The sequence below is a fragment of the Phaethon aethereus genome, assembly GCF_964289735.1.
Source record: "Phaethon aethereus genome assembly, chromosome: W".
NCBI classification, from domain to species: Eukaryota; Metazoa; Chordata; class Aves; order Phaethontiformes; family Phaethontidae; genus Phaethon; species Phaethon aethereus.
The window spans coordinates 20,262,567-20,406,745 of NC_138581.1; the positions used below are offsets into that span (position 1 = coordinate 20,262,567).

The 144,179-nt window shown below is 45.1% G+C and overlaps 1 protein-coding gene across 1 annotated transcript; it reads left to right on the plus strand.

Moving 5' to 3' along the window:
* Nucleotides 1-8,934: 8,934 nt before the first annotated feature.
* Nucleotides 8,935-106,915, plus strand: LOC309415182 (E3 ubiquitin-protein ligase RNF38-like; the record flags this gene model as incomplete). The annotated part of the gene is made up of 10 exons (XM_082012623.1): nucleotides 8,935-9,041; nucleotides 19,498-19,711; nucleotides 31,417-31,584; nucleotides 76,410-76,580; nucleotides 80,408-80,569; nucleotides 82,290-82,396; nucleotides 87,563-87,647; nucleotides 93,491-93,612; nucleotides 94,733-94,832; nucleotides 106,675-106,915. The coding sequence occupies 10 exons, from the start codon at nucleotides 8,935-8,937 to the stop codon at nucleotides 106,735-106,737; spliced, it is 1,299 nt and encodes a 432-aa protein (XP_081868749.1). The 3' UTR covers nucleotides 106,738-106,915.
* Nucleotides 106,916-144,179: the final 37,264 nt, after the last annotated feature.

The window sequence follows — 144,179 nt, forward strand, 5'->3', positions numbered from 1 at the left end:
TAAACAGCTGTCTACCTTACCCGGTCTCTTGGAGGACCCTTCTTTTATGGTGTTGCTGAGGATCGCAGAAGCTGATGAAGTACAAGGTGAATTGAGTCAGACTGTAGAGGTGAAAGCCATCCAGCTGGCTTTAGATATTGCTGAATGAGAAAAATGGCCAGTACTTTATCTCTGTACTGATTCATGGATGGCAGCAAATGCTCTATGGGAGTGGCTACAGCAGTGGAAGCAGACCGACTGGCAGCGCAGGGGTAAACCCATCTGTGCTGCTGAATTATGGCAAGTTATTGTTGCCTGGGTGGAGAACCTTGTTGTAAAAGTATATCACATAGATGCTCACATACCCAAGAGTTGTGACACTGAAGAACAGCGAAACAATGAGCAGGTGGACCAGGCTGCTGGAATTGAAATGGCTCATGTGGACCTGGACTGGGAACATAAGGATGAACTATTTATAGCTCAGTGGGCCCATGACACATCAGGACATCTAGGAAGGGATGCAGCATACAAATGGGCTCGTGATCGAGGGCTGGACTTGACTATTGATGCCATTGCACAGGTTATCCATGAATGTAAAATGTGCACCATAATCAAAGAAGCCAAGCAGCTAAAGCCTTTTTGCTATAAAGGATGATGGCTGAAATACCAATATGGGGAAGCCTGGCAGACTGATTATATCACACCACCACGAACTCGCCATGCAAGCACCATATGCTTACAATGGTGGAAGTGACTACTGGGTGATTGGAAACATACCTTGTGACCCATGCCACTGCCCAGAATAGGATCTTGGGCCCTGAAAAGAAAGATTTACAGTGACACAGCACCCCTGAAAGAATTGAATCAGAGAATGGGACTCATTTCTAAAACAACCTCATGAACACCTGGGCTAAGGAGCATGGCATTGACTGGGTGTATCACATCCCCTATCATGCACTAGCCTCCAGAAAAACTAAACAATACGATGGAGTGTTAAAATCTACACTGAGACCAATGGGCGCTGGGACATTCAAACATTGGGATAAACATTTAGCAAAAGCCACCTGGTTAGTCAACACTAGGGGATCTGCCAGTCGACCTGGCCCCACCCAATCAAAACCCCTACGTACTGTGGAAGGAGATAAATTCCCCGTAGTACACATAAGGAACTTCTTGGGAAAACAGTCTGGGTTATTCCTTCTTCAGGAAAGGGCAAACCTATTCATGGGGTTGCTTTTACTCAAGGAGCTAGGTGTACTTAGTGGGTAATGCAGAAGGATGGGGGTGTCCAATGTGTAACTCAAGGACATCTAATCCTGGGTGAAAATAACCCATGATTTGAGTTGTATGGTGCCGTTTCTGTATAATGCCAATGTTATATGATGCTGTATGTTGCCACTGCTGTGTCTGCCTGTGGTGGGTTGACCCTGGCTGGACACCAAGTGCCCATCAAAGCCACTTTATCACTCCCCTCCTCAACTGGACAGGGGAGAGAAAATATAACGAAAGGCTTGTGGGTTGAGATAAGGACAGGGATCATTCATCATTCAGCAATTACTGTCATGGGCAAAACAGACTCAACTTGGGGAAATTAGTTTAATTTATTAAGAAACAAATCAGAGTAGGATTTGATGAGAACTAAATTTTATTTATTTGATGAGAATTAGTTTTTGATGAAAACTAAAACCAAATCTTAAAAACACCTTCACCCCACCCCTCCCTTCTTCCCGGGCTCAATTGCACTCCTGATTTCTTTACCTCTTCCCCCTGAGCAGTGTCACAGGGGGATGGGGAATGGGGGTTGTGGTCAGCTCATCACACGTTGTTCTCCTTCCTCCTCGGGGGAAGGACTCCTCACACTTTGCCCCTGCTCCAGCGTGGGGTCCCTCCCATGGGAGACAGTCCTCCATGAACTTCTCCAAGGTGAGTCCTTCCCACAGGCTGCAGTTCTTAACGTTCTCCAGTGTGGGTCCTTTCCACAGGGTGCAGTCCTTCAGGAATGGACTGCTCAAACATGGGTCCCCCACGGGGTCACAAGTCCTGCCAGCAAACCTGCTCCAGCATGGGCTCCTCTCTCCACAGGTCCACAGGTCCTGCCAGGAGCCTGCTCCAGCACGGGCCTCCATGGGGTCACAGCCTCCTTCGGGCATCCACCTGCTCCAGCGTGGGGTCCTCCACGGGCTGCAGGTGGATACCTGCTCCACCATGGAGCTCCATGGGCTTCAGGGGGACAGCCTGCCTCACCATGGTCTTCACCAGGGACTGCAGGGGAATCTCTGCTCTGGCACCCGGAGCACCTCCTCCCCCTCCTTCTTCACTGACCTTGGTGTCTGCAGAGTTGTTTCGCATATTCTCACTCCTCTCTCCAGCTGCAATTGCTGTTGCTGTTTTTTTCCCCCCTTCTTAAATATGTTATCACACAGGCGCAGCCACCGTTGCTGATTGGCTTGGCCTTGGCCAGTGGCAGGTCCATCTTGGAGCCAGCTGGCATTGGCTCTATCAGATGTAGGGGAAGCTTCTAGCAGCTTCTCACAAAAGCCACCCCTACAACCCCCCCTGCTACCAAAACCTTGCCACACAAACCCAATACACTGCCATATGTCAAAGGTATTATAACAGGAAACCCTTGCTGCTAGCCAGACTATGGGCAAGGGGAGGAGTCCATTGCAATGTTCGCCAAAGGGACCAGGGGTAAGATTGTAATGGAAATACCTTTAAATTGTTGTAATGGATTATTTGAGTTGCACGATATAGGAAATACTACAGCAGAAACCATCTGAACCAATGAAGGGCAAGCCTCACAAGAAGCAGTGCAAGTGCAGCAGTGATCTGACTTGAGCTGGTTTTGGTGCCCAGTAACTCCACGCAACACACCACCTCTCCTGTCCTGAGTGACCACCATAAGAGATGGAGCACAAAGTCATGGACTAAATGAACTCAGTGGACATTTCATGGACATTTGTGGACATTTTACAAACATTTTAGGGGGGAAGGGATGGTTAATGAGGATGTATTACGATAGTGTGAGGGCCTGAACATGACGTAAATGGTATGGAACAAGAGGTGGAGAATGTACTGCTTTTGGCTGGGATAGAGTTAATTTTCTTCATAGTAGCTTGTATGGGGCTATGCTTTGGATTTGTGCTGAAAATAGTATTGATAATACACTGATGTTTTAGTTATTGCTGAACAGTGCTTGCTTCTGCTCCTCAGACTGCTCCACCAGTGAGTAGGTTAGAGGTGCACAAAAAGTTGGGAGGGGACACAGTTGGGACAGCTGACTCCAACTGACCAAAGGGTTATTTCATACCATATGACGTCATGCTCAGCAACAAAACTGTGGGGGAGGTTGGTGGTTGGCAATTGTTTTCTTTTGCATCACTTGTCTTTCTTGGCTTTTATTTTCCTCTCTGTTATTTTCTTTCTCTTTTCCTTACAAATTTATTTTTAATTATTATTTCTTTTTAATTATTAAGCTGTCTTTATCTCAACCCATGAGTTTCTTTCTCACTTTTACCCTTCCGATTCCCCCCCCCATCTTACCAGGGATAGGAGTGAGTGAGCGGCTGTGTGGTGCTTAGTTGCTGGCTGGGGTTTAACCATGACAAAGATATAGGTGGAGTGGTGTATTTTTTATCCCTTTGCTTTATTTTGCTAGTCTTCCAACTTCAGTGAACCATCTGTCTCCTTCCTACATTCAGTTCTTCCTTTTTGCATTCCAGAACCCACAGTGTGCCATATTTTCATGCCTTATCTACCTTTCTTGCATATATTTTTGTCTTGTCTCCAGTCTACTTGGTTTAAAAAATTAATTTTCCCTAGCCTGAGTTTTCTGAGACAGACCACAAGTCTTTTTGGTCCTACATTCATTCTGTTGCAACAATAAGATAAATTTAAATAAACAACTCTAAGTGGCGGAGGTAATGAAGTCTAGTTTCCTAGTGATTTGTCTTTGGCAAGATTCTCTAGCACATAACAAGACGCATATTCTGATTTAAGCTTTTTTCATGGCTGGGATGCTTCTCCAGGTGAGGTTTACTCCTGTTTAAGGAGGCTGATCTTATTGAAGTGGGAGCCCTTCTTGGAGAATTGCCCATTACCTGGGCATGTGGTTTCATGAAACTCTAAGAGACCTGTCTCTGACTTCTCCTTTGTTCTTTCATGTTGAATTACAGTTTATGAAGGAATTTAAAAGTGATTGGAGGATGAGCAAATACATGCATCATAGTTTCATAGGATAATCCAGATTGGAAGGGATCTGGGGAGTTCTCTAGTCCAACCTCTTGCTCAAAGCAGGTTCAGCTATGAGATCAGACTGGATAATTGCATTCACACCAGCTTCATTTTAGGGAAACAATGCTAAAACAGGGATCAGTACTAGGTCCAGTCCTGTTCAACATCTTAATTAATGGTCTGGATGCTGGGGCAGAGTGTACCCGCAGCAAGTTTGCTGATGGCACAAAACTGTGAGGAGTAGCTGATATGCCAGAGTGTCATGCTGCCATCCAGAGGGACCTTGACAGGCTGGAGAAATGGGCTGACAGGAACCTCATGCAGTTCAACAAGGGGAAGTGCAAAGTCCTGCACCTGGGGAGGAACAACCCCATGCACCAGTACATGCTGGGGGCCACTCAGCTGGAAAGCAGCTTTGCAGAAAAGGACCTGGGGGTCCTGGTGGATGCCAAGTTGAACATGAGCCAGCAGTGCACCCTTGCTGCAAAGGTGGCCAATACTAACCTGGGCTACATGAGGAGGAATTTTGCCAGCAGGTTGAGGAAGGTGATCCTTTTCCTCTCCTCAGCACTGGTGAGGCCACACGTGGAGTCCTGTGTCCAGTTCTGGGCTCCTCAGTACAAGAGAGAAATGGACATACTGGAGAGAGTCCAGCGAAGGGCAATTAAAATGATTGTGGGACTGAAGCATCTCTCCTATGAAGAAGGGCTGAGAGAGCTAGGACTGTTCAGCCTAGAGAAGACAAGGCTCAGGGCGAATCTCATTATTAATACATATAAATATCTGAAGGGAGGCTGCAAAGAAGATGGAGACAGGCTCTCTTCAGTGTTGACCAGTGAAAGGACCAGAGGCAATGAATGAAACACAGGAGGTTCCGTCTGAACATTAGGAAACACTTTTTTACTGTGAGGGTGACTGAGCACTGGAACAGGTTGCCCAGAGAGACTGTGGATTCTCCCTCCTTGGAGATATTAAAAAACTGTCTGGACATGGTTCTAGGCAACTGGTTCTAGGTGGCCCTGCTTGAGCAGGGGGGTTGGACTAGATGACCTCCAGAGATCCCTTCTAACCTCAACCATTCTGTGAAAACCAAACAAGATATTAAAATTTGACATTCACCCAGGTATTGCATGGTTCTTTTCTTTTGAAATTTCACCTTTTTCTCCTGCCTAATCATTAGTAGGGTTAGTAATGGTAACTGCTTTAGTAAGGGTTTAGTAGGGGAAAAAACTCCAGCTTGTGGCATGTAACTTTAAAATACGGGTCTGAAAAGAGGTGAAATTTAGTCAGAAAGACTGTAAAGTGTCATGGTTTAGCCCCAGCCGGCAACTAAGCACCACGCAGCCGCTCGCTCACTCCCCCCTCCCCCAGTGGGATGGGGGAGAGAATTGGGAAAAAACTTGTGGGTTGAGATAAAAACAGTTTAATAGGACAGCAAGAGAGAAGGAAACAACAATGATAACAACAATAATAATACTGACAAAGGAATGTACAAGAACAAGTGATGCCCAATACAGCAATTGCTCACCACCCGGTGATCAATAGCCCGTCCCTGAGCAGCAACTCCCACCCCCCAGCTAACTCCAGTTTATGTACTGGGCATGATGTTGTATGGTAGGGAATATCTCTTTGGCCAGCCTGGGTCAGCTGTCCTGGCTGTGTCCCCTCCCAGCTTCCTGTGCACCCCCAGCCTTCTTGCTAGCAGGCCAGCACGAGAAGCTGGACTATCCTTGACTACTTAGCAACAACTCAAAACATCAGTACCTTATCAACATTTTTCTCATCCCAAATCCAAAGCATATCCTCACGCTAGCTTCTTTGAAGAAAACCAGCTCTATCCTGGCTGAAACCAGGACAAAAGTCAAGAGGGGAAAATACTTTTTTCTTCTCATATGTTGATACAGCTTAAGGATTAGAAAAAGAGTGTGCTTATATAGGTGTGAGCTGAAAAGAGAGCAAGAAAACAAGTTACCTGTCAAGCAGCAAGAGAAATAGGGCTTCTGTCTATAATCACTGAAAAGTCCCTGATGACTGGAAGAGGGCAAATGTCACACCATCTACAAGAATGGCCCAAAAGAGGACCTAGGAAACTACAGGCCCATTAGTCTTACTTCATTCCCTGGGAAAGTAATAGAATGAGTCCTCCTATAAACTATTACAATCCAAATGAAGCAGGTGATTGGGAAAAGCCAGCATGGATTTACCAAAGGCAAATCGTGCCAGACTGACCTCATCACTTTCTACAACGAAATAACTTATTCTGTCAACATGAGGGGAGCAGAGCAGTGGATGTAGTTTACCTGGACTTCAGCAAAGCGTTTGACACTTTCCCACAGCCTACTCCTGGACAAACTGGCAAGATACAGACTGGATGGGTAGTCTGCGAGATGGGTAGGAAATTGGATAACAGGCTGCGCTCAGGGGGTGGTTATCAATGTTTTTTACTCAGGCTGGCAGCCTGTCACAAGTGAGGTCCCCCAGGGATCAATACTGGGCCCCACACTGTTCAACATCTTCATAAATGATCTGGATGATGGGATTGAAAGCACCCTCACCAAGTTTGCTGATGACACCAAACTGGGTGGTGAGGTGGACACGTCAGAAGGGAGAGACATCTTACAGAGAGACCTGGACAAGCTGGAAGAGTGGGCTAGCAAGAACATTATGAAGTTTAGCAAAGACAAGTGCAAAGTCCTGCACTGTGGACAACATTACCAAAGAGCCCAGTACAGGCTAGGATCTGTGTGGCTGGAGAGCAGCCTTGCTGAAAGGGACCTGGTGGACAACAAGCTGAACGTGAGTCAGCAGTGTGCTGCTGCAGCAACAAAGGAAAATCGGATCCTGGGCTGCATCCCCAAGGGCATTACTAGCAGAGATAGAGATGGGATCATCCCACTCTACTCAGCGCTCGTCAGGCCACACCTGGAGTACTGTGTCCAGTTCTGGTCCCCACAATTCAAGAAAGACATGGAGAGACTGGAGTAGGTCCAAAGGAGGGCCACAAAGATGATCAAAGGGCCTGAGAACCTGCCCTATGAGGAGAGACTGAAGGAGTTGGGTCTTTTCTCCCTGGAGAAGAGAAGGCTCAGGGGGGACCTCATCACAGTATTCTAGTACTTAAAGGGCGACTACAAAGAGGACAGAGGCTCTCTCTTCACAAGGAGCCACATGGAAAAGACAAGGGGCAACAGGTTCAAGTTGTACCGGGAGAGGTTTCATCTCGATTTAGGAAAGAAATTTTTTACAGTGAGAACAATCATTATGCTTCTATGATTCTATGATTCACTGGAACAACCTCCCCAGGGACGTGGTGGAATCCCCCATCACTGGAGGTTTTCAAGATGTGATTGGACAGGGTGCTAGATAGTCTCATCTAGGCTCCCTTTCCCACGAAAGGTTGGACCAGATGATCTTTCGAGGTCCCTTCCAACCTTGGCTATTCTACGATTCTATGAAATATTCTACTCAACCGATAACGTTCAGAAAGTGGAAATCAAGCTCCTTTAAAGCAAAAAAACAGAAGAGGGTCAATAAAATAGGAAGAAAAAGAATATTTGGTAGACTGAGGAAAATTGTGAGGAATGCATAAGTGTAGAGAGGCTTTAAAACATGAGAGTCTTTAAATGTATGTGAAGCAAAAGGCTTATAACAGGGTTAGAGGGGGCAGTTCAGGAAGACAGTTATTGTAGAGAAGCTCAGTTTTCTCTGTATTGGTCATCTGCAAATGACTGCAAATATTTGGTTTGTTGAACTCATCACATCGTATCTCAACTGAAATTATGATGAAGGAGAGAGCTCTAGCTAATCATTTTAAGTGGGGAAAAGCAGTGAAAAGGAGAGGTAACTATTTCTGTTCAGGACTGAATGTAAACTTGGAGATAAATGGTTTTCATATCACTAACACTGACAACTCTAGGAGCTACCTAGTCCCAGTAGAACTTCAGTAAAATACACAAATTTAAATCAAGTTTTTCATTGTGATTGTTTCTGATCACACTATCTTTACCTGTTAATTAGTATTACTGCACTAACAACTTAAAAGATGAGGCACCTCTGTGCTGGGATAGCAGTGCTGATTTGTACTCCAGAAATTTTAAAATGTTTTTTTTCAGCTATGTAAGCATGCACCTGGTAGGAATGGAGTGCATATGCTGAACTAGAGCTCTATATGGCATCTATTTACTGGCAAATATGGATCCCATTGGTGTGAAATCTATGCTTATCTTTTACAAAAAGGTCTTTGGATCCCTCATTTATGTGTTTATATCCTAAATCTGTATTGGGGGGGGGGGGTGCCTGTGTTGATTATAACAAAATAGGACCTACCTCTTTCTCCTGAAGTAAACATTTACTCCTGTTTCTGATATAACTTCTGTGGTTGCCTTAAGCATTATTATTTAAAATATCTTAATGTTGCTAAAATATGCTTTAGTAAAAGTGCTCAGGTGGGCAATTAAGTGTTTGCATTATGAAGGCAGTAGGTTCTTCAATTAATTATAGTTGTTTAACTTTATGGTGTTTTGATCTAGTCTGTTAAGTCTCCCTCTCTAATGCTAGCTTAAGTAAATAATATTGGAGTTTCAATATGGGAAACAAATCACTCGGCTGAGGGGTTTTTTGTTTACATTGGCACAGAGTGAAGATTGTTCAAGTCCCAAGAGACAACGCCTTTCTCATTCAGTCTTTGACTATACGGCGGCATCACCAACTGCATCACCACCAATGCAACCATGGGAGATGGCATCAAATAGACAGTCTCCTTTGGTTAGGTCTAACCAACATAACTTCCCTGAGGAACGCTGCAGTACACCTGCACGAAGTAGGAGGAGGTAAGTAAGTTATTTAGGTTAGGGACCAGTTTCTCATTCTCTCTATTGTCAATTCAGGGGAAGCCTATTTCAGGCAACACTGAACAGAATCACAGAATCATTAAGGTTGGAAAGGACCTTCAAGATCATCAAGTCCAACCGTTAACCCAACACCACCATGCCCCCTAAACCATGTCTCGAAGTGCCACATCCACACGTTTTTTGAACACTTCCAGTCATGGTTACTCCACCACCTCCCTGGGCAGCCTGTTCCAATGTTTGACCACCCTCTCGGTGAAGAAATTTTTCCTAATATCCAGTCTAAACCTCCCCTGGCGCAACTTGAGGCCATTTCCTCTCGTCCTATCGCTAGTTACTTGGGAGAAGAGACCAACACCCACCTCGCCACAACCTCCTTTCAGGTAGTTGTAGGGAGCGATAAGATCTCCCCTCAGCCTCCTCTACTCCAGACTGAACAACCCCAGTTCCCTCAGCCACTCCTCATAAGATATGTGCTCCAGCCCCCTCACCAGCTTCGTTGCCCTTCTCTGGACACGCTCCAGCACCTCAGCATCCTTCTTGTAGTGAGGGGCCCAAACCGGAACACAGTATTCAAGCTGCGGCCTCACCAGTGCCGAGTACAGGGGCACAATCACTTCCCTACTCCTGCTGGCCACACTATTTCTGATACAGGCCAGGACTCTGTTGGCCTTCTTGGCCATGTGGGCACACTGCTGGCTCATATTCAGCCGGCTGTCAACCAGCACCCCCAGGTCCCTTTCCGCCAGGCAGCTCTCCAGCCACTCCTCCCCAAGCCTGTAGCATTGCACGGGGTTGTTGTAACTGAACTGCAGGATCTGGCACTTGGCCTTATTAAACCTCATACAGTTGACCTCAGCCCATCAATCCAGCCTGTCCAGATCCCTCTGCAGAGCCATCCTACCCTATTTATATGATAAATACTATTATTTATATATCCTATTTATATGACAAATACTCTAATGCTTCTTTTGACTTTTTTTGGAATAAATTATAAGTGCAACAGAAAACTCTGTAATTTAAGTTATTGCATCTTCCAATAATTTGTAAGAGTAGAGAGAAATTGGAGAAGCGCATGCTTATTAGCATTTTTTTGTTATGATCTAGCTTCCTTCTCTCATTCTGTACTGGAGAAATAAGCGCTTAAAAAACAGGAAGGGGGGAATTGTGGTGAGTTGACTGTGGCTAGATGCCAGGTGCCCACCAAGCTGCTCTGTCACTCCACCTCCTCAATAGGACAGGGGGAGAAAAATATGACTAAAAGTTCATGGGTCAAGATGAGGACAAGGAGATCACTCAGCAATTACAGTCACAGGCAAAACAAACTCAACTTGCAGAAATTAATTTAATTTGTTGCCAATTAAAGAGAGTAGGATAATAAGAAATAAGAACAAATCTGAAAATACCCTCCCCCCACTCCTCCCTTCTTCCCAGGCTCAACTTCCCTCCCAACTCTTCTACCTCCTCCCCCTGAGCGGCACAGGGGTATGGGGAATGGGGGTTGCGGTCAGTTCATAACGCTTCATGTCTGCTACTCCTTCCTCCTCATGCTCTTCCCTTGCTCCAGCAATGGGGCCCCTCCTATGGGAAACAGTCCTTCATGAACTTCTCCAATGTGGGTCCTTCCCACGGGCTTCAGTTCTTCAGGAACTGCTCCAGCATGGGTCCTCTCCACAGGGTCACAGGTCCTGCCAGGAGCCTGCTCCTGTGTGGGCTCTCTATGGGCTGCAATTTCCTTCAGGGCAAATCCACCTGCTCCGTTGTGGGGTCCTCCACTGGCTGCAGGGTGGATATCTGCTCCACTGTGGACCTCCATGGGCTGCAGGGGGACAACCTGCATCACCATGGTCTTCACCACGGGCTGCAGGGGAATCTTTGCTCTGGTGCCTGGAGCACTTCCTCCCCCTCCTTCTTTACCGACCTTGGTGTCTGCATAGTTGTTTCTCCTACATTTTCTCACTCCTCTCTCTCCTGGCTGTTGCTGCGCAGGGTTTTTTACCCTTTCTTAAATATGTTATCACAGAGGCGCTACCAACATTGCTGATTGATTGGCAATTGATGTCTGCTTCCATCTGACTCACTTTAACTCAGCTGGACACATCACCTTTATTAGACTGCAAATGATTTTGGGTGCCAGGGACTGTGGCTTACTGGTTTTGTACAACATCTAGGACAGTGTTTGGAAGAAAAAATCATAGAATCATGCAATACCAGGTTGGAAGGGACCTCAAGGACCATCTGGTCCAAACTTTCTTGGCAAAAGCATGGTCTAGACAAGATGGCCCAGCACCCTATCCAGCCAAATGGTAAAAGTGTCCAATGTTGGGGAATCCACCGCTTCCCTGGGGAGATTATTCCAATGGCTGATTGTTCTCATTGTGAAAATTTTCCTCTTGTGTCCAGCTGGAATGTGTCCAGCTGGAATGTCCCCAGGAGTAACTTGCACCCATTACTCCTCATCTTTTCCATGTGACTCCTGGTAAAAAGGGAGTCTCCATCTCCTTTGTAGCCACCCTTTAAATACTGGAACATGGTGATAAAGTCTTCCCTAAGCCTTCTTTTCTCAAGGCTGAACAAACCCAGTTCTCTCAGCCTTTCCTCATATGGCAGGCTTCCCACACCTTTGATCATCTTTGTGGCCCTTCTCTGGATGCTCTTCAGCCCATCCACATCTTTTTTGCATAGCGGGGACCAAAACTGAACACAGTATTCCAGGTATGGACTAACAAGCTCTGAGTAGAGTGGGATAATGACTTCTTTATCTCTGCTGGTGATGCCCTTGTTGATGCAACCCAGCATCCTGTTGGCTTTCTTTGTCGCAGCAGCACACTGCTCACTCATATTAAGCTTGTTGTCCACCAGGATCCCCAGGTCCCTTTCCACAGAGCTGCTCTCCAGCTGGGTAGATCCCAGCCTGTGCTGCACTCCTGAATTATGTTTTCCCAGGTGCAAGACCTTACACTTATCTTTGTTGAACTTCATAAGGTTCTTGTTAGCGCACTCTTCCAGCCAGTTTTCCTGCAGAGTGGCTCTCCCTTCCGAAGTGTCCGCTTCCCCACCTAGTTTGGCATCATCAGCAAACTTCATCAGGGTACACTTGATCCCATCATCCAGATCACTTATGGAGATATTAAACAGCATTGGGCCCAATATCGATCCCTGGGGGACCCCACTTGTGACAGGTTGCCAGTTTGAAAAGGAGCTATTTACCACCACCTGCTGGGTGTGGCCTGTCAGTCAGTTCCCCACTCACTGCACAGACCACTTGTCTAGACCGTAACGCATCAGTTTCTCTAGGAGGAGGCTGTGGGAAACCATATTGAAAGTCTTGGAGGAATCCAGGTAAACAATGTCCACTGCTCACCCCACATCAACTGAGCAGGTTACTTGATTATAGAAGGCAATCAGGTTTGTCAAGCACAATTTTCCCTTGGTGAATCCATGCTGGCTTTTCTCAGTCACATGCTTCATTTGACTTGTGATAGCCCCCAGGAGGATTTGTTCCCTAACTTTCCCAGGGACTGAAGTAAAATTGATGGGCTTATAATTTTCTGGATCCTCCCTTAAGCCCTTCTTGTAGCTGGTGGTGACGTAAGCCTTCTTCCAGTCTTCTGGGACATTCCTCAATCTCCATGACTTCTCAAAGATTATGGAGAGTGGCCTCACAACGTCATCCAGCTCTCTTAACGCCCTTGGGTGGATATTGTCAGGGCCCATCGATTTGTAGGGGTCAAGCTCCTTTAACCGTTCACATGCTAACTCTTCCTTCACTGACGGTGGGTCTATGTTTGCATCAACCTGGATTTTTGTTCCCAAGGCCTGGGAACAAAGTTGAAGTGCAACTTCAGTATAGATATTTAATAATGTAGATGCAGTTCTGACTACTCTTCCTGAGTCGTTCACAATAAATTAGAAATTTAGAAAGCTTTTAGAACTGTGTATCTGGATACTCTGAGTTTTGCTAAATTATTTTTTTTAATAGTTCTACATAGTAAAAGAATTTTTTGCTTCCAGTTTTGCTGCTTTCAGAGAATTTTGTTCTGCCCAACTGCAGGAAAAAACCCACCCCAGAAGCAATGCCAAAACCCCAATCCTACACCCTTCTACTTCTCCCTCTCCTGTTCTAGAAGTAGTCTTAAAAGAAGCTACTCTGTCTGAGTGATGATCATAATTAGGGGATTTGCTTAATTGTTCTTCCAAGCAATTAGGACTTTCATTGGTAACTCTCCTCCCCTCCTACAATTTTTGTAAACATAAGTCCTTGCATATATGTTTTATATTAAAAGCATGCGTCAGAAGCCTTTTTTTTTAGTAGGAAATAGCAGCTTTAAAGCTATGGTTAGAATATTCCAAGGAAAAAAGAATGTCTACTGCCTTAAGTACTATCTTCTCTAAGATTAGAACCACACAGAGGAAAGAAAATTGTCCTAATCCAAAACACTGAACAGGTAGATCATACTAATAATGCAGAGAGGGACAATGATACAACCTATGACTATGAGTAATCTAAGACAGACTATGATACAATCACAATAGCATCTGAACAACTGTGGTAGTATCCTTCTCCTTCTCCACCCCCTCGCCTTCAGTAGTGAAACTGGGTGCAGCTTGAGAAATGTCAGGGTTATGTAGTAAGTTGCCAGCAGGTTTCAAGGTTGTTTGATGACAGCAAAAGGAATGATGAAAGCTGAGAATCTTGTATTTTGTTCCAGGCTGTGTTGGAAAGGATGTGCTCTAGTGTTTGCAGACCCCTTCTGTTTCTTTCCTGCAGTTTGGCTCATTGAGTCTGTACCCACGGTAGCACTAAATCCCATATAACTTGAACGGTTCTACATGCAATGGATCAGGCATGTTGTGGAATCAAGCGGGGCACTGTGGGATGGTCTTTCACTTAGTTTTTTCTATTGCAAAAATGCCATGAAAGTAACTTAGTCCAAACTTTTTTTTACGGACAAGTTATTAATAGTGTGCCTCATGAGTATATTGTCAAATCCCAAATCTCTAAACTGCTTACTCAAAATAAGCATATGTGCTAGCTTCAGTTGGTTTAAATGTCAGCTACCCATTATAAAATAGCAGTATTACCACAGCTGCAACTCATTAGGAGCCTCTAAGGATAATTTTTGTGAAGCGCACAAGTAATGTAAATATGTGGAAGCCTACTGAAATTTTCATTCTTGTTTTTAGGGTTCCGAACCCTAAAACAAGGGGTTTTAGGGTTACTGAACCTTTAGTTCAACAAGTGGAAGTGCAAAGTCCTGCACCTGGGGAGCAATAACCCCATACACCAGTACATGCTGGGGGATGAATGGCTGGAAAGCAGCTCAACAGAAAAGAATCCGGGGGTCTTGGTGAACACCAAGTTGAACATGAGCCAGCAATGCACCCTTGTGGTAAAGACGACCACTAATAACTTGGGATGCATTAGGAGGAGTGTTGCCAGCAGGTTCTGGTCTGAACAGTAATGGAGTCTGACAACACGTTATAAAACAAAGTTTTATCGAGGCAGTAGGAAAGATAAGCAACAACTGCGGTGAGTTAACCTTGACTGGCCGCCAGGTGCCCACCAAGCTGCTCTATCACTCACCTCCTCAGCAGGACAGGGACAGGAGAAAATCAGATTAAAAACTCATGAGTCAAGATGAAGGCAGTTTATTAAAGAAATGCAAAGGCCATGCGCGGAAGCAAAGGAAACAAACAAGCAAATTATTCTCTATTACTGTCGTGGTTTAACCCCAGCCAGCAACCAAGCACCACACAGCCACTCACTCCCCCACGGTGGCACAGAGGAGAGAATCGGAAGAGTAAAAGTGAGAAAACTTATGGGTTGTGATAAAGACAGTTTCACAGGTAAAGCAAAAGCCGCGCACGCAGGCAAAGCAAACCAAGGAATTCATTCACTACTCCCCATCGGCAGGCAGGTGTTCAGCCATCTCCAGGGAAGCAGGTCTCCATCACACATGATGGTTACTTGGGAAGACAGACGCCATAACTCCGAACATCCCCCCCACCCCTTCCTTCTTCTTCGACCCAGCTTTATATACTGAGCATGATGTCATATGGTATGGAATATCTCTCTGGCCAACTTGGGTAAGCTGTCCTGGCTGTCCCCCCTGCCAGCTTCCTGTGCACCCCCTGCCTTCTTGCCGGCAGGCCAGCACGAAAAGCCGGAGAGTCTTTGATGGCTTAGCAACGACCCAAAACACCAGTAAGTTATCAACAGTTTTTCATTCCAAATCCAAAACATAGCCTCATACTAGCTTCTATGAAGAAAATTAACTCTATCCCAGCTGAAATGAGGACAACAACATCAGCACATGCTGTCCAGCCACTTCCTGGAAAATAGGGCTTCAGTATGAATAGCAGTTGCTTTGGAAGGGCATTGGGGTTGAAGACACAGCCTTGGTGCTCTATGAGTACTGCTCATCAGTAGCCAAAAGACTGGTGTGTTATCAATGCCTTTCTAGCTACAAATGAGGTCTGCTATGGGTAAAATGAACTCCATCCCAGCCAGACCCAATACAATGACGTGCCCATATGGTGACTCACCGTAAAACTGACAGCAAACAAAATCACAGAATCATTAAGGTTGGAAAAGACCTTTAAGATCATCAAGTCCAACCATCAGCCCAACACCACCATGCCCACTAAACCATGTCCCAAAGTGCCATGTCCACACGTTTTTTGAACACTTCCAGAGATGGTGACTCCACCACCTCCCTGGGCAGTCTGTTCCAATGTTTGACCACTCTCTCAGTTGTCAGAAATTTTTCCTAATATCTAGTCTAAACATCCCCTGGCGCAATTTGAGGCCATTTCCTCTCATTCTGTCGCTAGTTACTTGGGAGAAGAGACCAACACTCACCTCGCCACAATAGCATTTCAGGTACTTGTAGAGAGCGATGAGGACTCCCCTCAGCCTCCTCTTCTCCAGACTAAACAACCCCAGTTCCCTCAGCCGCTCCCCATAAGACTTGTTCTCCAGACCCCTCACCAGCTTCGTTGCCCTTCTCTGGACATGGTCTAGCAACTCAATGTCCCTCCTGTAGTGAGGGGCCCAAAACGGAACACAGTATTCGAGGTGCAGCCTCACCAGTGCCGAGCACAGGGGCACAATCACTTCCCTACTGTTGCTGGCCACACTGTTTCTGATACAGGCCAGGATGCTGTTGGCCTTCTTGGCCATGTGGGCACACTGCTGGCTCCTATTCAGCTGGTTGTCAACCAGCACCCCCAGGTCCTTTTCCGCCGGGCAGCTTTCCAGCCACGCTTCCCCAAGTCTGTAGCATTGCATGGGGTTGTTGTGACCGAAGCGCAGGACCCTGCACTTGGCCTTATTAAACCTCATACAGTTGACCTCTGCCCATCGATCCAGCCTGTCCAGATCCCTCTGCAGAGCCCTCCTACCCTCCAGCAGATCAACACTCCCACCCAACTTGGTGTCATCTGCAAAATTACTGAGGGAGCACTCAATCCCCTCATCTAGATCATCAATAAAAATATTAAACAAGACCATCCCCAGTACTGAGCCCTGGGGAACACCACATGTGAACTGCTGCCAACTGGATTTAACTCCATTCACCACAGCTCTCTGGGATCAGCCATCCAGCCAGTTTTTTACCCAGCGAAGACAGAACCTGTCTAAGCCATGAGCCACCAATTTCTCCAAGAGAATGCTGTGGGAGACGGTGTCAAAGGCTTTACTCAAGTCCAGGTGGACAACATCCACAGCCTTTCCCTCATCCACTAAGCAGGTCACCTGGTCATAGAAGGAGATCAGGTTGGTCAAGCAGGACCTGCCTTTCAGGAACCCATGCTGGCTGCGCCTGATCACGTGGTTGCCCTGTTCATGCTGCATGATTGTGCTCGAGATGATCTGCTCCATACTCTTCCCTGGCACCAAGGTCAGGCTGACAGGCCTGTAGTTCCCAGGATCCTCCTCCTGGCCCTTCCTGTAGATGGGTGTCACATTGGCAAGCCTCCAGTCGTCTGGGACCTCCCCTGTTAACCAGGACTGCTGATAAATGATGGAGAGTGGCTTGGCAAGCTCCTCCGCCAGCTCCCTCAGCACTTTTGGCTGGATCCCATCCAACCCCATAGACTTGTGAGTGCCCAGGTGTCATAGCATGTCATTAGCTGCTTTCTCCTGAATTATGGGGAGTTTATTCTGCTCTCCATCCCTCTCTTCCAGCTCAGGGGGCTGAATACTCTGAGGATTACTGGTCTGACTATTAAAGACTGAGGCAAAGGCGGTATTAAGTACCTCAGCCTTTTCCTCATCCTTGGAGACAATGACCCTCCCTGCATCCAGTAAAGGATGGAGATTCTCCTTGGCTCTCTTTTTGTTGTTAATACATTTGTCAAAACATTTTTTGTTGTCCCTTATGGCAGTGGCTAGATTGAGTTCTAGCTGGGCTTTTGCCTTTCTAATTTTCTCTTTGCATGACCTAACGAGGTCCCTGTACTCTTCTTGAGTGCCTTCCCCTTCTTCCAGAGTTGGTAAACTCTCCTCTTTTCCCTGAGTCCCAGCAAAATCTACCTGTTCAGTCAGGCCGGTCGCCTTCCCCACTAGCTCGTCTTACGGCACATGGGGACTCCCTGCCCCTGCGCCTTTAAGTCTTGCTTCTTGAAGAATGTCCAGCCTTCCTGGACGCCTTTGCCCTTCAGGACTGTCTCCCAAGGGACTCTCTCAACCGTTGTCCTGAACAGGCCCAAGTCTGCTCTCCGGAAGTCCATGGCAGTGGTTTTGCTGACCCTCCTCCTTACTTCACCAAGAATTGAGAATTCTATCATGTCATGGTCACTAAGCCCAAGATGGCCTCCGACCACCACATCTCCCACCAGTCCTTCTCTGTCTGTAAACAGCAGGTCAAGCAAGGCACCTCCCCTGGTAGGCTCACTTACCAGCTGTATCAGGAATTTATCTTCCACACACCTCCTAGACTCTTTTCTCTCTGCTGTGTTGTATTTCCAGCAGATGTCCGGTAAGTTGAAGTTCCCCCACAAGAACAAGGGTAGCGATTGTGTGACTTCTGCCAGTCGCTTGTAGAATGCTTCGTCTGCCTCTTTGTCCTGGCTGGGTGGTCTATAACAGACACCCAGCAGGATAACTGCTTTGTTGGCCTTTCCCCTCATCCTTACCCATAAGCACTCGACCTTGTCATCTCAATCGTTGCGCTCTATACACTCAAAGCACTCCCTAACATACAGAGCCACCTCACTGCCTCTCCTTCCTTGCCTATCCCTTCTGACACAGGAAGGGATGATTCATGAAATCATGATGAAATTATGAAAACAAATTATTATAAGTGATACCATGGCTCTGGTGGACTGCTAGGAATATTTGGTGTCCGGGTAATTTGGGAGAAACAGCCAATCGTGCAAATGCCTTCTGAAGTGGTGTGAGATCATGCCATCTCTTGGCTCCACCAATGGTAGTTTTATTTGAGAGATTCAAACTTTGCATGGACTGTGGGCACAACCCTGCCTACGCTTCCAAGGTCAAGGCTAAGGTATCAGGGGACAGGATGTTGGCTGTCTGTCTGGGCCTACAATAATGGTCAAGTGGCCAGGTGTCACAGGTTGACAGAGGTATCCTTCCCCTCTACTTAGCACTGGGGAGGCCACATCTGGAGTACCATGTCCAGTTCTGAGCTCCACAGTACAAGAGAGAAATGGACATACTGGAAAGAGTTCAAAGAAGGGCCACAGGGATAGTTTTAAGGGATTGAAGCATCTCTCCTATGAGGAAAAGCTGAGAGAGCTGGAACTGTTTAGCCTGGAGAAGAGAAGGCTCAGGGGGCATCTCATCAATGTATAGAAATATCTGAAGGGAGGCTGCAAAGAGGACGGAGACAGGCTCTTTGCAGTGGTGCCCAGTGACAGGACAAGAGCCAATGAGCACAAAGTGAAACACAGGAGGTTCCATCTGAATGTCAGGAAACACTCTTTTACTGTGAGGGTGAGTGAGCACTGGAACAGGTTGCCTAGAGAGATTGTGGAGTCTCCCTCCTCGGAGATATTAAAAAGCTATCTGGACATGGTCCTGGGCACCCTGCTCTAGGTGTCCCTGCTTGAGCAGGGGGGGTTGACTAGATGACCTCCAGAGGATCCTTTCAACCTCAACCATTCTGTGATTCTGTGAATCAAGTGCTCAAATGTCTTTTTAACAAGTTTTGTGAAAGTAATATTTCTATAAAAATGCTGCTTCTAGTTTCCTCTCTTGTATTAAGCTATGTTCAAACACTCATGCTGAAATAAGTGTCTATGCCAGGGCTTTCAGAAAGTTTCTCAGTGAGAGATTGTATGACAAGCTAATGTACCTGGCCTAGCAAAATTTTCCAGTGTACAAATATCCTTCTTACTGAGTTCTTTCTGCTTCTAAGTGCCACAAACCTTTCTTAATGTGATCTTTCATCTGTTTCTTTATGTGTTTTAGTCCTCCTGTTTGCTGTCAGAGAGCAAGAAGGGATCGCCTGTCTCGACACAATTCTGTTAGCCAAGATGAAAACTATCACCATCTCTCCTATGGACAGCAGCAAGCAATAGAAGAGCCCCAAGCCTTTAACCCTCCAAACATATCCCATCGTATGTTGCACCCAGCTGCTCACCTGCCACAGCAGAACTCAGTGATGGTTGACATTCATGATCAAGTAAGAGTGTGTTGAGGACATGGATGCAAATGTCTTAAACTCTGTGCATTCCTCTCCGAAGAGAGCAAATGAGTGAACTCTCCTTGACAAATTAGTTGGCAATGGAGGTCACATAACATTAACTCCTATTAGTCCTCTTGTAGAGCGTTTTTTTTCTTTTTTTCTTCTGACTAGTATCAGTATACAGAGAGCTGCAGCATTCAGTGAAAACATTGATACATGTGTTACTTAAGAAAAAAATAAAAATCTAGACTCTAATAGAGAAGAGTGAAAGTCAACACTCTGACAGTGCGTGTTGGCACAGTTCTGAAGATCTCTGCATGCTACCTTTGAAATGTGACTTTTCTGCTTCTGAAGTTAATTTAGTTTAAGATGTGCTATGGTAATAATGCATTTTATTCACTGCATATCGAGTACCTCTCCTTAGCTTAAAGTGCTTTAGAATCAGAGAATCATAGAATCCTTGGGTTGGAAGGGACCTTTTAATTTTAATTGAGTGCAACTACCCTGCAATGAGCAGAGACATCTTCAACTAGAGCAGGTTACTCAGAGCCCTGTTGTCTTAGGGTGGTTTCGAGGATTCCCGAGAAGGGTAGATACATATACACGGACTACAAGGGGAAAAAGCAGTAAGCGTTTTATTAACTATAAACATGCGTTACACTAAGGGTATCTTGCAAAGCAATTGTCTTACCGACCCGAGGACTGTGAGGAAGATGGCCCATCTGTACATTCTTGTGTCGTCCTGCGCTGCGCTCTCAGCCCAGCAGTCGGTAGGTGCCAGCTTTACGTGGGCGTCCCCATGGAGGCAACGGTGGCCTCGCCGTACACCGGTCCTCTGCTCTTCGGGAAATCCCAGTATTTATACATTTGCAGAGAAGCGGGTTTCGACACACGTGACTAGCGAGTGCCGAAACACGCCTCTGTTGCTGACTCTCAGCATAGGGAGCCTATGGCACATGCGCCCGCTGGTCAGGCGCGCTGCACACACCATAGCCATCTCGTCTATTGGTTTGTAGGCTTTGTACACACGACATATTATCAATCACGCTTAAGCCAATAGCAAGATGTTGCAAGGATTCCTCCCTCCACATCCTCCTCTAGTATTGTTCAACTTATCTCTGTGGGAAACCATCTGGTTTCTCTCACCCAACCGGTTATCTACTTCTCACCCAGCTGCGGTTTTCTCACTGTGCTAACTGCGGTGTTCTCACAGACCGAAAGTCCATCTTTTAACCCCTCTGCTGCGGTTTTCTTGGCTATCTACTTCTTACCCAGTGTCCAACTACAGACCAAAATTCCATCTTTTAACCCCTCTGTATACACCCGTCCAACCTGACATTAAATGTTTCCAGGGATGGGGCTTCTAACACCTCTCTGGGCAACACATTCCAGTGTTTCACCACCCTCATTGTGAAAAATTCCTGCCTTAGATCAAGTCTAAATCTACCCTCTTTTAGTTTAAAACCATTACCACTTCTCCTATCGCTACAGGCCCTGCTAAAAAGTCTGTCCCCATCTTTCTTATAAGCCCCCTTTAAGTACTGGAAGGCGGGAATAAGGTCCCCCCAGAGCCTTCTCTTCTCCAGGCTGAACAACCCCAACTCTCTCAGCCTGTCCTCATAGGAGAGGTGTTCCATCCCTCTGATCATTTTTGCGGCCCTCCTCTGGACCCTCTCCAACAGGTCCAGGTCTTCCCTGTGCTGAGGGCTCCAGAGCTGGACGCAGGACTCCAGGTGGGGTCTCACCAGAGTGGAGTAGAGGGGCAGAATCACCTCCCTCGACCTGCTGGCCACGCTTCTTTGGATGCAGCCCAGGACACAGCTGGCCTTCTGGGCTGCAGAGCGCACATTGCCAGCTCATGTGCAGCTTTTCATCCACCAGTAGCCCCAAGTCCTTCTCAGCAGGGCTGCTCTCAATCCCTTCATCCCCTAGCCTGTACTGATGCTGGGGATTGCTTCAACCCACATGCAGGACCTTGCACTTGGCCTTGTTGAACCTCATGAGGTTCACACAGGCCTCTTCCTCAAGCTTGTCTACTTCCCTCTGGATGGCATCCCATCCCTCAGACGTGTCAATCGCACCACTCAGCTTGGTGTCGTCTGCAAACTTGCTGAGGGCGCACTCAATCCCACTGTATATGTCACTGATGAAGATATTAAACAGTACTGGTTGCAGTGCGGACCCCTGAGGGACACCACTCGTCTCCGAACTCCATCTGGACATTGAGCCATTGACAACTATCCTCTAGATGCAACCATCCAACCAATTCCTCATCCACCCAACAGTCCACCCATCAAATCCATATCTCTCCAATTTAGAGAGAAGGATGTTGTGGGGGACCGTGTCAAAGGCCTTACAGAAGTCCAGATAGACAACATCGGTAGCTCTTCCTCTGTCCACTGCTGTGTTCACTCCATCATAGAAGGCAGGACTTGCCCTTGGTGAAGCCATGCTGGCTGTCTCAAATCACCTCCCTGTCCTCCATGTGCCTTAGCATAGCTTCTAGGAGGATCTGTTCCATGATCTTCCCAGGCACAGGGGTGAGGCTGACAGGTCAGTTATTCCCAGGGTCCTCCTTGCTACCCTTTTTCCAAATGGGTGCAATGTTTCCCTTTTTCCAGTCTCCAGGGGCTTCACCTGACTGCCAGGACTTTTCAAATATCATGGAGAGTGGCCTGGCAACTACATCAGCCAATTCCCTCAGGGCTCTGGGATGCATCTCGTCAGGTCCCATAGACTTGTGTATGTTGTATGAACATGAGTTCCTCAGGTGATCTCGAACCTGATCTTCTCTTACAGTGGGAGGGTCTTTGCTCCTCCAGTCCCCATCTTGCAGGCCATCCCCTTGAGAGGTGTGGGAAGAGAGACTGCCAGTGAAGACTGAGGCCAAGAAGTCATTGAGTACCTCAGCCTTCTCCTCGTCCATTGTTACCAGTCTGCCAGTCTTGCTCATCAAGGGGAGTTAGCCTTCTTTGACCTTCCTTTTCTGGCTGACATACCTGTAGAATCTATTATTATTATTGTTTTCATCCCTTGCTAAGTTCAGCTCCAGCTGCACCTTGGCCTTCCTGACCCCATCCCTACACAACCAGGCAGCGTCCCTGTACTCTTCCCAGGATACCTGTCCCTGCACATCAGGGAGTGCAGGAGAGAGATAGACTACTGGAACCGCACCCTACCTTCCCTGGGACAGGCCCAACAGGCAGACAGGACACATGGTACAGAGGATTCTCTATACTCTCTCCACCTGGCTGAACTCAGTGACTTAAGGGATAGGGGGCAATGGCAACAAGTTCCTGCCCAGTGCAGCCGGTGCGTCTCCTCTGTGAATACCCCACCTTCCCAGGTACCCTGGCATAATAGGTACAAGGCTCTGCAAGTGGAACCGAACAATAACAAGGACGATGGTTCATCTAGCTTGGAGGTGTTGCTGAGGTTAACTCAGCCTATGCCCTGCATCAAAACTGCTTCCATAAAGAGAAAAAGATGAGTTATTGTCATAGGAGGCTCCCTTCTGAAGGGAACAGAAGGCCCAATATACAGACTGGACCCACTTCTTAGAGACATCTGCTGCTTCCCTGGGGCCAGGGTTAAAGATGTGAAGAGAAAGCTTCCTGCCCTGGTATGGCCCTCGGATTATTAACCATTATTTATTTTTCAAGTAGGCAGCAATGAAGTTGCAATAAGAAGTCCAAGGGCAATCAAGAGACACTTCAGGGCCTTGGGACAACTGGTTAAGGGATCAGGAGCACAAGTAGTGTTCTCCTCTATCCTTCCAGTGGCAGGGAATGATGAGGGAAGAAACAGGAAGAGCCAGCAGATCAATACCTGGCTCTGAGCCTGCTGTCATTGGCAGAGTTTTGGGTTTTTTGATCATGGGCCAGTCTATACAACACCAGGCCTGCTGGGGTACACCTGTCTCAAAGGGGGAAAAGGACCTTTGCACAAGAGTTAGCGGGGCTCATTGAACATAGATATTTGAAGGGGGAAAGGGATAAAACCAAGCTCTCGAGAGATAAGCCTGGGGGTGGCACACCAATGTTTGAGGGACAGTGTGCTAGTGAGGTGTATTGAGTCTGGCTGAGATGGAGTTAATTTTCCCTATAGCAACCCTCATACTGCTGTGCTTTTTATTGGTAGCTAGAAAGGTGTTGATAACACACCTGTGTTTTTCCTACTGATGAGCAGTGCTCGCACAGCACCAAGGCTGTCTCTCCAACATTTCCCCCCACCAGTAGTCTGGGAGTGGGCAAGATCTTGGGAGGGGACACAGCCAGGACAGCTGACCCAAACTGGCCAAAGGGATATTCCATACCATATGACGTCATCTCAGCAATAAAAGCTAAGAGAAAGGAGGAGGCAGGGGGGCATTAGTTTTTTTTACGTCTTCCAGAGCAACCACTACGCGTACTGAAGCCCTGCTTCCCAGGAAGTTTCTGAACATCACCTACTGATGGGAAGTAGAGAATAAACCTTTTGTTTTCCTTTGATGCTGCATGCGGCCTTTGCTTTTCCTTTATTAAGCTGCCTTTATCTTGACTCATGTGGGGTTTTTTTCCATCTTAATTTCTCCCACCTCCCATCATGCTGAGGAGGGGAGTGATAGCATGGCTTAGTGGCACCTGGCATCCATCCAAGGTCAACACACCACACGAGGTCCTTCAGTCTGCCATCTCAGTGGAGGTAGGGGATGGAGATCCACATGGCAGCAAAGACACAAGGTTTCTTGATGTGTTAGAAACCACGGAAGCATCTGAAAACAGTCACATAGGAATTAGGGTCTCTCCCCAAAAAAAGGTGAAAGGATCAAGAGCTCAGCTGAAGTGCATCTACACTAATACACGCAGCATGGGCAACAAACAGGAGGAGTTGGAAGCCATTTTCAGCTGGAAAACTATGACATAGCTGCAATCATGGAAACATGGTGGGATGACTCACACAACTGGAGTGCTACAATGGATGGCTATAAACTCTTTGGAAGGGATAGGCTAGGAAGAGGAGGCAGTGGGGTAGCCCTGTATGTTAGGGAGTGTTTTGACTGTCTAGAGTTTGACAATGGTGATGAAAGGGTCGAGTGTTTATGGGTAAGAATCAGGGGAAAGGCCAACAAGGCAGATATCATGGCAGGAGTCTATTATAGACCACCCAACCAGGATGAAGAGGCAGATGAAATATTCTATAAGCAGCTGGGAGAAGTCTCACAATCACTAGCCCTTGTTCTCATGGGGGAGTTCAACTTACCAGATGTCTGCTGGATATACAGTGGAGAGGAAACAGTCTAGGAGGTTCCTGGAGTGTGTGGAAAAAAACTTCCTGACACAGCTGGTGAGTGAGTCAACTAGGGAAGGTGCCCTGCTGGACCTGTTGTTTGCGAACAGAGGAGGACTTGTGGGTGATGTGATGGTTGGAGGCAGTCTTGGGCATAGCAATCATAGAGTTTTTGATTCTCAGAGAAGTAAGGGGGGGAGTTAGCAGAACTGCTACCTTGGACTTCTGGAGGGCAGACTTTGGCCTCTTTAGGGGCCTGGTTGACAGAGTCCCTTGGGAAGCAGTCCTGAAGGGCAAAGGAGTCCAGGAAGGCTAGAGGTTCTTCAAGAAGAAATCTTAGAGGTGCAAGAGCAGGTCATCCCTATATGCCGAAAGACGAGCCAGCGGGGAAGAAGACCGGCCTGGCTGAACAGAGAACTTTGTCTGGAACTCAGGAAAAAAAGAGTTTATAACCTTTGGGAGAAGGGGCAGGCGACTCAGGAGGAATACAAGGATGTCATGAGGTTATGCAGGGAGAAAATTAGAAGGGCCAAAGTCCAACTAGAACTTAATCTGGCTACTGCCATAAAAGACAAAAAAAAGTGTTTCTATAAATACATTAGCAACAAAAGGAGGGCTAAGGAGAATCTCCATCATTTATTGGATGCAGGGGGAAGCATAGCGATAAAGGCTGAGGAAAAGGCTGAGGTACTTAATGCTGCCTTTGCCTCAGTCTTTAATAGTCAGATCAGTTATCCTCAGGGTATTCAGCCCCCTGAGCTGGAAGACCAGGATGAGGAGCAGAATGAAGCCTCCAGAATACAAGGGGAAATGGTTAGTGACCTGCCACACCACTTAGACACACACAAGTCTATGGATCCACCTAAGGTTACTGAGGGGGCTGGTGGAAGTGCCCACCAAGCCACTTTTCAATATTTATCATCAGTCCTGGCTAAGTGAGGAGGTCTGAGATGACTGGAGGTTAGCAAATGTGATGCCCATCTACAGGAAGGGCTGGAAGGAGGATCCCAGGAGCTACAGGCCTGTCAGTCTGACCTCTGTACTGGGGAAGATTATGGAGCAGATCATCTTGAGCGCCATCATGCAGCATGAACAGGGCAACCACGTGATCAGGCCCAGTCAGCATGGGTTTATGAAAGGCAGGTCCTGCTTGACTAACCTGATCTCCTTCTATGACAAGGTGACCTGCTCAGTGGATGAGGGAAAGGCTGTGGATGTTGCCTACCTAAACCTTAGTAAAGCCTTTGACACTGTTTCCCACAGTATTTTCCTGGAGAAACAGTCTGCTCATGGTTTGGACAGACGTACTCTTTGCTGGGTAAAAAATTGGCTAGATGGAGGGGCCCAGAGAGTTGTGGTGAATGGAGTTAAATCCAGTTGGTAGCCAGTCACAAGTGGTGTTCCCCAGGGCTCAGTATTGGGGCCAGTTCTCTTAAATATCTTTATCACTGATCTGGACGAGGGGATTGAGTGCACCCTCGGTAAGTTTGCAGATGACACCAAGTTGGGTGGGAGTGTTGATCTGCTGGAGGGTAGGAAAGCTCTGCAGAGGGATCTAGACAGGCTGTCTCGATGGGCTGAGGTCAATTGTATGAGGTTAAACAAGGACAAGTGCCGAGTCCTCCACATGGGTCACAACAACCCCATGCAACGCTACAGGCTTGGGGAAGAGTGGCTGGAAAGGTGCCTGGCAGAAAAGGACCTAGGGGTGTTGGTCGACAATATGAGGGAGGAATATAAATACGAGCCAGCAGTGTGCCCAGGTGGCCAAGAAGGCCAACAGCATCCTGGCCTGTATCAGAAATAGTGTGGCCAGCAGGACTAGGGAAGTGATTGTCCCTTTGTACTCAGCACTGGTGAGGCTGCACCTCAAATACTGTGTTCAGTTTTGGCCCCTCACTACAAGAAAGACATTGAGGTGCTTGAGTGTGTCCAAAGAAGGGCAACAAAGCTGGTGAAGGGTCTAAAGCTTAAAGGGTCTTATGAGGAGCAGCTGAGGGAACTGGGGTTGTTCAGTCTGGAGAAGAGGAGGCTGAGGGGAGACCTTATCGCTCTCTACAAGTACCTGAAAGGGGGTTGTGGTGAGGTGGGTGCTGGTCTCTTCTCCCAAGTAACTAGTGATCGGACAAGAGGAAATGGCCTTCAAGTTGCGCCGGGGGAGGTTTAGATTGGATATTAGGAAAAATTTCTTTACTGAGAGAGTGGTCAAGCAGTGAAATAGGCTTCCCAGGGAAGTGGTTGAGTCACCATCCCTGGAGGTGTTTAAAAGATGTGTAGATGTGGCACTGAGCGATATGGTTTAGTGGTGGACTTGGTAGTGTTAGGTTGATGGTTGGACTCGATGAACTTAAGGGTCTTTTCCAACCTAAGTGATTCTACAAACTGGCAGGCTTAAAATGCAATTATTACAGCACAGCTTATACAGTCACTTGCATTCCTTACAGCAGCAGATCACTGGTGTATTTTCTGTGCAGAGCTCTGCTCAATAAGGAAGTATCTGCACCCAGAGCAGAGTGCATATGTTAAAGCGAATAGTCTTTTTGGCCATGTCACAGCCTTCACTTGCATCTGAACAACTGTATTATTAAGGTATCTAAAAATAAAAATACAATTTGTGTTTGTCCTTGGGTGCAGACTTGCAGAGTCATGTTGAGTAACAATTGTTCTATGATGCTGTCAGCACCATTCACAACCAGGCATTAGTGTTTTCAGGGTTACTATATGTCTTCCATAATGCTGCTTTGCACAGACTACTATAGAGAGGGAAACACTTTCTCTTTTTTTTTTCCGTTCCTTTCCTTTCTTTCTCATTGAGAGCAGTGGTAATATCCCAAAAGTGGGATCGTACACCCCGTGTGCAACACTCCAATATACACACAGAGTAGAGGTATTTTTTTTATAGCATATTTGCACAGATATGGGTGCTAGGTGGTATTCCACAAAGCTAGCACACCACATAGAGGAATCACCACGTATGTATCCTGTTACACGATTAGTGAAAACAATAGAGAACGTCACAAATTTACACTCATTGGCTGGTAATTACCACATTGCTTATTATTGGTTACACATATTTAAATTGTTACACATTCTCCTGGAAATTGGGGGGGGTAATTTGCCTAGTCCCTCAATTGAGTCGGTGGTCGTGATCCCCTGACACCTTTACCTTTACCCTAGTTACTGTGGATTCTGCTGACGTCATGACAGTTACATTTTTCAAGAGTAAAAGAACAGCTCAGTCTTCATGGTTTACTGCTTAAGTACAACTACTTCTTCATCTTCTTGACCACTAAATCCAGGTTCATTAATCTTTTTTAATTGTGTTTTTTCTGGCCCCCCTAGAATATTTCATTTTTCTCTGACATCAGTAACCTCTCCTGAATTGCATCTGGCGCTGCCCTCAAACATCCAACAGTTATGGCATTAAAAACTCTCTGACAGCTCACATACAAAATATTTGCATTGGTACGTGAACTGGAACTAGGTCTAAGTCACTGTTTCTGCTGAGTGGCTTTTTTCCCAAATGTTTTGAGATTTGAAGTTTCATTCAGTCATCTGTGTGGTTTTCATGGTTTGGCCTCTGCATCTCATGGCCAGTTCAATCAGTTACCTCTCTTCAATTTACTTATTCTCACCTTTGTAAAGATCTGTTCTTGGTTGTTCATTTTCCAAGGATGGATTCCATTTTAGTAGTTTGTGAAGGAAGGTTCTTCAAAATAATTGCTTTCTGTGGATCCACATTCCTTACCTATGATTCTCTGCAGTTCTTCTAGATTGTTCATATAGTGAGCAATGGCTCCTGCTGGCCACACTATTTCTGATACAGGCCAGGATGCTGTTGGCCTTCTTGGCCATGTAGGCACACTGCTGGCTCATGTTAAGCCAGCTGTCAACCAGCACCCCCAGGTCCTTTTCCATCAGGCAGCTTTCCAGACGCTCTTCCCCAAGCACATAGCATTGCATGGGGTTGTTGTGACCGAAGCGCAGGACCTGGCACTTGGCCTTATTAAATCTCATACAATTGACCTCAGCCCATCGAGACAGCCTGTCCAGATCCCTCTGCAGAGCTTTCCTACCCTCCAGCAGATCAACACTCCCACCCAACTTGGTGTCGTCTGCAAACTTACTGAGGGAGCACTCAATCCCCTCATCCAGATCACCGATAAAGATATTAAACAAGACTGGCCCCAAAACTGAGCCCTGGGGAACAGCGCTTGTGACCGGCCACCAATTGGATTTAACTCCGTTCACCATAACTCTCTGGGCTCAGCCATCCAGCCAGTTTTTTACCCAGCGAAGAGTAAACCTGTCTAAGCCACGAGCTGCCAATTTCTCCAGGAGAATGCTGTGAGAGACAGTGTCCAAGTCTTTACTAAGGTTTAGGTAGACAACATCTACAGCCTTTCCCTCATCCACTAGGTGGGTCACCTGGTCATAGAAGGAGATCAGGTTGGTCAAGCAGGACCTGCCTTTCAGGAACCCATGCTGGCTGGGCCTGATCCCTTGGTTGTCCTGCTCACGCCCTGTGAGCGCAATCAAGATGAACCTTCCCCGGTACCGAGGCCAGGCTGATAGGCCTGTAGTTCCCCAGATCCTCCTTCCGGCCCTTCTTGTAGATGGGCATCACATTGGCAAGCCTCCAGTCTTCTGGGACCTCCCCTGTTAACCAGGACTGCTGATAAATGATGGAGAGTGGCTTGGCAAGCTCCTCCGCCAGCTCCCTCAGTACTCTTGGGTGGATCCCATCAGGCCCCATAGACTTGTGGGTGTCCAGGTGGAGTAGCAGGTCCTTAACTGTTTCCTGCTGGATTATGAGGAGTTTATTGTGCTCTCCGTCCCTGTCTTCCAGCTCAGGGAGCTGAATATGCTGCGGATACCTGGTCCGGCTATTAAAGACTGAGGCAAAGAAGGCATTAAGTACCTCAGCCTTTTCCTCATACTTGGTGGCAATGTTCCCCCCCACATCCAACAAAGGATGGAGATTCTCCTTGCCTCTCTTTTTGTTGTTAATATATTCCTAAAAATATTTTTTGTTATCCCTTATGACCGTGGCCAGATTGACTTCTAGATGGGCTTTTGCCTTTCTAATTTTCTTTTTTTTTGCCTTGTCCAATTTTCTCTGTACATGACCTAATGAGAACCCTATACTCTTCTTGATTTTCCTGCCTCTTCTTCCAAAGGTGGTAAACTCTCCTTTTTTCTTTGCGTCCCAGCAAAATCTTCCTGTTCAGCCAGGCCGGTTGTCTTCCCTGCCAGCTCATCTTATGGCACATGGGGACTGCCTGCTCCTGCGCCTTTAAGTCTTCCTTCCTGAAGAATGTCCAGCCTTCCTGGACGCCTTTGCCCTTCAGGACTGTCTCCCAAGGGACTCTCTCAACCGTTGTCCTGAACAGGCCCAAGTCTGCTCTCCGGAAGTCCATGGCAGTGGTTTTGCTGACCCTCCTCCTTACTTCACCAAGAATTGAGAATTCTATCATTTCATGGTTGCTAAGCCCAAGATGGCCTCCGACCACCACATCTCCCACCAGTCCTTCTCTGTCTGTAAACAGCAGGTCAAGCAAGGCACCTCCCCTGGTAGGCTCACTTACCAGCTGTATCAGGAATTTATCTTCCACACACCTCCTAGACTCTTTTCTCTCTGCTGTGTTGTATTTCCAGCAGATGTCCGGTAAGTTGAAGTTCCCCCACAAGAACAAGGGTAGCGATTGTGTGACTTCTGCCAGTCGCTTGTAGAATGCTTCGTCTGCCTCTTTGTCCTGGCTGGGTGGTCTATAACAGACACCCAGCAGGATATCTGCCTTGTTTGCCTTCTCCCTTACCCATCCTTACCCATAAGCACTCGACCTTATCATCACATTTGTTGAGCTCTATACAATCAAAACACTCCCTAACATACAGAGCCACCCCACCACCTCTCCTTCCTTGCCTATCCCTTCAGAAGAGCTTATAGCCATCCATTGCAGCACTCCAGTCTTGTGAGTCGTCTCACCATATTTCTGTGATGGCTACTAAGTCATAGCTATCCTGCTGCACAGCGACTCTCACAATTTCCTCTCCCTTTTTCTGATTGGCTTTTACATGGGAGTTACTGCTGCCTATTTTCTCTAAGCACTAACCTTAGTGTGTAGGAGAAGCAGCTTTGCTGAATTTGAGATGCTTTTGAGTGCCTCTAATATGCCTTTGAGGACTTAACATCTTGAGAGCTCTCCTCTGGCCTTTTCCTAAAAGCACTGACTGAAGTGTGATACTCCAGTGAGAAGATTTTTTTTTTTTTTTTTAAAGTACAGGGATTACAGGTATTTGCTGCCTTTAACACCTTCAGAGTAAAAAATACTTTTTTGTTATGTTCGGTGAAAGCTTGTTTTCTATGCCATGCCATAACTGTCCAAAGCCCTTGCAACAGCTTACTTCATACGCTTGTGTTTTTGCTGCAGATCCATCAGGGTACAGTCCCTGTCTCATACACAGTGACAACGGTGGTGCCACATGGAATTCCACTTTGTACAGCCCAGTATATACCACCCTGCAGCACACAGCAGGTCCCAGGTTGTTCTGTGGTATTCAGTGCACAGCACCTTCCTATCTGTAGTGTGCCTCCTCCAGTAAGTATGGTTCTCTAGTTATATTGACTCTGGACTTAGACTTAGGACGTGGAGTGCCTGGAGTTTCAGTGCCCATACAGCTTTCCCTGATGTAAAATAAAACCTACTATTTCCTGGGGTAAATTGTAATGGTATATATAATAGTGCAAGCTTTAGACCTAGTAAACATATTGTGCTTCCCTGCTCCCTTCATAGAATTATACCATTTTCTCATGTATTTTTGACTCAAAATGGATGCTGGTTTATGATCTGGTCTCTTACCCTATCCATTAGCAGCTATTCTACATACATTCAGATGCTTACAGGAAAAGACTTTCAAATTTCATCAAGTACTATTAGGAATCTCACCTAGAGTTTTTATCTGGAAATGATCTTATAAAATGGTACAGCTACAGCTAACAGCTCTTTAGGAAAGACAGGCAAGGAAGCAGAGAGGATTGCCCCTTACATGAAGGAGTAGCTCAAACGTATAGAGCTCTTCTATGGAATGGGTGACAGGCTGAGACCTTGTGGGTCAGGAACAGAGAAGAGACTAGTAAGGAGTAATATCATGATGTGAGCTTGTTATAGACCATCTGATCAGTGTGAAGAAGGGGACAAGACCTTCTTCAAGCAACTCGGGTCACTTCCTCAGGGAAGTCTCCAGATTACAGACCCTGGTTCTTATGGGGGACTTGAAACTCCCTGACATCTGCTGGAAAGGCAACAATGGGACAGAAACAGTCCAGGAGGCTTCTGGAGGGTGTTGCAGGGGGTGAACAATGAGAAAAACTTAATACAGGTGTTGGATGGGCCAACTGGGGGGATGCACAGCTGGATCTGCTGCTCATGAACAAGGAAGAACTAACTGAGGATGTGGCAATCAGTGGCAGCCTTGACGTGAGTGGAGCTCAGGATCCTGAGGGGAGTGAGGAAGGCAAGCAGCAGAGTACAGACCTTGCATTTTAGACCACTGTGTGCGCAGTTTTTGCTTTACCTATTAAACTGTATTTATCTCAACCTATGAGTTTTCACACTTTTGCCCTTCTGATTCTCTTTCCCATACCACTGGAGGGAGGGGAGTGAGCGAGCAGCTGTTTGGTGTTTAGCTGCATACTGGGGTTAAACCACAACAGTCCTTTTTGGTGCCCAACATGGGGCTCGAAGGGTTTGATATAACGACAGATTTGACTGTAGTGTATTGGACGGAACTTAGAATTATTATATCTGTTTAACAATTGCTGGTCGTGATGTTGAATTATCGACAGATAAGTCGAGAATTCTAAGGACACTTGACATGGGTTTATCTGATCCATGCAATGCTCCCTTTTTTTGCTGTACATCAAATTTGAGACCTTGTTAAAGGCTGGTTTTGGCTTTCGCAGTTTGCTGTGCTGTGTAGCCTGTGAGAATTATGATAAAAGCACTGTCCTTGAGCCTAATCCGGTATTTGGGCCCTGCATTGATGCCTTCCCTGTACTTCAGGAACCATCACATGAAGACAATTAACAATTACACTTTTTCCCTTTTCTCCTCTGAGAGGCATTCAGTGGAGGAAACACAGAATGGCGCCTTCCCTTTCTTCTGTGGGATAGATGTTTTCTCCCTCATTACAATAACTCTTCAGTATCTTGAACATCCTTGGGCAATCAAAATACTTCTATTGGTACTTCTCAAGAATTTTTTTTTTGTTTTTTCTAAGGTTAATCAACTATTTAGGAATATCACCCAGGGATATGCCCTGAGGCAGTGTGGCTATGGGTGGCAAGGCATGTGGGGGAATATGGGCAGGTATCCAGAATGGTTGTTACCGATGGTCTGGAACTTCACTCCCGAACAAGTGCGGGATCCTGATGAAGTGATAGAATGTTTGAAAAAAAGATGCCCTGGCTATTCCAAAGAGGCACAACTTCTTGCACTGTGCTGGGGCCTGGCCTACGCCTACTGAGAACTATTCAGCACCCTCAAGAAGAGAGAGTCTCTGGATCTGAAAACATACAAACAACACTGTGGCTGAACCAGAGACCCAACCCTCAACTATATCAGTTGCTCTGGGATAGTCAAGAAGAAACAATGGAAGCGGAGGTCAACTTGTTTAGTAAGGGAGAATGAAGCTTCTCCTGAGAGGGAGCAGGAGAGAGAATCAGAAGAGGCAACCTGTTCTGAAGCAGGGCAATCACAAGAACAGAAGAAGGAAGAGACTGAAAGCATAAACAAGTCAGAAACCAACCAATCCCTGAGTGACCTGTGAGATATGTAAAAAGATTTCAGCTGTCAAGCAGGTGAGCAAATTATCAGCTGATTGCTCTGATGCTGGGATATTGAGGCCAATAGACAGGAAACAGTGGGTAAGGAAGCCCAGCAGCTGGGATCCCTTGCCAGGCATAAGGCCATGGACAAAGGAATTGGAAAAGGGGCAACAGTTCTCAGCCTCTGGAGGTGCCTCCTGTCGAGTGTGAAGGAAAGGTGTCCTTTCAAGGAAGGTCTTGTAAATTACCGAGGCAAGTGGACCACCACTGAGGGAGGTATCCAGTATGTGAAGGAATTAGCCACGGTGGAGGTGATCAACAACCTCATAGACACGTGGGCCAAGGAGCATGGCATTGACTGGTTATATCACATCCCTTCTCATGCACCAGCCTCTGGGAAAAATGAACGATACATTGGACTGTTAAAGACTACACTGAGAGCAATGGGTGCTGGAACATTCAAGCATTGGGATACACATTTAGCAGAAGCCACTTGCCTAGTTAACACAGTCGACCTGGCCCTGCCCAATCAAAACCCCTATGTACTGTGGAAGGGGATAAAGTCCCTGTAGTCCACATAAGGAATTTCTTGGGAAAGACAGTCTAGGTTATTCCTTCCTCCATAAAAGGTAAACCCGTTCGTGGGACTGGTTTTGCTCAAGGACCTGCGCCTACTTCGTGGGTAATGCAAAAGGATGGAGAAGTCCGATGTGTACCTCAAGGAGATCTAATCCTGGGTGAAAACAACCCATGATTTGAGTTGTATGGTGCCATTGCTGTATGATGCCAGTGTTATATGATGCTGTATGTTGTCACTGCTGTGGCTGCCATATGTCAAAGGTATTATAACAGGAAACCCTTGCTGCTAGCCAGACTAGGAGCAAAGGGAGGAACTCATTGCAATGTTAAACTCTATAACTTGGCCCAAAGGGACCAGGGGTGGAGATTGTAATGGAGATACCTTTAAATTGTTGTAACCCATGATTTGAGTTGCATGTTATAGGAATTACTATAGCAGGAACCACCTGAAACAATGGAGGACAAGCCTTACAAGAAGCAGTGCAAGTGCAGCAGTGACCTGACCTGAGCTGGCTTTGGTGCCCAGTAACTCCATGCAACACACCACCTCTCCTGTCCTGAGTGATCACCTTAACAGACCGAGCCCAAAGTCATGGAATAAATGAGCTGAATAGACATTTTATGGACATTTTACAAGGGTAGTCCATAGACTAAGGGAATGATATCTGTGTAAATATCAAAGGATGGGAAGGGGGGTGGCGGTTAATGAGGATGTATTGGATAGTGTGGTACCTGAGCATGATGTAAATGGTATGAAATAAAAGGGTGGAGAATGTGCTGGTTTTGGCTGGGATAGAGTTAATTTTCTTCACAGTAGCTGGTATGGGGCTATGTTTTGGATTTGTGCTGGAAACAGTGTTGGTAACACACTGATGTTTTAGCTATTGCTGAGCAGTGCTTACACAGAGTCAAGGCCTTTTCTTCTCCTCATACCACCCCACCAGTGAGTAGGCTGACTCCAACTGACCAAAGGGACATTCCATACCATATGATGTCAAGCTCAGCAATAAAAACCAGGTGGGGAGGGGGAAGTTTGCTAGGGCTGCCATTTCTCAGGGACTGGCTGGGCATCAGTTAGCTGGTGGTGAGCAGTTGTGGGTTTTTTGCACCGCTTGTTTTTCTGGGGTTTGTTTTTCTTTGTTGTTTTTTTTCTCAATAAACTGTCTTTATCTCAGCCCATGAATTTTCACACTTTTATCCTTCCTATTCTCTCCCCCATCCCACTGTGGGGGGGAGTGAGCAAATGTCTGTGTGGTGCTTAGCTGCCTACCAGGGATAAATCACAACACTCTGCATCTGTGTGCACACTCCTCTGTCTGTCTCTCTTTTCCTCTGCATCTGTGTGTGTGCGCCTCTCTCTCTGTGTCTTGCTCTGTCTCTCTGTGTGTCTGCGTATGTCTCTGTGTGCACATGGATCTCTCTCTCCTCCTCTGCCTCTGTGTGCATGAATGTCTCTGTGGCTGTATGAATGCATCTGTATTTCTCCACAACTTTGCACAGGCATGTCTCTCTATGTCTGTGTGCATGCATGTCTGAGTATCTCTCTGCATCTGTGCATGCTCGTGTCTTTCTTCCTCTGTGTCTGTGCATGTCTCTGTGTCTATCTGCATGAGCGTCTCTCAGATGCTCTTCCTCTGTGAGTGCATGCGTTTGTGTGTCTGTTTCTCTCTTCCTCTGCTTTTGTGTGTATGCAGGTCTGTCTCTGCATCTGTGCACGTGCACACACATCTGTCTCTGCTCTCTGTGTCTGTGTGCGCGTGCTTCTCTCTGCATCTGTGTGCATGTGAATCTCTGCATCTCTCTGTGTGTGCCTCACTTCCTCCTGCGTCTGTGCGCTCATGTTTCTGCCTCTCTGTGTGCATGTCTCTCCACGTGTGTGCTGTGCATCTGTCTGTCTCTCTTCCTTGGTGTCTGTGTGCACACCTCCATGTTTCTCTCTGTGCCTGGCGGTGCTCCAGTCTGTGTATGTGCATGCATGTGTCTCTGTTTCCTCCTCTGCATCTGTGTGCATGTGCCTGCCTCTGTCCCTCTGTGTCTCTTATTCTGCACACACGCGCCTCTCTCTCTCTCTTTCTGCCCATCTGTCTCTCTCTGCGTCTGTGTATGCACACAACTCTCAGTGTGTGCATGTCTGTCTTCCTCTGCACCTGTGTTCAGGAGCGTCTCTGCTTCTGTGTGTGCACGCATCTCTGCTGCTCTTCCTCTGCATCTCCCTTTGCGCATGTCCCTCTGTCTCTCCACCTGTGCATCTCTCTGAGCGCACGCATCTCTTGGTCTCTCTTCCCTGGCATCTGCATGTGCACATGTCTCTCCATGTCTGTGTGTATGTGCATCTGTCTATCTTCCTCTGCATCTGCGTACACGTGTGGGGGGTTGACATTGGCTGGCCTCCAGGTGCTCACCAAGCTACTCTCACTCCCCCCTCCTCAGCAGGACAGGGGGAGAAAATAAAATTAAAAACACATGGGTCAAGATAAAGGCAGTTGAATGAAAGAAAGCAAAGGCCATACATGGAAGCAAAGGAAAAAAAAAATTATTCTCTACTTCCCATCAGCAGGTGCTGTCCAGCCACTTCCTGGGAAGTAGGGCTTCAGTATGAAAAGCGGTTGCTTTGGAAGACTGTCGTGGTTTAACCCCAGCCAGCAACTAAGCACCACGCAGCTGCTCGCTCACTCCCCCACGGTGGGACGGGGGAGAGAATCGAAAGAGTAAAAGTGAGAAAACTCATGGTTTGAGATAAAGACAGTTTAATAAGTAAAGCAAAAGCCGCACACGCAAGCAAAGCAAAACAAGGAATTCATTCACTACTCCCCATGGGCAGGCAGGTGTTCAGCCATCCCCAGGGAAGCAGGGCTCCATTATGCGTAATGGTTTCTTGGGAAGAGAGATGCCATCACTCCAAACGTCCCCCCTCCATCCCTTCCTTCTTCTTTGTCCCAGCTTTATATACTGAGCATGATGACATATGGTATGGAATATATCTTTGGTTAGCCTGGGTCAACTGTCCCAGCTGTGTCCCCTCCCAGCTTCCCATACACCCTCAGCCTTCTTGTTAGCAGGCCAGCATGAGAAGCCGGAGAGTCCTTGACTACTTAGCAGCAACTCAAAACATCAGCATCTTATCAACATTTTCTCATCCCAAATCCAAAACCTCACACTAGCTTCTATAAAGAAAATTAACTCTATCCCAGCTGAAACCAGGTGTGGTGGGTTGACCTTGGCTGGACGCCAGGTGCCACCAAGCTGCTCTATCACTCTCCTCCTCAGCAGGACAGGGGGGAGAAATTAGGATGGAAAGAGAAGAAAAAAAAAAACACACGTGGGTCAAGATAAAGGCAGTTTAATAAGCAAAAAGCAAGGGCCGTGGGCAGAAGCAAAAGAAAACAAAAGATTTATTCTCTGCTTCCCATCAGCAGGCAATGTTCAGCCACTTCCCAGGAAGCAGGGCTTCAGTATGTGTAGTGGTTGCTCCGGAAGACAAACATTGGAAAATGAATACCCTCCACTCCTCCTCTTTCTCTTAGCTTTTATTGCAGAGATAATGTCGTATGGTATGGAATATCCCTTTGGCCAGTTTGCATTAGCTGTCCTGGCTGTGTCCCCTCCCAACATCTTGCCCACCCCCAGCCTACTGGTGGGGGGAAATGATGGAGAGACAGCCTTGATGCTGTGTGAGCACTGGCCAGCAGTAGCCAACACACTGGTGTGTTATCAACACCTTTCTAGCTACCAATACAAAGCACAACACGATGAGGGCTGCTATGGGGATAGTTAACTCCATCCCAGACAGACACGATACAATCTCCACCCCTTATTCCATCCCATTTGCGTCATGCTCATTCCACAAAATTTGAAACATTAAAATATCTTCTGATCAGCCCATTGTATCTGTTTCACATTCCTGAAACCCCCTCCTGCCAATACTTTACAACCAACATACAGATTTATACATTCTCATTAACTACTACCCTTTCTCCCTTAACAGACAGTTAGATATCATTTCCCCATTCCGTTGGCCTCCACCGTATCGCGGCCCGAAAGGAGTCGTTCAGGACGACCTCCTTCCCCGTGAGACCAACGACCAAGTTCGTGATCCCCCTGGACTGAATTAAGGTGAAACGACGCCAACCAACCAATTTAACAATTTAATGATACAAAATGCAAGGCATGAGGTTACATAAATGACTCAATGGCAACTACTCTAACTAAATAATTCAACTAAACAAACAAGTCCCCTACAGTACATCTTTTACACTTCGACAAAGAGAGGAGAGAGGAAGAGATAGAGAGAGAGAGGAGAGAGGAGAGAGAGAGAGAGAGAGAAAGACAGCAAAGAAGATATCACCACCCGTGGATCCAGCGGCGTCCCGTTGGTCCTCTTGATGCTCCTTGGTGGTGGGGGTCCCCCCTTTTTGCTTCTGATGGTGTCCTTTTTATACAGTCCGAGTCCCACAATCTCCGTCTGCATGCATATACAACAGGCTGCATGCATATGCAACAGGCTGATTCAATCAGGCAGTGGCACCTCTGCAGACCTTGGTGCCTCCTCCCGGTCATTGTGCAGGCTGATTCAATCAGGGAACGGCACCTCATCTCGGTCTTTTCTGGGGTCCACTCCGTATCGAGGCATGTTTAAGCTTTTGTACCAAAAAAAAAAGGTGTGGGTTCCTCGGAACCGTGAAATGTTTAAGACAGAAACCGCATATTGGTCCGCCACACCACCCCATGGCTTAAACATTGATCGAAAGTCTCGTCCACGGGTGTGATATGAAGTTAAGTTCAGAAGGGAGAGAAAAAGGAAATAGAAAAGGTAGAAGTGACAATGCATGCACACGGTAACTACAACTATTTTTAACTGGTTCACAACATCTCCTTATAACTTTAATATATCTAAATCTAACAGATCCTACATAACAGAAACATGTCCCATGCCGAGTTTGAGAACTTTTTATGGCTCGGGGGGATTAGAAGCAGGAGGTGATTGTCCACAATGATAATCACAAGGTAAACACACATATATCAAAAGAACAATTACAGCAATAGTTAACAAAATTAACGCCACAAAATAAAGTGTGACGATTAGGTATATTTCGGCCATTTCGTCCTCTCCTCTTGTGATTCTTCCCGTAATACAGTTCACGGATGGTGTCTTTGTCGTGACGGGAGAGTACCTTTTTTGCGTTGGTCTCGGGTTTTCAGCAATACGAAGCTGGTCGTTGTTGTCGGTTGGGATCCTCGTGGTCAGTACAGAGGCTGATGGCCATGCTACCCTGGCGCATTGGAGGTGGGGTCTGCATATGCAGCAAGAAAAACGGATTTCCACGCCTCCAGCCCAGAGCGCATGTGTAGTTTGTGTCTGGGTACTCTCGTCACGGATTTTTCCCGCCTTCCAGTTTCGTTGTTTCAATTCCAATACAAATTATCAATAATATTTGCTGTATTCACATCCCCTCACCCTGTGAATCCATCTGATCTTAAATTGCTATTTCAGAATTAGGGACATCGATTAAGTTTTCCTCAGCTTCCTGCAAGGGTGTATAATTAGTTAGCTGGACCATTCGTATGTTAACAGCTTTCATTATAGTTGATTTTTTACAAGATATTGCTACACCTATAATAATTACAATTACAATAAACATCATTGCAGATTGTATCAAACTTTGGACCCAACCAGTGACACCAAATCCAAACCAACTAAATACCTTTGAAAGCCAGCTAACACTCATTGATTCTTGGAGCTCATGGATGTCCTTCGCTACTTGTCGCATCTTCTCTAGTTGGACATTAAGATCCAGTGTAACGTTAGGGATATGAATACAACAATCAGTATCCAAAAGATTCAAATAACCACAAAGACCATTTTGATATACCAACATTAAGTCTAGTGCCATGCGGTTTTGAAGAGCCATTTTTGATGTAGCTTGCAATTGTTGATTAAGCAGCTGTACACTAGTTTCAGTAGTATTAGCTAGTTTTTCTACTTGATAAGCTAACCTACTTAACCATAATCGCGTCGGCACGGTAGCACTCCCAAATCCCCAGAATCCTTCCATTCCCCAGGCTATGCGGGCGGTGGCCCCTGGGTCTTGCCACCCCTCTACCTCTCTGTCTAGTGTCACTTTTGCCCGCTTCATGCAGGTTATCCAGTGGGGTTGAATAGGGGTTCGCTTCCACATGGGACATAATGTCGGGAGACCCAAAGTACATTAGAGTTCAGGTAGTCCCGCCCATAAAGAAGTGTACATATTACCATCGCTACAGGCCCAAATCAAACCAGCCGGAGCATCACCAGAGGCAACATGACAGTCATTGCGAGGTGCAAAATCTGCACCCGCTGATTTATATGATACACTATGATTTTGACATAAACAGCCCATTTTTAAGGTAATATAAACTGGACAATAATATTTAACCCAATCGTATTGTTTCCAGTTAGAACAATTTATTACATTTTGACAGGACCACAACGCTGACTTGTTTGATACTGAGTCAAAAGAAAATCCTGGTTTGAATGGTGTAAAACCCTGTCTGTCTGATCCAAACCAGACACAACCCTTATTGGGATTTTTCCTCTTTTTCTTGGGACAATCTTGTCCTCTATTCCATTGCATACACCACGTTGTATTTATGGGTTGATTATATTGTAGGACGTTAGTTGCTCTTCCCCAGGGTCGCAAATCAGATGTTCCCCATATGATCTGATTGCAGGTAAAAGTTACGTTCAAGCCTTTTTCATAATATGTACAGGTTGTGCTATCAATGGTAGAAAAATTAAATGGCTGATTAATTTGTACAGAAACTCGCCTTCTGTCTGGGGAATAAGGGTTCACCATTTCAATGATACCCCAGGTATTCCACAGTCGTAACAAACTTCCTGCTATGTCCGTAGGGAGAATACCCATCAGAAGGGGATCTTCTACAGATTTAGGCAAAGGTAAACAAGCAGTAATACTAGATTCATTGAGGGAGGGCACTTGCAAGCCCCTTTATCAAGTTTAAAACTAAGTTATCCTCTAAACCATGGGTGGCTTGGACTGATAAAGTTCGCTTGTTTTTACCTTGGGCATGTTCCTGATTCCGGCAATAGATTTGCCATAAGACATATAAACATATTAAACCAAGGCATATCTTTCTAACACATGTTAAAAATGTCATTTTTAGCTGTTGTGTTTTCAACAATAAAGCTAATTATGATCATAACACATAATTACAAGTACTATAAAAATAACTATCATAACTACAAAAGATAGTATCCCTTGAGGACACTCCAGCTCAACATGAGATAAATCTTCTTCCCCAGTGTTCTTCTCCTTTCTTCTCTTGATCTCAGGATTCCACCTGCAAGAGATCGGATAAAGCAACTCGGCTCGATTTCGAACCGGTTAAAAAGATGGGATGATCCATCTAGTATGGATTCGATGATCTTTCCCATAGGCATCTGTGGCTACCCATGCATACAGATTTTTTTTGAGCTTTCAGTACTAGAGGTACTTGTCCCACAGTGGGTAGATTCACTAAAACTGGTTGTCCTGGATAATACACTGAATTCCTCGGGTTCTTATTCTCCTTAGTCCCAGGTAAGAGGGATGGGGGATTAGGGTAAAAAGCTGTGAGTCTGGGGCAACCGTTTACTCCCCAGCGTCCATTGACTTTAGTTACTGCATCAGATACTCGTCGTGCCCATCCAGGGTCATGTGGTCTCAGGGTTTGTTTAAGGACAATTAGTACGTTCTACAATACCATTCGCCTGAGGGTAATATGGGGTATGAAAAATCCACTGTATCCCTTCATCTCGTGCCCACTCTTGGACCACCCCGGCAGTAAAGTGACTACCGCTGTCTGATTGGATAACTCTGGGTTTAGGAAAACAGCTAAACCATGATTTCACACTGCTCACTGTATACTCTCCTGTTGCTCGTGGGACAGCTTCAGCTTGAGTTAGTCCAGAAATTACCTCAACTCCTACCAATACGTACCTCTTTCCTTCTGAGAGACGAAAAGGACTGATGTAGTCTACTTGCCAAGTGTCCCACAGTCCCTTATTGTCCCTTAAGTGTAGGGGTTGATCCTTGAGAGGGTCAGGCTCCCCTAATCGTGTACGGCATAGGCCGCATGCTGAGGTGACAGTGTTACATAGCTCCCTGGTCACAGACCATCCCCTGCTAATTGCCTCTTTATAAAGGTCTTTACTTCCAGAATGGCCTTGTTTAACATGTAACCGTTCTAACAGATGTTCCCATTTTTCCCCTTCCGCTTCCACTGCTAATGTGGCTAAGCGGGTTAGCGAATCTACTTGATTGTTCAAAAGGTGGGAAGGGTGGTCTCCTTTTTGGTGTGCAGCTACCCATCCTACTAGAAGAGATTTCTGTTTAGCAATGCTTAGAATGTCTTCCCATTTTTCTCGCTGCCACACTGGTATCCGGTTAACTTCCCATTGGTTTTGTTCCCAAAATGGGAGCCATTCAGTACATCCCTTGAATGTGAATATGAATATGAATCGGTATAAATAAACACTGGTTCTTTGTTTTCTGCTTCTCGTTTTATCACACTCCAAACTGCTGTCAACTCTCCCACCTGAGCACTTCCCTCCCCTTCTGTCACTATCCGGTTCCCTGAATCAACGTGCAGTGCTACTGCTCGGTACTTCCATACCTTTCCCTCTCTTTTAGAGGATGCATCAGTAAACCATACATTCTTTAGCTGGGAATCAAAGGGAGGAGCAGGTTTTATAACTGAAGGAGGAGGCTCCTGATCTGGATGATCAGAAGTTGGATCCTGTATTTGAAGCATCTTAGGTAACCCTTCCTCCACCTGGTGCGTATGACAGTAGTGGTCTAACTGTGCATACCATTTCCTTACTGTTTCTCGCTGTGCAATTCCAACAGGAGGTGGGGTTCCAGCTAGTATTGCTTTCAAAACCTTAAAGGGTCCTCTTAAAATAATTGACTGTTGTCGTATGATTTTTTCAGCTTCTTGCAAGGCAAGGTTAACTACAAAAAGGCCTTTCTCCCAAGTTGAGTATCGCTTCTCTGCATCTTTAAAACTGCGTGAATAAAATCCTATGGGGCGAGTCGGACCGTCAGGTCCACGTTGCCACATATGTATGGATAATCCATGGATTGCAAAACCCCATTCGATATGGAATGGATCTGTTGGGTGTATTGGCCCTAAAGCCTGATGCACTCCAGCCTCAAAGATTAACAATTTTAAGGCTTCCTCATGAGCTGGGGTCCAGTCCCAGGCAGCTTTTTTGCGTGTTAAATCATACAAGGGACGTGCTACGATGGAAAAATCTGGAATGTGCTTTCTCCAAAATACCAGCAGACTTAGGGCATGTTGTAACTCCTTCTTGTTTTCAGGCATTTTTACTTGTTCAAGGGTAGTTAAAGTCTCTGGGGGAATACATAGTGTTCCTCCCCTCCACCAAATGCCTAAGAATTTTACTTCAGAAGAGGGAAGCTGTACCTTTTCTGTTGGGATTTGGAGTCCTAAATTTTCCAAATGATCAACTATTTCAGATTGGGTTTGTCCTACTGCAGCGGCATCAGAGCCGCCAATCAGTATATCATCAATATACTGATATACTTTAACTCCTTCTCTGGGAGTAATTTGAGTAAGTTCCTGTGCCAGCGCACAGTGAGCGATGGTCGGTGAGTGACAGTATCCCTGGGGAAGACGTGTAAAGGTGAATTGCACGCCCTCCCATGTAAAAGCAAAGCGATCTCTATCTGCTTCTTGCAGGGGAACCATAAAAAACATGTCCTTCACATCAATGGTTGCTAAAATTTGGTGAGCTTGCTCCTGTATAGTTGCAATTAGTTCAGCTATATTAGGTACAGCAGCAGTCAAGGGACATGTATTGGCATTCAGGCGCCGATAATCAATTGTCAATCGCCACTTCCCGTTTGGTTTGCGGACTGGCCACACAGGGGAGTTATAAGGTGAGTGAGTGGGGACAATTATCCCTTGCTCCCGTAATCCACCTATTACAGGGGTAATTCCCTCCCTTGCTCCTAATGGCAGGGCGTAGGGTTTGACATTGACTATCTTTGAAAAAGGGAGTGTGGGTGCTGATTGAAGCAGTCTCATTGAGGCTGTGGGGAGTCCGAACACCCACTCTTTTCCTACTGAATCTACCCAGGCGCGACCTTTAAGTAAATCGAGCCCCATAATGTTTGTTGGTAAATCTCCCAATATCTTTGTGGTCTCAACAGGAGATTCATCTCCCGGCAGCCAACATTTAACTCGAGCTGTTTGCTGTGGTTTAGAGTTGCCAAAAACATCAGTAACCCAGATCGGTTTCTTATCTGCGACTACGCCAGTGTTATCAGCGACATCTGTCCGGAGAGCTGACATTTGGGCTCCAGTGTCTACTAGGAAGGTAACTGGAGTTTTAAGGGGTCCCAAAGGGAAAGTCACCAACAAGTCTCCTTTGCTGTTTTCTGTGAGTCTCCTTAAGTGTGCCCACCGGCCGTCCTCCGGCTCACTTAAAAAGGATGGCGCGGGCAGTTTCCCGACTCCAAGGTTTTTAAATCAATCAAATCCGTCTCACGGGGTGCAGATGGGGTTACTGTTCCGGGTTCTTGGGATAAGGAAGAAGGATTTTGGGGGATTGAGGGGGATGGGATTCCCTTTATTCTGTCCCAGGTTTTCACCAAACTTTCCAGGTTGGGAGTGGGTAACCTGTCCATTACTTCTCTGGGAATTCCCTTTGAAATGCCCTCTGCCCATAATAACTGTCTTTTACTGTCTGGTACCCGTACCAATTTCTCAGAATGTAGGGGTCGTGATGGTTTAAATTTCCTCCCACTTTCTTCTACTCTCCTTATCTCTGCCTTGTGCTTTGTTTCCCCCGGCCAGTGAATCCCATGCGTCTTCCGTAATTAATTAGCTCTTGCGCCACTTCCCCCCAGGTCATTTCGGGGGAGTCTCCCCTTCGCCTCGGTCGGGGAGTTCGCAACCGGTCTTGTAGCTGAACAGCATACAGCTTTAAAGCATCGGGAAGTCCCCTGATTAGGGGATGAAACCTCTCCGGGTCTGCCACACGCTGCATGGGGGAGGGCTGTCGTGGAAGCAACAACCGGTCATGCATTAATTGGAGGCAGGCAGCTTTCTGCACGCTTTCCAAAATGTGACTTGCTGTAGGTGTTTTGATAGAAAAAGGGTCCCCTCTCTCCATTGGGTCTAATCCTCCTGCCCAATAAGCCACCCTCTGGGTCAAGGACCAGGGTTCTCGGTGATCATTAGTAGTTAAGAAAACCCCAGGTCCCCAATATCCTCTAGCCTCATCTTCGCTCAACAGAATGCGATCTCCTCCAGTAAGGGAGACTCTCCACATGTACTCGGTTTCAGTTTCTCGTGGGCCCCGAGAGTATTTTTCCTGTATTTTGGCCAAGTCCGTAGGGGAAAAGGGGATGGTACGTGTGGTATGTTGCTGGACACCCCCCTGACCAGTATCAATGATTTCAGTTTTGATCAAGGGTCTCATCACCACTTCCTCATCTCTAGGATAAAAGACATTCCTACTTTCCCCTAGTTCTTTAACTGGATATATAGCTTTCAGGTCAGATGTCGGTTTTTCTCCTAATTTCGCCAAACTCGAAAATCCCGGTTCACTCTCCAGATCTGAGCCTGTTTCTCTCCTATCGCCAAACACCTGCCCATTTTCTTGCAATTCAGTCCATAAGATTCTCTCTCGGTCTAGTGAATCTGCCAAAATTACGTGAAGCTGCTGAGTAGTGCTATGCTCAGCAGTGAGCTGGCTTTGCAAGTTTCTTATCTGTTCTTGCAAGGACTTAATTGTCTCTTTATCTGCTTGCTTTTCCTCTTGGGCAGCAATTAGTGCTGCCCCCAACACGGCACAGACTGTTGCCTTTCCTTTCCCCAGTCCCAGTTTTCGTTCCTTTGCCAAAAGAGTGATTCGATCAACCACTGCCTGCGAGTCATGCCAATTCTTTTGAGCCCAAGCCATGCCAGGAAGAGAGGGTAGGGCTTTATAGCCCTTCAGTTTCTCAAGCAGGGGATTCTCCCCCATTGTCGGATCCTCAAATCGATCCCAACAACAACTGTCACACAATGCAAAAGGAGTACTCCAAAGTATTCAGCCTACTGTGGGTTCACGTACCCAGTGTGGATCTTTACAAGAAGATCCTCTGTTCTCTCTCTCTCCTGTCAGGCACTTCCCAAGGAAGGGGCCGCGCTAAGGGCCCTGGTCCCTCCTGGTTGGTTCAGTTTCGCACGGGGATCCTGTCCGTGACACCAATTTAGATGTTGCGGCCCGAAAGGAGTCGTTCAGGACGACCTCCTTCCCCGTGAGACCAACGACCAAGTTCGTGATCCCCCTGGACTGAATTAAGGTGAAACGACGCCAACCAACCAATTTAACAATTTAATAATACAAAATGCAAGGCATGAGGTTACATAAATGACTCAATGGCAACTACTCTAACTAAATAATTCAAATAAACAAACAAGTCCCCTACAGTACATCTTTTACACTTCGACAAAGAGAGGAGAGAGAAAGAGAGAGAGAGAGAGAGGAGAGAGAGGAGAGAGAGAGAGAAAGACAGCAAAGAAGATATCACCACCCGTGGATCCAGCGGCGTCCCGTTGGTCCTCTTGATGCTCCTTGGTGGTGGGGGTCCCCCCTTTTTGCTTCTGATGGTGTCCTTTTTATACAGTCCGAGTCCCACAATCTCCGTCTGCATGCATATACAACAGGCTGCATGCATATGCAACAGGCTGGTTCAGTCAGGAAATGGCACCTCTGCAGGCCTTGGTGCCTCCTCCCGGTCATTGTGCAGGCTGATTCAATCAGGGAACGGCACCTCATCTCGGTCTTTTCTGGGGTCCACTCCGTATTGAGGCATGTTCAAGCTTTTGTACCAAAAAAAAAAGGTGTGGGTTCCTCGGAACCGTGAAATGTTTAAGACAGAAACCGCATATTGGTCTGCCACACATCGCTTGCCAAAATGTTCATAAGAACAGGTTATGACTTGGGCCCCATCTGTCAAGGTGATTGATCAGGACAGGAGAAGCAGCATGTTCAATTATCAGGCACCAACACTAGCTTGGTTTGGGTTATTGCTGCACTTGTGGGTTACTTGCAAAGTTCACTCTTCCTCAGCTCAGGTAGTTCCTGCTACGTTACTTCCTACAACATACAACTCACATCACAGATTATTTTCCCCCAAGGTTAAATCTCCTTGAGGTACATGCTGGGTCTCCCCATCCTTCCACATTACCCACCAATTGCACCCAGGTCCTTGAGCAAAGAATGGATTTTTCCCAAGAGAGAAGAACCCACACTGCCTTCCCCAGCCACTTCCCTATGTGCACTACACGGACCTTATCTCCTCCCACAGTATTTAGGGGCTTTGTTTGGGCAGGACCAAGATGGTTAGCAGATCCTCTGGTATTAACCAGACAAGTGGCTTGTGCTAAATTTATATCCTAGTGCTTCCATGCCCAACGCTCTCAGCATAGTCTTTAACAGTCCATTATATTGTCCAATCTTTCCAGAGGCTTGTGGGTGACAGGGAGTGTGATACACCCACTCAAAGTGTTTATTTGCCCAGTTTATGAGGTTATTTCAGAAATTAGTTCCATTGTCTGATACAATTCTTTCTAGGGTACCATGTCACCACAAAATTTGTCCTTCAAGGCCTAAGATGGTGTTTCGGGCAGTGGCATGATATAGAGCATATGTTTCTAGCCACGCAGTAGTTGCTTCCACCATGGTGAGTATATAGTGCTTGCCTTGGCATGTTCATGGCAGTGGTCCAATACAGTCAATTTGCCAGGCCTTACCATGTCAAAAATCCAGCCACTGCCCTCTATTCCAGGGAGACTTTACTTGTGTGGCGTGGTTGATTGCAGGACATTGTTTCACATTGGTGACTTGTGTGATGGCCTCCACGGTCAGGTCCACCCCTTGATCACGAGCCCATCTGTATGTTCCATAGAACCATAGAATCATTTAGGTTGGAAAAGACCCTTAAGTTCATCGAGTCCAATCATTAACCTAACACTGCCAAGTCCACCACTAAACCATGTCACTAAGTGCAACGTCTACATGTCTTTTAAACACCTCCAGGGATGGTGACTCAACCACTTCCCTGGGAAGCCTGATCCAATGCTTGATAAACCTTTTGGTGAAGAATTTTTTCCTGTATGTCCAATCTAAACCTCCCCTGTCGCAACTTGAAGGCTGCTTCCTCTTGTCCTATCACTTGTTACTTGGGAAAAGAGACTCACCTCGCCACAACCCCCTTTGAGGTAGTTGTAGAGAGCAATAAGGTCTCCCTTCAGCCTCCTTTTCACCAGATTAAACAATCCCAGTTCCCTCAGCTGCTCCTCAAAAGGCTTGTTCTCTAGACCCTTCACCAGCTTCGTTGCCCTTCTCTGAATACGCTCCAGCAACTCAATGTCTTTCTTGCATCTCTCCCTAGATGTCCCAATATTTTGTGGGACCACCAAGCTACAAATAACTTGCCCTTATGCTCCCAGTCCAGGTCCACCGGAGCTACTTTAATTTTGACAGTCTTCTCTACCTGTACATTTTTGCAATGCTCTTCCTCAGCAAAGTTCTTGGATATGTGAGCATCTACGTGCTGTACCTTTAGAGCAATGTTTTCTAGCCAGGCAGCAATATCTTGCTACAGATCAGCAGCCCACATGGGTTTACCTCTGTGCTGCTAGCTGGCCTTATTCTATTGCTGTAGCCACCCCCATAGGGCATTTGCCACCATCCAGGTATCGGTATAGAGAGTATATATAGAGAGTACTGGCCTCTTTCCTCATTCATCATGCCCTAGGGTCAGTTGGATGGTTTTCACTTCTGCAAACTCACCTTCTCCTTCAAGAGAATCACAGAATCATTAAGGTTGGAAAAGACCTTTAAGATCATCAAGTCCAACCAGCACTCCAACACCACCAAGCCCACTAAACCATGTCCCAAAGTGCCACGTCTACACATTTTTTGAACACTTCCAGTGATGGTGACTCCACCACCTCCCTGGGCAGCCTGTTCCAATGCTTGACCACTCTCTCAGTAAAGATATTTTTCCTAATATCCAGTCTAAACCTCCCCTGGTGCAACTTGAGGCCATTTCCTCTCGTCCTATCGCTAGTTACTTGGGAGAAGAGACCAACAGCCACCTCACCACAACCTCATTTCAGGTAGTTGTAGAGAGTGAGGTCTCCCCTCAGCCTCCTCTTCTCCAGACTGAACAACCCCAGTTCCCTCAGCCACTCCACTTATGAGTCACTCATAAGACTTGTTCTCCAGACCCCTCACCAGCTTCGTTGCCCTTCTCTGGACATGCTCCAGCAACTCAATGTCCTTCTTGTAGTGAGGACAAACTTACTGCAAACTTACTGAGGGAGCACTCAGTCCCCTCATCTAAATCATTCATTGATAAAGGTATTGAACAAGACCGGCCCCAGAACCGAGCCCTGGGGAACACCACTTGTGACCGGCCACCAACTGGATTTAACTCCATTCACCACAACTCTGTGGGCTCAGCCATCCAGCCAGTTTTTTTACCCAGCAAAGAGTACACCTGTCTAAGCCACGAGCCCCCAGTTCCTCCAGAAGAATTCTGTGGGAGACACTGTCAAAGGCTTTACTAAAGTCCAGGTAGACAACGTCCACAGCCTTTCCCACATCCACTAGGTGGGTCACCTGGTCATAGAAGGAGATCAGGTTGGTCAAGCAGGACCTGCCTTTCATGAACCCATGCTGGCTGGGCCTGATCCCTTGGTTGTCCTGCACATGCCCTGTGAGCACCCTCAGGATGAACCGCTCCATAATCTTCCCCGGCACCGAGGTCAGGCTGACAGGCCTCTAGTTCCCCAGATCCTCCTTCCAGCCCTTCTTGTAGATGGGCGTCACATTGGCAAGCCTCCAGTCTTCTGGGACCTCCCCTGTTAACCAGGACTGCTGATAAATGATGGAGAGTGGCTTGGCAAGCTACTCCGCCAGCTCCCTCAGTACTCTTGGGTGGATCCCATCAGGCCCCATAGACTTGAGGGTATCCAGGTTGTGTAGCAGGTCATTAAATGCTTCCTGCTGGATTAAGGGGAGTTTATTCTGCTCTCCATCCCTGTCTTCCAGCTCAGGGAGCTGAATACCCTGAGGATAACTGGTCTGGCTATTAAAGACTGAGGTAAAGAAGGCATTAAGTACCTCAGCCTTTTCCTCATCCTTGGAGACAATGACCCTCCCTGCATCCAATAAAGCATGGAGATTCTCCTTGGCTCTCTTTGTGTTGTTAATATATTCATAAAAACATTTTTTGTTATCCCTTATGACAGTGGCTAGATTGAGTTCTAGATGGGCTTTTGCCTTTCTAATTTTCTCTTTGCATGACCTAACGAGATCCTTGTACTCTTCTTGAGTTGCCTTCCCCTTCTTCCAAAGGTGATAAACTCTCCTCTTTTCCCTGATTCCCAGCAAAATCTCCCTGTTCAGCCAGGCCAGTCATCTTCCCCACCAGCTCATCTTATGGCACATGGGGACTGCCTGCTCCTGCGCCTTTAAGATTTCCTTCTTGAAGACTGTCCAGCCTTCCTGGACGCCTTTGCCCTTCAGGACTGTCTCCCAAGGGACTCTCTCAACCAGTGTCTTGAACTGGCCCAAGTCTGCCCTCTGGAAGTCCATGGCAGTGGTTTTGCTGACCCTCCTCCTTACTTCACCAAGAATTGAGAATTCTATCATTACGTGGTTGCTAAGCCCAAGGCGGCCTCCGACCACCACACCTCCCACCAGTCCTTCTCTGTTTGTAAACAGCAGGTCAAGCGAGGCACCTCCCCTGGTAGGCTCACTTACCAGCTGTGTCAGGAAGTTATCTTCCCACACACTCCAGGAACCTCCTAGAGTCTTTTTTCTCTGCCTCTTTGTATTTCCAGCAGATGTCCGGTAAGTTGAAGTCCCCCACAAGAACAAGGGCTCGTGATTGTGAGACTTCTTCAGTCACTTGTAGAATGCTTCATCTGCCTCTTTGTCCTGGTTGGGTGGTCTATAACAGATACCCAGCAAGATATCTTCAAAAACTTGTCATGTGGGACTCCACACAGCAGCTTTCCACTTCCGATGGTTGCCTATAACACGACAGGATTCATCAGTAAATGGAGCATAAAGCCTTTCATCTCCTGATAACTCATTATATGGTGGTGCTTCTTGGGCACAAGTCACCTCCTCAGGCAATGCTCCAAAATCACAGCCTTTTGGCCAGTCCATGATCTCTTCCTGGATTCCTGGGTGGTTGGGTTTCCCCAATCAAGTTCGTTGTGTGATCAGTTCTACCCACTTACTCCATGTAGCGCTGATTGCGTGATGCGTAGAGGGAATGTTTCCTTTGAACATCCAGTGTAGCACAGGCAATCATGGTGCCAAGAGGAGATATGTTTCTGTACCACCAACTTCTGAAGTTGCTCAAACTCCCTCATATGCTGCTAGTATCTCTTTTTCTTTTGCAGTTGGGGTGTAGTGGGCTTCCAATCCTCGATATCCCTGGCTCCGAAACCCTAATGGTCAACCTCAGGTTTCTCCTGATGTTTTCTGACAGAGGCTCCAGGTGAGACCATACTCCCCAGCTACAGTGTAGAGCACATTTTGCACATTTGGTCCTGCCCAGACAGGCTCAAGGACTACCACATGAGCTATTTTCTGTTTGATCTGCTCAGAGGCTTGTTGTTGCTCAAGGCCCCACTCAACACAGTTCTTTTTTGTTACTCAATAGATAGGGCTCATAAGCTGACTGTAACCTGGAATATGCATTCTCCAGAACTCCAGAAGGCCTAGGTAAGCTTGTGTTTCCTTCCTGTTAGCTGGTGGAGACATAGTTCCTATCTTGTTGACCACATCCATAGGCACATGATGGCATCCATCCTGCTGTTTTATTCCCAAGAACTGGATCTCCTGTGCAGGTCCATTGACCTTGCTTCTTTTTATGGCAAAACCAGCTTCTCTCTGTATCTATGTATATGCAGGTGTCTGTGTCTCTCTTCTGCTACGTCTGTGCACGTGCACACCTCTCTGTTTCTCTTTCTCTGCATCTGAACACATGCATGTCTCTCTGCGCCTGTGTGCATGCGCTTCTGTCTCTGTTCCTCTGCATCTGTGTGCGTGCCTCCCTGTTTGTCTGTGTCTGTGTGCGCTCCAGTCTGTGTATGTGTGTGCACATCTTTCTGTCTCTCCTCTTTTGCATCTGTGTGTACACATCTCTGTGCACACACATCTCTTCCTCAGCATCTGTGTGTAAGTCTCTCTCTGTGTCTGAATGTGCACATGTCTCTCCATGTCTTTGTACGTGCTCACCTGTCTATTTTCCTCTGCATCTGTGCATATCTCTGCTTCTCTCTGCATCTGTGCATGCCTATGTCTATGTGCGTGCATGTCTCTCTCTCACTCTCTCTTTCTTCCTCTGTATCTGTACGCACACACATCTCTGTTCCTCTGCATCTGTGTGCGCTCGAGACTCTCTCTGCCTGTCTGCGTCTGTGCGTGCCTGTGACTCTCTATCTCTCTTCCTCTGCATTTGTCTGTACATGCGCATCTGTCTGTCTTTTTGTCTGTCTTTCTCTGTGCCTGTGTGTGTGCCTCTCTCTGTCTCTTCTGCATCTGTGTGTGCTCCCATCTGTGTCTGTGTGCACATGCATGTCTGTCTCTATTCTTCTGTCTGTGCATGCCCCCATCTTTGTTTCTCTTCCTCTGTGTCTGTGTGCATGCTTGTCTATGTCTGTGTGCATGCTTGTCTATGTCTGTGTGCGCATGCATCTCTGTCTCTTTTCCTCTGCGTCTGTGTGCATCTCTGTCTCTGCCTGTCTCTGTCTCTCTCTGTGTCTGTGCATGTCCACATCTCTTCCTCGGCATCTGTGTGTGCATACATATCTCTCTCTCTCTGCATTTGAATGAGCACACATCTCTTCACATCTGTGTGCACGTGCATCTGTCTCTATTCCTCTGCATACACACCTACCTGTTTCTATTTGTGTCTGTGTGCTCTAGTCTGTGTATGTGTGTGCGCACTTCTCTGTCTCTCCTCCTCTGTCTCTCACGTTTCTCTTCCTCTGTGTCTGTCTGCACGCACATCTGTTTCTCTCTTCCTCTGCATCTGTGCACATGCGTGCCTCATTGTCTGTCTCTGCCTGCCTGTGTGTGCCTGCAACTGTGTCTCCCTTCTGCATTTGTCTGCACAAGCATCTCTTGGTTGTTCTTCTGCATCTGCACGCATGCTCATCTTTGTCTCTACTCCTGTGTGTGTATCTCTGACTCTCTTTGCCTGTGTCACTGTGCGTGCATATCTCTCTCTCTCTCCCCCTCTCCCCCCTCATTCTATGCCTGTGCGTGCACGCATCTCTGTCTCTCCCTGTGTGTGCGCATGCATCTCTGTATCTGTCTTTTTCTCTGCATCTGTATGCCTGTGTGTCTCAGTCTCTTCCTCGGCATCTCTGCACATGCCTGTCTCTCCTCTGTCTCTGTGCACGCACGTCTCTGCGTGCGTGTGCATCTCTGTCTCTCCCCTCCTGTTTGTGCGTCCATCTTGCTGTCTTTCTTCTGCGCCTGTGTGCACGTGTCTCTTTCCCACTCTGTGTCTGAACATGTGCATGCCCCTGCATCTGTCTCTTCCTCTGCAGCTGCACTTGCATCTGTCTCTCCTCCTCTGCATCTATGTGCACACCCATCTCTGTCTGTGTGCATGTGCCTCTGTCTCTTTTTCTGTCTTCCTCTGCATCTTTGCTCATGCCTCCGTCTTTCTTCCTTTCAATCTGTGCATGCGTGCACCTCTGTCTCTCTGCCTGTCTCTGTGTCTATGCATGCCTGCATTTATCTTCCTCCACGTTTGTCTGCATGAGCATCTGTCACTCTTCCTCTGCATCTGTGCATGCGCACATCTATCCGTCCCTGTTTCTCTCTGTCTCTCTGCATCTGTGCACATGGATTTCTCTGTCTCTCCCTGTGTCTGTGTGCATGCATCTCTGTCTCTTCCTCTGTGTCTGTGCATGCACTTTCCTGTCTCTATCTCTCTTCCTCTGCATTTGTCTGTGCAAGCGTCTGTCGGTCTCTCTTCTTCTGTATCTGTGTGCGCATGTACCTCTCCCCCCTCCGTGTCTCTGTGTACATGTGGGTCTCTGTCTCTCTTCCTCTGCCTCTGTGCACATGTGTTTGTCTGTGTGCGCATCTCTTCCTCCTTGTCTGTGTGCAGGCACATCTCACTGCATCTGTGTGCACACACATCTCTGCATCTGTGTGCATCCCTCTGCCTCTCTTCCACTACATCTGTGCATGCGCTTATCTATTTGTCTCCCTTTGCCTGCATCTGTGTGCACTCACGTCTCTCTCTCTTCCTCTCCATCTTTGTGCACACATGTCTCTCTTTCCTTGCATGTGTGTGCAGGCGCATCTGCATCTGTCTTTCTGCGTGTCTCTTTCTCTTCATGCCTGTTTGCAGGTGCCTTTCTGTCTCTTTCTCTGCATTGGTGTTCACACACATCTCTCCTCATCTGTGTGCACAGGTGTCTCCCCCCAGTGTGTCTCTGCATCTGCGTATACGCGTCTCTCTCTCTCCCCCTCTGTGTCTGTGCGTGGTTCTCTGTCTCTGTGTCTATTATATGTGCCTGTTTGTCACTCTGCATTTGTATGCCTGTGCATCTCTCTTCCTTTGTGTCTGTGTGCGCATGTGTCTCTCTTCCTCTGCATCTTTGTGTGCGTGCATCTGTCCGGCCTCCTGTGCATCTGTCTGCACATGCCTCTTTCTCTTCCTCTGTCTGTGCGCTCCTCTCTCTCTCTCTCTCTCTCTCTCTCTCTGCATTTGTGCACACATGCTGCCCTGTGTCTCCTGTCTGTCCATCTCTGTCTCTGTCTCTTGATGATGCTCTTTCTCTCTCTCTCATTCTGCCTGTTGCTCTCTTTCTCACTCTCTCCTCACCCCTGTCTTCTGCTCTCTCACACTTTTGTGCACACTCACTGTCCCGATCCAATGTCGGGGGAGGTTTCAATATGATCCCAAGAGCGAGATTAAGACATAAACGAGGTCAAATGCTGTATACCCAAGACAGCTTTTATTATCAAAAGCAAAGAATGATTAGTGATAGGACAGAATGGAATAAAAAGACAGAAATCAAGCAAGCATTTGGGATAGAGTTGCAAGGATAGTCACCACCATGGATCCGCAGTGTCCCGGGGTCCAAGTCTCTTGATGTTTTTGGTGGTGGGAGATCGCGCTCGGAGGCGGCCGGCACGCACAAGGGCTTGTCTTGGCAGTCCCTTTTACTCTCATTCAAGGCCTGCAATTTAGCATATCTTCGCATTCCTGCATATGCATATACGCTTCACGGCGGGTGGCTCCAGCCCCGCTCCTCACACGACTATCGCATGTCTTTTAGCCGTTATCTTGGCAGGGTGTTTTTCATCAACCAGAGATCTCTGTGGCCATGTAGTCATCCTTATCTTAGATAAACAATCTTTGAGACAAATGTTTTACGATTCAGCCTCTCACACCACCCCGTGACTCAAAGATTGCTTCAGGACCCATGGCGGTTTTGAGAAAAGATAGTTATGTAGAAAAGGCCAGAAAAGAGCATTTCATACAATCTGCACTACTGACGGTGTGGTTCGACGCACAGTGCAAATTTGTTTAACACCGTCAGGAGAAACAGTGGTTACAAATTGCGTATTGGTTACAACATGTTGAATTAACTGTATAAAACACGGAATAATACAGGGTAAAAACAACAACATGGCGAAACCACATAATAAATAAAATAAGATTCTCTTAACCCATGGGCTACCTGGGAGCCAAGAAAACAAATCAATGTCCCACCCTTTCCATGTTTGGACAGGAACATAGGCCAGTTTTCGTATTCCTGCAGTAATTTGTTTAACAATTTTCCCGCTGTCATCAATTTTTAAGCAACAGTTAGAATCATTCAGTTTACCACAAACACCCCCTTCTTCGGCTAGCAGGTAATCGAGAACCATGTGGTGTTGGAATATCACTGTCCGCATTTGTGTGGCCTGGTCTGCTAACAGATCCAGGGCACGGGCCGTCTCGTTAGTAATAATCTCCAGAACCGCTTGTAACCGAATAATGCAATTCAAATTATAGATAGGTTCTCGAGTACCGCTAATCCATTCTTTGGGGTTCCAGGTGGCAGGTCCATAATGTTGTATGATATGTTGAGGGGTCCACTCATCTGTACCCCAGGTTTGACCACTTCTACCCACTATAGCAGTATCAATGTGTAACCAAGGTGGTAGGGAATTAAAATAAAATAGGGTTAGAAAATAGGTTTGTGAATTTGTAGCAAGTTGTAACTATAAGAACATTATGCACCAGCAATGCTGCTCGAGAACCCACCTAACCCTTCCCATCTTGATTTAATTATCAAGGAGTTAAGTGTAACATTGTGATCATGGTATTATGTTTTGTTCTAATAACAAGTAGTCAGAAAGAAGGAACACCTTGGTCAGTTCTACGGTCCGGTGGGTGGGTAATTATTCATTCTATAGTCTTGTCTTAAAACAAAGGACTGTGGGGTGAATGATTGCATATTGGACCGACAGCCCATGAAGGTCTATTTAGTGTTGCCAAGCTTAAGTGAACTTTGTAGGAAAGGTAATTCCGGCAGGGGGAGATCGCGACCACCGACTCAGAGACCACCCACTCAAGAAACCCTCTGACTCAAAAAATTAAGGAAGTAAAATCTCAAGAAATTATAGTGAGCATGCGTAGTCATTTACATGTTAGGCGAAGAATTTTTAACCAATCATTGTATAGAGGATAATGAATATGTATTTGTGTACCTATAAAAGAATGTTTCTTAGACTGATTGAACGAACACGATTTGGGAGGAGCTATCCCCCGTGTTCCCGGCGCCGTGAATAAAGAATGCCTGCCTTTTAACACTACATTGGTGTTACGAGGTTTATTCCCAATTTCGGTGACAGTTTTGACGACCCTAGATGGGACACTGCTTGTCAATCTCAACGGATCTGTGGGATCACAGGACCTCCAGCCGGCACTGAGGGATTCTCGGGGAGAACCTCTGATCCCCGGACCAAAGAATTCTGAGCAAGTCCCCTGGAAAGGTAATAAGGCATTCTTTAAAGGATTGAAGTAACGTGGGTTCGAGTCCCACTAGCTCGCTCGTAAGGCGCGGCGAAAGCTACGCAGAGTAGGGCTGAAAGGTACCTCTGGAAAGGGTGAGGGTACGAGACCCTCACGAGTAATGCCTGCCTATAAGTCGCGGTGAAAGCCTCGCAAGGTTGGGCTAGGGGCCCAGGTAAGGAGGTTGGGGGATTTCTGGCAGGGGGCTAGAAGATCCGGAGGGAGCCTCGAGGAGAGTAGGGATCCCTCCGACTAATGCCTGTGATAGTGCACAATCACAACCACTAGTCTTGGGAAGATGGGAACATTTCCGAGTAAAAGATCTATCCCACAGAAAACACCTTTGGGATGTATTTTAAGACACTGGAAAGATCTGGGAGGTGATCCTCTGACTCAGAAGCAATTAACTGAATATTGCAATCATTGGTGGCCAATGTATAGGTTGGACAGTGAAGAGAAATGGCCAGAAAATGGGACATTGCAATATAACACCATCTTGCAATTAATGTTGTTTTGTAAAAAGGAGGGTGAAATGGGAAGGAATGGCATATGTTGATTTGTTCTTTACACTACAAAATCATCCAGAATGGCAGAGACAGTGTGGAATACATCCGTATGATCTCATGATAAAGATTGTGAAAAAAGGGAAAATGTGATGAGAACTCGAAAAGGGGTTGTTCTACTTATAATACTAAAGAGAATTGTTGGAAAAATGGAACTGAGGAGGAAGATATTGAATTAATGGTTGCCCCTCACCGAAGGTGGGAAAGGGGAAGAGAGGTCCAAAATTTGGAGGATGATAGTCCTCCTACTTCTCCCAAGGAAGGGGAAGCAGGGGGATTTAGCCCAATTTCAGGAAGAACACGGGGAAGGAGGGGGGAAGTAAGGCTTCCCTCCAAGCCCCTCTCCGAGAAGCGGTGGGGAATGATGGTCCAGTGGTGGTGAAAGTTCCTTTTTCAATAACTGATTTAAGATCCTGGAAAGAAACAGCAGGTACCTATCGGGAGGATCCCGAAAGGGTGGCTAAGGTAAAATGCTTGAAATTGCTTGGGCTGTATATAACAATAGAGTTTCAATGTGCTGTTTGCAAGGAGCGTGGGCACTGGAAAAGAGAAAGTCCTAAGGCAGGAGAATTAGATCCGGCTCTCCGGGCAATTAAATTAATGACTCTGGATGAAGAACTATGAAGGGGACCGGGGGAATCAACCCTAGCTGAACGTCTGGTTACATTGAAGCTAGGGAATGAAGAAATAGAGTTCCTGGGGCCACTTATTCAGTATTGAATACATGTAAAGGGAAATTTAGTCATAAATCAGTAGATGTTGTTGGTGCGACAGGGCAGAAGGAAAATTGGCCATTTTTAGAACTATTAAAGTTTAAATTGGGAAAACAATGGGTAACTCACCAGTTTCTGTATATGCCTGAATGTCCACTGTCTTTGTTGGGACGAGATCTATTGAGTAAATTAGACGCACAAATAACTTGCAAAGACGGAGAGATTAAATTGTTAATACCAGAATCAAAAGCCATAGAGGCAAGAGTGTTTATGTTACAGGATTCCTACAGGGAAGAACAGATTCCAGAAGAAGTGGAAAATGCAGTTATTCCTTTGGTCTGGGCGAGTGGAATTCCGGGACGATCTAAATTGGCAGAGACAGTAAAAGTGATTTTAAAACCTGGAGCCAAACTGGTAAGACAAAAGCAATAACCTATTAAGTGGGAGGCTCGAAAAGGATTAGAGGGGTTAATTACAAAATTTTTAGAATATGGACTATTAGTGGAATGTGAATCACAATGTAACACTCCCATATTACCAGTAAGGAAATCCCGAGGCAAGGAATACCGATTGGTTCAGGATTTAAGAGTTATAAATCAGATAGTCCAAGATAAACACCCAGTAGCGGCTAATCCATATATTTTACTGACTTCTTTGAAAGAGGAACATAAATGGTTTACTGTACTAGATTTGAAGGATGCCTTCTTCTGCATACCTCTAGATATAGGCAGCCAAAGCATATTTGCTTTTGAGTGGGAAAGTCCTGCCACAGGACGAACGACCCAATTGACATGGACTGTAATTCCACAAGGATTAAGCTTTAAAGGAATCCAAGGATCGATATTTGACTTGGACACCTCAATGTCAGAAATCATTTAAAGAACTGAAAAAGGCATTGATGGCGCCTGCTCTGGGATTGCCTGATGTGACCAAACCTTTTGAGTTGTTTGCACATGAAAGGCAACATCTGGCTCTTGGAGTGCTGACACAACGGCTGGGATCCTGGAAGCGACCAGTGGGGTACTTCTCTAAACAACTTGACAATGTGAGTAAAGGATGGCCAGGATGTTTACGTGCTGTAGCGGCAACGGTATTGCTGATTCAAGAAGCTCAAAAATTGACTATGGGCCAAAAGATGGTGGTGTACGTACCGCATATGGTAATAACTGTTCTAGAGCAAAAGGGGGGTCACTGGCTATCCCCCAGCAGAATGCTGAAATATCAGGTTGTTTTACTAGAATAAGATGATGTGGAATTGAAAACCACACCAATTGTTAATCCAGCAATATTTTTGTCAACAGAGAATCCAACAGGAAATTTAGAACATGATTGTTTGTTAACTATTGAACAAGTTTATTCCAGTAGACCAGACCTGAGAGATGAACCTCTGGAAAACCCTGATCTGGAGTTATACACAGATGGAAGCAGTTTTGTACGAGAAGGAAAACGAATGGCTGGATATGCTGTCGTCACCACCTCTGAGGTATCGGAATCAAGGACACTACCTGTAAGTACCTCAGCACAGAAAGCAGAATTAGTGGCATTGAGGCGGGCTCTACAAATAGCAGAAGGAAAAAGGGTAAATATTTGGACTGATTCTAAATATGCATTTGGTGTGATCCATGCTCATGGAGCCCTCTGGAAAGAAAGAGGATTGCTGTCAGCCCAAGGAACATCAATAAAGTATAAAGAAGAAATTCTCCAACTCCTGAAAGATGTGCAGAGACCGAAAGAAGTGGCAGTAATGCATTGTAAAGCTCATCAATTTGGTCAGACGGCTGTAAATATAGGTAATTGATTGGCAGACAAAGCTGCAAAAGAGGCAGCAGAACGAGGTATCCTTGCACTAGTACTAGTAAAACAAACAAAATTATTAGATTTGAAACTGAAGTACAATAAATTGGATGAGCAATTAGCAAAACAATTAGAAGCATCACAAAATGCAGAGGGATGGTGGGCGACATCAGAAAAACAGGTGATAGTAACCCCACAAATTATGACAGAACTCGCAAAGGAAAAACATGAACAAACACATTGGGGAGTAGATGCAATGGTTTCAAGTTTAAAAACATCTGTAGTATGTGTAGGAAGGACAGGAATAGTTAAATCAATAATAGCTAAATGTCCAATCTGCCTTAAAAATAACCCCATGAACCAAAAGAGGCCACCTCTAGGAATGATAAAACAAGGAAATTCTCCAGGAGATTATTGGCAAATTGATTTTTCTGAGTTACCCAGACAAAATGGATACAGGTATTTATTAGTACTAATTGATACATTTTCTGGATGGCCGGAGGCCTTCCCTTGCCGCACCAACAAAGCTAGAGAGGTAGTTAAAGTGTTGTTGAAGGAAATAATACCAAGATTTGGAGTGCCATTGGGAATGTCTTCTGATAGGGGACCACACTTTGCGGCAGATGTAGTTCAACAGATCAGTAAAATTTTGGGTATAAAATGGGGCTTATATACCCCTTGGAGGCCACAATCGAGTGGAAAAATTGAGAGAATGAATCAAATGTTGAAAAGACAAATAAGTAAAATTTGTCAGGAAACATCTTTGAAGTGGCCACAGGCTTTACCACTAGCTCTCTTGAGAATCAGGATCCAACCAAGATCAAGAGACGGTATAAGTCCATATGAAGTCCTGTATGGTAAACCGTACCAGACTCCTTTAATCCCAAGGGATATGAAGGTAGCTGGGGAAACTGATTTGAAAGTGTATCTAATTTCTTTAGGAAAAGTCCTTGGAGCACTTTGGAGATATATTGTGCTGACTAGGTCACTTGCCTTGGATACGCCTGTACATCAGTATCAGCCAGGTGATCTTTAAACTTGGAACTCTGAACCACTGCAGGAAAAGTGGAGGGGATCATTCTAGGTACTGCTAACAACTTATACTGCAATCAAGGTAGGAGGAGTGGAACCGTGGATACACTACACCTGAGTGAAGAAAGCCCCGTCATGGAAGGTCATTAATAGAGATTCAGAGACTGCAAAGTTGACTTTAAAACATGTTTAAGAAATTATCATTGGAAAATATGGAAAAATGGGTTTTGATTTGGAAACTGATGATGTTGGGAGCATTGTTTGGGATGATAGTAGATCAATTGGAAGGGAGAGTGAAGCAGAGCAGCTAATATACATTCCAAGGAGAACTCCAGAAGAAAATTTAATGGTAGGATTGATAAAAGAATTTGCAAATTTACAAAATGTAACCCAAATAACCACATGTCTTCCAATTCCAAGAGCAGTAGGTGAATCAATTCCATGGGGAATCTTAACAACAAACTTGAGCGCAGTAAGCACAAGGGATGAACAATTATGAAAAGAAATAAGTAGAGGCCTCCCTGTACATGATCCCAAGGAAGCTGGACGTGTAGTCCGTAATTGTGAAAATCAAACTAAGCGAGAGGCAGAGGTTGCATGGGATTCAGTGTGGTCTATGGCTATTTTATCTCAATTTCAATATATGGCTAATACTTCATGGTGTTTTGCCTGGGACGGAACAATCTTTACAGTTTTCCCATCAGTTAATGACAGGGGAACCACATCCAGGGAAAAGGAAGACATAGTACCCTGGTGGCATTGTAAAAAGATATATAATTGCAGTGCAGTTGATAGAGCAGTTCAAGAAATCCCTCCCTTAGCAGCTGCATTGAAATATGGGTGTTGGTGTAGAGGACTCAAGAACGATTTAAATTTGACTAATACCTATAAAATTAAAAGAGGAACAGTATTTAGTTGTGGGAAATCTACAATACTGAGCCCAGGGCATTTAGTTTGGGCAATGAGTGATGGAACTTGGACCACCCATTGACCGGTGGACGGGAAAGTAAGACAAATCACTTTAGGAATGCCGACATTATGTCCAATCTGGAAGAAAGCTCCCTTTAGGGGAGATTCTGAAAATTTAAAGTTAATATGGACAAAAGGATCACAAATTGATGATGATGATTGGAATGAACCCTCGGCAGGAGTGAAACTTGGATGAGCCTTAGAATCCTTAATGACTCCCTTGGCAACTTACAGGAATAGGGATTGGTTATATAAGTTGACAGGTCAAGTGGAAAGATTAGCCAAAATAACAAAGAAAGGATTTAAACAACTAAATTTACAGTTACAAGCCACTTCGAAGATGACCCTACAAAATAGGATGGCTCTAGATATGCTCTTACTAAAAGAACATGGAGTTTGTGGATACCTGAGGGATAGGATAGATCATTGTTGCATACATATCCCAAATGTTACCCAGGATGTTGAATATGATTTGGACTTACTGAGAAAAATAGAAAAGGATACTCAGGATACAACAAGACATGCAAGAAAATTGGTTTGATAAAATTTTCAGTGGATTGGGATGGAACTTGAGTTCTTGGGTGAAGTCCTTAATTGGTACTGTGTTATTATTATTAATAATAATATCTTTGGGTATATTATTCATTTATCATTGTTTGAAAAAGGAATTTACAAAAAGAGCTACCATTGATCGCAGAATTACACTTACAATGGCTACAAAACACCAAAATTTAAATGGACTAACTAATAATGCTCCTACCATCATACAATAAAGTGATTGAATGTTACTAAGGAAATTAATTTGTAATGGAAGTATTGAAAAGAAATTATTTCAAAACTTCCAAAGGGGGGAAATGTAACCAAGGTGGTAGGGAATTAAAATAAAATAGGGTTAGAAAATAGGTTTGTGAATTTGTAGCAAGTTGTAACTATAAGAACATTATGCACCAGCAATGCTGCTCGAGAACCCACCTAACCCTTCCCATCTTGATTTAATTATCAAGGAGTTAAGTGTAACATTGTGATCATAGTATTATGTTTTATTTTAATAGTGAGCAGTCAGAAAGAAGGAACACCTTGGCCAGTTCTACGGTCCGGTGGGTAGGTAATTATTCATTCTATAGTCTTGTCTTAAAACAAAGGACTGTGGGGTGAATGATTGCATATTGGACCGACAGCCCATGAAGGTCTATTTAGTGTTGCCAAGCTTAAGTGAACTTTGTAGGAAAGGTAATTCCGGCAGGGGGAGATCGCGACCACCGACTCAGAGACCACCCACTCAGGAAACCCTCCGACTCAAAAAATTAAGGAAGTAAAATCTCAAGAAATTATAGTGAGCATGCGTAGTCATTTACATGTTAGGCGAAGAATTTTTAACCAATCATTGTATAGAGGATAATGAATATGTATTTGTGTACCTATAAAAGAATGTTTCTTAGACTGATTGAACGAACACGATTTGGGAGGAGCTATCCCCCGTGTTCCTGGCGCCGTGAATAAAGAATGCCTGCCTTTTAACACTACATTGGTGTTACGAGGTTTATTCCCGATTTCGGTGACAAATGGACCACCGATATCGACTGAGATTATCATATAACTTAACACCCAATCCGTCACCTCCATCCTCCGGGAGCGTAAAGAACAAGGGGCAAATTAGCCCCACGTAACACACCCCAGTCCAATTTTTGGGCAATTGCTTGTATGCATAATGTCCACAGATCCAGTAATGACCTTTTAATGCCCGGATGCCATTTTCAAATGGGCCTGTGGGGGTTCACGGTGCTTGGAAATATGTGGTATTATCTACTTCTAAAGGATGGTTTGACGGACCATTTACCAACAACTTGTACACAAATGTTTTGACCTCCTCTTCATAACCTCAGCAGAGTATTTCGTTGATCGGCAACCAGATCTTGATCCCCTGTCACCTTTTGCTATTTCTGTTGCTAGTTGACCATCAAATTTGATTTCTGTCAGGGAGCTGAGAATAAATTTACAATCCCAGGCACCAAAATCAAGGTGCCAAAAACAAGTAACATTCAAATGGCTATCAGATTGGTTAGTGTTGCATCAAAAGTTAGAAAATTGTTTCCTGTGCCCTGTTTGATTTACCCAGGCCCAGCCTGGCCAATGAGGTACAAAAAGATTCATCAATAGAGTTAAACAATGTACAATATTGCGACCTATTTCCACATTGTGAACAATTGATAGACTTACAGCCAGCACTGAGGCAATGGTTTCCGTATGTATAGGTTCAGTTGCATTTGCTATTCCCTACAAAAACACCACCCTCCTGTGTTCGATTTAGACAATACCCAACAATCAGTAAGGTTGCAAGCACTGGCCACTTCGTGACCTAAAACAATAAATTCATTTTTTTCATGATGAGTCGGGGGGTGGGGGAGGAAGCAAGAGCTTCCCCAGATACAAAAGATTGTGATAAGGGTCAGCCAAAACATCATTTACGATGGTATATCAGCCACTCTATGGACATTAACAAAACAATCACCAACAAAACCATGCAGGCAATCAACAACTTCACGTATTTCTTCTGTCTGGCTTCAGAGTCTCCACCTGAAAAAGAAAAGAAAAAAGCCAGCTCAGTTTGTTCTAAGGAACTGGAAGCAGGTTATTATTAGAAGGATGGAATAATCCACCTAGTGTTATTTTGTTTTAATAGCTGAAATTTGAGCCCTGGTATCTACCAAAAATGTGACCGGGACTTGTTTCGGCCCTGCAACGCCTGTAATTAGTAAATCACTTTGGTCGTTTTCAGTGAGCTGTCTGATATGTATCCAACCTTCACCACCCTCACCCCCCGTTCACCATCGGAGGGCAAAGAATCTAGTTTCCCAGCAAACTTTGAGGGATATTTGTCTCTCATAAATCAATTAAAGAGGGTGCACTAGGAATGGATTTTTTTAAAGCCCATTTCTGTATCTGCTGGTTTATCAGGCCATCCTGACACCAGTTTTTCTAACTTGTCTGTTGGCAGTCCATCCATTAAATCATGTGGAATTCCTTTTTGCCATCCCTTTGCCCACAGGCTTTTGCACTTATTTGGGATGTCCCTCCCTCTAGGTGGATTAGTGAGGGGTCGTCTTCTATCACCCCCAGGGCACGGAACCATTTTCACTTCAGCTCTCCTCAGGCCCCTAGAGTCAGTTTTAGTGGCTGGAATGTTAACGGGGCCATACTTGCGCCCATAATTAATCTATTCTTGTGCCACCTCCCCCTACGTCCACATTTTCCTATCCGGGGGCCAGTGCTGCCGATCAGGCGTAAACCCTTCTAAAGCAGCTGCAACCCTTTCGCCCCAAGGCATTGCTTGTATTTTCTCCTGTAATTGTATACTGATCGGCTTTAAGGAATCGGGGAGTCCCCTTATAAGGGAAGTCATTCGTTCAGGGTCTACCAGCATCATCATCGGGGACTCCTGCCTAGGCTCCAATTTTCGATCATATATCACCTGCAAACAAGCTGCCTTCTGCACACTTTCCACCAATTGATCAACAGTCCCTGTAATTGCGAGGGGATTCCCCCTCTCCAAGGGGTTCAAACCCCCCACCCAATAGGCTACCCGCTGGGTTAAAGACCAAGGGGTGCAGTGATTCCCAGTAATTAAAAATACTCCTGGTCTCCAATACCCCTCCGCCTCCTTTTCGCTCAGCAAAAACTGATCCCCCCCAGACAGCGATACTCTCCACACATACTCTGTCTCCGACTCCCTAGGGGTTCAACCAAAATCCTTTTTTAACTTTGCCAACTCAGTGGCGGTATAGGGGACTTCCTTGGTTGTGACTTGGGGGGACTGATCCTGATTGTCATCGTAAATATACTTGGTCTTAACCAATGGTCTCAGTGAGGGCAGTTCTAATTTGTCTACTCTTTCTCTCGCTGCCTGCAAGTCGTCAAAAGGGTAACCAGTTCCTGACCTTGGGGGTATTTCCTCGTGGGCAGTGCCCACAAGGAGTTGTTCCTTAAAAGCAGTCTGCAGATGTTTCACCTGGTCTCTCTCTCCTTCAGGCTGTACCTTTAAGTCCGCCACTTGCCCCTGAAGGGACCAAACGAGGTTTCGACAGCGTTCCCTCGCCTCTACAGCAGTGGCCAGACTAGCACCAAGAACAGCACAAATAATCGATTTTCCCCTTCCTGATCTTACTCTCGCATCCTCTCGCAATGCGCTTGTTCAATCAACCACACTCTGCAAATTATATCAATTTCCCCGAGCCCAGTCCATCCCGGGTACAGAGGGCCGTGCATTATATTTTTCTAAAAATTCAAACAAAACTTCTCTCCCAAAAGGGGCAGTTTTAAGGTCATTCATCCCTATATAAGGTGGGGAAGCAGTCATCTCAGGAAGGCAGCACCTAAGTTTCAAACACAGACCCGCCCCCCTTTACTTTCCTGAGAGGTCTCACTTATTTGGGAAACAAAGCGGGGAAGGTATTCAGGGTATTCAGCCCCCTGAGCTGGAAGACGGGGATGGAGAGCACAATGTACTCCTCATAATCCAGGAGGAAGCAGTCAAGGACATGCTAAGCCACCTGGACACCCACAAGTCTATGGGGCCTGATGGGATCCACCCGAGAGTACTGAGAGAGCTGGCGGAGGAGCTTGCCAAGCCACTCTCCAACATTTATCAGCAGTCCTGGTTAACAGGGGAGGTCCCAGAAGACTGGAGGCTTGCCAATGTGACGCCCATCTACAAGAAAGGCCGGAAGGAGGATCCCGGGAACTACAGGCCTGTCAGCCTGACCTCTGTACCAGGGAAGATTATGGAGCGGTTGGTCTTGAGAGTGCTCACAGGGCATGTGCAGGACAACCAAGGGATCAGGCCCAGCTGGCACGGGTTCATGAAAGGCAGGTCCTGCTTGACCAACCTGATCTCCTTCTATGACCAGGTGACCCGCCTAGTGGATGAGGGAAAGGCTGTGGACGTTGTCTACCTGGACTTTAGTAAAGCCTTTGACAGCGTCTCCCACAGCATTCTCCTGGAGAAACTGGCGGCTCGTGGCTTAGACGGGTTTACTCTTCGCTGGGTAAAGAACTGGCTGGATGGCCGAGCCCAGAGAGTTGTGGTGAACGGCGTTAAATCCGGCTGGCGGCCGGTCACAAGCGGTGTTCCCCAGGGCTCAGTTCTGGGGCCGGTCTTATTCAATATCTTTATTGACGATCTGGATGAGGGAATTGAGTGCTCCCTCAGTAAGTTTGCAGATGACACCAAGTTGAGTGGGAGTGTTGATCTGCTGGAGGGTAGGAGGGCTCTGCAGAGGGATCTGGACAGGCTGGATCGATGGGCAGAGGTCAACTGTATGAGGTTTAATAAGGCCAAGTGCCAGGTCCTGCGCTTCGGTCACAACAACCCCATGCAATGCTACAGGCTTGGGGAGGAGTGGCTGGAGAGCAGCCCGGCGGAAAGGGACCTGGGGGTGCTGGTTGACAGCCAGCTGAATATGAGCCGGCAGTGTGCCCAGGTGGCCAAGAAGGCCAACAGCGTCCTGGCCTGTATCAGGAATAGTGTGGCCAGCAGGAGTAGGGAAGTGATTGTGCCCCATTACTTGGCACTGGTGAGGCCGCACCTTGAATACTGTGTTCCGTTTTGGGCCCCTCACTACAAGAAGGATGTTGAGGTGCTGGAGCGTGTCCAGAGAAGGGCAACGAAGCTGGTGAGGGGTCTGGAGCACAAGTCTTATGAGGAGCGGCTGAGGGAACTGGGGTTGTTTAGTCTGGAGAAGAGGAGGCTGAGGGGAGACCTTATCGCTCTCTACAACTACCTGAAAGGGGGTTGTGGCGACGAGGGTGTTGGTCTCTTCTCCCAAGTAACTAGTGATAGGACGAGAGGAAATGGCCTCAAGTTGCGCCAGGGGAGGTTTAGATTGGATATTAGGAAAAATTTCTTCACTGAGAGGGTGGTCAGGCATTGGAACAGGCTGCCCAGGGAGGTGGTGGAGTCGCCATCTCTGGAAGTGTTCAAAAAACGTGTGGATGTGGCGCTTCAGGACATGGTTTAGGGGACATGGTGGTTCTGGATTAATGGTTGGACTTGATGATCTTAAAGGTCCTTTCCAACCTAGTGATTCTGTGATTCTGTGATTCTGTGAAATCTATTGCCTTAATCTAATTGTTCAATACTGAAGAAACAGAATGTATTCCTCACCCAATATTATAGTAAGATGACATTTCAACCAAGTCTCCACTCTACAGTGTTATATTCTGAAATAATTTCCAATTATTTAATTATTTTTAAGTAGAGCTGTTATGTGCAATGATCTCTGGTACTAACAATAAGCGACCATTACAGTTCTATGAAGTCTTTTCAGAAGGTTATTGAAACGTTTTCTTTTTACAGGCTGACTTTTCCAGACCATGTTTCAAAGAGAGACAGAGAGAGCAAGAGAGAGACAGAGAGAAAGTGAGAGGCTGGCTGTTGGGAGTGAAAGAAAGCAAAAGAAAGATAGTTAGGACTAGAGATAGAGAGGCAGAGTGAAAAAGAAAGCGCGAGAGAGAGATAAAGAGAACAAGAGAGGGGGAAGGGACAGGAAGAGAGAAAGACAGGGTGTAGGAGAGAGAAGAATGCGAACGTGAGAGTGGGACAGCGAGAAAGAAAGAAGAGAGGAAGAAAGAGAAATAGAAGGATGAAGAAAGAGAAATAGAAGGATGAAGAAAGAGAAATAGAAGGATAAAGAAAGAAAAAGTCAGAGAAAGAGCAGAAAGGAAGAGAAAGAGTGAGAGAGAAACAGCGAGAGAGAATGAGAAAGAGCACAATCAAAAGAGAATGACACAGGACGTGAGAGAAAGTGAGTGTGAGAGGTTGAATCGTAAAACATTTGTCTCAAAGATTGTTTATCTGAGATAAGGATGGCTACATGGCCACAGAGATCTCTGGTTGATGAAAAACACCCTGCCAAGATAACGGCTAAAAGACATGCGATAGTCGTGTGAGGAGCGGGGCTGGAGCCACCCACCATGAAGCGTATATGCATATGCAGGAATGCGAAGATATGCTAAATTGCAGGCCTTGAATGAGAGTAAAAGGGACTGCCAAGACAAGCCCTTGTGCGCGCCGGCCGCCTCCGAGTGCGATCTCCCACCACCAAAAACATCAAGAGACTTGGACCCCGGGACACCGCGGATCCATGGTGGTGACTATCCTTGCAACTCTATCCCAAATGCTTGCTTGATTTCTGTCTTTTTATTCCATTCTGTCCTATCGCTAATAATTCTTTATTTTTGATACTAAAAGCTGTCTTGGGTATACAGCATTTGACCTCGTTTATGTCTTAATCTCGCTCTTGGGATCATATTGAAACCTCCCCCGACATTGGATCGGGACATTTAAATTGGCATCACGGACAGGATCCCTTGAGACGAGAGTGCTGTATTATTTCCCAAATAAGTGAGGCCTCTCAGGAAAGTAAGGGGTGCGGGTCTATGTGTGAAACTTATGTGCTGCCTTCCTGAGACGACCACTTCCCCACTTTAAACAGGATCCCTTGAGATTTCCCAAATACATGAGACCTCTCAGGAAAGTAAAGCGTGCAGGTCTTGTGTTTGAAACTCGCATGCTGCCTTTCCTGAGACGACTGCTTCACAGAATCACAGAATCACAGAATCACTAGGTTGGAAAGGACCTTTAAGATCATCAAGTCCAACCATTAATCCAGAACCACCATGTCCCCTAAACCATGTCCTGAAGCGCCACATCCACACGTTTTTTGAACACTTCCAGAGATGGCGACTCCACCACCTCCCTGGGCAGCCTGTTCCAATGCCTGACCACCCTCTCAGTGAAGAAATTTTTCCTAATATCCAATCTAAACCTCCCCTGGCGCAACTTGAGGCCATTTCCTCTTGTCCTATCACTAGTTACTTGGGAGAAGAGGTCAACACCCTCGTCGCCACAACCCCCTTTCAGGTAGTTGCAGAGAGCGATAAGGTCTCCCCTCAGCCTCCTCTTCTCCAGACTAAACAACCCCAGTTCCCTCAGCCGCTCCTCATAAGACTTGTGCTCCAGAAAATTTGAAAGCCTGAAGGACATTTAAAATATACCCTAACCTCCTGCGTAACACACATCACAGAATGTTGCTCTTTACGCAGTACCCTTATGTATTGGGTTTGCACGGCAAGGTTTTGGTAGGGGGGGGGGTGTAGGGGTGGCTTTGAAAGAAGCTGCTAGAAGCTTCCCTTATGTCTGATAGAGCCAATGCCAGCTGGCTCCAAGATGGACTCACCAATAGCCAAGGCCAAGCCAATCGGCAACGGTGGCAGTGTCTCTGTGGTAACATATTTAAGAAGGGAGAAAAAAAACATCAACAGCAATTGCAGCCGGAGAGAGGAGTGAGAATATGTCAAAACAACTCTGCAGACACCAAGGTCAGTGAAGAAGAAGGGGGAGGAGGTGCTGCAGGAGCCAGAGCAGAGATTCCCCTGCAGTCCCTGGTGAAGACCATGGTGAGGCAGGCTGTCCCCCTGCAGCCCATGGAGCTCCACAGTGGAGCAGATATCCACTTGCAGCCCATGGAGGACCCCACACTGGAGCAGATGGATGCCCAAAGGACGCTGTGACCCTGTGGGGTGCACTGGAGTAGGCTCCTGGCAGGACCTGTGGACCTGTGGAGAGAGGAGCCCATGCTGGAGCAAGTTTGCTGTCAGGACTTGTGACCACGTGGAGGACCAACACTGGAGCAGTCTGTTCCTGAAGGACTGCACCCCGTGGAAGGGACCCAGGCTGGAGCAGTTCATGAAGAACTGCAGCCTGTGGGAAGGACTCACATTGGACAAGTTCATGGAGGACTGTCTCCTGTGGGAGCGAGCCCACGCTGGAGCAGGGGAAGAGTGTGAGGAGTCCTCCCCCTGAGGAGGAACGAGCAGCAGAAACAACGTGGGATGAACTGACCCTAACCCCCATTCCCTTTCCCCCTGTGCCGCTTGAGGGGGGGAAAGGTAGAGAAATAGGGAGTGAAATTGAGCCCAGGAAGAAGGGAGGGGTGGGGTGAAAGTGTTTTTAAGATTTAGTTTTAGTTCTCATTACCCTACTCTGATTTGATTGGCAATAAATTAAATTTCCCCAAGTTAAGTCTGTTTTGCCTGTGACGGTAATTGCTGAATGATCTCTCCCTGTCCTTATCTTGAACTACAAGCCTTTCATTATATTTTCTCTCCCCTGTCCAGCTGAGAAGGGGAGTAATAGAGCAGCTTTGGTGGGCACCTGACGTCTAGCCAAGGTCAATCCACCACACCTTAACATACGTTAAAGCTATATTAATCTTTATTTATTCTTGGATATTATATAAACTGATGAACTGTGGTTTAATATTTCCAAAAGTACCTTCTAAATGTGTTATAGAAGTCTGTGTTGCACCTGCACATTTATTATTTAAGAGGATCATTTGAGGAAAATTAGTATTTAGATCAGATTAATCTTGAACTGTGTCAGATTGGTGTAAAGATCAACTTGGGGTCATGATCACAGTAAATGAGGTTGTGACTGCACTTTCACTATTGGAATCTGATCATAAATTATATCTCCTTACCATTTTTGCAGTCATTATGCATATTGACCATAATGTGTTTTGTGTTTTCTGATAAGAATATGCTTTGGGTAAGAGAGGGTACAGCTGGGTCCTCTGCTCTTCATTTCTTGATAAAGCTTGGTTCACTTTGGAAGTGGAGCAGTGTAGTTTAATGTTTGAAAACTGTCTCTAATACCCTTGTTTAAATAAGAGAATTGTTGCTTAGTTTTGAAAAGCTCATTTTGAGTTGCACTTTTAATGGTCAAAAACAAAAAGGGAATGCCAGATATTCTGGTGACTGATTAAAAAAAGCATTAGAAAGAATGCAAATTTGGGGTCTTATTCCTGGATGTGTAGAGCTGGAAGTGAAACTGAGCACTTCCATGAAGTGAGTTTCTATTCTCCCCACCACCACCTTGATTCCTGAGAGTTCAAATTTTAGTGACTCACAGCATATGTGACTTAGACTAGATATCAGGAAAAAAATTCTTTACTGAAAGAGTGGTCAAGCACTGGAACAGGCTGCCCAGGGAGGTGGTGGAGTCACCATCACTGGAAGTGTTCAAAAAACGTGTAGACGTGGCACTGAGGGACATGGTTTAGTGGGCATGGTGGTGTTGGGTTGATGGTTGGACTTGATGATCTTAAAGGTCTTTTCCAACCTTAATGATTCTGTGATTCTGTGACATTTTGGACACGTAACTTCACAGAGGAGAGGTCATCTTTTACTGGAAATTCTGTCTCTGGGTGATGCCTTTAAAGGTCAGAGGAAGAGTTTTCACTCCAAAGCATAAGGCTCCCCTCAAAACATGGAAATGACCAGGACTTTTAAAGGCTAGTTATAACATAGAATCACAGACTCATAAAATAGTTTGGGTTGGAAAGGACCTTCAAAGGACCAACCCCCCTGCCATGGGCAAGGACATCTTTCACTAGATCAGGTTGCTCAAAGCCCTGTCCAACCTGACCTTGAACACTTCCAATGATGAGGCATCCACAGCTTCTCTGGGCAACATGTTCCAGTGTCTCACCACCCTCATCGTAAATAATTTCTTCCTTATATCTAGTCTAAATCAACCCTCTTTCAGTTTAAAACCATTGCCCCAGTCACTAAAGGCCCTGGCAAAAAGTCTTTCTCTGTCTTTCTTCGAAGACCCCTTAATATATTGAAAGGCTGTAATAAGGTCTCCCCAAAGCCTTCTCTTCTCCAGGCTGGAAAGCCCCAACTCGCTCAACCTTTCTTCATAAGGAGAGGTGTTCCATGGAGAATCTCCAACCCTTATTGGATGTGGGGGGGAACATTGCCACCAAGGATGAGGAAAAGGCTGAGGTACTTAATGCCGCCTTTGCCTCAGTCTTTAATAATCAGACCAAGTATCCGCAGTGTATTCAGCTCCCTGAGCTGGAAGACAGGGGTGGAGAGCACAATAAACTCCCCATAATCCAGGAGGAAACAGTTAAGGACCTGTTATGCCACCTGGATACCCACAAGTCTATGTGGCCTGATGGGATCCAGCAAAGAGTACTGAGGGAGCTGGCAGAGGAGCTTGCCAAGCCACTCTCCATCATTTATCAGCAGTCCTGGTTAACAGGGGAGGTCCCAGAAGACTGGAGGCTTGCCAATGTGACGCCCATCTACAAGAAAGGCCGGAAGGAGGATCCCGGGAACTACAGGCCTGTCAGCCTGACCTCGGTGCCGGGGAAGATTATGGAGCGGTTGGTCTTGAGAGTGCTCACAGGGCATGTGCAGGACAACCAAGGGATCAGGCCCAGCCAGCATGGGTTCATGAAAGGCAGGTCCTGCTTGACCAACCTGATCTCCTTCTATGACCAGGTGACCCGCCTAGTGGATGAGGGAAAGACTGTGGACGTTGTCTACCTGGACTTTAGTAAAGCCTTTGACAGCGTCTCCCACAGCATTCTCCTGGAGAAACTGGCGGCTCGTGGCTTAGACGGGTTTACTCTTCGCTGGATAAAGAACTGGCTGGATGGCCGAGCCCAGAGAGTTGTGGTGAACGGCGTTAAATCCGGCTGGCGGCCGGTCACAAGTGGTGTTCCCCAGGGCTCAGTTCTGGGGCCAGTCTTATTCAATATCTTTATTGATGATCTGGATGAGGGAATTGAGTGCTCCCTCAGTAAGTTTGCAGATGACACTGAGTTGGGTGGGAGTGTTGATCTGCTGGAGGGTAGGAGGGCTCTGCAGAGGGATCAGGACAGGCTGGATCGATGGGCAGAGGTCAACTGTATGAGGTTTAATAAGGCCAAGTGCCGGGTCCTGCACTTCGACCACAACAACCCCATACAACGCTACAGGCTTGGGGAGGAGTGGCTAGAGAGCAGCCCGGCGGAAAGGGACCTGGGGGTGCTGGTTGACAGCCGGCTGAACATGAGCCGGCAGTGTGCCCAGGTGGCCAAGAAGGCCAACAGCGTCCTGGCCTGTATCAGGAATAGTGTGGCCAGCAGGAGTAGGGAAGTGATCGTGCCCCTGTACTCGGCACTGGTGAGGCCGCACCTTGAATCCTGTGTTCCGTTTTGGGCCCCTCACTACAAGAAGGATGTTGAGGTGCTGGAGCGTGTCCAGAGAAGGGCAACGAAGCTGGTGAGGGGTCTGGAGAACAAGTCCTATGAGGAGCGGCTGAGGGAACTGGGGTTGTTTAGTCTGGAGAAGAGGAGGCTGAGGGTAGACCTTATTGCTCTCTACAACTACCTGAAAGGGGGTTGTGGGAAGGTGGGTGCTGGTCTCTTCCTCTAAGTAACTAGCAATTGAATGAGAGGAAATGGCCTCAAGTTGCACCGGGGGAGGTTTAGACTGGATATTAGGAAAAATTTCTTTACTGAGAGAGTGGTCAAGCATTGGAACAGGCTGCCCAGGGAGGTGGTGGAGTCACCATCACTGGAAGTGTTCAAAAAACATGTAGATGTGGCACTTTGGGACATGGTTTAGTGGGCTTGGTGGTGTTGGATTGATGGTTGGACTTCATGATCTTAAAGGTCTTTTCCAACCTTAATGATTCTGTGATTCTGTGACCCTGCACTTGGTCTTGTTGAATCTCATGATGTTCACACGGGCCCATTCCTCAAGCTTCTCCAGGTCCCTCCGGGTGGCATCCTGCCCCTCAGGCATGTCAGCTGCACCACTCAACTTGGTATAATCTGCAAATTTGCTGTGGGTGCACTCAATCCCACTATGTCATTGATGAAGATATTAAACAGCACTGGTCTCAATATGGACCCCTGATGGACACCACTCGACAACTGATCTCCATTCAGACGTTGAGCCATTGACCACTACCCTCTGGATGCAACCATCCAACCAATTCCTCATCTACCGAACAGTCTACCCGTCAAATCCATATGTCTCCAATTTAAAGAGAAGGATGTTGTGGGGGACTGTGTCAAAGACCTTAATGAAGTCCAGATAGATGACATCCATAGCTCTTCCCTTGTCCACTGATGTAGTCACTCCACTTACCTTCCCCTTGCACAGCCTTAAGCAGGGCTGTCACTCAGACTGGGACAGTGCACTATACCATGCATCAGTCTCCTGCTCCCATTCCCAGATACTGCACTGCCTGTTGAGCTCCTCTTGTTACATAGCTACTTGTCTGAAGAGTTCTTCCAATTGGGCACACTTGTACAGCTATAACATCCATCGCTGCCTTCAGGTGCTAGGGAGACTTCCAGATACTGGAGCTCCATGAAGCCTGAGCTGAACAGCTATATCAGTCCTTGGGAGGTCTGTTTGGGGGGAGATGTCAGCATAGGTAGGCTGTAGTTTGGGTTACAGCCACAGCCTTGCAGTTGCGGCACATGGACACCATTTTCTTTCAGCAGATCACCTCAAAGTCCCAGGACAGAGGAGAAATGGACAGCAGGTACCAGCAAGAGGGGAAGGAAGGAAGAAAAGGGTCCCATCTTCAGGCAACAGATTTTTTTAGGGCACGATCTGACATTTAGGAGTGCTTTAGTTCCAACTAGTGATTGGTTTCTTGGCATGTGTCTGTAAATGTAATATATGGGAAGAATAGAAGCTACTATGGTAAGTAAACCTGCTCCCCCCTTGGAGTCTGTACCTGATAATGCAGAGTGAACACCCACAGGTCCTACTGACTTCATCTGAAGTAAAAGGCCCTTTGCACCTTGCAAGTGTAGCTGGTAGCATCACATTTTTAGACCCTGCTCTGTACTAGAATCACTGTTCATTGAGTTTCTGAATTAATTATTGTGTGGGTTGTGTTTGTAAACTAAGGATAAGTGGACTGCTTTCTTTTAATAATCTCCTTTCACTCTAGATGTAAAAATGTTCATTCTCTTTCAGATGCTTCAGGCGTGCTCAGTCCAACATCTACCAGTACCATATGCAGCATTCCCACCTCTGATTTCTAACGACCCATTCCTGTTGCATCCTCCTCACCTCTCTCCACATCACCCATCTCACCTGCCACCTCCAGGGCAATTTGTTCCCTTCCAAGCACAGCAGTCACGTTCAGTAAGTAATGCTTCTTATCCCCTCTCCTAAAATATTTGGAGGTTGATCAGCAAATAATGCTCTTGTCCTTCTAATAAAATTGTGGTTGAGAGAACAAATTGGTCTGATTTAGACTAAGTAATAGGATTTTGTAGTAGTGCTACCCGAGCAAGACTTAGTTTGAAGAAAAAAAAAAAAAGTATTGTTTTGAAATTCATTTTGATTCTCTTAAGATTTCCTCAGCTATTGCCTCCTCCATTTCCCTGGAGGCCTGTACTCCTGTCAGTCTGACATGTTTTCTTCATGTGCTGCTTCTGCAGGTGGTGTTCTTCCAGAAAGTAAAAGAGAATATAGAGACCTAAGTGTAGTACAGCAGTGGTCTCAGAGAAAAAACTCTGTAGAGAGACCAGAAAGGACAAAGTATTATTTCTGTTGCATGCTTCTACCACAGTAATTCACAGTTTATTTAAAGTGACCACTGTATCCTCCCCTGAACACTAGTGTGAAAAGTATTACTTAAACCTTCTACAGCCTAATGGAACCTCTTTTCTCCCCTGCTTATGGAAATTATTGACTCTTTTCACTTGAACAAACTTGGCTGAAAAGTTAATGCCTTCATAATAGGGCTTATGCAAACATGAGAGAAAATGCTATTTTGGACATGAGGGAAAAAATTACATTTTGTAATTTCTACTTACTAATCTTCTGCCAGGCACCTTTGTGCCTATTTCTTTGGAGTTCTACCAATATTTCATTAATATAGAAATACAAAATAATCCCAGTATCACTAACAAATACTGCTCAGACTGTTCTGAGCAGTAACAAATACTGCTGTGTTAAATGTCAGGTGTTGGCACTATTGTAATAATTTCATTTTAGTCATGGGGGAACGGTTCTGCATAGTTTTGTCTGGTAATCAGGATGTCTTCCCTCAGAAAATGTCAGGGCTTCTTTCTTAACTTAGATTGCTAATTTAGCTTCAGGAATAGGCTCCCTTTGTTAACTTTTAGCTCTGTTCAATAGCTTGATTTTTTGCTGTCAAGTCTTACTAGAAGAATTATTGCCTTAAAAATGCTGAGTATTTAAAGTTTGTTCAGCAGAATGGGGAAACAATTTTCCTTTCCCTTTGCTTCCACAAGATGACTTTCATATCTGACTGTTTTGAAGCATGTGGAATTCAGTACTGGGAAAAGAAGGGTGAATTAGTGAAATAGTGGAGTTAAGTTTTTCCTGAAAAATGAGACCAAAATGAGCTAAGATTTGAAATTATATTTCCTAATAGCAAAGTATAGCTTCAAGATAATGTATCTATCTAGACTAAACATGGCAATAGATTATTTATAATTATAAATCACGGTGTTTATAACAAAGATTTTTGCTTCACAGGGAAATGCTGAGTTGGTTTTGTAAGAAACTTCGTAATTCTTCATACATCAGTGTGCCTTCATTTATTCCTTATGGTAGTGAAGTAGAACTCTTCTTCAGTTTGAGTACATGTCTCTATTAAGGAAGTCAGTTGCTGCCTTATATATGCAGTCTGATGAAAAGGATCATAGGATCACAGGATCAGAGGGTAGTTCAGGTTGAAAGACACCTCAGGAGGTCTCTAGTTCATTCAACCTTCTGTTCAAAACAGGATCAGAGGTCAAGTGAGGGTGCTCAGGGCTTTTTCCAATTGGGTCTTGAAAACCTCCAAGGATGGAGACTACCCAAACTCTCTAGGTTCCTGTTCCACTGCTTGACTGTCCTCATGGTGAAAAAGCTTCTCTTTGTATTTATCTAGAACCTCTTTTTTTTTTTACTTATGCACATTGTCTCTTGTCCTTCCACCATGCACCACTGTAAAGAGCCTGTCTCCATCTTCTTGATCAAATCTCTGCAGGTATTGGAAGGCCACTGTTAGGTGCCCTTCCCCCCTCCCCCAAGTCTTTTCTTCTCCTGGCAGAAAAAGCCCAGTTCCCTCAAGCTCTTCTAATAGGACAAATGCTCCGGTCCCCTGACCATCTTGGTGGCCCTCCTTTGAGCTTGTTCTACTTTAACAATGTCTTTTTTTTTTTTTTATTTGGGTGCCCAAAACTGGATGTAGTATTCTACATGAGGTCTAACAAGTGTTGAGTAGAAGGTGGATAATCACTTCGCTCAATCTACTGGCTATGCTACTGTTTGTTAATATAGCCCAAGATACTGCCCTTTGCTGCCAGGGTACACTGTTGGCTCATGTTCAGCTTGCTGTCTACCAAGGGCCCCAGGGCCTTTTCAGCAGAGTTGCTTCACAGCCAGGATTGTTGCCAGGGGTTCTTCCTTCCCAGGTGCAGGACTTGGCATTTGTCCTTGTTGAATATCATAAGGTTCCTGTTGGCCCATTTCTCCAGCCTGTCCATGTCCTGCTGTATGGCAGCCCTACTTTCCAGTGTATGGACTGTTCTCCGCAATTTGATATCAGCTGTAGACTTCATGAGCAAGTACTCTGTCTCTTCCAGGTGACTGATAATGTTAAATAGGATAGGTCCCTGTGGTATACCACTTGTTACCAGCATCTTGGTAGAGTATGACCATTAACCACTATGATCTAAGCCTGATCATCCGAATATTTTTTATCCATCTGGTTGTCCACCCATCCAGACTGTAACATCTGAACTTGGATACAAGATTACTGTGGGAGATAGTGTCAAAAGTCTTGCTAAAGTTGAGGCAAGTGACATCCGCTGCTCTCCCCTCATCCACAAATCCAGTTACCTTATCATACTAGACAACCTGGTTGATTTTCCCTTGGTATAGCCATGCTGACTGTTCCCTCTTCCATGTGCACAGAAATATGTTCCAAGAGGACTCACTGCATGATTTTCCCAAGGACTGAAGTAAGGTTGACTGGCCTGTAGTTTCCCAGATTGTCCTTTTGGCCTTTTTTGTTGATGAATGCAATGTTTGCCTTTCTCCAAGTGTCAGGAATCTCCCCCTGATCTCCACAACCTTTTAAAGATGATAGAGCCTTGCAAGGACATCAGCCAGTTCTCTCAGCATCCTTGGATGTAGTCCATCTGGTCCCATGGACTTGTATGGGTTAAGTTCTCTCAAGTAATCAGTCCCTGACTCAATCCTCATCCACTGCTAGTAGTTCTTCTCCAGATTCCTCTCCCTGCCCAAGCAGCACAAGAGGGAGGATGGGTGGGGGGTTATGATCAGTATATAGCAGTCATTCTCTGCCACACCTTCCTTTTCACACCGTTCCTCTGCTCTGGTGTGGGTTCTTCATGGGCTGCAGTCCATGAGTAAAATCTGCTCTAGTGTGGGTTCTTCCATGGGCTGCAGTCCTATCTGGAAAATCTGCTCTGGCATGGGTTCTCAATGGGCCACAGTTCCTTTGCGAAATGTCAATCTGTTCCAGAGTGGGTTCTCCACAGGCTGCAGGGAATATCTGCTCTGGTGCCATGGAGCACCTCCTCCTCATTCTTCTCCTTCTCTGACCTTGGTCTTCCCTCTGCTGTTTCTCACTCTTTTTTGTTCCCTCCTGCTCTCCATCCAGTGCTTTTTTTTGCCCTTTCTTAAATAGTTTTTCACAGAGGCACCACCAACACTGCTGATTGGCTCAGCTTTGACCTTCAGTGGGTCCATTGCCAAGCCAGCTGGAACCAGCTGTGTCTGGCACAAGGCAGCCCCTTAACTCTTCCCACAGAGACCACCCCTGCAGCCCCCCCAAAAAAAAAACTTGTCACATATACCCAGTACAACTCCATAAAATTTCCACAACTCCTCAGAACATATAATTGGAGTTGTGTTTTTTTGGTATTAAAAAATAAATCTTAAAAACTGGTTTTCTATTAATACAACAAACCCTGTGTTTCTTTTAGCCCCTTCAAAGGATAGAGAATGAAGTAGAACTGCTTGGAGAACATCTTCCTATAGGAAGCTTTACCTACCCTCCATCAACTCATCCACCAACATTGACTTCCTCGGCTCCTATCCAATTCTTAACCCATGATCCTTTACACCAAGAGGTTTCATTTGGAGTTGTAAGTATTGCTTTTTGTACTACATCCTCATGCATGCTGAGTTCAAGTTCTTGACCTTTCTCTAAGTTATAACCATTTTATTGAAAAATGGCATTTTTGCAATTGAATTTAATTATTGGCTGCAGCTGTGGAAAGTCAGGGCGAGTGGTTTTTAGGGTTAGACTTCATATAGTCTGAGGGCTCAAACTTAGAAGAATGAAAACATGCTAACAAAAACTTTGAGCAATCTTTTTTTCATAAAAGTAAATGTCTCAAGGCCTCTGAATATCATTTCAGTAGTGGTATGTGAATTTTGGTTCTAAAAATCTGCTTTTTTTGTCACTATTGAGTATTTGTAGAAAAATACTATTTATGACTAAGTTACTGTCATGGTTTAACCCCAGCTGGCAACTAAGCACCATGCAGTTGCTTGCTCACTCCCCCACGATGGAACGGGGGAGAGAATCGGAAGAGTAAAAGTGAGGAAAAGACAGTTTAACAGGTAAAGCAAAAGCCGCACATGCAAGCAAAGCGAAACAAGGAATTCATTCACTACTCCCCATGAGCAGGCAGGTGTTCAGCCATCTCCAGGGAAGCAAGGCTCCATCACACGTAACAGTTACTTGAGAAAACAAACACCATAACTCTGAACGTGTCCTCTCTGCTTCCTTCTTCTTCCCCCAGCTTTATATACCGAGCATGATGTCGTATGGTATGGAATATCCCTTTGGCCAGCCTGGGTCAGCTGTCCTGGCTGTGTCCCTTCCCAGCTTCCCATGCAGCCCCTGCCTTCTCGCTGGCAGGTCAGCATGAGAAGCTGGACAGTCCTTGACTATTTAGCAACAACTCAAAACATCAGTATGTTATCAACATTATTTTCATCCCAAATCCAAAACATAGCCTCACACTAGCTTCTATGAAGAAAATTAACTCTATCCCAACTGAAACCAGGACAGTTACAATTCTTTACCTGCTCCCATTTTAGTAGACAGTGCAAGATGTTTTAAACAGTCATACTGAGAACTTATGTAAGTAAACTGAAGAGCTTCTCATGCAAATTCCAACAGGAAAATAGTCTTTTTCTCCTACGGAATGAATGTGTTGAAGCTGTAAACTTGAATGTCTCTTTAGGCACTATATCTGTATGCAGTTGAAAGGCTACAGCCCCTCCTCCCAAAAGTGAATGTAATTGAGCCCAAGTCTGAATGTGATTTCTTTCTTTACTAATTTTAAAACTTGCTCTTTATTTAAAGTGGTTTTGCTGTGGAGCATCCTGACAGTGCCCCCTAATGGATATTTGGCTTATACCAGTGAAAGAACCGTATATATGTTGTTTTAAAACTCTCATTTCTACCCAACCAGCTGCACAAGCCAGCGCATTGCGCCAGGTCAAAAGCCCTCAGCTTTTGGTTTGCAGCACGTTGACCAATTCATGTCCTGCCTGTCTAAACCAGCCTGTATATAGGCTAAGCCTTACGAAATGCTTATTAGCTAGCTTGCGAGGGTTTCTGGTTAGCATTGTTACTTTTTTCCTGCAGGATAGCATAATTATAATTGTATATTACTAATGAGATTTGGTGATCAAAACAATTATTTGAAAAAGCTGGTATTTTTTGGCTTGGACAGGGCTGGATTTTTTTGGATAATGCCTTATTTAAAATGTATTTCAACATTCACTTTTCATTTAATTTCATTATTAAATAAGACAAGAAAATATTGAAGTTTTCCTTCCTTTTTACAGCCTTATCCGCCTTTTATGCCTCGAAGACTCACAGGGCGCAGTAGATACCGATCACAGCAACCAATACCACCACACTCGTACCATCCCAGCCTATTACCATATGTGCTGTAAGTCCAAAGCACGTTGTACTCATAGACTACTAAATAACTCTGTAAGCTAGTTGATCCCCTCAATGTTTTTTTATGTTTGGGCTCTACCACAGGGTACAGACAGTTCAGACAATCCCAAGGAATAAGAAAACTTGTAGTTATATTTAAAATTTCCAGTCTATTTGAACAGCATACATATCTGAGCAAGGAAAAAACAAGTACAAGTGAACAGTTTGATGATAATGTAGTTTTGGGATCTACTATGCCTCTTCTTTCTGTTGAAATCTTAAAGATGTCCAATGTAGAATGGTTACACTTGGTTCTTGGATAATAATTATGAGTTATACCCATGGTTACATCCTAAAGTCTGCTTATGTAGGATAAAGATCTAACAGTCCTTACAACCCCCCCCCCAAAACCCACAAAAAACAGCAAATCAATTTACTCTTAATTAATTACTGAAACATAATGAGGGTAGCCTTCTGGATGTGGGTGTGTTTTTTGGTTTGGGGGGGTTTCTTTCTTCTGAAATGATAATCTGTTACAGCTTTTGAACTTCTACACCTGATTATCCATTTCTGGAACAGAAGGGATGGGAGAAGTAACATTAAGGGATTATCAATAACCTTTTAAAGTAGATCCCGTCTGCTGTAGTTTGGATGTGTGACATGGAATTTGCTGTTCTCTGTATGTTCCATTTTTTAATTTAATACAAAATACTTAGAAAATTAGGATTTATTTTAAAGGTGTCATTTACAGGGAGATAATCCAACTTTGTCATTTGTTGTTTTGTCACAACATCTATAGTTTCTGACTGCAGTTTGGCTTGCATCAAATTAGCACCAGGATATATGATTCAGTGAAGTTGTTAAATTTTGCATTGTGCATTCTGACTAAGTCTGCTCTGATGTTATAGCCACTTGCCTGTCTACTCAGGGACAGTGTGTCACAATCATTCCTGATTAATTTAATTGGATGACATTTATAGTGCTGTGGATTTTTTATTTCTATGGTTGTGCATTAAACTTTGGCCCATATTACTATCTTGGGATGGAGATGGTTTTTTTAACTTAAAAGAAAAAACATAAAAATGGCACACTCTTGCCTTTATATCTGAAGAGGTTCTTCTCTGGCCAAATCCATGTTATATGGGAATGTATAGTTGGGTCTGCTGTCAATGTGGAAGTTGGCCCAGTACTATATTGTGGAGTAACATGGCACGGACTCTGGCGGGGATTCAGGCCAAAGACCTTTATTGCTACAAATGTCTGCTTTTTATGCAGTTACAGCTCTTTCACATGCCACAAAATATGTCCTGGTTGGTTACCACACACAGTCCATGCGCTTCTCACACAGTCAGGATTCGCTGCCTGCAGGTGTCCACGCGCTCCTTTGCTTCCTCTTAGTTGTTTACCACAGCTCCTTCTCCTCCAGGCTGAGCCCTGCAGGTGTCCAGCTGTTTACCAGCTTCTCAATGCCACAGCTCCTTCTCCTTAAGGTCGAGCCATGCAGGGTGATCCCAACATCTCCCCCTTTTTGTTTATCTATAAACAAAACCTGACGGATCATTCGCAACCCGAGGACTGTGAGGAAGATGGACCATCTGTACATTCTTGTATTGTCCTGCACCGCGAACTCAGCCCAGCAGTCGGTAGGTGCCAGCTTTACGTGGGCGTCCCCACAGAGGCAACGGTGGCCTTGCCGTACACCGGCCCACTGCCCTTCGGGAAATCCCGGTATTTATACATTTGCAGAGGAATGAGTTTCGACACACGTGGCCAGCGAGTGTCGGAACACGCCTCGGTTGCCACCTTTCAGCACAGGGAGCCTATGGCGCATGCTCCCGCTGGCCAGACGTGCTGCACACACCACAGCCATCCCATCTATTGGTTCGTAGGCTTTGTTCACACGGCATATTACCATAATCCAGCAGTCACATATCAACTATGCTTAAGCCAATAGCAGAATGTTACAAGGCAAACAAAATTGTGAATTGTGCTTTATATTCCTCCGGTACTGCACGTCTTCCACATCCTCCCCTAACCTTGATCAACTTTCTTATCTCTGTGGGCTGTTTTCTCTCACCCAGCAGAGTATCTATTTCTTACCCAGCCATCCGTTTCCTCCTATTCTAACTGCAGTTTTCTCACAGGCCAAAATTCCATCTGTTATCCCCTCCGTATACAGCTGCAAGCCTAAAATCGCGTCTACAGTGCGATTAGCAATAATTTCCATTTCTGCCGACAAGTTAACTATTGCTTTTTCTAGCTGTACTACTCCTAGCGATGGAAAAAGCGCCCGTACAAAGCTATGATAACCTTTATTATATGTCACCAAAGGATCTGTAGTTATAGAGCACTTTGCCCTAAAAGCTTTCCATGTTCCTCTAATGATACCGCTAATTTCAGTCTGATTAATTATCTGCAAATTAGGAACTAGGATGCCCACGGTACAGTCCCCTGACCAGTTCCCGGGCAGCTGTTTCCCAGCCAATTGATCTCCACACAGCCACCATAACCCTTCTGGCAGATTGCAAGTGGTATTTATCCTTTTGCTGTTGTTGGTGGTGCTTCGTCCCCAGAAATAGTCCGCCCATGGTTGCACCCTTACCATGAACTTACTGCCTCCCTCCATCATCCTTGCCTGATATATCGTCCTATATTACAACAGAAATATCGAATATACCCAAAATTCTCTATCCCCCCAACTCTGTTACACCGTATACACCATGGGGAGAGCATCTTATTGAAATATACTCTTTGATTCCCTGCAAAAGAAATGATACATTTGTGACAATAATTACAACGACACAGAACAAACCCACAACACCGTTTTACAAATATGGCATATTGAAGTTCCTGCTCTTGAACGTCCAGGGAGTGCCGCTGAAACGGTCAATGAGCCATCATTTCCCATACAAAAGAGCGAAAGCGTCAGCTGGCGAAACGTCAGAGTCGGACTCTGCGTCCGTGGGACGTGTGACAGGATCTTCTGATCTTACTGCCGGCCGTACCGACCTGGCCGGTACCCACTTCGCTCCGTCCCCTCCCCCTCTGCCAAGGCCTCTTGTCTCATGCCTTGCCAATGTTGGGCAGGGTCGTATCTTGACTTGGAGGAAGGATCGCCCCAGGCAGCCCCCTCCTGTTGCGGTACGGGCGACCAGCGCTCATGTTCCAGGTCAGGAGGCGGAGGCCAAGGAGGACTCGCCACCTCCATTGGTTGCGTTAGCGGGGGGGCGGGGGTGTGGGTGGGGGGCGCGGGCGGGGGGCGCTCGTTCTCATCATCCCCAGCTCGGCCTCCCTTCTCTCCCGAGGCTGTGGCAGCGGCAGCTGCTGCCGCCGCTGTCCGCTCTGATTTTATCGCCTTTATAGAGTCTCTGACTAATCGCCAGGTTGTTAACACTTTCGCAACTGTATGATCCCCTTTAGGGGCTGCCTCAAACACCAATTTCCCTGCTTTGTCCCAGGTAGATAACTCAAAAGCTGTTACAGAGTCTGCTGCTAGCCCCTGGCTCTTCAAAAATGCTAACAATAATTGCAAAGTTTGTTCATCATAAGTAATCCCCCTTTTCTTCAAATTTTTTACTATAATACAAAGGATTGCTTTTTCTTCCAAAGATATTTGCAACCCCATTACTTAATGTCCCCAGCTGCTCACCTCTTTGGTGATTATTCGTCCAGATTGCAGCTCTCTGGTCCGCTGCTACTTTCTCCTGCAGCTCTCTGGTCCGCTGCTACTTTCTCCTGAAGCAATCTGGTCCGCTGCTATTTTCTCCTTTCAGCTGGGCTACTCCACCGGTCATTCTCTTCCCACGATTCAGGTCCCTGTTCGGGTGCCATTTGTGGAATAACAGGGCACGGACTCTGGCGGGGATTCAGGCCAAAGACCTTTATTGCTACAAGTGTCCGCTTTTTATGCAGTTACAGCTCTTTCACGAGCCACAAAATACGTCCTGGATGGTTAACACACATAGTCCACGTGCTTCTCACACAGTCAGGATTCGCTGCCTGCAGGTGTCCACGCGCTCCTTTGCTTCCTCTTAGTTGTTTACCACAGCTCCTTCTCCTCAAGGCTGAGCCCTGCAGGTGTCCAGCTGTTTACCAGCTTCTCAATGCCACAGCTCCTCCTCAAGGCCGAGCCGTGCAGATGTGTTCAAAAAACGTGTGGATGTGGCGCTTCAAGACATGGTTTAGGGGACATGGTGGCGCTGGATTAATGGTTGGACTTGATCTTGAAGGTCCTTTCCAACCTAGTGGTTCTGTGATTCTGTGATTCTGTGATGTCCAGCTGTTTACCAGCTTCTCAATGCCACAGTTCCTTCTCCTTAAGGTCGAGCCCTTGCAGGGTGATCCCAACACTATATTATAATTATCTTTGTTATGTGTATTATCAAAAAGGAGACCAAGGGGCAACTCCATTGCTCTCTACAGCTTCCTGAGGAGGGGAAGTGGAGAGGGAGGTGCTGATCTCTTCTCCCTGGTATCCCGTGACAGGATGCGTGAGAATGGCTCAAAGCTGCATCAAAGGAGGTTCAGACTTGATATTAGGAAACATTTCTTTACCAAGAGGGTGGTGAAACACTGGAACAGGTTTCCTAGAGAGGTGGTCAATGTCCCGTGCCTGTCGGTGTTTAAGAGGCCTTTGGACAATGCCCTTAATAATATGCTTTAATTTTTGGCCAGCCCTGAAGTGGTCAGGCAGTTGGACTAGATTATCATCATGGGTCCCTCCCAACTGAACTATTCTGTTCTGTTCAAGTGCTTGAATGCTTTTGTATTGGGAAGCTAAGTGAACTTGGGTCACTGATCTTTGTTGATAGTCTATCTATTTAAATAAGTCGAATTTAAAACCAGAAACTCTGATCAATATTAATATTAAATCCATGATGCAGTCTATCAAGAGATTAATTTCTGTAATAACACCAAGCCTTATTGTAAGTATGAGTTGTCATAGCAATATACATGCAATTTAAAAATGCAATATGGTATTAAAAAGTGGCACAATTAGCTTTCCTTTGACTCCTTTACTTTGAATTTTAATTCTTAATTTCAACTTTAACCTTTTTACTGATTCTTAGAATTTGTTGATCTAAGAAGGATCAATAACATAACTACCTCTGCCATATGTTTGCATGCTTTCCTTCAGGAAGATGTTGAGTCTTACTGTTGTTTGGTCTTCTGGCAGATCAGTGCTTCCAGTGCCACCTGCAGTTGGACCAGCTTTCAGTCTTGAGTTGGACGTGGAAGATGGAGAGGTAGAAAACTATGAGGTTGGTGTATGAAGTACAAATTCATGAGGAGCAGAGGTTAACTCAATACATGAGCTTAAATGGTCTTTTGCTTTTCAAAGAGAAAAACAGGACTAAATAAATGTAATATTTATGAAGACAGAACCTAGAAACTTTTTTTTCATACTAGTTTCTAAAACTGGATGTTAGAAACACCCTTATTGTGTATCTATTGCCCTTCCCCAGAATCTATCCTTTCAGATTAGAGATCATTAAATTCCTCAACTTTCCATTCTAGATGTGACTCTCTTTGCATTTTGCTTGATTTTTAAATATCTAGCATAAATATCCTGGTCTTTTGAATATGCTATAACTTAGTGCTTTTTATGTGCCTTGCTAACTTTACAGGTTAGTGTTAACATTACAGGATGAATACTTGTAAATGTGACGTTGGTAAGAATCTTTTAAAATATATTTTCTCTTGACAATAAGGAGAGTACAGCAAGTCACATATTCTGAAATAGTATGTCAGTGGTGTCTTAGATAATTGAGGGCTGCTCCCAGCTCTTGTCCTTGCTGCTTCTCAGGCTGTTGGATTCCCATCAGATTCTGTTCAGAAAACCTCAGCTGCTGCCTACCCTTCCTCATGTTTCTATTTCTCCTTGCTTTTGCTCAGAGCTGTGTATTTATGCAGTTGCATAGCATTTACAGTGTAATGACAATCTCTCCTATCATGCTTCTTGTGCTAGTTAAAAGAAACATCATATTGTAGCTGACACGCTGGGCTCCAGGTTTTGGGCTATTTAAGTAACTGTACTCTTTGCATCTTTAATCAAACCTCTTAACTTCTGTGCTTCGGTTCTCTATCAAGTTGATACTGATGCTTTTCTGGAGCCCCTCATGAGGGAGCAGAAAAATATTTACAGGAGAAGCATTTAGGTACAGTGTTCTACCTGTATGAACGAGTAAAAAAATGTAATCAGAAAGTGTCTTTATTCACTTTGATGTCATGTCTGTCTTTCCAAAAGTTCAGCATAAAATCCCTATGTCTCAAATCAGTTAGCCCAAGAAGCAGAATGGGAGTCAAAACTTGTCCCTTTAAACTCTTGGCCACATAGAGCTAGGCTCATGGCATATTCCTAGAATGCAAGTTTCTCAACATTTTCACAGAATCATAAAATAGTGTGGAATGGAAGGGACCTTTAAAAGTCATCTAGTCCAACCCCACTGCAATGAGCAGGGGCATCTTCAACTAGACCAGGTTGCTCAGAGCCCCATCCATCCTGACCTGGCATGTTTCCAGGCATCTACCACCTACCTCTCTGGGCAACCTGTTCCAGTGTTTCACCACCCTCACTAAGAAAAAATTCTTCCTTCTGTCTTGTCTAAATCTACCCTCTTTTAGATTAAAAACATTACTCCTCCTTGCCCTATCGCTACAGGCCCTGCTAAAAAGTCTGTCCCCATCTTTCTTCTAAGCCCCCTTTAAGTACTGAAGGGCTGCAATCAGGTCTCCCCAGAGCCTTCTCTTCTCCAGGCTGAACAACCCCAACTCTCTCAGCCTGTCCTCATAGGAGAGGTGTTCCATCCCTCTGATCATTTTTGTGGCCCTCCTCTGGACCCACTCCAACAAGTCTTTCCTGTGCTGAGGGCTCCAGAGCTGGACGCAGTACTCCAGGTGGGGTCTCACCAGAGTGGAATAGAGGGGCAGAACCACCTCCCTTGACCTGCTGGCCACACTTCTTTGGATGCAGCCCAGGATACGGTTGGCCTTCTGGGCTGCAGAGTGCATATTGCCAGGTCATGTCCAGCTTTTCATCCACCAGTACCCCCAAGTCCTTCTCAGCAGGGCTGCTATCATTTCCTTCATTCTCCAGCCTGTACTGATACCAGGGGTTGCCCCGACCCAGGTGCAGGACCATGCACTTGGCCTTCTTGAATATGATGAGGTTCACACGAGCCCATTCCTCCAGCTTGTGCAGGTCCCTCTGTAAGGCACCCTGTCCCTCAGATGTGTTGAGTACACCACTCGGCGTCATCTGCAAACTTGCTGAGGGTGCACTCGATCCCACTATCTATGTCACTGATGAAGATATTAAAACAGTACTGGTCCCAATACAGACCCCTGAGGGACACCACTAGTCACCGATCTCCATCTGGACATTGAGCCATTGACCACTACCCTCTGGATGCGACCATCCAACCAATTCCTCATCCACCCAACAGTCCACCCATCAAATCCATATCCCTCCAATTTAGAGAGAAGGATGTTGTGGGGGACCATGTCAAAGGCCTTACAGAAATCCAGAGAGACAACATCCCTAGCTCTTCCCTTGCCCACTGATGTGGTCACTCCATCATAGAAGGCCACTAGGTTGGTCAGGCAGGACTTGCCCTTGGTGAAGCCATGCTGGCTGTCTTGAATCACCTCCCTGTCCTCCATGTGCCTTAGCATAGCTTCTAGGAGGATCTGTTCCATGATCTTCCCAGGCACAGGGGTGAGGCTGACAGGTTGGTAATTCCCAGTGTTCTCCATGCTACCCTTTTTCCAAATGGGTGCAATGTTTCCCTTTTTCCAGTCTCCAGGGGCTTCACCTGACTGCCAGAACTTTTCAAATATCATGGAGAGTGGCTTGGCGACTACATCAGCCAATTCCCTCAGGACTCTGGGATGCATCTCATCAGGTCCCATAGACTTGTGCATGTTCATGTTCCTCAGGTGATCTCGAACCTGATCTTCTCTTACAGTGGGAGGGACTGTGCTCCTCCAGTCCCCATCTTGCAGTCCATCCCCTCCAGAGATGTGGGAAGAGAGACTGCCAGTGAAGGCTGAGGCAACAAAGTCATTGAGTACCTCAGCCTTCTCCTCATCTGTTGTTACCAGTCTGCCAGTCTTGCTCATCAAGGGGGGTCCACATTCTTTTACCTTCCTTTTCTGGCTGACATATCTGTAGAAGCCATTCCTGTTATTCTTTGCACCCCTTGCCATGTTCAGCTACAGCTGTGCCTTGGCCTTCCTGACCTCATCCCTACAAAACTGGGCAGCGTCCCTGTACTCTTCCCAGGATACCTATCCCTGATTCCACTGCCTGTGCATTTCCTTCTTGCCCTTTATTTGGACCAGCAGGTCTTGATTCAGCCATGCTGGCCTCCTGCCTTCCTTTCCTGATTCCTTACACCTGGGGATCGAGAGCTCTTGCGCTTTATGGAAAGCATCCTTAAAGATCTGCCAGCTCTGTTCTGCTGCCTTGTACCCAAGGGCACTTTCCCAGGGGGTCCTATTGACTCACTCCCTGAAGAGCTGGAAGTTTGCTTTCCTAAAATTCAGGGTCCTGACCTTACTCTTTGCCTGCCCCATATCCCTTAGGGCTGCAAACTCCACCAGTGCATGCTTACTGCAGCCCAGGCTGCCTCCAGTCTTGACATCACTCACTTGCGTTGGTGACCAACAGGTCCAGTATGGCAACCCCTCTGCTAGGGCTGTCTATTACCTGGCATAGGAAGTTATCCTCCATGCACTCCAGGAGTCTCCTGGATTGCCTACAGCTCGCCGTGCTACTTTTCCAGCAGATATTGCGGTGGTTGAAGTCCCCCAGCAGGACAAGAGCCTGCAAGCACAATGCTTCCTGTAGCTGGAGTAAGAAGGCTTCATCAATAGACTCCCCTTGATTGGGCGGCCTGTTGTAGACACCAACCACAAGGTTCCCTTTGTTGCCTCGGTCTCTTAATTCTTACCCATAAGCTTTGAACCTTCTTGTGGCTATTCTTCAGAGACAGCTGTTCACACTCTAGCCATTTCCTGATGTAGAGGGCAATGCCTCTGCCCTTCCTTCCTCACCTGTCCCTTCTGAACAGCCTGTAGCCATCAATAGCTACACTCCAGTTGTGGGATCCGTCCCACCAAGTCTCAGTAATGGCAGCCAGGTCGTAGCTTTCTAGCAGCACAGTGGCTTCCATCTCCTCCTGTTTGTTGCCCATGCTGCGTGCATTGGTGTAGAGGCACTTCAGCTGGGCTGTCAGCCATGTCACCCTCTTAGAGGAACACCCTTTAGTTCCTCTGAGGTCTTTCTCTGGTGCAACAGGCTGAGGACCCTTGCTAGCACCCCATCCCTCTAACCTTGGTGTGTCATCCCACAGCTTGTCATGGGTAAGCCTGATACTATCCCCCTCACCCTTTGACTCTCATTTAAAGCCCTGTCAATAAGCCCCGCTTGCTTGCTAGCAAAGACCCTCTTCCCCCTTTGAGAAAGGTGAATCCTTTCTGATGCCAGCAGGCCAGGTGCCGTGTAGGCCATCCCATTATCAAAAAACCCAAAATTGTGGCAGTGGCACCAGTCACTGTGTCATGCATTAATAGACTGGGCCCATCTGTTCCTCCCTGTGTCACTGTCTGCAACTGGAAGGAAGGAAGAAAAAATAACCTGCGCTCCAGATTCCCTTACCAACCATCCCAAGGCCCTGAAGTCTCTTTTGGTCACCCTCACACTATGAGTTGCAGCTTCATCTCCACCCACATGGAAGAGCAGTAATGGGTAATAGTCCAAGGGCCATACCAGGCTAGGAAGTTTCCTAGCAGTGTCCTTAACCCGGGCCCCAGGGAGGCAGCAGACTTCCCTAAGAGGGGTGTCTGTCCAGCATACTGGACCCTCCGTTCCCCTCAAAAGGGCGTCACCTACAACTATAACCTGTCTTTTCTTCCTCCTGGGGGTGGTTGTGATGCAGGGGGTAAGCCTTTCTGACCTTGGCAGCACCTCCAGTGCAGCTGGACCATCACCCACATCATCCATGGACTGGCCTTCCACATCCAGAGCCTCATACCTGTTGTACAGAGGCACCTGGGGAGGCGAGGTGGGCAAGGAGGGGGTTCACCTGCTGCCCTAAGCATGGGCTTGCATCCATTTGCTCCTTTCCTTTAAGCTACTGCTTTCTGCCTTGCAGAGGGAGAATACAGAATACCCTTGATCTTGGGGTTTTTTTGGTGGCTGTTCCTGCTTCTTTCTCAGGCAGGGCAAAGCATGGTTCCTTGAGGCCATCTCTTTCTCAGACTCCCTGATGCTCCTTAACCTTTCTACTTCCTCTAGTAGCTCTGCCACCAGGCTGAGCAGATCATCCACCTCATCACACCTCACACAGCTGTTCTCACTACTGCCATCAGTTACCAGTGAGAGGGTCTGGCACTCCCTACAGCCTGAGACCTGGATGGCTGCATGTTCCTGTGGGAGTTCTGTCTGGATTGCCATATTCGTTCTGGTGAGTTCAGAGGACATGGCTTTCTGACAGGTAGATACCATAACTAAACTCCTCCTGAGAAGGTGATGCCCACCAATTGAACTCACCTCTTGAGCTGGTAGGACAACTACACCCTCTCTATGCCCCCTTCCACACAAACTGCCATACCCTGACTTGCCATGCTCAGTTTACCTGCTCTGGTCATTAGTATGCCCTAGACTGCTTTTTATAGGTGTGGGGGTGAGCCACTGTTGCTCTGGCAACGCCCAGGCCTTGTTAGCATTTCCTGCAGTCGTTCTGGTTACTCACACTACTGTGTGGGGGATGGGGGAAGGGTGTTCATTTCCAAAGCAAAACATGTATCAAGCTGTGAATACAGCTGCAGGAGTGATTAACAGTTTCATCATGGAAATTTGGAAATCTCAAAGATACTATCTTATGCAGTTCAGAAGGATTCATCAATGATCAAACTTTGAAAGACATCTTTCCATAGCACTTGCAGTTGTAAAAAGAGAAAAGCAAGACTAAACATGTCTTGATGAGAGGTGGGTTGTGCTCCCTGGTGGGATAGTGACATGGCAGAGAAATCACTTCTGGTAGAGCTGGAGTTTGTTTGAGCAATGAATGTTTAAAAGTCCAAATTCCTTGTCTTGTAGGCACTGCTGAATTTGGCAGAACGTCTAGGAGAAGCCAAACCTCGAGGACTGACAAAGGCAGACATTGAACAGCTTCCATCTTACAGGTTCAATCCAAGCAATCATCAATCAGAACAGACATTGTAAGTACATCTATCTCAAATTTACATACTTTACATGACTGTGTTTCCATTCCTTCAGGCTGCAGCTCCCACTAGGCAAATACTGTAACACAAGTGCGCTAAAAGCACTCAAATAAAAAAGATAAATTTTCTTAAACCATTTTTCAAACCAAATATCATTTATCTTGTTTTTAAAATTCTGCATAGTCTCACTTCAGTTAGATGTTCAAATTTAGTTATTCAGTATTTTTAAAAAGTTTTCCAAATTTTTGTTTGGTATACTAGTTATTAAATGGCCATCATCAACTTGGAATTCAGCCTATATTGAAATATTTTCCAGTTACTAAAATTTCAACTGGTCCTGGAAGAGCTTTTGACAGTCTTTGAGGTTTACAGTTATATTTTCTTATTTTTAAGACTAATTCTGTTTGAAAGATCTACATAACAGAGAAATGAGATGTAGGTGGGAGGCAGTGAAAGTGATATACATTGCTGTCAAATGTTTGAAATTGAACAGAAGAAATTTTTTTCTCTTATCTTCCACTTAGAGCAATCTTCAATGTTATTTGTAACATAGTAGGGAATAAGAAAAATAAAAGTACCAGGGAACTTAAGTTGATGATGACCCTGGGGAAGAAATGTGTTTATAAAACATATACAACAGAATATAGATGTAATTTAAGAAATTTTTAGTAGTAAAAATATGTGTGATCTTTAATCAGTTATGGCTTTGAGAAATACTCAAAGCAAGTTTTCTGTTTTTTACTTTAATATAGCTAAAATTAAAGTTAAAACTGAAAGAAATATGCTATAGGGTTTACACTACCTGTTTATATCAGCAGGCATGAATTTTGAATTATGGTAATACAATCTGTTTACTGCTTAGGCCAGTGAACTCCCATGGGTATGAGTTTGAGCCCTTGTCTGCTTTGGGATTTGAAACCACGGTGAACAAAACAAAAGCAATTCTCATTTTACACTGGTCCACTAGAGATCTACACCCACAAAAGTTTGATCACTGTAGATACTCCAGTGGTTTTTAAAAAAAACTTTTGCAGACACATGTTATAAGTTGCCTATAGAATAGAAATTATTGTTATTAAATGAGAAAGTTTATAGATATTTGCTGTCTTTTTTTTAGGTGTGTAGTGTGTATGTGTGACTTTGAGGCAAGGCAGCTACTTAGAGTCTTACCCTGTAACCACGAGTTTCATGCCAAGTGTGTTGATAAATGGCTTAAGGTAAATAAAGTCTGTGTTGAATGCAATTTATAATGTCCTAGTTTGTAGTTTCATTTTTTCTTTAGTTTTCTACTGCATTTTGTCTCTTGTTTCTCTTTTTTAATATTTAGTCTCTGAAGTAACAAAAAAGGGCACAATCTGAATTTATCTTCTTTTTGTTGTCTCCGTAGACTATAGAAATATTCTTTTTTAGTGATCAACAAAAGATAATACTTTGTAATAATAATTGGAATAGGGTCATTTTAAAAGGAATGTGAGGAGAATGATCTTCACTGGTAGAAAGCGCTCCTATAAGAATCCCTCCTATCACTATGATTTTGAATTCTTGGGGCAAATAAAAAAGTAACTATTTTTATAAGGCATGATTGACAGATATTAAAAAAAGACAACATGAAATTATGGCTTTATGTATGCAATAAGATATTCTTTCAATTCTTTCAAGACAAGTTGGGGGGAAGACCTAGAAGCAGGACAGCGCAATAAGTTGACAGATAGAATAGCAGTGATACAGAAGGTGAGAAGGATAGGAATACAGTTTAGATGATATATAGGGAGACACCTGATGAGATAGATACATCACATTGTCCTGAGGGAATTGGCTGATGTAGTTGCTGAGGGAATTGGCTGATGTAGTTGCCAAGCCACTCTCCATGATATTTGAAAAGTCCTGGCAGTCAGGTAAAGCCCTGGAGACGGGAAAAAGGGAAAGATTGCACCCATTTTTAAAAAGGGTAGCAAGGAGGATCCTGGGAACTACCAACCTGACAGCCTCACCCCTGTGCCTGGGAAGATCACGGAGCAGGTCCTCCTAGAAGCTATGCTGAGGCACATGGAGGACAGGGAGGTGATTCGAGACAGCCAGCATGGCTTCACCAAGGGCAAGTCCTGCCTGACCAACCTAGTGGCCTTCTATGATGGAGTGACCTCATCAGTGGACAAGGGAAGAGCTAGGGATGTTGTCTCTCTGGATTTCTGTAAGGCCTTTGACATGGTCCCCCACAACATCCTTCTCTCTAAATTGGAGGGATATGGATTTGATGGGTGGACTGTTGGGTGGATGAGGAATTGGTTGGATGGTCGCATCCAGAGGGTAATGGTCAATGGCTCAATGTCCAGATGGAGATCTGTGAGGAGCAGTGTCCCTCAGGGGTCCATCTTGGGACCAGTACTGTTTAATATCTTCATCAGTGACATAGATAGTGGGATCGAGTGCACCCTCAGCTGCGGGAGAAGGATGGACTTCACAACTCTATGAGAGTTATATTCCGAAGCCGTTTATTGTCTTGTCTGACTCCAATATATATCATAATTTTCGCTTAGTCACTGCACACACACACTCATGATTGGTTACAACTTGTTACACACACTATTGCAATTGGCTATATACAAAATATCACGCGCTGTCCACGCGCCCCTCACACAGTCAGGATTGTTGCTTGCAGGTGTTCCTGTTTTCCTCGCTTCTTCTTAGTTGTTTATCACAGCTCCTTCTCCTCAAGGCCGAGCTGTGCAGATATCCAGCTGTTTACCAGCTTCTCAGTGCCACAGCTCCTTCTCCTTAAGGTCGAGCCATGCAGATCAACGCCACAGCTCCTTCTCCTTAAGGTCGAGCCATGCAGGGTGATCCCAACATCTCCCCCTTTTTGTTTATCTAAAAACAAAACCTGATGGATCATTTGCAACCTAAGGACTGTGAGGAAGATGGACTATCTGTACCTTCTTGTATCATCCTGTGCCACGAACTCAGCCCAGCAGTCGGTAGGTGCCAGCTTTACGTGGGCGTCCCCACGGAGGCAACGGTGGCCTTGCCGTACACCGATCCCCCTGCTCTTCGGGAAATCCCGGTATTTATACATTTGCCAAGGAACGAGTTTCGACACACGTGGCAAGCGAGTGTCGGAACATGCCTCGGTTGCCACCTCTCAACACAGGGAGCCTATGGCGCATGTGCCCGCTGGCCAGACGTGCTGCACGCGCCACAGCCACCCCGTCTATTGGTTCATAGGCTTTGTTCACATGGCATCTTACTATAATCCAGCAGTCACATATCAACTATGCTTAAATTAATAGCAGAATATTACAAGGCAAACAATTCTAGTTGTACTACTCCTAGCAATAGAAGCTATAAAGCTATGAAAACCAATATTATATCTTACCAAAGGATTTGTAGTTATAGAGCACTTTGCCTTAAAAGCTTTCCATGTTTGTCTAATGATAATTCTCAAATTAGGAACTAGGACGCCCATAGCACAGTCCCCTGACCAGTTCCCGGGCAGCTGTTTCCCAGCCCATTGATCTCCACACAGCCATCATGACCCTTCTGGCAGATTGAAAAGGGATTGCCCGGGGAGGAAAAAGACAGACAGAAGGTGTCTTGTCCTGTTTGATTTGCTAATGTTACCCACACATTTTCTTTTGGCTGAGGTGGCATCCAGGTTGCGATGACACCTAACAGTATCAAGATGTGTCTGACGATGACGATGGTGACTGTTCCACCCATGGTTTTACCCATTTTGCGGGCACCAAACAAGTTCCAGAATCTGTAATGACACAAGCATAACCTCGTCCCCAGGTTAGCAGTTGAAAAGGTCCTTCCCACATATTCTTTTCCAAATTTTTAACTTTTACTTGCACATTTTGTGTTAACTCAAACAGACTTCCTGTCATTCCTTTTACATGTTTCTCCTTCTGCTAGATGGAAATAATTTAACACATATAAGGCTTTATTCAAACGTTCTTGGGGTGGTATGGTAGCCTCTCCCCCTTTTTGTTTTTGCAATAAACACTTCAGGGAATGATTCATTCGTTCAACAATAGCTTGTCCAGTTGGGGGATGTGGTATTCCAGTAACATGCGTCACTCCCCATTGAGCAAAAAATGGTTGGGTTGACTGGGCTACATAACAAGGACCATTATCGGTTTTAATTTGTAGGGGTATACCATGGGCTGCGAATGCAGCTCACAAATGCTTTTGTACATGCCTACTAGTTTCTCCTGTTTGTGCAGTGGCCCAAACTACTGCAGAATAGCAATCAATTGAAACATGAACATATTTAAATCTTCCAACGTCAGCAACATGTATCACATCCATCTGCCATAGTTGTAGCGAATGCAGTCGTCGGGGACTAACTGTAATCGCGATTCCTGGGCCTATTTGTTGACAATCAGCACAAGTCTGTATAATAGCTCTAGCGTCACCTGCACTTAGATTAAATTGTCTTGCTAAAACTTTGGCAGATTGATGGAAAAAGGCATGAGAGGCTTGTGCTTGACCTAAACGGTCCGGAGCAGGTCCAGCCCATACTGCGGCAGTCAGCCGATCAGCTCTTGCATTTCCTTCCACCAATTCCCCTGGAAGGTTGGTATGGCTGCGTATATGCATAATGTAATAAGGGTGTCGTCTTTTCTGCAATAAAAACCAAAGCGTTCTAAATTGTTGATATAGCTGTTCCTCAGCTGTTCCTGTCTGAGGATTGAACCTTCCAATCTTTGGAAAGAATCAGTAATTATATTCACAGGTTCTTCAGACCATAATTTAAAGGCTTCAATTACTGCCTGTAGTTCTACCTTTTGAACTGATCCTGGCACGACAAGTACCCGTTCTTTCCATTCTCCGTGCTCTCGCCATACTATTGCTGCCTTGCCTGTTTTCACACCACCATCCATAAATACTGTAGCACCTTGAACTGGATATTGACTACACTTTGATTTTTCTTCTACTTCATGTTTGGGTTTTTTTTTTTTGTTTGGGTTTTTGTTTTTTTGGGTTTTTTTTGTTTTTTTTTAAGGGTAAACATTTTGTGTGATGGATAATGAATCTAAATGTCACCCTCAAATTCTGCTAATGCAGTTTGGAAGGGAACAGAGTGCTGCAAAGCCCAAGTCAAATATTCTTGTTGTAATGGTATTAAAATCGTTTTCAGGTCCTTTGCCGATATATCAATAATTCTGTTGCGCCCTTTCATAATCAAATTTGCAAAACACTCTACTTTCATGGTGATGGTTTTTCTGTGCTACTGAGGTAAAAAGACCCACTCTAAAATTCTCAATGGGTCCGCTTTTGATTCTAGCTTTGTTATCTACTGTATTATAAGCGCATAGGGATGTCACTCGTGATTGATTACTGCCAAAGTGATCCTTATCGAGGGGTCTATCCTAGAACTAAATGCTTGAGTTACCTTTTCAGAAATGTTTGCTACTGCTTCCCAGGCTTCCTTGGTCAATTGCCGAGGAGAGTTTAACCTGCTATCCCCTCGCAAGAGCTGAACCAAAGGCTCCATATCTTGATTTGTGATCCCATAAATAGGTCGAATCCAATTAACGTCTCCTACCAATTTTTGTACATCATTTAATGTTTTAATCTGAATTCTTAATTCAACCTTTTGGAGGGTCACCGACGTTTCAGTGATCATCCACCCCAAGTACCTCCATGGCGCTTCAGTTTGTATCTTTTCCGGCGCCACTTGCAGCCCACTTTGCCTCAAAAGCTCAACGAGCTCCCTGATCATTTCTTCCGGATTTAATTGATCACCAGCCATCAATATGTCATCCATATAATGATAGATGAAATATTGAGGACACCTTTTTCTGATTGGCTGTAAAGCCCAATTTACATAAATTTGACACATCGCGGGTGAATTTTTCATGCCTTGTGGCAATACTGTCCAATGATATCTTTGCATGGGTTGCGCCTTGTTTGTACTTGGGACTGAGAATGCAAAATGTTTGGCATCATCTTCATGCAGAGGGATTGTAAAAAAGCAGTCTTTGAGATCTATAATCAAAAGCTTCCAATACTTCAGTATCATACAGGGAGATGATAGCCCTGGTTGCAAGGCTCCCATGTCCACTATAACCTTATTGACTTCTTACAAGTCATGTAATAGTCTCCATTTTCCACTTTTCTTTGGAATCACAAAAACAGGTGTGTTCCAAGGTCTAGTGGTTGGCACAATATGGCCTTTTTCGTCAATGACTCCAGGGAGAACAAAAAGTCCCTACTTTGTTGCTGAAGATCATCCTAATAACAAAGCACTCAATCCATATCCTAATGGTCCATTTGCGTTAGTCGGGACATCATAAACCGACATGTCCCATAAGGTAACTTCTAGTGTTGTTTCCACGTCCATTCCGGCGCTCCCTCTGGTTCAGGCGCTGAGGCTTGCCAAGCAGCCTGGTGGTGCTTCCCCATTTGTGTCGTCGTGCGGGGTGCCTTCACGCTCGGTCGCCCGTTTCCCAATTTCATACCATCCCGATGATACTTTGAACAGCATTCTGAGGCTTGATGACCAAATTTTTGACATCGTCTACATGGTGCTCCTGCTGGGCCTATTCCTTGCTGAAAGGGTCCTTGTTGGAAGGATTTATGACCTGTCTCAATCTGCCTAGGTCCTTTCCTTGTAGCCTTGCACTGAGCTCTAAAATGTCCTCTTTTTCCACATTTAGAACATTTTTTTCCCCTTTTTTATTTTTAAAGGCTTAATTGCTGCTGCAAAGGCACTTGCGAGTGTTTCTGCCTGATGTGTGGCAGAGCCTACTCTGTTGCAGGCTTCTACCATTTGTACTAACGTTGCTTCTTTTGGCAAAGTTAACAAAATTCTTTTACAATCTACATTGGCATTTTCTACCGCTAAATTCAACAACAGTGCTAGTTTTGCGTCTTCATTGGTATACACTTTATTCAAAGCGTCTCTCAGACGATCAACAAAAGACATATATGGTTCATCTCTCCCTTGTCTAATTTGAGTGTAAGATGGTTGCCTCTTTCCCTCCTCAGGGACTGTTCGCAACGCATTCAACGCTAGTTGCCCAACTAATTGCAAGGCTTCTAAGGGCAGCTGAGCTTGCAATCTAACATCCACAAACAGTCCCTGGCCTGTCATTTGTTCCATAGTAATGTTCTGGAGTGGATCGCCGTCTTGACGCTCCAGGTTTCTCAGGGTTTCTTGCATACAGAGTTTATACCATCTGTCTGCCCACAATAACCTTTGGGTTGGTGTCAACAACATATCTATCATCTGCCGACAATCCCATGGTGTAGAATCATTCCCGTGAATATGTTGTCTAATAGAGCTGGCGTGAAAGGTGATTGCAAGCCATAATTTTGTACTGCCTTCCGCACTTTCTTAATCAAGTCCCAGTGAAATGGGTCCCAGCGATTGGGCCCGTGAGGCTGTACACTAACAGGAAATGCCATCGGTAACTCTGTTTCCTCGTCTTTCATCGCTCCTAAAAGAACGTCTTTCCACCGCTCCCTAGGGTCGCCTTTCATTCTAGGCTCTTGCCTCCCTATAGTCTCTACAACAGGCTCTTCTCCTTCGTCACTGCTATCAGGCAACGGGGGCCGTAAAGGTGGCAGGGGCTCGGCTGAGGGCTTCAAAACTACGGCTTTCGATCGGTTAAGTCTGGGTGGTTTCGGGGGTGGTGAAGCCCGCCCCATCAATCTTTCACATGGGCACACAGGGGAACATTGAGTACATTGTTCTGGGCAGCTTTGTCCCGTCTTGCCCTCACATACATCATCGTAGATCTGTTTCTCTGACTTATCTAATGCGGCCAGTTCACCCGGTGCATCTGGCACCTCAGGAGGTGCAGTTGGAGTCACTGAAGGTCCTGGACCCTCTGACTCGGTTAAGAAGGGATTGGTTGAAAGCAGTTTAACAGCCTCCTCCACATCAGCTGCAGCTTTTCTCTCTGCCTTTAAGGCTTTAGATGTGGTTAATATCAACTTCCACGCCGTCACTAACTCTGCGGCAGTTTTCTCAATACGCTCCCATAACATTTTTCCTATCTCCTCCCATGTCTCTGCTTTAAAGGCCACAGACGGATCAGGGGGGTACCCTTTCTTTCGGCTCCAAATTAGAAGCCTTCTAAGTGTATATTCATCATATTTCAGTCCTCTCTTAGAGAGCATGTGCAGCAGGAGTCTGACTATCGCCCCTTCTTCACGCGATGTGTTCTGCCCCATGCCGCCCCGGTTGCTCACCTCACCTCGCTGGGTGCTTCTCCGTTGCAACGTATTCCTTTTTCTTTTTCCTTGCGTCAGTCCCGCTGACTGCAATTCTTCCAACCGGGCTTCTCCCGCGGCGTCCTCTGCGCTCGACCGGTGTTCAACGATGAGATCCCAGAGATCGTATCACGTCGGGGTCACCAGTTGCGGGAGAAGGATGGAGTTCACAACTCTATGAGAGTTATATTCCGAAGCCCTTTATTGTCTTGTCTGACTCCAATATATATCATAATTTTCGCTTAGTCACTGCGCACACACTCATGATTGGTTACAACTTGTTACACACACTATTGCAATTGGCTATATACAAAATATCACGCGCTGTCCACGCGCCCCTCACACAGTCAGGATTGTTGCTTGCAGGTGTTCCTGTTTTCCTCGCTTCTTCTTAGTTGTTTATCACAGCTCCTTCTCCTCAAGGCCGAGCCGTGCAGATATCCAGCTGTTTACCAGCTTCTCAGTGCCACAGCTCCTTCTCCTTAAGGTCGAGCCATGCAGATCAACGCCACAGCTCCTTCTCCTTAAGGTCGAGCCATGCAGGGTGATCCCAACACTCAGCAAGTTTGGAGATGACACCAAGCTGAGTGGTGCGGTTGACACGCCTGAGGGATGATATGCCATCCAGACGGACCTGGACAAGCTTGAGGAATGGCCCCATGTGAACGTCATGAGGTTCAAGAAGGCCAAGTGCAGGGTCCTGCACCTGGCTGGGGGCAACCCCTGGTATCAGTACAGCCTGGTGGATGAAGGGATTGAGAGCAGCCCTGCTGAGAAGGACTTGGGGGTACTGGTAGATGAAAAGCTGGAAATGAGCCAGACATGTTCGCTCGCATCCCAGAAGGCAAACCGTATCCTGGGCTGCATAAAAGAAGCATGGCCAGCAGGTCAAGGGGGGTGATTCTGCCCCTCTACTCCACTCTGATGAGACCCCACCTGGAGTTCTGCGTCCAGCTCTGGAGCCCTCAGCACAGGACAGACCTGGACCTGTTGGAGCAGGTCCAGTGGAGGGCCACAAAAATGATCAGAGGGATGGAACACCTCTCCTATGAGGACAGGCTGAGAGAGCTGGGGTTGTTCAGCCTGGAGAAGAGAAGGCTCTGGGAAGACCTTATTCCCACCTTCCAGTACTTAAAGGGGGCTTAGAAGAAGGATGGGGACAGACTTTTTAGCAGGGCCTGTTGTGACAGGACAAGGGGTAATGGTTTTAAACTAAAAGAGGGCAGATTTAGACTAGAGATAAGGAAGAATTTTTTCTCAGTGAGGGTGGTGAAACACTGGAACAGGTTGCCCAGAGAGGTAGTACATGCCCCACCCCTGGAAACATGCCAGGTCAGGTTGGATGGGGCTCTGAGCAACCTCATCTAGTTGATGTCCCTGCTCATTGAAGGGTGGTTGGGCTACATGACCTTTAAAGATTCTTTCCAACCCAAAGATTCTGTGATTCTATGTTCTGTACAAGCTGTGTTATCCAGACCTACTGCCAATAAGGTATTCATTCCTTTGTTGTTTCAGTTTTTAAAAAATTCTGTTCAGATGTACTTTTATCTGTCTGTAGTCTGTGTTGCAAGATCAAATATCTCACAGTGCTATGTGAAAGAAGTATTTCAAGCATTTCCTAGATAATTATAGATGCAATTTATGTTACCTCATTTAAGGATATATTTTAAAAATAAAAGAGTTCGCGTTATTTGCTGACAAATGTATTCCTACAGAGAATATGCATTTTTTACTTGGATAAAGTCCTATAATTTCTATGCTTTATAAGGTCAAGGAAATGACTGCCTCATGCATAAAGTAGAATATCCTGTGCATAAAGTACTGTATTTGATATTGTCAGTAGTCTTTTGGCTAATGAAGCATCATGAATAATGATAGGATTTTTTTAAAAAAAGAGGAATCTGAAAACAGCTTTGGGTCAGAGTACCCAATGTATTCTAAAGCTTTTACAGAATCTCAGACTGGTCTAAATGTTTCCACAACACTGCTTTTTTTTTCTTTCAGTAGAACTTATTTGAATGAAATATGTGCTTGGGTTCAGAATACTGTAGGAGATCATGTCTGAGAATCAACAGGATGACTGTAAACATTTAGTTGTTCTAGCCTGAAATATTTTTTTTAAAGTACGTTAACATTCATAGATACTTATTTAGACTGTTTTATACAGTGATTTTCAACTAGCCCAAATTAACATATCTGTCAGTACAGAATATTTTCCAGTCCCCTGCTATTCACATCTGTGGTCTGGGGCAAGGCTGAAGCATGTTTCCACACCGGACTTGTTAAACTGTATAATTGCATAAAGCTTAGTCATGTCAAGAGCAGTCAAGAGCAAGTGCTGGATTCTGCACCCGGGACGGGGCAATCCTGGTTATATGTACAAATTGGGGGATGAGAGGCTGGAGAGCAGCCCCGTGGAAAGAGATCTGGGGGTTTGGGTTGATGGCAACAACATGAGTCAACAGTGTGCCCTGGCAGCATAGCTAGCCGGTCGAGGGAGGTGATTGTCCCACTCTACACTGCACTGGTGTGGCCCCACCTCGAGTACGGTGTGCAGTTTTGGGCACCTCACTATAAGAAGGACATAAAACTATTAGAGTGTGTCAAGAGGAGGGTGACCAAGATGGTGAAAGGTCTCGAAGGCAAGACTTATGAGGAGCAGATGAGGTCACTTGGCTTGTTCAGCTTGGAGAAGAGAAGGCTGAGGGGTGACTTCATCGCAATCTACAACTTCCTCAAGACAGGCAGCAGAGGGGAGGTGCTGATCTCCTCTCTCGTGACCAGTGACAGGACACGAGGAAATGGAATGAAGCTGTGTCAGGGGAAGCACAGATTGGACATTAGGAAAAGGTTCTTCACTGAGAGGGTGGTCGGTCACTGGAGCAGGCCCCCCAGGGAAGTGGTCACAGCACCAAGCCTGTCAGAGTTCAAGGAGCGTCTGGACAACCCTCTTAGTCATATGGTTTAGTTTTAGGTAGTCCTGCGAGGAGCAGGGAGTTGGGCTTGATGATCCTTATGGGTCCCTTCCAACTTGAGATATTCTATGATTCTATGTGTGACATGGAGAAAAGGTAAACAAGGAACAATAGCTTGCTCCCTCTTCTGAAATGAGAACTAGGACCATCGGGTGTCACGCACCCCATGACATGATGGATGCTGAAATTCTGTGAAGGTTGATAAGTTTTTAAAAAAATAATTCCTCCCAGGGTTGTTCATGCAAAGACATTGCATCTGGTTCAAAAAGCACTTGACCCCCAGACTGTTGGAAGGAAGGGGAATGTATCAGGGAAATATAATGTATGCTCTTTCTTATGCACTTGCTGTTGGTCACTGTTCAATTCAGAGTATTTGGTTAAATGAAGCTTTGGTTGGACTCAGTATGGCAGTTCTTATGTTATATTAAGCACTTTCAATTGGCAGTCAAAGGGTAGTGAAGATAGCCCTTAGAGATCAGTAAAATGGGGAATAAAACAGTTTTGGGGCATTCCTTTTTTTAGTAATCTGAAGTGAACTGTAGTATTTGCGAGGCAATTTTGTGCTGATGCTTCTAACCAAGCTTAGAAATTGCTGACTTTTAACACTAGTATTGGCTAAAGGATGGAAAAAAATCCATGTTAAATAAGGCTGAAGACTCATGAAAGAGAAGTTAAACAGTGAATGGGACAAGATTAACAAGAGAGCGATTATCTTTTTTGCTTGTCAGTCTTTTCAACTCTCAATTTTATCATGTTTCACAATATTTGATTATTTATTGATATCCTAACTCCTTGAATCAAAGGAATACATGAGAAATCTTTCTTTTAAAAAAGCAGGATTTAGTCATACCTCCAAAGAAAAACTTGAAAACATGATCTGTATTCACCCTGAAGGCTCAGGCTGTAAATCCTTTTCTTCTAAATGTGGTTCACTTAATCTAGAAAATTTCTATTTAACATTTCTTATGATAATTTCTGTTCATTGTGCAGCTCATGTCACAGAAAGTTAGCTTGCCTGAAGGAATAGCAAGTTTAGAGAGGATATACATTTTGCAGCCTATAATGCATTATGTGCATCTAATTCTTCTTTACACCAGTTATGTTAAGATGCAAAGGGGAATTACTTTCATGAAATACACAAGAACAAGTAGTCGAACAGGGGTCCAGAGATGCTGTGCAGCCTCTGTCCTGGATATTTTCAGGACCTAATGGGAGAGCGCCCTGAGTAACCTGGTCTGACCTTACGGCTGACCCTGCTTTGAGCAGGAGGCTGGACTAGAGAAGTCCTGAGGATCATTCCAACATGAATTATTTTATGAATCAGTGTATTTTCAACAAGTTTTTCACTGAAGGGCTAAACTTAAAACTTGTATGCATGTTCAGCTTTGGAGCTGTTTAGTCAGATTGTGTGTTGTGTCTGTTACTAAAAACCCTTCTCTTTCCTCCCCACTCAGCTTTCAAGCTTTGGCCAAGCCTGCATTATAGACTTCTGCTCTTCTGCTGGGATAATGGGGTAGTGAGAGCCTAAAAAGCTGTGATTCATGACAAAGAGCTAGTAAGACTAGGATGCCCTAATATAGGGAATTTTTTTCCACCTCTGTCTTGCTTCTCTAGTGATGGTGGGTTTCTCTGCCCACTGTATTTTTCTTTTGAGTTTACAAAACTTTTAGGTCATTTTCACATACTCTAAAGTAACAGAAAATGGGTGTGCGCTGGATTTATCTTTTTTTTTTTTGTCCCTTTTGGGTACTCTTTATCACTGCGAGTGGCAATTTGATTTTGTTTCTGAGTTGCAGACACTGTTACCGTAACGAGTGTATTTGTCAATGCATTAAAGTTTATTTTATTTCTGGTTTTGCAGGCAAATCGTACCTGCCCAATTTGCAGAGCTGATGCTTCAGAAGTGCATCGTGATTCAGAATGACTAATCTAAGAGCACAAATCTGGTTTGGGTGTTCCTGGTCATGTGTATATATGAACTATCCATTGAACTTACCCATGTGGCTTCCAGCATTCCCTTTACACAAAAGGGTCAATGGACATTTCTTTGCACTGTGCAGCTTAATCAATTATAAAGCTTATAATTACTCTTCACAATCGTGGGTTTGCTATATTAACTGTGTGATTGGAACTCCAAAGACTTTTTTTAGCTTAATTTTGTGTGTCCACTAACTTTTCCAGATTTTTGTGTGATCATTACGAGTGTTGCTGCGAGATTACAGTGGACATGATCTTTTAGCATGTGCTTTTATAAAAAGTGGTAGCTCTGAACAACATAGCAATCTACCTTCAGATACTGTGAGTGGGCATGAATGGGGGGGTGGTGAGAGGATGCATGAAGTGCACTTGTGACTGGGTGTGTATATGTGTTTGAGAACATATATACCAGCATGTACTAAGAATGTATGTATGTAGTATTAATTATGCTGCAATGTATAATCTTATGTTATTTACACAGTACTAGTACTGTACACTGGTTTCTTTCCTTGTGTTTGGAGTCACACACTGAATGCAGAGGGTGCTGCAATTATAGACATTTAATATTTCCTCCCCAATACGCTTAATGGTATAAAAAGACTTTTTTACTTGCTATTCAAACAGATGTTATGCTTCCCCTTTATTGGAGGCTTTTAACTGTACCTCTGAAGACTGTGTTCATTACTCAGTATGTGAGTAACCTTGGGTTTTTTACACACGATAGGAAATACAAATTTCAGTATGACAGGTTTACTGCTTATTTTATCTATATAAAGTTGCAATATTGCATAACTCAGTTAACAATATTAACACTTCCAATTGGTTACTTTAATATTGAAGCTTTTCTGTTTTCCTTCTCAGTTCTTCTAGCTGGGTTTTATTTATGTTCATCTGATTTCAGATTAGACTGATATATTAGACTGATAGATGCAGATTAGAATCATAAAATAGTTTGGGTTGGAAGGGACCTTTAAAGGTCATCTAGCCAACCCCCCTGCAATGAGCAGGGACATCTTCAACTACATCAGGTTGCTCAGAGCCCTGTCCAACCTGACCTTGAATGTTTCCAGGGATGGGGCATCTACCACCTCTCTGGGCAAACTGTTCCAGTGTTTCACCACCCTCATTGTGAAATGTTTCTTCCTTAGATCTAGTCTGAATCTACCCTCTTTTAGTTTAAAACCATTACCCCTTGTCCTATTGCAATAGGCCCTGCTAAACAGTCTGTCCCCATCTTTCTTCTAAGCCCCCTTTAAGTACTGAAAGGTGGGAATAAGGTCTCCCCGGAGCCTTCTCTTCTCCAGGCTGAACAACCCCAACTCTCTCAGCCTGTCCTCATAGGAGAGGTGTTCCATCCCTCTGATCATTTTTGTGGCCCTCCTCTGGACCCTCTCCAACAGGTCCAGGTCTGTCCTGTGCTGAGGGCTCCAGAGCTGGACGCAGTACTCCAGGTGGGGTCTCACCAGAGTGGAATAGAGGGGCAGAATCACCTCCCTTGACCTCCTGGCCATGCTTTTGATACGTCCCAGGATACAATTGGCCTTCTGGGCTGCGAGCGCACGTTGCCGGCTCATGTCCACCTTTTCATCCACCAGTACCTCCAAGTCCTTCTCAGCAGGGCTGCTCTCAATCCCTTCATCCGCCAGGCTGTATTGATATCGGGGGTTGCCCCCAGCCAGGTGCAGGACCCTGCACTTGGCCTTCTTGAACCTCATGACATTCACACGGGGCCATTCCTCAAGCTTGTCCACATCCCTCTGGATGGCATATCATCCCTCAGGTGTGTCAACCGCACCACTCAGCTTGATGTCATCTGCAAACTTGCTGAGGGTGCACTCGATTCCACTGCTATGTCACTGATGAAGATACTGGTCCCAATACGGACCCCTGAGAGACACCACTAGTCACTGATCTCCATCTGGACATTGAGCCATTGACCATTACCCTCTGGATGCAACCATTCAACCAATTCCTCATCCACCCAACAGTCCACCCGTCAAATCCATCTCTCCAATTTAGAGAGAAGGATGTTGTGGGGGACCATGTCAAAGGCCTTACAGAAATCCAGAGAGACAACATCCGTAGCTCTTCCCTTGTCCACTGATGAGGTCACTCCATCATAGAAGGTCTCTAGGTTGGTGTCTGAAACCAGGACAATTGGTCAGTCAGGGCTTGCCCTTGGTGAAGCCATGCTGGCTGGCTCAAATCACCTCCCTGTCCTCCATGTACCTTAGCATAGCTTCTAGGAGGATCTGTTCCATGATCTTCCCAGGCACAGGGGTGAGGCTGACGAGTTGGTAGTTCCCAGGGTCCTCCTTGCTACCCTTTTTAAAAATGGGTGCGATCTTTCCCTTTTTCCCGTCTCCAGGGGCTTCACCTGACTGCCAGAACTTCTCAAATATCATGGAGAGTGGCTTGGCGACTACATCAGCCAATTCCCTCAGGACTCTGGGATGCATCTCATCAGGTCCCATAGACTTGTGCATGTTCATGTTCCTCAGGTGATCTCGAACCTGATCTTCTCTTACAGTGGGAGGGACTGTGCTCCTCCAGTCCCCATCTTGCAGTCCATCCCCTCGAGAGGCGTGGAAAGAGAAGTGAAGACTGAGGCAAAGAAGTCATTGAGTACCTCAGCCTTCTCCTCATCCGTTGTTACCAGTTTTTTCACTTTGACCATTATACTCGCTATGTATGTACTCCTTTAGTATATAAACATTGGCTTTAATCACTTATGTTTTTGTTTCCAAGACAGTTTGTATACAATTAAAATAACTTCTAAGAGGATATGATTTTATTCCTGTGACTTAATGAACAAAATAAGTTTTTTAACATTTTTTCAGAGTAGTAGAACTTTTGAGTTTTGTGCTTCAGAAAGGGCTGTTGTTGGTCATTCACTGCTAGAATACAGTTGTCCTAGGGTGCTGCTTCTTAGCCTTCTGTATTTTCTGATAGGCTTGGCATGAAAAAATTCCCCTTCTTTCTTTTTCTGTCAAGTCTCCAGAATGTTCCACTGTAGAAGAGTAAATTGGTACACCATCCAGAACAAATAATGCCGTGAAATGGGAGGTAACTTTAATTTGCCTGCCTTTCAAATAATATTTTTTGTTGTGCAGTTGAAAATATTGACTTCTCTAACACTTCAGACTGTTAAGAACTTAAAGATATTTCAGTGAAGTAACTTGATCTAAACATACCATAGTTAAACAAGGATTGTGATTTTTGGCATCAAAGTGTTTTCTCCTAAATTTAGTGTCAATACCTTGGTTACAATAGTACAAGTGACACAGCTACCAATATTGCTATAACTTTGGTGCCAGTCTGAGCTTTGTTTGTTCCTTGTAATTTCTGATACTTTTGTATACTGCTGTGCTTGGTTATCAGTTATATTTTCAGACAATGTTATGTTTTCTATGGTGTTTGCCCTTTGAAGGTTCTACAAACCAATTAATTACAGCTATTGTTTTTGCTTGTTTCAGATGCTCTTGTATTTTAGTTACACAAATAGTACTCAAAACTTTAGTCTGTCCATACTTGTCAATAATTAAGAATGCTAAACGAAAATATACTGTTATATCAAATTCAAAATATTACCATTTCCTCTCTCCTCCAGGCCATAAAGAATGGACTCCTCACAATAACATCAAAAAAGTTAAACCACCTATAGTAAATTTTATTTTTTTAGCGAATGAAATCATGTGGTTATTTTTTAAAGTGTGTGCTGTATACGTCTTATAATACTTAAGGTCTCTAATATATCTGAAAAAAACCCTAGCTGCACAGATTTAACCATAACAAAAACTACAATGCTCAGTATTCACTTTGTTTGAAGTATAGAAAGGCGGCACTTGTTCTAAGCCAGATATAAACGCGTAATGAACAAGGCACATTTGGAGAAAGTAGTCTTCTTTTTGTAACTAACTGGAGAAATCTTGGTGAGTAATGTCCCTTTTTTGTCAGTAAAACACTGTGTAGCTGTCCTGGTTTCAGCCAGGATAGAGCTGGTTTTCTTCACAGAAGCTAGCGTGAGGATATGTTTTGGATTTGGGATGAGAAACTGTTGATAAGGTGCTGATGTTTTGAGTTGTTGCTAAGTAGTCAAGGACTGTCCAGCTTTTCATGCGGGCCTGCCAGCAAGTAGGCTGGGGGTGCACAGGAAGCTGGGAGGGGACACAGCCAGGACAGCTGACCCAGACTGGCCAAAGAGATATTCCCTACCATACGACGTCATGCCCAGTACATAAACTGGAGTTAGCCGGGGGGCGGAAATCGCTGCTCGGGGATGGGCTATTGATCGCCGGGTGGTGAGCAATTGCTGTATTGGGCATCACTCGTTCTTGTACATTCCTTTGTCAGTATTATTATTGTTGTTATCATTGTTGTTTCCTCCTCTCTTGCTGTCCTATTAACCTGTTTTTATCTCAACCCATGAGATTTTTTCCCAATTCTCTCCCCAGTCCTGTTGGGGGAGGGGGGAGTGAGTGAGCGGCTGCATGGTGCTTAGTTGCTGGCTGGGGCTAAACCACGACAGTAGCAGATGAAGATTTAGGAGATGGAGTATCTAATTTGGTAAAATATTTAATTTAATTGTTGCACTCCTGTGGCTGATCTCTTCTGGAATGTTACTTCTGTTTGCATGGGACTCTTGCAGATGTGTGCAGACTTGTTTCCTGTGGTTAGTGTGTATAAACAGCATACATGCATGCGTTCCGAATCAGATCAGACCAGCTACAACCAAGTCTTTTCTATTGTGGCCGTCAAAAGAGAGGGTGAAGGGGATTTATGCTCAGCTATTAACTGCCATGTGTGTCTAATGTCACAGCTTGTTGTGGTGCCTGATGGTACCAGAATCCAGCAAGACACTTAAAGAAATGTTCATTGCCTTCCTGCCATACTTACCCAACGGGGGGGGGGGGGAGGTTGGCGGTGTTAATGGTTTGCCATATTGGCACACCTGTTGCAGTGGGGGGGTGTAGGGTTTTTGTTGTTTTTTTTTTAACAAGAGCTCTCAACATAACTTTGACCTGAGATAGAGAGAGAGAGAGGCTTAAAGGCTTACAGATATCTCCAAGGTCTCATTTTATCATTTTCTTTCCAGAAATCTTACTGTACAAAGTAAACCTTTTTGTTGTGTATGGCATCTACAAAGGTTCTTGAATGTGATAACAAGATGTGTTAACAGCTGAGAGATATTTGGAATGGCATTTACCAACCTTTGTTTTACTTTTGGAAAACACATTTTTGACTGAGTTATATTTAGATTCCTATAAATGAGCTATGTGGGGTTTGTGTTTTGTTTTTTTTTTCCTTTCCTTTGGTACATTGTTACCTCATTTTGCTATTTGTTTGGTTTGTTAATGATTATCAAAGCTTATGGGTTTTGTTAGAATCATATTCTGTCAAGCATTTTCTTTAAAATCACACTTTATTGCGTCATTTAACATATTTTAAATGTATTATGAATATCTGTAATGAAATCATTTGCAAGCTTGATAAATTTTTAACAAAACGTACTTTTTTTTGAGTTACTACTAATCCTTTATGAAGTAGTGCAATTAATTTTTATTTTTAATTTCTGTGCCCATTTTTGGAGAGAGTTGTTCAGTAATAAAAATAAAGATATGATGTATACTTGCACAATTTTGGCTTGTTCCTTCTTCCTAGAAAGGGATGCAGTCCTTGCCTTGAGTAGTCTTCATATTTCAGTTCTTCATGCAACTGTAGATGGAAGGGTAATATGGTTGGGCATAAGCAATCCAGGAGATTTCTGGAGTATGTTCATGACAGTTTCTTGATGCAGGCGACTGATAAGCTGACTACAAGAAATGCACAGTTAAAAGACAGGAGGCAATGGGCCCAAGCTGCGATGTGGGAAATTCTGATTAGATGCAAGGAAATTTTTTTTCCATGAGTGTGTCTGAGTATTGAAACATGATCACAAAGTGGGTTTTGAGTATCTCTAAAGATGGAGATTCCACACTTAACAAGGCCCTGAGCATCCTCATCTAATGGATCTGCTTTGAGCAGGGGAGTGGACTAGGTGATCTCCAAAGATTCCTTCCAACTTAATTTTTTCTTATAGTTCTACCCCAGTAACAGAGTTGGGTTGGGGGGGTCTGCTTTGTTAACTCTGTCAAGTAGATTTGTTTTAATTAACAAACAGGTTTATTTCTAGAGATCCTAGGAAGATGCAATTTTAAAAAATGCAGTGTCATGTCTTTAATAGTTATTTTACAATTTAACTTCTTGAACTATAACATTTTTTAAAGCCTTGTTCAGCTTTCTACAAATGTTACTTAACTGAAATGAATGATAAGAAAAGTGCCAGGGGGCAGGTGGGTTGTTTTGGAAATATAATTTGCATTGTATGTTAGGTGAAGATGTATTATGCCTTGCAGTGCCCTTGTGTGAGGTAAAAATATATCCCTGAATTAGGAGGTAAATCTGAAGCATAAAGTTTGTTTAGTTCAGGGTCACAGACAGAAACTGGTGGCAAAATAAAAAGAGTCCATTCTGTGCATAGGGTTTTGTTTGGTTCATTTTTTGTTGGTGGGATGATGTACAGTGAGTCTTCAGATGTAATCTGTTTAAAGGATTTCATCTACACAGTGCAGTTGATCATTTCCTGCTGCTGAAATTATTTTTGTGCTCAAAGTACGTAATATTTGAAGATCTAGTGGAGTTTTCCTAAAGATAATCTTTATGGGAGGATCTATTTAAATATCTTTGGGTTTTATAATCCTGATTGATAACTAGTTTACCCTTCACACAATAAAAATTATCTATCAACTGGAAAGTGGACAGTACTGCCACTAGTACTTATATTTGTACAAGCTAAGGTGCTAGGCTGCCCAGTTTCAGTAATGACAGAGCCTCATGGGTGTTCAAGACTGACTTGATTAGAACCTGTGCCAGCACAGCTCTGAAAGTAGGACATCTTGGTGTAGATGCACTAAATGCTAGCAGGTATGTCCTGAACCTAAACTAAAATAACAAAACACCTGAAATGATTTAGCTGCTGCCTGTGTACCAGGGTCCCCCACCCTCCACCCTGCCAAATCCTTTCCTGTAGAAATAGACATAGAAGTGCCTGTACTGCAAACACTGCCTTGATGTACAGCAGCCACATGGCTTGTGAGGTCTACTGTGTTAAGTCACTGGCAAATCCTCAGTTTGCTTAAGAGGCTGGAACCAAATTAAGCAGTACTCCTAGCAACAGAAAAACCTTTTGTGATTGCAACACAATTCTTGTAAACTCACCCCAGGGTGGATTATGAAGCTGTACAGTTTGTATTGTAACAGGGGAGCATTCTGGTATTTGTGCAACAGGAAGATCTCCGACAAAAATAGAAAACCAATCCCCAGGCAGCTTCTCTCTGCACCTTTCAGTGCAAAGAAAATGTAATGTTCAACCTGAAACCTCCAAGAGAGAGAAGTAAGGTATATTGGGTTAATGTGGCAATATTTTGGTAGCGGGGGTGGAGGGGGGGATGAGACCTGCAGGGGTGGCCTTTGCAAGAAGAAACCAGGGGCTGCCCTGTGCTGGACACAGCCAGCTCCAGACGGCTAGGCAATGGGCCCACCAGAGGCCAAAGATGAGCAAAACAGCGAAATTGGTGGCACCTCTGAAAACATATTTAAGGAAGGGAAAAATACTGCATGGCAATAAGGAGTGAGGGGAAAAAAGTGTGAGAAACAATCCTGCAAATACCAAGGTCAGAGAAGGAGAGGGAGGAGGTGCTCCAGGAGCTGGAGCAGATATTCACTTGCAGCCTGTGGAAGTTTTGGAAGAGACCACATTAGAGCAGGTATTTCCTGCAGCCTGTGGAGAGGACCACGCCAGAGCAGATATCCGCACTGCAGCCTGTGAAACACCCCATGCTGGAGCAGGTGGATATTTTGTGAAGGAACTGTGGCCCATGGAGAGCCCATGCTAGAGCAAGTTCTCCTGACAGGAGCTGCGGCCTGTCCACACCGGAGCAGGTTTAGCCTGAAGGACTGTGGCCCATGGAGATGACCCACAAAAGAGCAAGGGAAAAGTGTGAGGAGGAAGGACAAGCAGAGAGGACCTGTTATAAACTGACCTTAACCCCCCCCATTCCCCATCCTCCCTGTGCGGCTTGAGGCAGGGGGAGGAGGTAGAAGAGTCAGGAATGAAGGAGTGAAGGTGAGCCTAGGAAGAAGGGGGTGTAGGACTTTAATTTTTTGTCTTTGTTTTTCAGTATCCGAATCTCTTTTAATTGTCAATAAATTAAATTCGTTTTCCCCAAGTGAAGACTGTTTTGCCCATGACAGTAATTGGCCAGCTTATGTTGGCTTCAACCCATGTCTTCCTTCCTGGCAACTGGAGACACACAGCATCAGGATGGTGAGCATATAGATGTCGGTAATGGGAATCATGTTTGTATTGTGATTCATATTGTATATTGCAATACTATATATTGCAATTGCTATGCTAACTGTATATTGCATTGTTTCTGTGATGGCTTAGTCACCATCACAGAAACATGGTCGGATGACTCTCATGACTGGAGTGCTGCAATGGATGGCTATAAGCTCTTCAGAAGCTCTTCAGAAGGGATAGGCAAGGAAGGAGAGGTGGTGGGGTGGTATGTTAGGGAGTGTTTTGATTGTCTTAGAGCTCAATGATTGTGATGACAAGGTCTAGTGCTTATGGGTAAGGATGAGGGGGAAGGCAAACAAGGCAGATGTCCTGCTGAGAGTCTGTTATAGACCACCCAACCAGGATGAAGAGGCAGATGAAGCATTCTAAAAGCGACTGGCAGAAGTCTCACAGTCGCTAGCCCTTGTTCCCATGGAGGACTTCAACTTACCAGATGTCTGCTGGATATACAGTGGAGAGGAAACAGTCTAGGAGGTTCCTGGAGTATGTGGAAGACAACTTCCTGACACAGCTGGTAAGTGAGCCAACCAGGGGAGGTGCCTCGCTTGACCTGCTGTTTACAAACAGAGAAGGACTGGTGGGAGATGTGGTGGTCGGAGGCCATCTTGGGCTTAGCAACCATGAAATGATAGACTTCTCAATCCTTGGTGAAGTAAGGAGGGGGGTCAGCAAAACCACTACCATGGACTTCCGGAGGGCAGACTTTGGCCTGTTCAGGTCACTGGTTGAGAGAGTCCCTTGGGAGACAGTCCTGAAGGGAAAAGGGGTCCAGGAAGGCTGGACAGTCTTCAGGAAGGAAATCTTAAAGGTGCAGGAGCAGGCTGTCCTTCTTTACTGAAGGAGTGGTCAAGCATTGGAACAGGCTGCCCAGGGAAGTGGTAGAGTCACCATCACTGGAGGTGTTCAAAAAACGTGTAGACGTGGCACTTTGGGACATGGTTTAGTGGGCATGGTGGTGTTGGGTTGACAGTTGGTCTTGATGATCTTAGAGGTCTTTTCCAACCTTAATGATTCTATGATTCTATGCTATATTATGCTTGTATTGGGATTTCAGTATATTGCTGTATCACCGTGCTAAATCAAAATCCTGTGTAACATCAAATATCTTCAAACAAGTAAATTTGGTATTAAAATATTACAACCTTCCTGTGTGAAATATCTAAAAGAACCTGGTCAGAGAATACTGGACTCTGGCACACGGTTCCTGTCAGGAGAATCTGCTCCAGCATGGGTTCTCCATGGACCACAGGGAAGTACCTGCTTCATTTTGGTCTCTTCCACAGGATTCAGGGGAATATCTGCTTTGGCACCTGGAACACCTCCTCCCCCTACTTCTTCTCTAACTTTGGTGTTCACATCATTGTTGTTTTTCACACTTCCCCCACTCCTCTCTGCTCTCTGGTATTTTTGCCCTTTCTTAAATATGTTTTCACAGAGCTGCCACCAGCTTTACTCATGGGCTCAGCTGTGGCCTGTGGTGGGGCCATTTCTGAGCCAGCTGGAACCAGCTGTGTCTGGCACAGGGCAACCCCTGACCTCTTCTCACAGAGGCCACCCATGTAGCCCCTGACCCCTGCGACCAAAACCTTGCCACGTACACCCAATACAATCTGCTGGCTAACGTTCAAGACCATTTACTTCTCCAGGAAATTTCTCATTGTCAAATCCATAGACTCTTCTTTGTTACCTGTCAATTGGGTATTCTGTGCTCCTGCTGGCTGAATGCTGCCCCAAACACAGCCACATTCTAAAGTCTAATCCCCTTAATTTTCAAACAAAAAAATACTAAGCACTTCTATAAATCCACAAATCTATGTTGTGTGTTACCCATCAACTGTTGATAATTTTAGTCAGGCATGTTGCCACAGCAAAGTTTTCCGTTTTCCTTCTCCTCCTCTTCCCCTACCCTTCTTTTCCTGCTTTCCTGGAATATCACAGGATCACAGCATAATTCAGACTGGAAGGGACATTTCCCCTTCAGCAGAGAATGAGCTCACTGCAGAAGTTTGCCAGGCCCACTCCTAGCATAGTATCACACTGGCACAGCCTCCCTCAGGCTACAAGAACAGAATGGTTGCCTGTACTGCAGCAGGCAGCTGTAGGATCATAGGATAATTCAAGTTGGAAGAGATTTCAGGAGGTCTAATTCACTTTGCTCAAAGCGGGGTCAGCTATGAGATCAGACCAAGTTGCTCAGGACATTGCACAGTCCTGTCGAAAACCTCCAAAGGTGGAGACTGCACAGCCTCTCTGGGCCCTAGCTCCACCGCTTAACTGTCCTCATGGCAAAAAAGATTCTCATATCTAGTTTGAACCACTTTTCTTCCATTAATGCTTATTGTTTCTCATCCTTCTACCATGCACCACTGTAAAGAGCCTGGCTGTGTTGTCTTGCTAACTTCCTTGCAGGTGTTGGGCAGTGGGGGTTGTGCTATTAGCTGTCTTCCCCCCACTCCATGCCCTTCTTTCCTCCAGGCTGAAAAAGCCCATCCTCTCCTCAAAGACCATTTCCTCCAGCTCCTCAACTGTCTTGGTGGCCCTCCACTGAACTCGCTCCAGTCATAGAATCATTGAATCATCAAATCATATAATCATAGAATCTTTGGGTTGGAAGGATGTTTTCAAACTAAATCACAATGGTAATAAGAATATTAATAAAGGTACTCTTACTTTCACTGCTAATCAAACAACACCATACGTGATCAGAGTTGATGGAAACACAGGAATAATGGGAAAGCCAATACAAAACCTTACATTGACAATCACTAGTAATCATATAATGACGAAAACAAATAGGCACCTTATTTCTGTTACACCAGCCGGGAGATAGAATCTCTACTGAAGGTAATGTGACAAACTGTCTAAAGGGACATACCTCTATAGTCATCAGAATGAGGAGTCAAACTCAGTCAAAGGAAACGGAAAGCTGCTTTTCACGCCCCTACTACAACATTAGTTTCTTCTTCAATGACACAACTCTGACAGTAGTATGCTTACGGGTAGATATAGGGAAAGATAATGGAAATTGACTATCCTTAAAGATCATGCTAACACCTATCCCTAAACCTCATACTACTACAACAGTCATCCTGACTGCCTATCGATCTATTTCCTACCCAATTATTTACACAACCACACAATCTATATACCCATTGATCTCTGAAATTGGATCATATGCAATCAGATATGTCGGACAACAGCAAGTGATGTTTAACCCATCATGGTCCCTCAAACGAGTAGAACTATCAGTACAGATTAATACCTCTGCAGTTAAACCAACCTGTTCACCATTTGTAAGTATGTCTTATGCAGGGTGGTTAGCATGGTTATATGGGCAATCCCTTATTCCTTCAAAATGAGCATGGAGAGATGTAACTGCTACCTTAGGGACAGGACTGTATCTTGGGCTGCATCAAAAAAAACATGGCCAGCTGTTGGGATCACCCTGCAAGGGCTCGACCTTAAGGAGAAGGAGCTGTGGCATTGAGAAGCTGGTAAACAGCTGGATATCTGCACGGCTCGGCCTTGAGGAGAAGGAGCTGTGGTAAACAACTAAGAGGAAGCAAAGGAGCACGTGGACACCTGCAGGCAGCGAATCCTGACTGAGAAGCGCGTGGACTGTGTGTGGTAACCAACCAGGACGTATTTTGTGGCGCGTGAAAGAGCTGTAACTGCATAAAAAGCAGACACTTGTAGCAATAAAGGTCTTTGGCCTGAATCCCCGCCAGAGTCCGTGCCCTATTACTCCACAGCCAGCAGGTCAAGGGAGGTGATTCTGCCCCTCTACTCCACTCTGATGAGACCCCACCTGGAGTACTGCATCCAGCTCTGGAGCCCTCAGCACAGGAAAGACATGGACCTGTTGGAGCAGGTCCAGTGGAGGGCCACAAAAATCATCAGAGGGATGGAACACCTCTTCTATGAGGAAAGGCTGAGAGAGTTGGGGTTGTTCAGCCTGGAGAAGAGAAGGCTCCAGGGAGACCTTATTGCAGCCTTTCAGTACTTAAAGGGGACTTAGAAGAAAGATGGGGACAGACTGTTTAGCAGGGCCTGTTGCAATACGACAAGGGGTAATGGTTTTAAACTAAAAGAGGGTAGATTCAGACTAGCTCTAAGGAAGAAATTTTTCACAGTGGGGGTGGTGAAACACTGGAACAGTTTGCCCAGAGAGGTGGTAGATGCCCCATCCCTGGAAACATTCAAGGTCAGGTTGGATGGGGCTCTGAGCAACCTGATCTAGTTGAAGATGTCCCTGCTCATTGCAGGGTGGTTGGACTAGATGACCTCTAAAGGTTCCTTCCAACCCAAAGATTCTATGTTTATATGCTTCTATGATTAGTAGTTGTAAACAGCATAAATGCTGAAGTACTTGCAAACAAACTTAGTACAGCCACACATAACCTATGCAAGCTAGAACATCCATTACGGTCCTCCCTATCAGCTTCAAGAACTCATCAATTGCTCTTATCTGATTTATTAACTCAGTAGGAAAAAGCTGACCAATTAATCCTAGATGCACTTGGCGTCACACAAAGTAATATTTTTCTAGCTCTTAGTTGCATCCAAGCTCAACCGTGGGTGTAATCTACAATAGCAGGAATTGTAAGAGAAGGTGAAGATGGCACCTTACCCACCAAAATTTGAAAAATAATCTGAGAAAACTCAACTAAATTTGAGAGAAAATTCCAATCGTGGTGGTATCTTGTTATTTTCACTTATAATCCTATCAATAATAAAGCCACAGCTTTTGTTTTAGCGATACAGAATGCATCAGTAGAAACCATCTACCTAATCATTGTGTTAGGATTAAATCACAAGGGGACTGTACTCTATCCACTGGAGCATAGAGTATGGTCCCAAAGAAGTAATAACAAATGGCAGACTGTTGAAATTGATGCATGTGTGGTACAGGAACACCAGGACACTGAGCAAAATGTTTGTCACTTTGAGACACATCCAAAAGAGATCCCTGGAACTGTACTTATATATATTGGGAAGGGATGTGTATGTATAAGAACTCTTTGTAGTTTTTAGTTGTAGATAATATCACTGTTGGAATAAGTAATCACTCGAATAATTGTGTTTGTAACTTTATTAACATTATAGGATGTGATTTCAACTACTCAGCTCCTGCTGCGTCTTATCAGCTGTTAAAATTCAATTATACTTTAGTTAAAAATCTATTGCCTACTCCCATCAGGATGAATCTCATGCTGGTAAAAAAAATTTTACAACATAATGATCTATGACGGTTGCTGGAATGTACCCGAGACAATGGACAAAGAACTTTAATCACCATTCACCTTGACGCAGAAGAGAAACATGATGTCTTGGACTGAGTGAAGAAAGATGGAGAACATAGTGGGAAGCCCTCCTCAGATGGTCACCCACAGCAACCAGCATTCTTAATCTCATGCTACATCCCGTTGTGATCTTATTGTCACTAACATGTTTATGTTTATTGCTTATAATCATATTGTACTTTAAGGTTTGGCTCATGATGAAGCAAATATGTCTAATGCAATCACCCAAGGTAGGCATGCTCACCACAAAGGAAAGTAAACTCATCAGACCTAAAAGTTTTCCTATAAAGGATAGAAAAATTTCCAAGACATATTGCAATGGGAAGGAATCAAAGAGCAATTTGGGAAAATTCTGAAGTATCCCAAGGATGGAGACTTTAGAGTGAAAGGATCTAGGTGAGACTTATTTGAAATATTAATTTTTTAACTAAGTCTCAAAGCGGGGATCTGTGGGGGCGGATTTGACCCCATCTGGGTCGCCAGAAAACTGTTGTCCCAAAAGTGGGATCGTATAAACTTCACAGAATCATTAAGGTTGGAAAAGACCTTCAAGATCATCAAGTCCAACCATCAGCCCAACACCACCATGCCCACGAAACCATGTCGCAAAGTGCCATGTCCACACGTTTTTTGAACACTTCACAGAATCACAGAATCACAGAATCACTAAGGTTGGAAAGGACCTTCAAGATCATCAAGTCCAACCATTAATCCAGTGCCACCAAGTTCTCTAAACCATGTCCTGAAGCGCCACGTCCACACGTTTTTTGAACACTTCCAGAGATGGCGACTCCACCACCTCCCTGGGCAGCCTGTGCCAATGCTTGACCACTCTCTCAGTAAAGAAATTTTTCCTAATATCTAATCTAAACCTCCCCTGGCACTACTTGATGCCATTTCCTCTCGTTCAATCGCTAGTTACTTGGGAGAAGAGACCAACACCCACCTCGCCACAATCCCCTTTCAGGTAGTTGTAGAGAGCGAGGAGGTCTCCCCTCAGCCTCCTCTTCTCCAGACTGAACAATCCCAGTTCCCTCAGCCGCTCCCCATAAGACTTGTTCTCCAGACTGCTCACCAGCTTCGTTGCCCTTCTTTGGACACGCTCCAGCACCTCGCCATCCTTCTTGTCTGCCCTCCGGGAATCCATGGTAATGGTTTTGCTGACCCCCCTCCTTACTTCACCAAGGATTGAGAAGTCTATCATTTCATGGTTGCTAAGCCCAAGATGGCCTCCGACCACCACATCTCCCACCAGTCCTTCTCTGTTTGTAAACAGCAGGTCAAGCAAGGCACCTCCCCTGGTAGGCTCACTTACCATCTGTTTCAGGAAGTTATCTTCCATGCACTCCAGGAACATCCTAGACTCTTTTTTCTCTGCTGTGTTATATTTCCAGCAGATGTCTGGTAAGTTGTTCTGGTAAGTTCCCCTACAAGAACAAGGGCTAGCGATCGTGAGACTTCTGCCAGTCGCTTTTAGAATGCTTCGTCTGCCTCTTTGTCCTAGTTGGGTGGTCTATAACAGACTTCCAGCAGGATATCTGCCTTGTTGGCCTTTCCCCCCATCCTTACCCATAAGCTCTCGACCTTGTCATCACAATCATTGAGCTCTAGACAATCAAAACAGTCACTAACATACAGAGCCTTCCTTGCCTATCCCTTCTGAATAGCTTATAGCCATCCATTGCAGCACTCCAGTCATGAGAAGCATCCCACCATGTTTCTGTGATGGCAACTACATCATAGCTATCCTGTTGCACAATGGCTTCCAGCTCCTCCTGTTTGGTGCCCATGCTGCGTGCATTGGTGTAGATGCACTTGAGCTGGGCTATCAATTTCACCCCCAACATTGGCATGCCACCCCAGACTCATCTCTAGTGAGCCTGGTTTTATCCCCTTCCTCCTTCGAACCTAGTTTAAAGCCCTCTTGATGAGCCCCGCCAACTCATGAGTGAGAATCCTTTTCCCCTTTGGAGATAGCTGAACTCCATCTGCTGCCAGCAGGCCCAGTGCCATGTAAATCTCCCCATCGTCAAAAAAAACAAAATTCCGCTGATGGCACCAGCCTCTGAGCAACATGTTTATCAGATGTGTTTTCCTGTTCTTTTTAGTATTCCTCCCTGCCACTAAGGGGATTGAGGAAAACACTCCTTGTGCTCCTGATCCTTCAACCAATCACCCCAGTGCTCTGAAGTCTTTTTTGATCACTTTTGGACTTCTCTCTGCAACCTCGTCACTGCCAACATGTATAACCAATTGCAGGTAATAATCAGAGGGCCATACCAGGCCAGGGAGTTTCCTAGTAACGTCTCTAACCCGGGCCCCAGGGAGGCAGCAGACTTCCCTGTGGGTTGGGGCTGGTTGGCATATTGGGCCCTCTGTTCCCCTCAGAAGGGAATTGCCTACAATAATTACTAATTATTAATGTATATTTATATAATAATAACAACTATATTATATAAGTATATAATTATATAACAATAACTAATTACTAATGTGACCTCCTTTTTTTCTTAACAGAGGCAGTTGTAATGCGTGGGGCTGACTGACTCACCCTAGGCAACCCCCTGGATGGACCTTCATCTAATCCTCATTTGCCTGGCCCTCAAGTTCCAGAGCCCCATATCTGTTGTGTAAGGGCAGCTGGGAAGGTGAGGGAGGCTGGGAGGGGATTCGCCTGCCGCCCCAAGCAGGGACCTGTTTCCATTCTCCCCCATCTCTTAGGTCCCCTCCTTCTGCCTGGCGGCAAAACGGTAGGGGATCCTCTGCTTCTTGTGAGGCCTCCATCTGCTGCCTTTGCCTCAGGGACAGTAGGGTGTGACTCCACCAATCTATCTCCCTCTCACACTCCCTGATACTCCTTAGCCTCTCCATTTCCTCTTTCAGCTCTGCCACCAGGCTGAGCAGATCATTCACCTGGTCACACCGCACACAGGTGTTGTCTCTGCTGCCCTCCAGCACAAGCGACAGTCTCAGGCACTCCCTGCAGCCAGAGACCTGGACAGCCATATGTTTGTATGGGAGCTCTGTCTGGGTCGCCACATTCCTTCTGGCGATAGCTTTCAGCTGAGTGGAGATGATAGCTGGGCCTCTTCTGGGAGGGCGATGACCACTAGTTGAGATAGACTCTAGAGCCAGGAGGGGGGATTGTGCCATTCCCTGTGCTCCTCTGCGTGAACTGACGTGCCATGCCCTGCTCACCGTGCTCCCTGGGGTCTGCATTTATATGTCAGGGGCTTTGGTCACCGCTACTCTTGTCCCAGCCCACACTGAGTCAGAACTGACACTCATCAGGAGCTCACTCTGATGGCTCGGGGGGGGCTGGGGCACCCTCTCTCTCCCTGCACTTTTGCCTTTGTGGCTTTGCTGCTTCAGGAAGTGTCCCCAAGTGCGATCCTCCACCCCGGAGCTGTTTGCCTCACTGGCTTCAAGATGCATCCCAGAGTCCGGAGGGAATTGGCTGATGTAGTGGCCAAGCCACTCTCCATGATATTTGAAAAGTTCTGGCAGTCAGGTAAAGCCTCTGGAGACTGGAAAAAGGGAAACATTGCACCCATTTGTAAAAAGGGTAGCAAGGAGGATCCTGGGAACTACTGACCTGACAGCCTCACCCCTGTGCCTGGGAAGACCATGGAACAGATCCTTCTAGAAGCTATGCTGAGGCACATGGAGGACAGGGAGGTGATTCGAGACAGCCAGCATGGCTTCACCAAGGGCAAGTCCTGCCTGACCAACCTAGTGGCCTTCTATGATGGAGTGACCTCATCAGTGGACAAGGGAAGAGCTACCAATGTCATCTATCTGGACTTCTGTAAGGCCTTTGACATGGTCCCCCATAACATCCTTCTCTCTAAATTGGGGAGATATGGATTTGATGGGTGGACTGCTGGGTAGATGATGAATTGGTTGGATGGTCACATCCAGAGGGTAGAGGTCAGTGGCTCAATGTCCAGATGGAGATCGGTGATGAGTGGTGTCCCTCAGGGGTCCGTTTTGGGACCAGTGCTGTTTAATATCTTCATCAGTGACATAGTGCACCCTCACTTCATCACTGAGTGCACCCTCAGCAAGTTTGCAGAGGACACCATGCTGAGTGGTGCAGTTGACACACCTGAGGAATGGGATGCCATCCAGAGGGACCTGGACAAGCTTGAGGAATGGCCCCGTGTGAACGTCATGAGGTTCAACAAGGCCAAGTGCAGGGTCCTGCACCTGGGTTGGGGCAACCCCTGGTATCAATACAGGCTGGGGGATGAAGGGATTGAGAGCAGCCCTGCCGAGAAGGACTTGGGGGTACTGGGGGATGAAAAGCTGGACATGAGCTGGCAATGTGCACTCGCAGCCCAGAAGGCCAACCGTGTCCCGGGCTGCATCCAAATAAGCATGGCCAGCAGGTTGAGGGAGGTGATTCTGCCCCTCTGCTCTGGTGAGACCCCCACCTGGAGTACTGTATCTGGCTCTGGATCCCTCAACATAAGAAGGACATGGACCTGTTGGAGCAGGTCCAGAGGAGGGCCACGAAGATGATCAGAGGGATGGAACACCTCTCCTATGAGGACAGGCTGAGGGAGTTGGGGTTGTTCAGCCTGAAGGCTCCAGGGACACCTTATTGCAGCCTTCCAGTACTTAAAGGGGGCTTATAGGGAAGATGGGCACAGACCTTTTAGCCCAGCCTGTAGCAGTAGGACAAGGGGTAATGGTTTTAAACTGAAAGAGGGTAGGTTTAGACTAGATATAAGGAAGAAGTTTTTCACAATGAAGGTGGTGAAACACTGGAACGGGTTGCCCAGATTGGTGGTAGGTGCCCCGTTCCTGGAAACATTCAAGGCCAGATTAGACAGGGCTCTGATCAACCTGATGTAGTTGAAGATGTCCCTGCTCATAGCAGGGGGGTTGGACTAGATGACCTTTAAAGGTCCCTTACAACCCAAACTATTCTATGATTCTATGATTTTGTAAGAAAGTGACATTTTGCATAACTGCTTGATGCTTAATTGCTCAATACCCATTTGACATTCCAAATTGCCTCCCAGTCAGAAAAAATGTGAATTGTAAGGACTGCAAATAAATCCTTATAATAATCTATTCCTATCTCCCTAAATTAACAATTGCTAGTTCAGAATAATAAGTTCAATGAGTACCTTTCAGGATAAAGGTGGACTTCAAAGAGAATATAAACAGTCCCTGTGCACCGACTTCAATACTCCCCAAATTGATATATTTAAAACATCATCTATTTAAAGTTAATACAATATCATTAACAATAATCATACATTTCTATCATTCACAGATTCTGTCTGTATGTTTCATTAACCTAACGTTAGCAGAATACAATAGTCTCATTTCTGCTGTTACATATTCTTGTAGTTTTATTTTGCACCCATATGTTGTTCCAGGCAATCTACATGTTTTAAAACAATTTTCCCTATAGTTCAATTTCCTAATTTAATTTTGATTATCTTCACTTGCAATTTTGCTATTAATTTAAGAACAGCTTTTTTCAAGCCGCACCATTAGGCAATTAGCTACACACTCTTCAAAGCTGGAGACCCATCACACAAAAATAATCTTAGGCAACTTCAGATTTGTACAGGATGTGTCCTGTTCTTATATCTCTTCTTTGTAATATTGCAAGATGTTCAGGGCTGGTACAGAAGAGGTTTTAGATTTCATTCACAAGTTCCACCATTCAGGTTCACTAATCACCACTCCTCACAGAAGCAACTCTTATTCAAGCGATGAGGGTAGGGATATATAGGATCAGAGACTGTAGTGGTAAATGACTGCATTTCAAAAAGCATTTATTGTTGCTTATAAAACAGGAAAGTTAATAAAATACAGTTTAGAGAAACTAAAACTTAAAGAGACCAAGTTGAATAGGAATGTGTTTCTGAGAATTTTATCTTAAAGATGATCTGAGAGACTGGATTATCTTTTAATCTGTTTAGTCATGTATAGACACATTTAAACTAATAGATATTTGGGTTGTATTTTCCCTTTTGTGATTTTTTGTTTTAAAATAAGGAGCTGCAAGAGATTCTCAGAAAGCACAAAGCCCAAAATGAAGCCTGGCTCAAAGTTAGAGATGAGGAGAATGACAAGTAAAGAAAGGAGTTCTGTAATCTAAGGGTAAGCATTTTCCAAATGAGGTTGTACAGCTGTGGGTATAACTGAAAATGCCATTTGGATCCTGTGCTTTGTGCACAGTTCTTCCTGTAAAATGTTTTTCATCTTTCTTGAACATTGCATACCAAGATGATACAAAATCACTATTATCTAAAAACTCCTGGGAACTGTTAGAACAATTCACTACTAGTTCTGGGTAGCATTTTTAAATTGCTTTCAGTACTGTACTTGTTTTTACTTCAACTTCTTAGTTATGTTTGGTGGACATGGGGGGTGGAACAGTTGTATGAATGCTCAACACATTTTGTTTCACCACAGCTCTGTTTCAGCTCTAATTTATTGTTATGAAACTCTGACATTAGGAACCAAACCAAAAAAAAAGATTTATTTTTTAGGAAGCTAGCAAACCCCTTTTTCTTATACTGCTTTATTGAATACATACATTTAAAAAATCCTAATTCGTCCATGCAGAATCAGGCTTTATTATTATCAAAATGCCTTTCTTATTTATTCTTCTTTATTATTTATCAAAATGTGAAGGCAAGCACAGCCTTCTGAAGTTATAATGAGGAGAAACACTACAAGCTGAAACTTGGATGCTTTTTCTTCTCATGAGATAAACAGGTCAAGAACACGACTCCAGGTCTTTTCTTGGATATAAGACAGAACTCCAGACTGGAGCTGGGCTTTGACTGTACAATAATAGTCAGTAGTTCTAACCTCTGCCATACTTACCAATATTAATGCCCCCTGACTGTGCTCAGTGTAGCACATATGTCACTCCAGCCACCTGAAAGTTCCTGCAGGCCCCACTTTGGCCTTTTTGTTTTGGAATAAGAAGCACCAGACAACAGAGAAAAACTTTCTGGGAACTGAATGCTTTCTGAAGAATTATCACCTCCTTGGTCACAGGTTTCTACACAGAAATGAGAACTGAGACAGTGCTATTCACACCACCATTATGTCATGCTGAGCCCCCAGTGAGGCTCCTTCTGAGTCTCTTCAGAGGTTCCTGACTTACTGGAACTGTGATTAGACAGAAAACAAGGGCAAAATATGCTGGCCAGACTCCTTAGATGACAGTGAGCCACAGATTACAGATTCATATTCCAGCATCCCCAAAGAGAGTCTTTAGAATTACTGCTCTGTCCTGGATTTTTAAAATAGTATATGGGACAAGTAATCATGTACCTACTGTCTAGAATTTTCCCCAGCCCCACCTTTCTCAGTCTGTGAACCTGGGGAAATGATGCACTTCCATACTGAGAGAACAGAGAAGGAAAAGGGAGGACCCGACTGGTTTTGAGTCGTCAGACCTGACTTTTGTCCATGCCCTTCTGCAAACAGGATGGAATTGTTCCCATCCTGTAACCCAGTGGAAAAGACCTGCTGTTTCTCTCTCTTAAATAATAAGCCCTAAGGAGGTCAGCCATCTCTTCATGATGTTGCCTATCTCTGAGGATTTGGAAGGACTCTTTCTTGGCAAGGCTGGATGATCCTGGGATGTTGAGTGGAGCTGGGGGGAAAGGCAGTTGGCTATACAGTTATTTCCCCTTTATAAAATGTCACCTGCAACACTGGATAGTGCTAATAGGCAGAGGAAAAGACTGCAATCTTATTAGCTGCTGGTAAATGGGTCCTGGTATTCCCCTGAGATAAAAGTTTTCTGCCTTCCAGAAGCATCATATAAGAAAAGACTGTTCCCTACAAATCCAGAATTGAATTTTCCATTTTCTTATGTTTCTTTACAGAAGGGCATGCCTAACATTACATCTTTTCCACTTGACCATGAGGATTAGCATTGTGGAGTGCTGTTTCTGGGTATTTTGTGCTGGGGGGGAGCAATTTTTAACTTAGTTAAAAAATTTAGTAGTAGTTCTCCAGTACTTGTGGAGTTTGGATGCAGGATGGCTGGAGAGCAATGTATTATAATATAACTCATTCTCCATGCTAATTGTTGCATCTGGATGTTTCATCTAAAACTTGATCTCCAGTTTCTCTGTAAGAGGCAATTCTCCACGAGGAAAGGCTAAAAGAAGAACAGCAAAGCATTCAGCAGCATGCTCAGCAACTGCTTTCCATTATGCAACAGTTTAAAGGAATGTGTAACAGTCTGCTGAAAGCCTAAATCATGTGACCAAGATCACAGAAAAGAAACCAAACATAGGAAAAGAAGATTGGTCTTTACAGACAGTTTTTCTGTTCACAGTTGCAAGCTGTGAGAGTAAGGCTGTTGCCTGCAATGCAGAGATAGCAGAGAAGCCAAGAACAGACTTTTAGCTTCATATAGAAAGGCCCAGGTATGTACCACATTGAAATAACTTGGTAACAGGTCAAAATTTTGTTTATTTTGTGGACAGCAGCTGTCTCACGTTCCAAGGCCTCTTATTTTTTCATACTTGACTTGAGTAGGACAATGATTTCAGTCATCTGCTTTTCTGTATTAAGGTATGTCTCCTTTTCACATTTAAATAGTCTGCTTTATACCATCAGTTGTCAAGCCAGACGACTCCCCATTGTTTTAAATATGTCCTTAAAAATTAATGGTGTGCTGCATCTCTATATTGTAAAAACATATTTTAGCAGGCAATTGTCAATTTTTGTAAAGGGGAAGTTGTCATGTTTATTAAATAAATATTTTGATTGTTGTAATTTTTTTATATGCATATTTTACAGTAGCACTTAAAAGAGATGTGGACCAGGACCTGACTGTGGTAGAGGTTGTACAAATATAGAACAAAATGCCTCTGCCCTGGGGAAACTACAGTTTAAGATGCACCTGACAGACTGGGGAGCACAAGAACATAAGGGGACTATATCTGTTAGTATGGAGGGCATAACAGCTCTCCTTTGAGAATTAAAAGCTTGCTTCTGAGATCACCACCATATGATCAATAGGAATAATGAAAAGAAATGGTAAATACTATCCTTAACATAAAATAAATACAGTGTTTACAAACTCAAAATGAGAGGTATCAATTTCAAGGAAATATCCTGCCGCCTTTACAATTTCCAGCTGTTGGTTACAGAGTGACACCCTTCTCTAACTTAGGGGAAAGCTAACTGTTCACTTCTGTCTATGGCTTGCAGTAGAAGGAAGTTCCTAAATTTTTTACATTACCAGTGGCAGAAAGACAGCGAGGAACTTTCCTGGGCAATGACAGAACAGGAACCAGGAACACAGAGATCAAATCTCCAAAAGATGGTGTCTTCTTGCTTCTGGCTGTGTCAAGTGAAAGGCAAGATGCTAACTGCAATAAGACTTGCTTAGAAAAATGAAAACTACCTGAGACTATGAGCTTTTACCTCGGGGTCGATATGACCCAAAGACCCAACCTAAGCCAGCTTTCACCAGCTGAGAAGACCCCATACCAATAAGAAAATAATAGAAAATTTACCCTTCAATGAAACCAGGCATATAACCACAGCCAGAACTGCAATCAACAAGAATCCAGTATAAAATCCCCCCACCTGCATGGGACATCGTGGCGAATGATCATGCTCAGCCTCTAGCTCTGATCAGGACGGAGTGCTTTATTTTTCCTTCTGCCTTTCTATTTATAAGATACAAAATACGGATCTGGACTATGCAGTAGGGCAGGATGTTTCTCGTGTATTGTTTCTTGGCACACACACAGATCACGTTCACCCGCCAGATGGCTTTCCAATCTGGTCTGTTTACATTCTTTCCTTGGACGGCATTCCGCCCTTGCCTCTCATCCACTCCCTATGCACTTTAAGAACATCCCGCTATACTGGTTATAGATCCAAATTATTTATTACTCTTCTTTGATCATCCAGCATGCAGGGACTTGTTGCCCTGCCGTTCCCACAGGACATCAGTTTAGAACAATGAAGGTTATCACACCACTGACCATAGGTCCACACCACCTGCATGGGACAGGCATTTACTGATCCTGCATGGGACAATCACATACTGATTACATGAGCAATAGTAACTGATTAGCCCACCCCTTAACATGAGTAATTTGATTGGTCTACACAACTGTATTTTAACATATATAAACCCTGCTTTCCTCTGTATCAGGGTCCTCTATGCATTTGGCTGGGGCACTGCTATGTGCATAGCTAAAATAAAAGAATAAATTCCCTTGGTAATTCTATGCTAAGCATCCTTGTCTCCCTCCTCAGCTGGTGAAGAACTGACTTTTACAAGTTGGCACCCCAGATGGGACACTGCCGACTTGCCTGATTCACCATGTTGCTATGCTCCCCTGTGATTCAAAGTCCTGCTGCCAACAAGAAGGTGAGTTCACCTGGGAACTTGAATACAGGGGCTAGTGAGAGGAAGAATCCTTTTTGCGTGTTGAAAGAGGTCTGTAATGATGGGAGGAGGACTTAGTATAGTGAAAGGGTTGCCCTTAGAAGAAGTTCTAAAGGATTGGTTGAAAATAGATGGAACTCATTGCCTCTTGAGAAAAAAAAAGGCATTATTGTAACGCCAATTAAACTGTCCTGAGGTGAGCTCTGTTGGAACTGCAGAGCAACAGTGGCCCAAGATGGGCAGTCTGGATGAAGGTAGACAGCGATTGTTGTGTCTACAATTGGAGAATCAATTCCTGGGACAAATGGATTATTGGTATATTTGGAATAATTACAAATGGCAAAAGAAGTGCCCCCTCCCCTCTCCACTCAACCATAAAGGTTGGGCAAATGGGGAGTATTTACAAACTAAAGCCCCTTGATTTTCCCCCAACCCTAAGGACCCTGAATGTCCTAGTGCACCAGAGGTTCAGGCTCCTTTAAAAACAAGTTGAAATAGGACCTGGGCAGGTTCTGGAACTGTTCATGTTCCTTTTATTGCTAATGATTTAGTCTTATGGCAACAGCAGATGCCCAGGTTCAGAGATGACCCAGAAAAGGTAGTCCAGACCATTCAGGGTATCCTGGGAGCATATGATCCAACTTGGGCAGACATCCAACAATTATTTGAATCAGTGTTTACCTTGAATGAGTGTATACAAATCTGGGAGCATAATCAGAGATAGGCTGAAGAAGCCACTGGGAGAACACCATGGCCGATGGCCAACCCACGATGGGATGATACTACAGAAACAGGGAGGAACACCTTAAGATAATGTAGAGATGGATTTTTAGAATCCCTGGAGAAAGCAGGACAAAAAAAATCAAACTGGAGTAAAGTGAGGGAATGTCAGCAAGGGTTGACAGAGCACCCATCCCATTTCTATGCTCAATTAGCTAAACAAATAAGAATGTATGGAGGGGTGAACCTTGAAAATGTTGAAAATCAATCACTACTTGTTTCCCTTTTTGCCTCCCAATCTGCTCCTGACATCCGCAAATATTTTTCCAGACATGCTCCAGGATGGCAAGGGAAAGGAATAGATGAAACTGTTAGTATAGCAACTTTTGTCTTTAATGGCGGGGAGACACTGAGAAAAAAACAACAGGAGGAAAAAGTTTCCTTGCTGGCTGTAGCCCTTAGGGGTCCAGTCCTTCTTTCCCTAGAAGGAGGGGCCAAAGATGGGGATGTGGTACGCTGCAAGAACTTTTTTCCCCTGAAATTCCCCAAACCGATTGCTGCAACTATTGTGGGCGATTAGGACACTGGAAAAAAGATTGCCCCTATAAACCCCCATTTTTCTCTGATACCACAAGCTATGCCCGGTTTAACCGTGACTTCTGAATTCAATTCCCCTGCCCCTGCACAAGAACATAATTGTATCCAAGACTGACAATTACTGGGAACTTATTATGCAGCAACCATGAGTAATGCCCACATCATTTTAAATACTGTAAACCCACAAGAGCTCCAAGTGACCCTTAAGGTGGGGAGGAGGTTACTTGTGCCTAGTAGATACAGATGCTACACATTTGTCTCTAAACAAATGACCACAAAATATTTACACAGTGGGACAAAAATGTATCATGGGAATTGAAGGAAGCTCCCAACACATACCCTTGTTACAAGAGATGACCCTCCAGATAGGCCCCTTATCAATTACACATTCTTTTATACGACTTGAAAACAGCCTGACTAATTAATTAGGGAGAGATTTACTTTGTAAATTGCAGGCAAATTTAAACCATTCCCCCCAGGGCACGCAGCTCCAGATACTTGCCAAAAATTTATGTAAACTAATTGCTGCATTACAGGAAATCCATAGTCTTCACTCTATCAAAAGAACTGCAAAAAATCCCACCCCATATCTGAGGGTGGGATCCCACTTAAGTAGGACTCCTAAAATCTGCAAAATCTGTTTTACTTGGACCCAATTACCTCAGGGTTTTGCAGGATGACTGAATGGATTGCTGCATTTGCAAAATTAGCAAAGCCACTCCTCAACAGTATGCATCAGGATCAAGCAGAACCCTTGCAATGGAATGTGGACTAGATGGACTGCCTTTGAAAAACTTAAAGGAACCTTCCAAATTATAGAATAGAATAGAATAGAATAGAATATTTCAATTGTAAGAAGGGACCTACAATGATCATCTAGTCCAACCACCTGACCAATTCAGCCACTTCAGGGCTGATCAAAAAATAAAGCATATTATTAAGGGTATTGCCCAAATGCCTCTTAAACGCTGACAGGCATAGGGCATCGACCAAGGCTCTAGGAAGCCTGTTCCAGTGTTTGACCACCCTCTTGGTAAAGAAATGCTTCAAGTCTGAACCTCCCCTGACGCAACTTTGAACCATTCCCACGTGTCCTGTCACAGGATACCAGGGAGAAGAGATCAGCACCTCCCTCTCCATTTCCCCTCCTCAGGAAGCTGTAGGGAGCAATAAGGTCGCCGCTCAGCCTCCTTCTCTCCAAACTAGACAAACACAGAGTCCTTCATAGGACATGCCTTCCAATCCCTTCACCAGCTTTGTTGCCCTCCTCTGGATGCATTCAAGGACCTTAACATCCTTTTTAAATTGTGAGGCGCCAAACTGCACACAGTACTCAAGGTGAGGCCTCACCAACGCTAGATGCAGAGGGATAATCATGTCTTTTGAGTAGCTGCTTATGCTGTGTTTGATGCACCCCAGGATGCGGACTACCCTCCTGGCTGCCAGGGCACACTGCTGAATTCATATTGAGTCTGCTGTCAACCAGCACCCCCAGATCCCTTACTGCAGGGCTGCTCTCCAGCCACTCCTCTCCCAGTCTATACTTCTGTCCAGTGTTACTCCATCCCAGGTGCAGAATTCAGCATTTGTTCTTGCTAAATTTCATACCATGGATGATTGCCGAATGCTGCAATCTATCCAGATCCCTCTGCAAGGCTTCTCGTCCCTCAAGAGAGTCAACAGCACCTCCCAGTTTAGTATCGTCAGCAAACTTGCTAAGGGTGCATTCAACTCCTGCATCCAGGTCATTGATAAAAATATTGAACAGAAATGGCCCTAGAATTGAGCCCTGAGGAATATTGCTGATGACTGGTCACCAGCCAGATGTAGCCCCATTCACTACAACCCTTTGAGCCCTGCCACTTAGCCAGTTCTTCACCCAGCGCACCATGAACCTGCTCATCTCACAGTTGGACAACTTGTCCAGAAGGATGCTGTAAGGGACAGGATGAAGAGCCTTACTAAAATCCAGAAAAACTACATCCACTGCCTTCCCTTCATCCACTAGGCGGGTGACATTATCGTAGAAGGATATCAAATTAGCTAAACAGGACTTTCCTTTTGTGACCCTTGTGTTGACTGTGCCTGATGATAAACCTTTCACCTTTGTTGTGGTTTAACCCAGCAGGCAGCTAAATGCCACACAGCTGTTAGCTCAGTCCCCAACCCCAGTGGGATGGGGAAGAGAATTGGAAAAAAAAGTAAAATTTGTGGGTTGAGATAAAGACACTTTAATAGGATAGAAAAGGAAGGGGGGAAAAATAATTATAAAAGGGTATACAAAACAAGTGATGCACAATGCAATTGCTCACCACCCAGCCACTTCCAGAGCAGCAGCCCTCCCCGGCCAAGTCCCTCAGTTTATATACTGAGCATGATGTTGTACGGTATGGAATATGCCCTTGGCCAGTTTGGGTCAGCTGTCCTGGCTGTGTCCCCTGCCAGCTTCCCATGCACCCCCTGCCTTCTCAATGACAGGCCAGCATGAGAAGCTGGACAGTCCTTGACTGCTTAGCAACAACTAAAAACATCAGTATGTTATCAATATTATTTTCATCCCAAATCCAAAACATAGCACTATACCAGCTACTATGAAGAAAATTAACTCTATCCCAGCTGAAACCAGGACAACCTTATATGTACATGAAACAGAAGGAACTGTGTCCAGGGTACTGACACAAGGGGGGGGGGGCAACCAAGGCCTGTAGCATATTACTCTACACAATTCAATCCAGTCATACAAGGATCTATCCCTTGCATGCATGCTGTGGCTGCCACTACTTTAATAGAAAAAGTGAAAAATATAGTCCTAGGACACCCCCTAGAAGTTCAAGTACCCCATGAAATCAAAACAATCTTGACAAATCACATGACTCAAGTCTTCTCCCCTCAACGCTTTCATAAATATGAAGCAACACTCTTAACAGCTGACAACATTATACTGAAACATTGCAACACTTGAAATCCAGCTTCCTTACTTCATTATATACCTTTTCCCCCGGTGATAAAGGTACATAAACAGAAAAATGGTTTGTCTCCAAAATGGAAAGAACCCTATCTTGTATTACTAACATCTTTTTCTGTAATAAAAGTAGAAGGTAGAGATTTCTGGATTCATCACTCCCATGTAAAAAAGGGGTTCATTCACTACTTCCCATTGGCAGGCAGATGTTTAGGCATTTCCAGGAAAGCAGTGCCTCACCACACATAACTGCTACTTGGGAAGACAAATGCCATAACACCAAATGTCTCTCCTTCCTCCTTCTTTCCCCCAGCTTCTATTGGGGGCTGGAATGGAGTTAATTTTCTTCATAGATTTTGTTTTGGATTTGTGATGATAACAGTGTTGTTAACACCAATCTTTTAGTTATTCCTGAACAGCACATACACAGCCTCAAGGCCTTTTCTGCTTCTCATAGCACCCCACCAGTGAGTAGACTGGGAGTACACAAGAAGTTGGGAGGGGACATAGCCAGGACAGCTGACCCCAACAGACCAAAGGGATATTCCATACCATATGACATCCTACTCAGCAATAAAATCTGTGGGAAAGATGGAGGAAGGGGGGACGTTTGTGGTTAAGGCATTTGTCTCCCCAAGTAACTATTATGCATGATGGAGCCCTATTTTTCTGGAAACGGCTGAATACCTGCCTACCGATTGGATTATTATGCTTTGCTTGTGCACACAGCTTTTGCTTTACCTATTAAACTGCCTTTATCTCAACCCATGAGTTTTATCACTTTTACCCTTCCGATTCTCTCCCCCGTCCCACTGTGGGAGTGAGTGAGAAGCTGTGTGGTGCTTAGCTGCTGGCCAAGGTAAAACTGCAACAATAGCTAAGGAATTAATCTAATGTATTACATAAAAATTACTGCTGTGTTTTTTAATTTCTCTGATGAGACTTCAATCTACCGGACATCTGCTGGAAGTATAACACGGCAGAGAGGAAACAATCTGGGAGGTCCCTGGAGTGTGTGGAGGATAACTTCCTGACACAGCTGGTGAGTGAGCCCACCAGGGGAGGTGCCTTGCTTGACCTGCTGTTTACCAACAGAGAAGGACTGGTGAGAGATGTGGTGGTTGGAGGCCATCTTGGGCTTAGTGACCACGACATGATAGAATTCTCAATTGTGAGCAAAGTAAGGAGAGGGGTCAGCACAACTGCTATCATGGACTTCTGGAGGGCAGACTTTGACCTGTTCAGGTCACTGGTTGAGAGGGTCCCTTGGGAGACAGTCCTGAAGGACAAAGGGGTCCAGGAAGGCTGGACAGTCTTCAAGAAGGAAATCTTAAAGGCCCATGTGCCGTAAGAAGAGCTGGCAGGGAAGGCGACCAGCCTGGCCGAACAGGGAGATTTTGCTGGGACTCAGGGAAAAGAGGAGAGTTTATCACCTCTGGAAGAAGGGGCAGGCAACTCACGAAGAGTACAAGGATCTCGTTAGGTCAAGCAGGGACAAAATTAGAAAGGCAAAAGCCCAGCTAGAGCTCAGTCTGGCTACAGTCGTAAAGGATAACAAAAAATGCTTCTACAAATATATTAACAACAAAAAGAGAGGCAAGGAGAATCTCCATCCCTTACTGGATATGGCGGGGAACATTGTCTCCAAGGACGAGGACAAGGCTGAGGTACTTAATGCCTTCTTTGCCTCAGTCTTTAATAGCCAGACCAGGTATCCGCAGGGTATTCAGCCCCCTAAGCTGGAAGACGGGGATGGAGAGCACAATAACCCGATCCATAATCCAGGAGGAAGCAGTTAAGGACCTGTTATGCCACCTGGATACCCACAAGTCTATGGGGCCTGATGGGATCCACCCGAGAGTACTGAGAGAGCTGGCAGAGGAGCTTGCCAAGCCACTCTCCATCATTTATCAGCAGTCCTGGTTAACAGGGGAGGTCCCAGACGACTGGAGGCTTGCCAGTGTGACGCCCATCTACAAGAAAGGCTGGAAGGAGGATCCTGGGAACTACAGGCCTGTGAGCCTGACCTCCATACTAGGGAAGATTATGGAGCGGTTGGTCTTGAGAGTGCTCACAGGGCATGTGCAGGACAACCAAGGGATCAGGCCCAGCCGGCATGGGTTTGTTATAAATGATTTAGTCCCAAACAGGATTCCAATTCAAATTTACAATTTATTAAGCAAATAGAGGCAAGCAAACAGCACTGGGTGCGCCGGGAGTCTCCGCTCCACCAAGACGCACGCGGTACAGTTCCTGTTCCTGGTTTATATCCTGTCCATTAATACATATTCATGAACAGGCGTGTCTTCTTTGGCGCAAGCCCTCTTCTCCTTCTAGAATCTTCTCGAATCTTCCTCAGCGTGATCCTGTTCGCTAATACATATTCATGAATAGGCGTTATTATACTCGTTTGGAGTACCCATTGTGGTTTCCTATTACCCTTTCCCATTGTTTTCCAAACTTGGGGGATTACTTATATTTCTCTCCATAGCTTCCCATGGCCATCGTTCACCTTGATTTGTTCCACCACAAACGTAACAGTTATATTCAATGACTTAGCAATGTTTTCACAAGATTTACAAATAGGTTTTTAGCAACTGTGGGAATTTCATGTTTCACTCCTGTTTTATTACAGGAGTAGCCGCAATAAAATTCCCACAGCAATTTAGTCAGATGTGACCTTCCACTCCTTCACTGGACCTTTCACTTGTGACACATGTGTCCATCCTTTTTCAGCAGTTCTCACAGCTGTTTCTGTAGTTAATAAAACAAGGAAAGGTCCTTCCCAGAGGGGAGATAGGTTTCCTTCTTTCCATGTTTTTATCAGAATTTTATCTCCTGGTTCTAACTGATGAATTGTAAATCCTAAAGGTGGTGTTTGGGCCACCATCCCAATCTCTCTTAATTCTTTTAATCTTTTTCCAATGGTAATTATATATTGTTGGATACTATGATCCTCAATTACATTGTTCCCCAGAGGCATTCCTTGAAAATAAGGCATGCCATATAACATTTCATATGGCGATAATCCAGTCTCACTGTATGGTTTCATTCTTATGTTTAGAAGTGCCAATGGTAAACATTTCGTCCAGGGCATTTGCGTCTCAATCATTAATTTAGCCAATTGTTGTCCCCAAGCTTTGTGGGTGCCACGGAGTGTGGTATTCCCACTGTATACATAATAGTTTTATTATTTTAGAAGTAAAATGTGTGCCCTGGTCAGAATCAATGTACTGGATTATCCCATATCTAGGTATCAAATGTTCCAATAAAATTTTTACCACCATCTGTGCCGTAGCTCGTGCTACAGGGTACGCTTCTACCCACTGTGTTAAATGACCCACTATTACCAATAAATATTTTATCCTCTCTACCTTAGGCAATTCAGTGAAATCGACTTGTACTTTCTCAAAAGGTCTGTAAGCTGTTTTTCTCCCTCCCGTGGCTGCTTGTCGAAACACTGTCCTATTTACCTTTTGACAGGTTAAGCAACCTTGTGTAATTTGCTTTGCTATTTCAAAAATTCCAATACAACCAAATTGTTTAAGAAAATGGTCACTTAAGGCTTTTGTACCCCAATGTGTTTGCGCATGCAAACGTTCTAATATTCGCCTGGTGTAGGCTTTTGGCAACATTTCTCGCCCATCAGGCAGTGTCCATCTTCCTTGTTCTAATTTAGCTCCTATTTTCTCCAATTTTGTTTGTTCTTCTGGCGTAAACTTCTTCTCTCTTTCCTCTCGTCCTCCTTTGCTGGTGTCCTCCTTTGTTTGTATGACATTAATTTTGGCAACTTTAGTCCTCAAGGCTGCTTCCTGGGCCTCTTTATCTGCTAAGTTATTTCCTCTAGTTCGGTAATCTAATCCCTTTTGGTGTCCCCTCACATGTACCACTGCTATCTCCTTTGGTTCTCTTAACGCCTTCAAAATCTTTACTATTAATTCTTGATGTATTACATTCCTCCCTTGAGTATTAATCAAACCTCTTTCTTCCCAAATTTTTCCAAAAGTGTGGACCACCCCATATGCGTATTTAGAATCTGTAAATATAGTCCCACTTCTTCCTTTTAATAATTCCAGGGCCCTACATAGGGCATACAGCTCACAAGCCTGAGCTGACCATGATGGACTCAGAGGTCCTGATTCCACAAGTTCCAAGTCCTTATTAATTACTGCATAACCCGATTTTCTCTTCCCTTCTACCACTCTGGAGGAGCCATCTATAAACAGCGCTTCTCCATTTTCCAACTCAGCATCTCTTAAATCTGGTCTCACCTTAGTCTGGGTCTCAATTACCTCTAAACAGTTATGTTGTAATACCTCTGATGGTTCTCCAAACAAAAATTGTGCTGGACTCTGAGCAGAAGTCACCCTCAGTTCTAAGTCAGGGGAGTCTATTAGTATTGCTTCATACTTTAGGATTCGGCTGTCCGTTAACCATTTTTCCGCTTTTTGTTGTAAAACATTTCTGACATTGTGTGGGGTATACACTTTTAATTTTACTTTATCACTATAATTTTCAAGCCATGGTCTACAATATCCTAATAATCCCAGTATTTGCCTAATTTCCGTTTTAGTTTGTGAGGGTCTTAAGGATAGAATCCCAGATACCCTATCAGGATCTAACTTCTTCCTTCCCTTACTCAGCCAATGTCCTAAGTATTTTACTTCTTGTTCTACAAACTGTAGCTTTGATCGGGACACCTTTAATCCCTTTTCCCCTAGAAAATTTAACAATTTAATGGTGGCTTTTCAGATCCCCTCTTCAGTTTCTCCTGCTACTAATAAATCATCCACATATTGCAATAATTTTACCTCCTTAGGTATTGTGAAATCTTGTAGAATTTTCTCTAAAGTTTGTCCAAATAGATTTGGTGACTCTGTAAACCCTTGTGGTAACACAGTCTATCTTAATTGTTGTTTTCATCCTGTTTTGGGGTCCTCCCACTCAAAGGCAAAATAATCTCTGGATCCCTCATCCAGAGGACAGGCCCAAAAGGCATCTTTCAAATCTATTACACTATACCAAGTATGTTTGGGAGATATATGACTCAATAAAGTATAAGGATTTGCCACCACAGGGAATTTAGTGATTGTTCGCTGATTTACAGCTCTTAAGTCCTGCACCATCCTGTATGACCCGTCCGGTTTCTTTACGGGAAGAATGGGTGTGTTATGAGGTGACATACATGGTTCTAGGGTTCCTTTTTCCAAAAGTCTGTCAACTACAGGTTTTAATCCTTTTCGACCCTCCATAGGTATAGGGTATTGCTTGATTCTAATTGGGCGGTGCGGATCTATTATTTGAACCCTTATGGGGTCCATTTTTGTCTTTCCAGTTTCCCCTTCCTTATACCACACTGAGGGGTTAATAGCTTCTTCATCCTCTTGTGTTAAAGTGTATAATTTAATCTGCAATTTGTCCCCTTGACTCTGAATGCTCAAGTTTAACTTCAAAATCAAATCCCTTCCTAATAAATTGTATTCCGCTTCAGGGAGCAAAAGTAAATCATTAAGACAAATTTTCTTTTCTGTTTCTACTTCTACATCTTTCAATATATTTACTTTAAAAGGCTCTCCTTTTGCTCCTACTACTGACATGTAACTCTTCCCTTTTTCTATTCCTTTTGGAAGTTTTTGAATGGTTGACTTTTCGGCCCCTGTATCCACTGAAAATAAAACTTCCTCTTTATGGGGACCAATTAATAATTTTATCAAGGGCTCTGTTGATGTTGAAGTCCCCAGAAGATAGAGCCCCTGACACCCCTAATCTTCTTTGAACATCTTCTCATCTTGTTCCTGCTTACGGCAGTTCTTCTGAACATGTCCCCTCTTGTTACAGTAGTAACAGACGGGAATTGTAAATCTTTCTCGATAAGGCTGTCCCCGGGGTGTCTGCTCTATTCTTTTTTCCCTTTTCTCTCCAGGAGTCATCTTATTTTTCTGACTTTCCCTTACTGCTGCTACAAAAATTTTTGCTTTTGCTTTTTGTTTTTCTTCGTCCCTCCTAACATAGACTTTCTGGGCCTCTCTAAGTAACTCCTCTAATCCTCTTTCTTGCCAGTCTTCCAATTTTTCTAATTTCCTTCTTATATCCCCCCAGGATTTAGCTACAAATTGTGTTTTAAGGAGTGCGGTTCCAGCCACTGTATTCGGATCAATTCCAGAATACATTTGTAGGTTTTTCCTCAACCTCTCCAATCATTCTGTTGGAGATTCGTCTTTCCCTTGTTGTTCATTAAATGCTTTAGTAATGTTTTGCCCTCGGGGAACCGCTTCCCTTATTCCCTGTATGATTAACGTTCTCAAATCCCTCATATTTTGTCTTCCTTGGGGTTGTTGATGATCCCAGTGGGGATCCACATTTGGCCATTTCTGATCTCCCGGGGGTCCTGCCTGATTCTGTCTTTCCCAAATTCTCATTCCAGCTTGTCTAATCATTCCCCTTTCCTCAACAGTGAATAGGATCCCTAAAATGGACTGTATTTCTTCCCAGGTATAAGTATTGGGGCCTAGGAATTGGTCCAATTTTTCAGCTACTCCGAGGTCCCCATTTCTTTCTTGAAATTTCTTATGTCTGTGGTATTTAATGGGACTGCCACAAACCTGATGCCTCCCTGATTGCCTCCGAGGGGTACTTCTCATAAGGGATATAGAGAAGCTCCCTCAGATACAGCAGTCCTACTTCTCGTACATGCAGCCGGAGGTCGATCTAATTCCGGTGCTGTTGGTGGTGGAGATAGGGGCAACGGTGGTACAGATAGAGGTACTACGGCCACCGGAGGGGGAGCCGCCGCCGGAGATGGATTATTAGAATATGGAGGCGGTAGGTTATCCAGTGGCTCCCATTTATCATCTTTTTCCTTTTCACTTTTCCCCTCTTCTTCTTCCTCAAACTTTTCATCTGTTTTTAATGTAAGTATTGAGGCTGGAAAAGGACGTAAAGTTCTGTCCCATAATCCTGCATAATCACTTTCCTCCTGACTAAAAGGTTCCTTTGAATTAACATATATATTTAAGGCCTGGCAGACCCAGTCTTCAAAAGATCCAAAAACGGGCCAAAAGACATGTGGTCTCAAAGGTTCTTTTGGCCATTCTACCATACAATATTGAACTAATTTTAATTTACTTTTTCCTTTTCTGGGGCCCCTATCATTCCAATTTTCAATCATTATTCCTAATGGACTCTCCGGAGGTATTTCTAGTAATTCGCTCCCTTTCTTCTGGTCCTGGGTTCTCGATTTCGTCTGACCCATCCAGGAATTTTTACTGTGGCAATTCCTACAGCCCTTGGCTACCAGTAAGAGTGTCTTGCAGGGGGTTTAGGACCTATCACCCACCCACGAATCCTCTAAGAATCGCTTCGGTCCTTCACCGGCCAAGTCCCTCGCGGGAGATTGGAACCGCGGTTAGAAGACCTCCACAATCGCTTCGGAACTAGGTTCCGTCTCAGTCACACTCTTACACACACAGGCAACCGAATCCTACCCAACCGAACAGTATACACCTTAAATACTTACAACTCCGTCGTCTTCGTTCGGATCTTCGCGTGCAGAATTACAGGCAAAATAAACTGCTGCAGCCGGCAAAGGGAGCTCATAAAAAAAATCAAATTCTTTGCTTGCCCCTATTCAGGTTCAGGATGGCCTTAGTCCCGACCCGACCCAATCAGGAGCCACCAAAAGGTGGGGCGCCCCTCCTAGATCAAGTCAGAATTCAGGAACCAAGACCATCCCGGACGAGCCCCCAATTGTTTTAAATGATTTATTGTTATAAATGATTTAGTCCCAAACAGGATTCCAATTCAAATTTACAATTTATTAAGTGAATAGAGGCAAGCAAACAGAGCTGGGTGCGCCAGGAGTCTCCGCTCCACCAAGACGCACACGGTACAGTTCCTGTTCCTGGTTTATATCCTGTCTGTTAATACATATTCATGAATAGGCGTGTCTTCTTCGGCGCATGCCCTCTTCTCCTTCTAGAATCTTCTCGAATCTTCCTCAGTGTGATCCTGTTCGCTAATACATATTCATGAATAGGCGTGTCTTCTTCGGCACATGCCCTCTTCTCCTGCTAGAGTCTTCTTGAATCTTCCTCGGCGTGCCCCCAGGATGACCCCAAACCTTATGCATGCACTTTCTTTACACAATACTATGCGGTCAGTGGTCAAACTGGTTTGAGCTGATATACCAGCAAAGTAGTTTAAGTTTCTCCTGTAAAATACCCCTTTTTATGGTGCAGGAGAAATCCATGAAAGTACAGAAGATTACACTTCATCACACGAATCAGATGAACATATTTCACAGGTTCATGAAAGGCAGGTCCTGCTTGACCAACCTGATCTCCTCCTATGACCAGGTGACCCGCCTAGTGGATGAGGGAAAGGCTGTGGATGTTGTCTACCTGGACTTTAGTAAAGCCTTTGACAGCGTCTCCCTGTTGGGATCACCCTGCAAGGGCTCGGCCTTAAGGAGAAGGAGCTGTGGCACTGAGAAGCTGGTAAACAGCTGGACACCTGCAGGGCTCAGCCTTGAGGAGAAGGAGCTGTGGTAAACAACTAAGAGGAAGTAAAGGAGCGCGTGGACACCTGCAGGCAGCGAATCCTGACTGTGGAGAAGTGCGTGGACTGTGTGTGGTAACCAACCAGGACGTATTTTGTGGCACGTGAAAGAGCTGTAACTGGATAAAAAGCGGACACTTGTAGCAATAAAGGTCTTTGGCCTGAAACCCCGCCAGAGTCCGTGCCCTGTTATTCCACAAATGGCGCCCGAACAGGGACACAAATCATAGGAAGAGACGACCGGTGGAGTAGCCCACCTGAGGGGAAAAATAGCAGCGGACCAGAGCTGCAGGGAAAAATAGCAGCGGACCAGAGCTGCAGGGGAAAATAGCAGCGGACCAGAGCTGCAGTCTGGACGAATAATCACCAAAGAGGTGAGCAGCTGGGGACAATAAGTAATGGGGTCGCAAATATCTTCAGAAGAAAAAGCAATCCTTTGTAT